The sequence below is a fragment of the Callospermophilus lateralis genome, chromosome 6, assembly GCF_048772815.1.
Source record: "Callospermophilus lateralis isolate mCalLat2 chromosome 6, mCalLat2.hap1, whole genome shotgun sequence".
Lineage (NCBI taxonomy): Eukaryota > Metazoa > Chordata > Mammalia > Rodentia > Sciuridae > Callospermophilus > Callospermophilus lateralis.
Genome location: NC_135310.1, coordinates 42,916,167 through 43,060,345, shown reverse-complemented (window position 1 = coordinate 43,060,345; position 144,179 = coordinate 42,916,167). Strand labels below are relative to the sequence as shown.

Genomic DNA, 144,179 nt, shown 5'->3' with positions numbered 1-144,179 from the left:
GGAATATACCAGTTTTGAGATTGTCTTAGATACTGCCTTCATTACCACAAGCTATTTTACTCTTATTTACTCTATGGAAACACACACACACACATACACACACACACACACACACACACATATATGTGTGTGTGTGTGTGTGTGTTTTGTTTGTACATTTAGCTTTAATAGATTTCTTACAAGTATAATCCTTTCTAAATAAATCAGAAAAAAAATAGTTTTCATTGCTTTAGCTGCTCCTTGTTGACTACAGAGTAATGTCCACACCTTTTCAGCCTGACATTTAAGGTCCCACACTAGAGGTTCTGAACAAAACCTTCCTTCCTTCAATTTTCATACATCTTTACAGGCAATCAAAAATCCTCCCTCATTCTCCTCTCCCTTCGCCCACATTCAGATCTGGATCATCCTTCAGCAGAATATTGTAATAGAACTATAATTTGGATCTCGGATGTCGCCTAATGGCACATGCATTAAAGGCTTGATCTGCAACTTGGCATTATTGGGAGGTGGTACAAACTTTAAGAAGTGGGATCTAGTGTGAGATTTTCTGGCCTTTGGGGACTTGCCCTTGAAGGACCTTGAAGGAGACTGTGGGACATTGTTCTTCCCCTTTCTCTTTCTGACCATTAGATGAATAGCTTCCCCCTACCCCCGCTTCTCACTGGGGATTAAACCCAGGGACACTTTAACACTGAACAGCATTCCCAGTCCTATATTATTATTTTAACTTTGAAAGAAGTTCTTGCTAAGTTGCTTTGGGCCTTGCTAAATTGCTGAGACTAGCCTGGAACTTGCAATCCTCTTGCCTTAGCCTCCCACATTGCTGGGATTACAGGCAAGCACCACCATGCCCAGAGAGGTAAGCAGCTTTTCTTTGCCATGTGTACCCCACTATGAAGTGCAGCCTCACCACAGGTACAAAAGCAATTGAGCCAATCTTTACTCTATATAAAGTTATTACCTCAGGTATTTAAATAACGACTGAGAACTAACATTACTGGCAATCAAAGTATGAGTTAACAGGATGAATGGCAGGAATAAAACAAAAATAAACAGACTTAGAGGTCATTTCTAGGTTTCTTTCCTGGAAAGTCCAAAGGTATAGAAACAAACTATGAAGGGAGAGAAGAAGAAAAACCAAAAAGTGAAAAATGATAATACTGTCATTTTGAACTATTTGAATGCTTCAATTTTGCATATATTGTAATCTACGGTAAGAGCATTTGTATCTTCTTTTTTAAAAATATTCTTTATATGCTTCAATGGTTTTCTTAGTGATAGGTAACTATGAGGCACACAATAAATATTTGGTGAATAAAGGAGCAATGTCAATTTTTCACTGACTTATCATCTTATTAATATCTCTTTTATTTAAAAATGTCTATAAATCTTGACACTTATAATATAACCTAACTCAATTTGCAAAAGTTGAGAAGACTAACAATATCAAATATTGGAGAGGAGAAGGATCAACTGCAATGCATACATGACAGAAAGAGTAAATCAAAATGACCACTTTGGAAAAGAGTATGGTCAACTGCAATGATGAGTTTTTGGTGTGCATTATGTGGTATATGTTTTAGATCTTAAATATATGTTACACCTAGTCTTATGTAGCAATTATTATTTTTAATGATTATAAAGCAAAAATGTTCAAAAAAATTTGTAGGCTGATTCTTAAGTGTGTTACAGCATGGGATTCAGATTTTTGCTTTTTATCCTATTATACAGCCTACAAATAACTTTTTAAGGGGAAAAAACACTGAGTTATACATAGACATAATTTGTAGGTCCTACCCTAGAGAAATGGCAATGTTAATAACAACTAATAGCACCATATGACAGTGGGACATTCAAGATTATAACGACTTTGCTGGATTCATTTCTTGTTTTTACTTCATTAACTTTTTTTCCTCATCAAAGTACTCTGAACAATGAACTTAGTTTGTCCAGCATATGGGAAGAATTAGACAAAAAATCTTTTATTTCACATTGTCATGCCCAAAACAATCTTTTTGTTTAGCCAGAATACTGGCTTAGTCCTCAAATTTGCCAGGGACAAGCAGAGGGGGTGGTTTGTGACAAATATCAATTCAAGTGTTTTTGTTTAGTTTTTCTTTGTAATTTTGCAGCATTTTTCTTTCTCTTTTTTTAGCAATTTCATTACAAAGAACTTTTCTAGAACTTTATGTGGTCTGCTTGTGACACAAAACATTTGCTCTTTGACTCAGTGTGATCAGCCAAAACTATTGACCTAGATATTGAGCCCATTATTTCTCATCTCCTTTTAAGAGGTTTTGTCACTAAGCTATAAGGTCCATCTAATTCACCTTCCTGGAGTGTCCTAGCCCATGAGCCATTATACCTGCCAAGCTTTCTTTGTATATCCATCTGTCTCCCTTAGGAAATCACTCAATGATAACATTTCACTATCATAACACATGAAAAGCAAAGCTGTTTTTAACAATGTAACACTTTTAGTGGCAATGATCGTCAGATCCATGAACTTTAAATATCCATTTTTCTCTTATAAATGTAAGTTTTGTGTCCTCACATTCTTTGGGTGATATCTAAAGATTTTTCTGTTCCTAAAATCAGGAATAGCTGAGAAAAACATTTTCCAACAATACAAATCTACCATAGTTACTTAGGAATTAAAAGAAATTCAGAGAAATTTCTACTTTATTAACATATCAAAAAAATTTATTCACTGTAGAAAAGAAATCAATACAAGAATTGCAAAGAAATCTAGCAAGTAGAAGTTTACCTAGAAATGTAAATATTCTAAATGTCTTATAGAGTCCTGTTTCTTATAATTTCTATGCCTTGGTCCCATCATCATCTCTCACTTTGTCTCATTCAAATGACAGAAGTAAAGTGAACATATTTATTCTACAAGTTCACAAATGAAAAGTCAATAAATGTTTCCTGAATAATATAGTAGGATAAAAAAAATCTGAATCTCATGATGGAACACGCTTAAGAATCAGAATTTTATTTAAGAAATCCTGCCATGAAGACTCCTTTTTCTAGCATCTCTGTAACCAATGATCATGTAGCCTCCAAAAATAGAAAATGCATCACCACCAAGGGAGGCCTATTCCATCATTAGCCAGCTCTACTGGTTAGAAAATTATGTTAGAATTCGATTTACTACTTTGTAGCTTTCCTACATTTGCTCTGTGTCTGTCTATTAGAACAACAAGCCCATCCTTAGATTTACTTAAGGATTTTTAATGCCTGTTTAAAATATCCCATTAGGGGATGGGGATACAGTTCAGTGGTAAAGCATTTGCTCAACATGTGCTAGGCCCTGAATATGATCCTCAGCAGTGCAAAAAATTAAAATATTCCCTTTTACTTTTTTATTTCACTAAAACATTTCCCAGAAGATAATTTTCAGTTTTTTTTCTCCAAAGAGGTTTCCAAGTTTTCCTACAGCATAGCATTTTGTCAGTGTAACACTAAAAATATGGTACTCAGAAGCAGATGTAATATTTTGGATGTTAGCCATTTTATATACCATAGACTTTAAATTTCTATTACTGCAACCAAACACAATTCTAACGCTTGTATAATTCAAGGATTGTTCATTTAGCAAATACTTATCACTGGGCATGGTGGTGCATGCCGGTAATCTCAGAAACTCAGGAGGCTGAGGTAGGAGGATCACAAGTTTGAGGGCAGCCTCAGCAACTTAGTGAAGCCCAAAGCAACTTAACAAGACTCCATCTCAAAATTAAAAGGGCTGTGGTATAGCTCCATAGTTATAAAACCCCTGGGTTCAATGCACAGTATAAAAAAATAATTCACCAAGTACCTACTAAATGCTAAGTTTTAGCTAGGCCTTGGGAATTTAAAATCAAAGAAGGCTTCCTTCCTTCCCTCCTACAGCTGCATTGCCCTATTAACTCATGAGGGTTTATGATTAGTTAAAACTCCATCTCTTCTGCATGTGTATTTCTGCAAGCTGATCACTACCTCTATCCATTGCTATACAGAGAAATTTACCTCCCAAACTGTGAAGTTCACTGACTTTAATCACAATGTTCCTTTTTTAATGGGAAATTTTTATTCTCCTTTTCCAAACTATATAGTCTGCTTGTTATCCCTTTCAACTTGTATGAGGATGAAAAAAAAAGTTCTATTTTTTTTTCTTGAATGGCCTTTGCAAATAGGACATTTGGGACAGACACCTCTCTGCTCTCCTTAAGTCATGGTGGGCACAATGGTTATTACCAGATCAGAAGACATCACTGCTGTCACTCACCCAACATAGTATCAGTTGCTTCACAAATCATATCAAGGGCTTCACCAAGCATACCAAGAGCTTTACTCAGGATACACTGTGAGCATATTTTTCTGATTTACCACGTTAAAGATTCCATTATGAATGAATATAAGGTTTCTTATGTCTTGTTCTCAGTAAACTCATATTGTGATGTCAAGTTCTCCAAAGTTCTTCTAAATACTCACAAATGTTTTATTACTTCACTCTATAATTTTTCTAGGTATTGAGATTATGTTTTCAGGTCTATTGTTTCCAAGTTCCCTCTTTTTATCTTCTGGAAATTAAGCCATTGACTCACAGTTTTCTGTCACTTTTCATCCCCCATCCTTCCCCTTTCTCCCAATTAGCAAGAAAATAATGATTCTTCCTATCGAACTAGGCACTTACTAATGCTAAAAATGAAGACAGGCTCACAGTGAGAACAGAAATGGCTGAAAGGAGATGCTTCTGCATGGTCACACCTGAGGTTTTCAGATTCCTTTCAGTTCCCTTATGATTCTTCAAATGAAAGACTACTTACTAGTACTTAATGGTAGTCCAATGACTGAAGCAGACATGATTGAAGTGCCTCTGGTTGCATAAAAGGAATACATCACAGCATGGTGGTGAATGTCTGTAATCCCAGAAGTTTGGGAGTCTGAGGCAGGGAGATCACAAGTTCAAAGTCAGCCTCTGTAACTGAATGAAGCCCTAAGCAACCTAGCAAGACTCTGTCTCAAAATAAAAATAAAAAGGGCTGGGAATGTGACTCAGTGGGTAAATACACCTGGAAAGAAAGAAAGAAAGAAAGAAAGAAAGAAAGAAAGAAAGAAAGAGAAAGAAAGAAAGAAGGAAGGAAGGAAGGAAGAGATTGATTTTCTACATACTTTTCATGTGTGCATGAATCTCACCTGAGGATCCTGTTTAAACTGCAGATCCTAGATTAGTGGGTATGTGATAAGCCCAAGAATCTGCCTTTCCCATGATCTTGTAAGTTTATGCCCAGATTTTTACCCACAGACTACACAATGGAGTAGTTATGGGATATGGACAGCCTCTCAAAGCTGGAAAACATGAGGACCGAGTATTTATTTATTTATTTATTTTGATACTGGGGATTAAACCCAAAGGTGCTTAACCACTGAACCACATCCACAGCCCTTATTTATATTTTATTTAGAGACAGGGTCTAGCTAAATTTCTAAGCTGGCTTGGAACCTGCAATCTTCCTTCTTCAGCCTCCTGAGCTGCTGGGACTACAAGCAGAACCCAGTTTTCTTCCACAGCCTACACAACAAATGCAGTCCTACTTATATCTTGATTTTAACTCAATGAGACTCATTTCATACTTCTACTGAATTGTAAAATAACATATTTGAGTTGTTTTAATCCAATATATGTGGTAATTTGTTATAGAAGCAATAGAAAACTAATAGATTCTCCATACCACTTTTTACTGAATAAAGAGCTAACTCAAATTGTCTACATAATATCATGAGTTTCTCTTTTTAAAAATTAGATAATATTTGAGTGAAACTTTTGTCCTCTGAATTGCTACTTCATTTTCAAGCTTCAAAACTATAAGGAAACTCATTTTATGTAAGAGTCAGTGGTGCATGTGTATGACAATATAGTATACTTTATTGCACTAACTGAGCATCTGGAATCTGTTTAAAAAGTACTCAAAATTAGTGGTTTTCATTTTTATTTTAGAGTAAGATTTACTACTTAAACTAATTAAGTAGAGTCGATTTTTAAGTGGGAAATTTTGTTGGTATTTTTAGGTGTTCAGAATGTGTCACCATTAGTGCTTTAAAAAAAAAAACTAATTGAAAACCTATGAAATTATTTTTTTGTTAAAATTTTTCTCCTTGTGGTATTTAAAGAAAGTTCTGCCACATTTACCACCAAAATAAGTTTAAATGTCAGCATAATAACTTTTTAATAAACTCTAAATTAGTTATAATCTTGGTTGGAAGGAATCAGTAAAATATTGCAATGGAAAACATCAGGAATTGGGCCCCATACATGCACAATCTTTAAACTCTCAGAGAAGGGGGAAGGGATGTCAATAAAAGTATTCTGAAATTTTATGTTTCTAAATAATGGAAGTTTCATTATGCAACAAAGTGAAAATTACCTAAAAATAAGTGCACATAATTTGATGACAAAATCTCTGCATCTCAAGTATGAAGTTGCTAAAGAATATAAAAATATGTTGATATAAAGATAAAGACTTATAAATGAGCTTAATCTATTCAGATATAGTGGCCTCTTCTTTATACAACATTCAACAACCTCTGTTCTAGAAAGTTGACTCCAGGAAGCAACAGGACTAATTTCCAATGTAAAATGTTCAACAATAAAGAATATCACACTGTCTGTTTTCATCTCCCAGTGGGAGAGGAGATCAGAAAAAAAAAAAAAAAGTGAGATCAGAATGAGAAGAGCCTCAGTAGATGCCTAAATGGAACGAAAATCAGGGAAGGGTTCCAGTATCACAATAAAACAATAGTTAAAGCAGCATGGAACTTTCATCATCAGAGGGTTTGAAGTTGCAAACAACAGAAACCAACACCGACTTTGCGAAAATGGGTATTATTTGAGAACTTACAATGTTGTTCACAATTCTTTGCATTGGAGAGCAGGAGGAAATGAGGGCAACAAAGCAAGGCCAACTTCCAGAACCAGTCCATAAAAGTCACCACTGCTTCTGTCACTAAACGTTGGAGACAGGTCTGGCATAGCTTTTGGCACTGAACATCGAAAGCCATAGTAATACTGCTATAGTAATACTGTAGTAAAGCCATAGTAACACTGCTAGAAACAGTATTACTGCCACTTCTGCTGACACTATTCATCTCCAAAATGGATTTTCTCCAAATCTTACTCCTTTGAATCAGTAACTTCTTATTCAAAGTCAAAAGAGGTTATCATTCCAACCAGACTGGCAGTCATCAAAAACAAAAATAATAATTAATGTTGACAAGGATAGGGGTGGGAATGAACTCTTAAACATAGTTGGTAGGAATACAAATTAGAACAAGTATGGAGGTTCCTCAAAAAACTAAAAATAAAATTACCATGTGATCCAGTTATACCAATCCAGACATTTACACAAAAGAATCAAAGTTAGCATACTTTACAGATACATGCATACCTATGTTTATAGTGGTATAATTCAGAATAACCATGATATGAAATTAGTCTAGATATCTGTGAAGAAATGAATATATAAAGAAAATATGATGTATATATACATAATGGCGTTTAATTCAACTGTAAAGAAGAATTAAATCCTGTCATTTACTAGAAAATGGATGGATATGAAGACCATCGTGCTAACCAAAATGTCAGATTCAAAAGTATTGTATATTTTCCCCCATATGAGAAATTTAAAGGAAGAGGTGAAGGGGGACATCATGAATGTAAAAGGGAAACTAACTGTAGAGAAAGGGGAGGCATAAGGGAGAGTAAAAGGTGGTAGTAGGAAATTAATCTGATCAAACTATGTTATAAGCATTATGAATATGCCACAATGAAATGCAATATTCTGAATAATTAATATGAAACATGAAAAAAGTTAGAAGAGGTTCTGTATTTGCCTAGGTGGTAGAATAAAGGTTATGTGCTCACATCATATATCTCTGGGGATACAAATATCAAGTATGAGAATATCTATTATATAAGACAGATTCTATCTGTCACCAACACTATAGTTATCCCCTTGTTATCCACAGGGTTGGCTTCCAGGACACCTCTATACACACAATCCCACCTTCATGTCCCCTGTGGAGCCCAAAATTTGTAGATGCTTTAGGCCCTTATATAACATGGCATAATATTTGCATATAACCTATGCACATCCTCCTGGACATTTAAATCATCTTTAGATTATTCATAGTACTTAATGCAATGAAAATGCTATCAAAGTAGCTGTTATTCTGTGTTGTATAGGAAATAATAACAAGGAAAAATGTCATTATATATTTGGTATAGATACAATTTTCCTTTTTCCGAATATTTTCTATGTGTAGTTGGTTGAATCCACAGATGTGAAAGGCCTACTGTAAGATATGGAGGGCCTACTGTAATTATGTGTGGAATCCCAGAAATATAAAGGGACTTAAAGTGTTGGTCAACCCTAGCCTCTCAAAAAAGGTTTTATCCATTACAAGCAATCTGAATTAAATGAAAGGAAGCATGGAATTCAGTTAGTGTTGCTTTCCTTCAAATTAGCTACAAATTTTTGGAGTAAGAGATGATGAAAAGACTTCTTCTACTTTTTCACTGACTCATTCTTACACTCACTACCTGAAGTACAAGAACATCAGATTATACCTATGTGTCAACCCCCGTGATGATTCTGAGTACAAGATTAAGTATAATAACAATTATGGATTTACTGAATATTAGTAGATTTTTTTTATTTTTAAGAGCACAAATAAAAATTTTACTATCTATCTTTATGGTAAAAAATAACCAAAAAAGGGCTGGGGTTGTGGCTCAGTGGTAGAGCACTTGCCTAGCATGTGTGAGGCACTGGGTTCAATCCTCAGCACCACATAAAAATAAACAAATAAAATAAAGGCATTGTGTCCATCTACAACTCAAAAAAAAATTTTTCAAATAACAAATTTATAAATTAATTATAACAGTATCTTTAGCATACAATTTTGGTGCATTGTTTTCTCCATTTAATGGTTTATGAAAATATTGGAAAACACAGTTAGTTGCTTATAAAATTCTTTTATTCCATCTTCATAAACAACTTTATGAGGAAAATGGAACAGACTTGTTGCAGTTAGAGACTTGCTGAGGATTACACAAACATAGCAGAACTAAGGCCTCACCCAATTATATCTTAATTTCAAGTTCCAACTCCTAATTCCAAAGTTCAGCACTGATTAAAACATGCTGTAGGAGAAGCCCAGCAAAGTTTATCTTTCCCATTTTGTTTGATTCATTATTCTCTTCTAAGTATTAAAATTAATTATATCAAAACTTTAGGGGGAAAAAGTCTGAAATTGTAACTGGAAGTACTTACATAATTGCAAACCCCTGTGAGCTTTCTGAGACCTTGGAAAATATTTTTGTAGAATTTCTATCTAAATAATTTGACTTCAAATTTGACTTCAAATAAATTATAGAGGGCTGGGGATGTGGTTTAGTTGTCAAGCACTCCTGGGCTCAGTCTTCAACATCAAATTAATTAATTAATTAATTAATTGCAGATCTAATAGGTCACTGTAAAATTAGCAAGGTATTAATGAAGATTATAATAATGGGTAGAAAAGAAGTATTTGTGTGTTTATTATCTAGTCATGTGAAGTCTCACAGTGTCCAGATGTCACTTCTTACTGTTCAGAGCTAGGAACCATCCTCTTATGTTCTTTGTTCTCAACTGTGCTAATTTCATTATCTCCTACTGTGAGACTGTTATTATCCAATGTCATGGCTCATCAGAACCTGTTTGTGTTGAAACAATGCACATCTTCTTACCTATGCAGTTCCCTAACACCATTTGCTGAATGCTGGTTACATCATTACTGATGATTCCAAAATATCCCTCATACTGCCCATGGATATTTTCATCCAGCTGCTGATTTTCTTCTCAAAGAATAATGATGATTAACAAATATTGTCTTATACAGAGGAGGAAGGAAACCTGGACAATATTTCATTTATGGGCCAAATTAAATTTATCATTCAGAATCTTACAAAATATATGCAGAACAGCACATCGTCTAGTAACGTTGACTGCATGGTGCCCTCCTCATACCACCTCACCAAGAAAGACAAGGAAGGGACCCATGGGTGAAATGAGAAAAATGTTCATATTTAAACAGGAATATGAATCCTATATCCCTCATGGCTTAAGACCAACCCAAGAGAGCATATTCTGGCAGCACTAACATTGCATAAAGATCTCAGAATCCCTGAAGACTGCACAATGTATAGTTATAAGCCTGAAAAGGAGTGGGGTTGGCCACCCTGGGTGCCATTGATGGGGATGGGGAAGTACGGGGAAGGAAGCCTGCAAACCCACCCTACTACTAGTTGTTTACTTTTGTACTTTTTTTGCCTTGTGGTTGCCTCATCTATGTCATTATACCTGACTTAAACTCTAAAGAGAATTTTATGTGTGAGGAGTCCTGAAAGTCACGAATTCTCTGTAAATACATCTACTCTGGTCTTGGTGAATTTAAGGACATTATGTGACAATTTTTCCTAGTTCTTTTGACCCTCAGTTTAAATATCTGTTCCTCTGGTTGAATTACATCTAAAATTTAGCAACTGGTTAATATCTTGCAATGGTCAATGTTTTGACAAATGCCTGTATGATGCTGCCTCAAAAGCAAATTACTAGTTAAACAAAGTATTGGATAAAATACAAAAATAAAGAAACACAATCTACTAAGTATTTGCTGAGTAATCTTGCCTGTGGCTGGACAAATATATATGCCAGCTGACATCTGTTTCGATCTATCCTCCTAAATATAAATGGGCAGTTTGACCTTACAGTTCTGTGCTGCTATTAACTGTGATCAAAGAATCCTATGACAAATTTTAAAGGGATCCTCAGGAAAAATAATGTCTGCTAGAGATTAATAAGATCAAATTATGGGGAAGAGGAAAGGAAAGATTTCTTTTAAGTATAAAGTTAGAAATGTCAAAAGGTTTTTATGTTTGTTATCACTACAGTGAATGCAACACATTTAGCAAAATACAGTGAATTATGTTACTTTCAATAATTTCATGTTGTTCCTTTTCAGTTAAACAACACAGTTAATGTTTTATCAGAAATTTATAGTTAATCTTTTATCAGAAATTTATAGTTATTCTTTTTCAATATGTAATTTAATTTTTTTCTTGGTAAGTAACATAGTTTTATCTAGCCAAGTATCATCTCTAATTTAATGATAAAATAACAAGAAAAATAAAACCAGAACCTTTTACCAAAAATTTGGATAGCAAACTTTTAAATTCTATTAAGGGAAGGGTGGATGAGTGGTCAAGTGTAGCTCAAACTGTCAGATACCTTCTGTAGTTAATTAAATGCTTATTTATATGGCATCTACAGATACCTAAGGCACATGAAGAAAGAATCACAAGTACTCCCAACAGAATTTTCTTTAACTTTTGATACAGGCCAAGTTCTTTATCCCTGAGAAATAGTTTGTATAGAGAAGTGTCCTAAATTCTTCCACAGTGCACTTCCTAGCAGCTCCAAGTAATACATCTTGTCCTCATACGTGAGAAAGTGTTTAGTAAAACCAGATGGCCAACTGTTTTCATGTCCCGAGACACTAAAAACGGGGAGAATAGATTTAAGGTCAAAAAAGTTACAGATTCTAAGTACGTGAACAGACTCTTGAAAACTCTGGTTCTCCCATAATTAGATTATTTCATTTATTCTCCACCCAACCTGTACTAAGGCACAGTTTGCTATCTGAAAAATATTATCCTAATACACATTGAGCTCAAATTACCTCTATCCCTAAATTTGTGAAAGTCTATAAAAGATCTATTTTGTTGTTTGAAGCACTAAGAAACCATTGGGGAAATAAATGTAAATTTTCAACCTGCTATTATAATCAACTCAACTTTATTATTGGATATCTTCAATGTCATCCCTGAATACTCAATTCAGAGATGTCCAAAAATAAGTGGGTCTTCTAGGCTAGTCCTTTCCAAAAACAAATCATCTAGAGATCTTGTCACTAAGAAGAGTGCAGCTTCAGGATCTGCATTTCTAATAAGTTCCCAGATGATGTTCATCCTACTAGACTAAGGGCCATTTTTGAATAACAATTTCCCAGGGCTAGATGATATTCAAAATTCTACTGTTGACACTGACTCCAGCTTCTCCCACAATTTTCTTACAACCTTCTTATTCCCTTCTTCATGACCCATCTTTTATAACCCCTACCCCAACTCCTCTTCTATTTTATATTGATGTGTCTGTCCATGAAGTGTGTAGCTTTGTCTATATCTCCAGTCTCTATGTTTCTTATTTTGAATGAAGCCTTCCACTTCTAGTTTCTGCTCTCTGGAATTCCTGCTTCATTTGTTGTCACCTCCAGAGCTCCTCATAAATGAGCCAACATTTGGGTAATAAGAATATAAAGAAAGGGTGAAAGCAGACTCTAAAATACCAAAGGAAGTGCAGTATAAGATAGCAATGGTGTCATTGGGAACCTGAAATCTATTTAAGAGAGATCCTAAATTAAGATTAAAATGCTATTAGGAACGTCAGATCTCATGTATGGGTCAAGAAATCAACCAGTACTTACTAATTCAAAGAGAAGAGCAATTAATCACAGCAATTAATTCTTTGTAGGGAAACTTAGTAAGAAATATAAACTCTAAAAGTTGTATGGGAATAGATCTTGGGTTTATAAAAATAGATAAATTAGTTAAATATCATACAAACTTATAAATACAGTTTGTTAATCACTAGAACTCTTCAAAACATAAAGTTCAGAGTTGATAAACAGATTTGTAGAAAGTTAATAAGAGGGAATCTTCATCTTATTAAAGCATGTTAAGAATCAATGAAGAAGGCAATGCGCAGTGTGAGGAGCATATATGGAGAGCTGGTTAGGATGACAACAGTCATGGAAAAATAAGTTAGATGCCAGATACATTTTAGTTGGAGAATCAGTGGGGCTTAGAACCTGCCTGGCTACAAGAAAAGGAAGAAGTGAAGGATGGATTTTGAATTTTAACCTTGGATGCCTAAAAGATATTATTAGAAAAGCAAGAGGGACTGCAAAGCAGGAGAGAGGGTTCAGCAGACATATTGATGGCGTTATCCTCAAGTGAATGTCCCCACTAGGTACCTCAATTAATCACTTAGCCTAGAAGCTGCATTTTTCCCTTTCATTTTTCATTTATAGAAGTCATGTCAGTATTTTCTGTTATCTCTAATGTATCTATAAATCCAGGGGGGGAGGAATCTCAATGAGAATTTATCCTTTTGTAAATAAATCAAATTTCTAGCTTGTGTTCTCAACTTCAGGGCATCCTTCATGGATGCTCAAAACATTGACATTATCCACAGTACTTTTTATGAATTAAGAAGCCATCAATAGGACAATTATCAATTTAAGTTATGTTTTACACCATGTGACTTTAATATCAATCTGCGCCCAAATTCAATGGTATATAAAAAAACTGTCTCCATTAAAATTGTAAATGAAAGACAAAAATTGGTTTGATGTACACATTTAAGAATGAATTCTGCTACTCTATTTTCCCAGATTCAATTTATATGAGCTATATTCCTGTTTTATTTTAAACCTGAAACAAATGAGATTTGTTATTACCTGAACCATAAGGGTGTAAGGAACTGGGCAGACAGTATTACCCCAAATATTGAAATTTTCTTGGAGATGCTGCCTTAAATTGGTCCTTTTGTTCATTCACTTGCCCTACACTTCAGGCTCTTATCAGTGTCTTAAGCAAAGACAGCTCAGACTTTGAACCCTCTGGTTTCCCTTATGCTGGTATAACATTTTCTCCCATGTTATACCAATATACAAATGCCATATTCAAGGATGCCTTGACTCTTGTTTTTTGTCCTAGTTTCTAACATCATTTCAAACTAAACCTTTTGTACTCAAGGATGTTTCTGGGCTTTTCACCAGCAGGAAATTTGATGATCTTTACACACAACCTAAATCATAATGTTAAAGTAGTGAGGAAAACATGTGGAATACAGTAATTTTATAGATGACAAAACTGAGCACAGATAGATATATTAACTAAGCAGGGCCATAATGCAAATTTGTGGCAATTTTAAGCCTTGGAACCAAATGCTATATCTTCTACTTCAATGGTTTGTTTACCACAAAATTTTATTTACTCCTTACCTATGATCCCAGGGCTAAGACCCAATTTAACAGTAATTTTATGGTAATCATCTGTACATACATCATTCTATATTCCAGCATCTTACTAAGCTTCATTACAAGGTATAGCTAATTCATTTTCACTTCTAAAACTGAGATCTTCCTGGAGTGAAATATAATATCTACTAAAGCTATTCTCTGGGAACAAATTCAAGCAACAGATAAGTAGCAATATCCATTTGAAAGGATATGGAGAATCTAAATGATGCTGAGTAGCTATCAAAATTTATAAAATGGATACAGCTCAGATATATTGTCACCTTAGTAATGCTCCTGGAGAACTACTACCATTCAAGGAGAAGTTTCATAAGAAATTAAAACTTTAACACTTCCCAGGAGCATAGAACTAGTTTGTGTAGTCATGATTCAGTACTATTTCAAAAGGATAATTCTGCATCCCAAATTGCCAAAGGGGTGGTCTAACAAGTTGGAAGCTCATTTTGTCTTTGGATTTCAATTCCTTTTGAAGATAAGTTAAACGAATATCAACAATGACACAAGCATGTCCAACCCTGAGAGGCACAGAGGGTTAAAAATCACAGGAGAATTCCAGAGTCTCAAATCACAGCTTGTTCCAGCAACAACCCACATGAATTTCACCCTTCCCCACCAAAAATCAAAACATTAATTTAAGTGCTTTAAAACTAACATGGCTTTGTGTAAAGCATTTATTGGATGCTTGTCATGGAAATAAATCAAGAGATGGTAAGAAAAATGTCTTACACTGAAGAACTAGGATTTACAGTTCAGGTCAATATATCCTTCCCCTACTGTTTCTATTTTCCACAAGTCTCAGAGGAGAATAAGCTCAAATAATGAAACAGGAAGAATAAAAGTTGGAACATCTGACTTCCCAAGCCCTCAAGAGAAATTTATCAGTAAAAAGGAAAGATAAAAACTGAGTCCAGCTTGGTTTCTCATGTACACAGGAAGGCTGACTTTTTACTTTGAACTTTTTGTGTGTGCATTTTAAAATAAAGTACATAGTGATATAAACAACAAAGTTTCTTATTAAATACCTTCAGAAATTAACAAAATTAATTTAATCAGAAAGCTTATTAGTTTCCTGTTTTGTTGTTTTGAGACTGGATACAGACTTTTGAGTTAGTGAAAAGATAAGAATGTATTTTGCATTTTTGACTAACATTAGAAATTGCTGTTTCTCTGTTGAATGGTTTCTCCATTGTTAAGTAATTTTGGCATGGATTATCTTTTTTCTTATAGTTATAATATTTGCAATATTCATGGCAATAACAAAATGACTGCACATATATCAATCCCCCTTGCTAGGTATATTATAAAAATCTCAAGAGGAAAAGTAACCTAATTGATTAAACAATTACTGTGTTCCTCTACTGATGCTAAGGGTATTAAGTACAATTTTTACAGTAACTTTAGAAAGTATATATTATTGACCTCTGATACCAAGGAGTCTACTATGACACAGCACTCTACAGCCACTAGCAATTGCAGGTGGTCAACCAAAAATGTCAATTAGATGATGATTTTAACAAGCTATGCTATGAAATCACCATGATGTTTTATTAAGATATCACAGAGGCACCTGGGCACAGTGGTGCATGCCTGTAATCTCAGTAGCTCCAGAGGCTGAGGCAGGAGGATCTTAAGTTCAAAGCCAGCCTCAGCAAAAGCAAGGCACAAAGCAATTCAGGGAGACCCTGTCTCTAAATAAAATATAAAACAGGGCTGGGGATGTGGCTCAGTGGTTGAGTGCCCCAGAGTTCAATCCCTGGTACCCTCCCCACTCAAAAAAAGATATCACTGATGCACAAATATCTAATAAAACTATTTAGAAAAATCCCTAAATTACTCAATGCACTATTTTCTGAATATGTATTTAATGGCTTTTATCATTCCCCCCATATTTCCCTATTAGAAGGGATAATTAGTGGTAAAATGATTTCACAGATGAAATTCCACAGAAATGTCATTGGATGCAACTTTGAGTTGATTTCCAATAATAGATATTAGTTCCAACCTTCAGTTTTGAATAAGTATGTAAGGAATAGCTAACCAGAGATTTGAAGGAAGCCTGTGCCAAGGAACAGAATGTGCTTCTGTGTGACACTAACTGGCATCTACAGAGAACTGTTGACCTCATAGAAATCAATGTTGACCTCATAGAAATCAATCTATCATCAACGAAAGTGTCTGGCTCAGATAATCTATGAGCACCTGACACCCCTCCAAAACCCCACATGTTAGCTATATGTATTAGTTCCCAACAGTCATATATTCAGTTACCAAAAACCTCAGTTGACAAACATGAAAATGTTGAGAAAAATCTTCAAAATTCACTTTCAATTCAGAACCTCCTTCTGCTTTGTAAGAAAATGAAAATATTGTTTACTCTTTTATCATACTGAAAAAGCAGACATCCACATAATATTCAATGATCAGAAACCTCTCAAAGTGAGAAACTACTCCTTTAAAACCTGAACTTTGCTTTACCTGAGAAAAGAGTGTTTGGCATTAAGTTCATCTTCCTCAAAGCCACATTACTGCTGAGTAAAATAACAAAACTAGATTATTTAGCATGACAACCTGCTGGGCACACTTTTCTGAGTGGTTATCACAAACCCTACCTCAGGTGACTATTGCAAGGCCCCTGGCCAAAAGCAAAGTGATTTCCAAGTACTGTATAAATCAACCAGAAATCATTTTGCTTGGCTCTCATATTGCTATTATGAAATAGAACGAATACAAACTAAAATAGAAAAATCTGCTGCAGGCTGAACACTCCCTTTGCCTTTTCTTCATGTTCATGATACACTTTGGTTCGTAAAGTACCATGGGATTAAAGATATATATATAAAGTTCTCCAGCTTTATAAGGACATTCTGCAGCTTATATCTGGTTTCTGGTTACTGGCATATACCTGCTTTGGTAGCTCAAAGGACAGGCTAATGGGTAGCATACAACTGTATCAAATGTGGAAGTAACTTTTGCTCAACTGGAGTATAATATATTTCCAAAACATATTGAAAATTACTTATGTACCAAAAATAATTTGTTGGTAACTTCATAAGCATATATTATGTTCTAGAAACTTGGCAATCATTACTTCATTTTCAGTAGGCCTATTTTAACACAGCTCCATTTTACAGTTGAGGAAACAGGAGAGATCAATTAATATATTCATTCACTTATATATTATCAATACGAACATAGTTTAATTCATTTATGAGTTGCTAAAAAAATCAAGCATACAGTAGATGTTTAAAATATAATTGTTGTTGAATTTATCAATTCCAAAATTGAAGGTACTTTTCTTTGTACTATACTAATTCTCTAAATAAGAAGGGAAAAAATGAGAGAAAGTGGGAGGGAAGGAGAGAGAGAGAAAGTATCATCTCTTTAGTAAAAAAAAAAAAAAAAAAAAAAAAAAGAGAGAGAGAGGAAAAAAAGAAACTTCCATACTTTTAATTGTTCAGAACATTTGGGCAATTATTTTTCTATCCTTTCCCTGTCCAGCTAATGTAGTTGTAATTACAACGTAGTTACTGAGTACTGTCAAAATCCTTTTTATATATTTTTGGAACTTAAAAAAAAGTGCTTCAAATTTGTTAATGAAGTACTGGTTGAGGCAAAGTTACATGACTTGCTCAAGATCATCATATAAATAGCAGAGATGGGGTCATCTGATCGTTCATTTTTTATATGACTATGTACTACACAATGTTCTAAGTGTTGGAGATTTATATGTAAGTGCAGTACAATGCCTGCCTCAAGAAGTTTACAGGTCTGTGAGTAATACCCTAAAGTAACTAAGCAATGAATATAAAATAATTAAAACTCCAAAGAATCAAAAACATAAAAGAATATCTTCATGACCTTGAGATGGGCAAGAAAACTTTAATCCAGACACAAAATCTACTAATGATGAAGAAATAATCATAAATTAGGCTATAACACAGTTAAGAATTTCTGTTCATTAAAGAATAATTAAAAGAGTGATGGTTACTTTTATGTGTCAACTTGACTGAGTTAGCAAAGCATTATTTATGGATGTGTCTGTGAAGGTTTTTCCAAAGGAGATTAGCATTTAGAATCAAAACACTGAATAAAAAAGGAGATTCTTACAAATGTGGGCAGTTATCATTCAATCCACTGAGGCTCTGTACAGGATAAAAAGGCAGCCAGGGGAAAGAGAAGAGTAAATTCACTTTCTCTGTTTGAACTGAAGCATTTGTCTTCTCCTACCTCTGACATTGATGCTCCTGTTCTCTGACCTTCAGGCTTGGACCAGAACCTAACACCATTAACTCTCCTGGTTCTTAGTCCTTCACACAGGCTTTGGAATTTTGATTGAATTATGGTATCACTTTCCTGGTTCTCCAGCTTACAGCCTACAGCTAGGATTTTGCAGCCTCCATAATGGAAATAACCAGAGTTACAGGAGATATTCACAAGACATTACAAAATGATAGTATTTGGAACATACAAAGAACATAGAAATTAATGTAAAAATTAAGATATTTCAATAGAAAACACTTCACAAAAGAAGATAGCCAAATGCCCAATACACATATGAAAGATGAGACACTACATTGTGTATGACCAGAGAAATGAAAAATTGTGCTACAACTGTGTACAATGAGTCAAAATGCTTCTACTGTCATATATACCTAATTAGAATAAATAAATAAATAAATTTTTGAAAAAATAAAAATTGCTGAATCACTTCTTTAAAAACCCCCTGTTCCTGATAATGGGGAGAATCCTATCCTTTAGGACAGGAGTACTCTGTGTTTCTCCTTTTCTAGCAAAACAATAAACCTCTTTTTTCCTTTTTCTCAAAAAGAAAGAAAGAAAATTGTCTGGGTGATGGTACATGCCATAATCCTAGCAACTTAGGAGCCTGAGACAAGAGGATCACTAGTACAAGGTCAGCCTCAGCAACTAGGCAAGGCCCTAAGCAACTTAGTGAGACCCTGTCTCAAAATAAAAGGGCTGGGGATGTGACTCAGTGGTAAAGTACCCTTGGGCTTAATTCCTAGTACCAAAAAAAAAAGGAAGAAAAAATGAAAACTACAATAAAATATGACTGCATATACACTAGCCTTGATAAAATTAAATAGATAAAATTTAATATGTACAAAATGTACGACAATGATGTAAAACAAAAAATTCATACATTGCTGGTAAGAGTCAAAATTGGTATAAAACTTTATGAAAACCAAACAGCACTGTATATATATATATATATATATATATATATATATATATATATATATCTTTATATACTCTGTTATCCAACAATCCAATTACTATTTATATTCCCAAGAGAAATACATTTAAGGAGTGCATGGTGGTATACACCTGTAATCCCAGTGGTTCAGGAGGATGAGGAAGGGGGATCGCTCAAAACCAGCCTCAACAACTTAGAGAGGCCCTAAGCAACTCAGGGAGATCCCATCTTTTAATAACATATATAGAAAAAGCTAGGGATGTGGTTCAGTGGTTAAGCATCCCATGTGTTCAAAATCCATGGTACCAAAAAGAGAGAGAGAGAGAGAAATGATGAAAGAGAAAAGAAAAGAAAATGTTCACCAATACACATGTACCTCCTCAGTATTTATCCAAAAAAGTTTAAAGTCAGTATACTATAGCAATACATAAATATCCATATTTATAGCGACACAAAAAAATACTTGCCACATAATTGCAAAATTAAAAAGGAGAAGAACCATAGAAAGAAATGAATCTATGCTAAGACTTCCACATTCAACCAAGATATAGTAACAAGGAATTGATTTAATGTTCTACCTGAAACAACTAAATCATCAGATAAAATATAGGATATAATGATGGATTTTGTAACACTAAGCATGAAGCAATGAAGGAAAGTGATCCTGAGAGATGAAAAACAAATGAGATCAGCTGTACCATTGCCCAACTCTAGCCTGGAGAGAGATTTCTGGCCATGGCCCATGGAAGAAAAATAGAGCCATATTGCAGAAAGACAGATGAATTTCCCAGGAGCCAATGGTGGCTGGAGTTTGCAAAGCAGAGTAGTAGAGACAATGGAACTTCACACAGAGAGTTCTCCAGAGCTCTGCAGAGTTTTCCTCCACACTCCAAACAAGTGTTCATTATCATATGATATCTAAAGTGCTACCTATGGCTAGAGAAAGAACCATCAGAAAGAAACAGAGGGAATATTATTGGAGTTTACAAAGAAACTGAGACTGTTACTGTTCCCCTACCCAGAGTGCGAAACCTCATGGTTCATGGGTTACTGAGGAGACTACTCAGAAGAGTTCTGCCCAAGTAGTGGGGCAAAATAAGTCCTAGGAAAGGCTGTTCTGGTTCTATCTAACAAATTTTACATAGAAGATATAAAGGTATTAATATTTTTCCAAGTAACTTAACGGTTGTCCAGAATAAAATTTCAAGAATACTTATAAGAAAACAAAAATGTTCAAAAACCTACAAGGTTAAATTCCTGATGTCTGACAATCAACAACAACAATAAAAAAATCACAAAGCATGCAAAGGAACAATACAAATCAATAGAAAGAAAATATCAATTTAAACTGTTAGACAGTCATTAGACATGAGCAGTGGATCAGGAGTTTATGAAAATTATACAGAGCAAATCAATTGATCAACAGCTCTGCTTCAATGGCATTGCAAGGTCTAAAAAGTATAGCTATTTGGGACCTTTGCCTGACCTCAGCCATATAAACTATTCAGGGGAAGACAAAGATGTTTGCTCAGGAGAACCTAATTATTAAGACATCTTAAGAAAAGCCCTACACAAACAACACAGACTAGAGATTCTCAGACATATTAATAAGGGTTCTCTAGAGGAACAGAACCAACGGGGGGTATTTGTGTATATATATACATATATACGTATATAAAAAAATATATATGTATGTATGTATAAAACAACATAAGGGAGTTTATTTATTAGATTGGCTTACACAACCAGAAGCTGCATAGTTCCATAATGGCCATCTGCAGGCTGGACAGCAGGAAGAACCAGTAGCTGCTCAGGATAAGAAACTGATCCTCAGAACAAGAGGCATCAATGATGCAGCCCCAGTCCAGAACTGAAGGCCTGGAAACTCCCTGGAGAGTCACTGGTCAAGAGTCTACTTTGGAAGCAAGAAGGATCTGGAGATTGATGATTTCAGGTCATCACAACAGCAATCAAAGAACTCACTCAAGAATTGAATTTTTACTTGCTGCTGCTTCCTTGTTCTTCCAGCTTTCATTCCATATATGCCCCCAACTTATTGGACTATGCAGCCCACACTCACTGTGGTCTCTGTGTCAGTTTGCTGCCCCATATGGCAATCTTTCTAGAAACACCCACATTAACACACCCAGAAGCCTCTAAATCTTAGACATCTCTTAATCCAATGAAGTTGACAAATCAGATTGACCATCATGCCTAAGAAAGCATGATGATTAAGACTGGAGATCACTGACCATAAATTCTGAAAAACCAGTTTCAATTAGGACAGCAATGAGCCAGAATGCAGCACCATCCACTGCCTTCACTCACTAAAGGCCAAACCAATGGAGGCTAGGAAATCTTGGATTCTAAACATCTAAAATTTTAAGATAACCTTTTTCTCTTTATAAATTAGCAGCTTCTGGCATTTCATTATAGTGATAAAACACTAAATAACACAGTAGATTGCTAAGCAAAGAATATTACCAACAATTCAAAGATTCATTTCACAATGATAAAGGGATAAATTCATTAAGATAATATAATTGTAAGTTTTTTATGTATCTCATACATGAGTATATGAAATTACATAGAGCAAAAACTGAAAGAACTATAAAAGAAATAGAAAAATTCACAATTATGTTTAGAGATTTCAGCATTGAAATCTGTCTTGATAGAATGAGCATACAGAAAACCAGTAAAGAGCCAAGAATGTAATCACCTGTGAATCAGTAAAGTGCCTATAATCCCAGCTCCTCAGAAAACTGCTCCAAGAGAATCACAATTTCAAGGACAGCCTGATAACTTAGTAACACCCTCTATCAAAACAAAAACTTTAAAAAGGGATGAGGATGTAGCAAGGTAGTAGAGTGGCAAGGGACTTGCCTAGCATTTGTGAGGCCCTGAGTTCAATCCTTAGCACCATATAAAATAAATAAAATAAAGTCATTCTGTCCATCTACAACTACAAAAAAAAAAAAAAACTTTTAAAAAAAGGAATCAATAAACGAGGTGGAATAAAACTAAAAAGCTTCTTCACAGCAAAAGAAACAAGCAAGAATGTGAAGAGAGAGCCTACAGAATTGGGAGAAAATCTTTGTCGCCTGCACCTCAGATACAGCTTCAATATAAAGAATTCACAAAAACTTAACACCAAAAAAAATCAATAAATGGGCTAAGATACTTCATAGAAGAAGAAATATGATTGGTCAACAAATATATGAAAAAACGTTCAACATCTCTAGTAATAAGAAAGATGCAAATTAAAACTACACTAAGATTTCATCTCACTCCAGTCAAAATAGCAATTATCAAGAATACAAGCAACAATAAATGTTAGCCAGGATGCGGGGGGAAAGAGGTGGCTTTTTAATGAAGAGTTTTTGCAAATATAGAACTTATTGCAAAAGTAATTGGGGAACAACTCCTTAGGGTTATTATAGATACATTAAGTTGCTAAAGAAAATAAAAATCTGCATAGCTTGAAGGGCATATAGTGTGCATCATCACAAGGAATAATTCCAAGAATTATTAGGTGAGTTTCAGAGTGCCTTGGAAGCACACACCAAAGGTGGGGCATATGAAAACAGAGCCAGGAAAAAACACAAGTCTGTGTTAGATGTTGGTCTGATGGGAGAATATCTCCTGGGTGGGATTATCAACGAGTTTAACTTGAACAATATTTATATAAGAAGTAGCTATTTTGATGAGTCTAGATGATATCATTATCAGCATCTACAAAAATCTGGAGGAAAAATCTGGATTATTCAACAACAATAATCTTGAGGGAAAATGCAATTACATGAAACAGTGTCAGAGAATGAAAGCAAACAATTTATGATGGAGTTTAAAATTCAACAGGGCCTCTCTGAAGGTGGAATAGAAGAAAGGGAAATGAAATTAGAGACAAACACCCTACAGGTGCAGAACAAGATGTGGGAGAAAATATTGTTACTCAAGACCTGGAACATTTGAAAACTGAGCATAAGAAATAATTAAAAAAAAAAAAGAAGTATAACGTTTCAACGTGCAGGCCCCTAAGGGGCAGAACTTTCAGAATAATCAAAAGTAATTTCAGTTTTGAAATCTATTAAGAGTCATTCTTAAATAGGTACCAGTAGAAAACTTCCCTCTCAGCAGGTGTCTGGACTCATGCAATTTATATCACATAGAAATGAAAAGATACAAAATGAGAAAATGACTGTTCACAAGATATTGGAACTCTGTATCTGTAGGTACAGTCATCCTCACTAAGGTCTAGGATGCTGGACATACAAGACTCAAAGGGGAAAACAGAAATTTAAAAGGTTTAAATATGCAAAAGGAGAATAAAGCACCTGAAATGAGATCCATGGGCCAAAGTTACCACCATTATAATTTCTGAGCTTGGAAAAATGTACAAAGGACCTGGATCTCTAAATCTGATCATGAGATAATGCCAAAATAAATTCCTTCTAGAAGATATTGCAATCTTTCAAGTTCATTGTTTAAATTAGTCAGCTTTCTGTTACCATAACAAAATACCTAAGATAACAAACTTAGGAAAGGTTTATTTTGGCTCACAGTTTTGGAGTTTTCAGTTCATACTTAGTTGGCCTTTGTTTTGGGGCCTGGGGTGAGGTAGCACATCATGGTGGAAGCATGTGGTAAAAGAAACTGCCTACCTCACAGCAGTCAGAAAGCAGAGAGAAGGGCAGGGGCTGGAATTTCAGTATGAGTACGCATATCTAGTGATCTAAGTTCCTCCCACTAGGCCTATTTCTTAAAGATCCTACCATCTCCCACAGGCTGGAAACCAAATCTTTAATACATGGACCTTCAAGAGACATTTCAGATCCAAAGTATAACACTAGTCATGGATTTGAAAGAACTAAAATTATGTATGGGAATCATTTGAGGTGTGAACCTCCCCCCAAAAAAGCTACATCTAACTTTCTTCTCTAAAATTACTATTAAGACCTTAGGAAAGTTAAATTTAAGGATCTGGGAATGCACTTCTTAAGACAACTACTCTAGGAGATAGGAACCGACCCATTTTTCAAATTGCATGAATGTAGGATTGACGCTCAGATAATATTTTGTTCTACTAACTCTTTCATAAGTGTTTTCATTTAAAGCAAGATTTAAGACTTAACTAAAACAACTGAAAGAATCATACATACTATAGTGAAAAACTCTGATCACAGATGCTAGCAGAAAAAAATCGAAGATAGACTGGGGTTTTGGCTCAGTGGTACAGCACTTGCCTAGCACATGTGAGGCACTGGATTCAATCCTCAGCACCACAAAAAAAACAAATAAATAAAAGTATTGTGTCTCTTTACAATTAAGTAAATAATCTGACTCTACCTGAATACCAGAGAGACAATAAAAAATTGGGGAATAATTGAAAATTTTTATCTTAATTTTACTTAAGTGGTATAATTTGACTTGGGACTTAAAATCTGAGGCATCTTCCCCAAATTCAATAATTAGAAAGCACTTATATTCAAATTTGGGACATCTCTGTGTGATAGTTTTCTACCAAAAAGTCTTAATGTATCATTGAATCTCATTGCAAAACTTGGACAAGGAATTTTGGACTATCATCATCCTTAGATGCAAAATGTTAATTTAGACAGTAAACTGATCTGACTTATTTCAGGGCCTTCTGAATACATCTGCATTGTCAACTGATAGTTCCAAAATGTTTAAAAATTGGTAAGAGGAGACTGGCCTCACAAAGAGAGAAACTGTCTCAAAAAGCTGATTTTTCTCCCAAAAGGAAAAGCCACACTTCCCAGTGAGCATAAGCCAAATGATTAAACCCAAAGGGTTAAAAACAATCAAACCATTCTATATACTAAGACTATGGTAGAGTGTTTTGGCCCCTTCAGTCTGCCATAGTACAATGTCATAAACTGGGAAACCAGTAAGCAACAGAAACGTGTTTCTTACATTTCTGGAGCCCGGGAAGTCCAAGATCGAGGCACCAGGAGGCTCAGAGTAACATGGGGGCTTCTTCCTTAACCTTAACCTTAACCCTTAACCTCACATGGCAGAAAGGCAAGAGGCCCTCTGAGGCCTGTTTTAAAAGGACACTGAGCTCACTCATGAGTTTGCTGCTTTTGAGGCAGTCCGCTCCCAAGACCCTACCTCCTAACACCATCACCTGGGAGCTGAGGATTTCACATGAATTTGGGGGGAATATAAATATTCAGGCCATGAGACAGAAGTAGAGGGAAACTCAGCACATTATTATATTGATAAATTTGGGAGCAAGCACTGGACAAGCTGAGTTGAGATTCCTCCCGTTCCCTTCTTCCTTTCTTGGGAACAATCCACCTAAGGAGCACACATTATTCTCTATTCTTAACACAACTAAAATTTTACAACTCTGCCTTTTGGGAAGTGGCCTGCTATAGTACAGGCATGTGGGTGGGAAAACTGGCCTGTTTATGGGTTCAAAATTTATAGGGTTTGATATCTTTACCACACACCCATACAAGTGTCCCAATAGCTCCAGCAGTTAAAAAAAAAAAAAAAAAAAACACCTAACATTCAGATCCTCCCCAGCTGGACTTCCTTGTCCATTTCAATTTAATCAGAATTAAGACAAGGAATTCTGAGAGATGTTATGTACTGCTCCTCTTTAAACCCCAGCTCTTAAAGGTTCTTAAAGGTCGACCACATGCTGTTGCCCCACAGCAGATAGCTCTGCTAACCTGCCTAATGGAAGATAACTTCTGAAAGTTGCCCTTGTACCAGAGTAATCACAGTGGGAGTGAAGAAAGGTTTACTAAATAAGCATGGATAGAATTTGGTGATAGATTATTACAGTATTACTGGGTAGTAGATGATGTCAAATGTTTCATTTGGGAGCACAGCAGAGGAATCAGAAAAATGCTTCCAATAAGAGAACTAAAAAGAAGAGAAAACAGAGCTCAGCCTGGTATCACTCTTCTTTCAAAAAATTGAATATCTACTTGGTACATGCTGTGTGCTGGCACTGGGTTGTTAGTTAATAGTATACAGACAAAAGGGGATCCAGGGGTGCCTTGCCAATTACCCATTGCTCCTGCTGGGCTGCACCAGCAGCAAGAACAGTGGCAAACAACATACAGTAAAATACAAGCTCTATACAAATTCTTTACTTAACATTCATTCAGTATCATGAAATACCAGGCACAGTGGCACATGCCTGTAATCCCAGTATCTTGGGAGGCTGAGGCAAGAGGATTGCTGGTTCAAAGCCATCCTCCACAACTTAGCAAGGCCCTAAGCAACTCAGCAAGATTCTGTTTCCAAATAAAATATAAAAAAGAACTGTGGATGTTAAGTTCTTTTTTATATTTTATGGTTAAGCTCCCCCTGGGTTCAATTCCCAGTACAAAAAAAAAAAAACATACAAAGGAGAACCAAATGCATAGCCCACAACATAGCAGAATTCCTTTATATATGATTCTCTTCCTCCCTTCATGTCTCTAAAAACTCTTATTCCCTAAGATCCAATTTCTCAACCCAGAGTTTGTTGTAATTTATTTTAAACACTTCCTCTTCCTCCTGGTTCTTCCTTACTCTTCATTTCTGTCTGTATATGATGCTTTGGAGCCTTTCCATAAATCATAGCTTCCCGAGAGATGCCCCCTTAGCATGCATAGATTTCCCCCTGAGAACCAGCCCACTGGCCTGGTTCTTTCCATATCTGCACTTGTTCTCCTGACTTAAAATGCTTAAAATGCTCTCTGGAAATGTCAGAACCCTTTGTAAGGTGGTAGAGGAATGAAGCCAAGTGAGCAGACCCAGAATCCTTTTCAGGGGAAACTAGAGGGGAGAACTGAAAATGTTTAATCAGTTTTTCCCAATCACAAGTCACTAATAAAAACAATAATTAAGCTGGACCGGTGGCGCATGCCTGTAATCCCAGCGGCTGGGGAGGCTGAGGTGGGACAGGATCGCAAGTTCAAAACCAGTCTCAGCAAAAGTGAGAGGCTAAGCAACTCAATGAGACCCTGTCTCTAAATAAAATACAAAATAGGGCTGGGGATGTGGCTCAGTGGTCAAATGCCCCTGAATTAAATCCCCTGTACCAAATCATTATCATCATTATCATCATCATCATCATCATCATCTTGAATGCAAGGACTTATGCTGAACATTCTTCCATGGAATTTTCCATATATTGCCACAATTCTTTGGGATAATTAGTGCTATTTTCACATTGTAGATAGAAAGGAACTGAGATTTATGGGTCAAACATTACCCAAGTCCACAAAACTAAGTGGAAATGAAATTAGAACTAGAACTTGGGTGTACCTGACATAAGAATCCTTAAAATCTTAATGTTGTACATGACAACATATTTACTAAGCACTGTGCTATTAAAAATACTATCCAGTTCAGTTCTATGGCAAGAAGGATGACTATAAATAACAATAATGTACTGTGTATTTCTAAAAAGTTAAAAGAAATCATTTGAGTGTTTTCACTAGAAATGATAAATGAAGGAATCTACGTGTCTACTGCACATATATCAAAACATTTTATTTTAACCAATAAATATTAATGATTCCTATGTGTCCATTAAACAACTACTACCTAGGAAATAATAATATGCCAAGTAAAAAATAAGAAAAGTTGGGAATGTAGCTCAGTGGTAAAGTGCTTGCCTATCATACACAACATAGCTCCAGATCCCAGATTCAATACTCAGTACTACAAAAAAAAAAAAAAAAATAGAAATAAGTAACCAGTGAAACAATTTATGGTATATACTTCACTTTTGCTTAAAAAGGAGATATGTATAAAATATATACACATATATATGTGTGTATATATATATATATATACATATATTAACATACACATATATATATAATTGGTCTTCATGTGCTAATACGGAAAGATATTTATGATATAATACTAAGGGCAAAGAACAAATTTCTTCAGCAAAATCAATGAGTTTGCAGGAAAATTATAACAAGATAGAAGAAAAGACAATCTCAAAAAAAGTTTCATACTGTATAATTCCACTGATAGAACATTCATAAAATAACAAAATTATAGAAATTAAGAACAAATTTGTGACTGCCAGGGGTGAGGGATTGGGGCTAAAAGGGGTAGCATAAAGGCACCTTGTGGTCATGATGGCATTCCCTGTATTGATTGTGGTAGTAATTACAGGATGCTACATATAAGATAAAGTTCCACTGAAGTATATACATAGACATTAAAAAATGGGTGCATATAAGGGTTGGGGATATATCTCAGTCAGTAGAGTGCTTCCCTAGTATGCACAAGGCCATGGGTTCAAACCCCAGCACCACCACCAAAAAAAAAAAAAAAAAAAAAAAAGGTACATATATAGTTGGTAAAATCTGAATAAACTCAAACTTTGTGAATTTCATCAATGTCAATTTTCTGGTTCTAATGCTGTACCATATATGGGAGAGAATGGATCAAGGGTGCATGGGACCTCCCTGTACATATCTTTGCCATTTCCTATAAAGATATGATTATTTCAAAATAAAAACACTTTAGAAAAGCCTAGGGAACTCCTCTGTGTTTACAACAAATGCAGTATTAGAGTGAAGTATCTTACTAGAATAGAAGCTGAATATTGATAATACTTGAAGATGGTAGGGGTATTATATAAAGGTTAGAAGTGTTAATACATGTTAGCATAATCTTAATAATTCTTCTTGTAAACCTCTTAATAATTCTTCTTGTAAATATGTAAGAATAAAAAGAACAGTTGTAGAATAGATGTATGATTATAACTCATTTTCAATATTTAAACATTTATGTAATTAAAATAGCAGGAATATATATACCTAATTATTAATAATGTTTTCTTCTAGGAAATATGACAGGGAGAATTGGGAATAAGGAGTAGAAAATTTTATTTTTTATTAATTTAATAAAAAATTTTATGTTTTCTGTAACATTTAACTTTACTTTGTATGGGTGTATATTTATTTAGTAATTTAATATTGGTCAGGAAAATAAGGAGGAAGAAACCAAAAAGGGAAAATAAATGAAAGGAAAAGGAATTCCTCCTCTGAGCCTTTGCCCATCATAATCTTTCAAGACCTGTTTGACAATTTCCTGTGTGAGAGGTCAACAGAACTCTGAACACTAGAGGTATTAGACTTACTGTTCAACACTATATATTTGGGATTTAGGAAAGTGTTCTGTGATCTTATACCTTCAAGTAGTAGGTTCCTAAGAAATGTTCATAATTATAATACTAAGGCAACATAGCTATGAAAAAGCAGGATAAGTTTTTTAAAATGTTAAAGTTATCATATTGATACTTAAAAATGAACTCTGTCCAAATGCTCATTAATCCACTGCTGTATCATTTCCTACAAGAAGCTGCCCGGCACTCTTGTGGTGGTTTCTCCCCTTTGCAGCAAACATCCTCAACAGTGTTTATAGTAAAGGGAAGATAACCCTAAATGCATATGCTGATCATTCAGACTTCCTGTACTTATGATCAGGTTGTTTAATGTATATGGAAGTAGTAGACCTTTGAAGAACTCAACCGAAGTACTTGTACTCATACACATCTTCCATTTTGCACTGATAGCTGTTTTGTTATGGTGGTCTTGATATTTAGATATTCATCATTCATTTGAAATAACTGAAAGAATGGATCTTATGCATATCAAATTTTTTCTTTTTAAAAATGAAGAATTAGTTTTATAATACCAAGAAAAAGAGTATACTAGCAATTTTCAAAAAAATATCGTATACATTTCAATATCTCAAACATATGATGTAATATCATCTCAATTATTAAATTATAGTAGATAGAACGGATTTGGTTTTATTCAGATACAGAATAAAATATAGAAAGGTCTTAAGAATGTTCTACTGATTTTCTAGCATAACTGTGCCTTGTGCACCACCTACAGGAAATATGTAAGATTTGCACTGAACATAACCGCTTGTGTGGGTTATAGAAACAAATCTAATGTTCATTATGAGATTTGTAAAATAGAGACAATTTCATCTATCTAAGATGATTTTCATGTAGCACTGATGGAATATGACTTCCAATATTATATATATGAAGTCAGATATCAATTAGAATCTAGCACAAATATTTGCAATTACTTAAACTTATCACTCAAATATATTTTAAACTCTACTTTCCTTTAATAAATTGGAGACAGCACAATTAGATTTTACTCTAACATTCAAATCTATTGTTATTAATTAAATATATCATTTGTGCTGTCAATAAATAGTTTACACAAGGAAGAAAAACCTGTCTTTCCTTTTTTTTACTATCTAAACAAGGAAACTGAAACATAGATTAGAAAATCTTCCAAACCTGAACATTTTATTACCAAAAAAATAAAAAATAAAAATCAGAAGATCTGAATTTTTCACCAAATATTTTTAGAAATTATCTATCTAGGCCTCATAGCATCCCTGTAACAAAGTGAGTTGCTTTAATGGTTAAATCACCTCCTATGAGTAAACATTTTTAATACGAAACTCTGTACTTGTGGTGTTATTATTTTCTAACAATATTTATTATGAACACATTTCTAATGAGGAAGTACCATGTTATGCTATATCAAAAACACCTAATCAGGGCTAAATCTATGCCTTCATTTGTTCTCAGTATTTGCCCTCTCCCTAATAAATCTCATTTAAAATTTCAGTTATATTCCAATGACTCCGAATTAATATCTGTAACAAAGATCTCACCTCTGAATATTCAAAAGAAAAATTATAATTTATATGTGTATGTCTGAAAGGCATCTCAACTCAACATGCTCAAAGGTATTATGTTGTGTCTCCCAAACTTCAAGTGCACCTCTTTATTCTGTGGCATTATTGAAGTCATCCTTGGAAAACTCTCTACTTCCTTATTTAATGCATCATCCAGATCACCAATTTCACTGTAAAGTCACCCCCAATCTGTTCACTCCAGTCCATCTCCACTTCTGCAATTCTAGTGCAAATTATTAACACTCCACAAGCGAGCAATTGCCTTAACTACCAAATTCATCTCCCTTCCAGTTCACCACACAGCAGCCATGAACAAGAATGGTAATTTTGTTCTTCATTCTAACGGGAGGAAAAAGATAAAGGACAAAGTTTTCTTCTCTCTTTGCCACAAACCAACAAAACTGGTAGTAAAGGTATACACACAATCACACACACACACACACACACACACACACACACACACGCACACACACAAAATAGGTTAGGCCAGCAATGAGAAAAAGAGGGGGAAAGAGGGCATTTGAGAAGTAATTTCAAAAAATACTGGGAAGAATGAAAAACGATAAACCAATGCCCGATAAATAAGGCAATGGAAAATGCTATCAAGTGCTCACATAGAAAAGGCAGAAGTAGCAAGATGTTCTGCCCCCACAGAATCCAGGGAACTCTGAGAACTTTGAAGGGTTGATCAACTTGGAGAACAGAACTAAGGCATAGGCTAAAAATGGAGAGATTAATTGAAAGATTTCAAACAAAGCATGTCACCTTCCCCAAAACCCATCTCTTTCACCCATATGCTTTCTTAGATGGTTCAGCTGCTGCCTAAGATTTACCCCATCACAACTAGAGAGAGAGATAGAGAAGAGAAAAGAAGGAAGAAGGAAGGAAGGAGTAAAACCTGCCATTCTTCTCTATAAAATCTAACATGGTTCTTTGGAAGAAGCAGGGCAGCTTGTGTGGGAGTTGGAACTTTGACATTCAGGAGTCTAAAATTATAATATTTAGCTCCCATCCACATATCTTAGAACAAAGCTTGCTAGTGCAATAACAGCACCTGACAGAAACTCACCTGGTTTTTCTGTTACTGCTTTCATAGTGCAAACGGACAGCAAGAACCACCAAAAATGTGGAGGGAAAAAGTGCAATATGAGAAAGCTCAAAATAAGCAAAAGTGACTCCAGAAAAAAAAGAGATAATTCATCAACACAGAAAAAAAGAAGAAAAGAAAGAAGGAAGGAAGGACAGATGGACAGATAGGTACCTTTCTGATGGTACCATCAAAGATATTTGGGAAGATATCTTTCTTATCTACAAAACAAACAAAAAGTACAAGTACAAGATGTTATTAGAAATAAGAAGGCCAGGCTTAGTGGCACAGGCCTGTCATTACAGTGACTCAGAGGGTTGAGGCAGGAAGATCACAGGTTGAAGGTCAGCCTCACTCAGCAACTTAGCAAGCCTTGTCTCAAAACAAAAAGGGCTCAGGATGTAGCTCAGATGTGAAGCATCCCTGGGTTTAAGCCCCAGTACCCCCACAAAAAAATCAGTATGTTCTTGCAAATTAAAATATTAATATTAAAAAATCTTCAGAATAATGAAATTAAATATGCAATAGAAAATATAAGAGAAAATGAGACATGGTTTACTTGCAGATGTCCAACATTAGAGAGCACAGAATAAACAGGAAAAGGTGATAATAATAAATAAAAATAGAAGAAATCTCCTACTGCTAAAATGCTTCTTAGATGGAAATCAGCAAATTGAAAACATCCATGCCGACACAGTGGCGCGTCTCTGTAATCCCAGCAGCTCAGGAGGCTGAGACAGGAGGATCACAAGTTCAAAGCCAGCCTCAGCAAAAACGAGGTGCCAAGCAAATCAGTGAGACTCTGTCTCTAAATAAAATACAAAATAGGGCTGATGATGTGGCTCAGTGGTCAAATGCCCATGAGTTCAATCCACGGTACAACAACAACAACAAATTTAAAGCATCCATGATGTATCTGATTCAATAACTAAAAGAAAGACATAGGCTGAGATATATCATTATAAAACTTCAAAACTATAAACATAAAACATATAAATATAATTTATAAATAAGTTGTCCAGTGTGGAGATGAAAACAAATTCCCTAAAAAAAAAAAAAAAAAAAAAAAGAAAAGAAACACGGACTATCATCAGAATTACCAGCAGTACTAGATCAGGGAAAATCATGAAAGGATGTTTTCAAAATTTTGAGGGAAAATAATTTTTCACCCAGAAATCTCTAGTCAGCAAAGTCATTCACCAAATATGAGAGCTGAAAAAAATCAATATCTTCTGACATGTAAGTAATGAGTAAGTTCAGTTATTATAGTGCTTTCTGATGAAATTTCTTTAGAATTGATGTAACATATTCATCAAAAGGAGGGAATACACTAAGAAAGAGGAAAGTTCAAAAAAACAATGAGTCCTCTTCAGAAGAGCAATAGTGAGTCCCAGGATGACAGCAGGGTGGATCAGGAAGTTGGAGAGCTCCAAGCAGGAACTAGGTGGCAAAAAGACCTACAATACCAGGGACTCGTGATTGGAAGTTCTAATAAAATTTAAAATCCAAGAAAGATAGATGGTGCAAGAGAAAAAAATTAGAAACTACAAGAAAAAAACGATATAAAAGAAGGGAAATACAAATATAATGCATTCCCAGCATTATATTTCAACAGTACTTACAGGATCATAATAGTGTTAACACTCTGTTGAATTTTGTACTTTAGAATCAACTTACAGAGAAAGTATGAAAGTCTTGTGGCTATAGAGTAGAATGCAGTGGTGTGAACCTCATTAAAAGTGAAAGGTCAAGAGGACTGGGGATGTGGCTTTGTTGTCTGGAGGTAGAAAGGAAAGAAGGGAAAGTAGAACTGACCAGATAAGCAGGGAGGCTGCTCCTGTAGCACAGAGTGGAAAGAAAAGACACTCTCCACAGCTGGAAAAACGAGATGTCAAGGTAGCATAAAACTTAAAATGGCAGGAACTAAAGTGATTCTATAGAAGACAGATTTTCTTCTTAAAACAAATTGCAAGATCAGGATATAGGAGAGCTTGATAAAAATGAGCTGAATCTTCATCTATCATTGCAAGAAGCCAATAAAGAGCCTTCACAATTCGTAAATCTAGGAATACAAAGATAAGAATATTTTGAGGATACCTTAGTGGTATGCTGGTTGTGTGACAGCTAAGATAAAGCCACTGTGCATCATTTACTTCATCTATAAAATGAGAATAATAGCGGTACACGTTCATCTTGTGTGGCCTCTTCATGTTTATTAGGAACATTAAATCAGTCAATATATGTAAGTCACTTATAATGTGGTCTGGTGCATTATGAGTGCCACATACAAATAATAAATATAAATATAAATATCAACGTCTCTTGATGAGTGATATGGTGAAGATGGAGAAAGCAATTACAGGGCTCTTAATTTTCATTAGTCACCTTTCTTATAATTTTTTTTTCTAACAAAAGATATGTGATGTTTTGATTAACAAAAAAAAAAAAAATACTTTTTAAAAATATTGAAAAGAGTCAATTCCAAAACCTAGAGATGCCAAATTTACACTTATCCCACATTTTTTCTTGTTGGTGCTCCCAGCTTCACCCAGGTCTTCACACATCATGCCTGCTGGGGAAGTATTCTACTACTGAGCTACATCCCCAGCCCCATCCCATGAGTTTTTAAGCTCTGCTATAGAACTAATTTAAAAATCTACATAAAGTAAAATTGAATTAAAGCATTAAACATAAGTGCTATTGGGGCTGAGGATGTGGCTCAAGTGGTGGCGTGCTCGCCTGGCATGCGTGCGGCCCAGGTTCGATCCTCAGCACCACATACAAACGAAGATGTTGTGTCCGCCGATAACTAAAAAATAAAATACTAAAAATTCTCTCTCTCTCTCCTCTCTCACTCTCTCTTTAAAAAAAAAAAAACGTAAGTGCTATTAAATAAAAAATTTTAATTTACCATAAATCTCTTTAATTAAATTGATCAATTTAATTAAACTTGAAAATTTTAATATAAATTTATTTTGGAATAAAATTTTATTTGTTAAAGCTCCAAAGATAACAGAATGTGTTTCTAAATATTCTCCATCCTGTTTCCCCTTATGTTATTTTTTACAGTGCCAAGATATATTTGTTAGTACCAAAAGACCAACATTTGTTCACTACTATTAAATAAACTACAGCTTCATTCACATTTTATGTTTTCTAACTTCAATATATCTTATTGTATTCTAAGATCCAAGTCAGAATATCACACTATCTATAGTAATTTTGTTTCTCGAGTCACCTTCATTTTGTGCCAGTTTCTCTGTTTCCCTTAGTATTTTTTCTTGATGTTGGCAGGCTTGAGGAGGACTGGTCTTGTCATTTCTAAAGCATCTTTGAAGTTTATTTTGCCTGATTCTAATACTCAATGGATTCATGCCTATAAAAACAGAATTTCAGACATTTTATTGATTTCTATAACGCAGTTATTAATGTAAATAAAACATTAAATATTATAATGTGCTGTACTTGTTTCCTAACATCTAAGAAGGGACCATGTGTTTTGAATTTAAGAGAATAATTTTTAAAGTATTTAATGATATAACAACCATAATATAGAAATATTCTGAACTTCCAATATCCTAGTGAATCATTTAAATAAATAGGAGAAATCATATGCCTTTAACATCTGTATACTTTTTTGTAAAATTATACCTTGCTATGTGTTCATATTTTATCTTTTTTTTAGTATTTCATTCCAGTTTTATTGTAGAATGATATTACATTGTAAGTATATATCACAGTTTCCTTTTAAAAAATTTTATGAGCTTGTTATAAATATAAATAATAGGCCATTGTGTATAGTCATACCTGAAGTGAACAGTATTTAGTCAGTTTCATTATTTTTTATTTAAAAAAATAACATTAAGGAAGGGAAGAAAATCTGATCTTAGGAAATGCAACACTCTAAAATACATTCAATAACATAGTTTTTCTAATAATGAGAAATTCTAATGGAACTTAAGAAATTAATCATATTAAATGACACTAGGGGCCTAGAGAAAGTGGAAACTAGGAAATTAATCACATTAAATGCCATTTGGGATCTTTGAAAATCAGGTTCAGGTTGCTAGTAGACATTTCTCTTAGAGGTGGTCTTTTTCTTCTTGTATTTACAGATCACAGAAGTAACAAATAATGAACACTAGAGGGAGCCAGAGGCACAGGCCAGAGGATAAATGTCAGCAACTATGTTTGGGGTATAACCTTAAAGGAATGAATCAGGAAGATCAAAATAAAAAAGTCGTTATTTATTTTTCTATCGCTCATAATATAAGAAATAAAAATAAATATCCATAAATGTATTATGAGTACCATAAAAAATACAATAATTTTTCTTGGGATATGTCATGAAAAATGTTTATAAGGAAATAAGTTTTGTAACAGAACTTGGAGAATGGTAAAAGATCAGTAAATATAAACGCAGAGGTCAAGATGAATAACACTGAGGCAGGAAGAAATAATTGTGTTGAAGCGAGAGATAAATATGAAAGAGTATCTGGAAATCGTGTACCTTGTCAGACTATAAAGATTCCTTCCCTACAATAGATTATTTCCCTACAATATTCATAACAGACTGTCTTTTGGTAAACCTCTTTTACCCTTCTGTAGACTTGAAGAGGAAGATTGAAAACTGCAATTACCAATCTTCGCTCTGCTTCTTTTATCATTTATAAAAAAATTAAACTTGTACTAATTCATAGGGGTATAATGAAATTAAGCAAGTTAATAAAGACAGAGAATTTGTAACTGTTCCTGAAGCATATTAAATACTATAAAGATGCTTCTTCTTGTTGATGCCATTGTTGGTTATTTGGTATCCATTCAAATACTCTGTTCTTTCCATGAAGAGTTTTCCAATCTCTCCAATCCACTCTGATCTTTCATTTCACTGTACTCAAATTCAATTTATCTAGATAATATTTAATATTTCTCCAATTATTTTGTATGTCTTCATGTTCTGCCTTCACTAGCTCATATTTTTCTTGGTAGGGACCATCAAATACTGTATACTCATTTGATGTGTCCATGGGACCAATAAAATTGAGGTCAGTTAATGGACAGTGAAAGAATGTTGTTCGTATCTTAGAAATGAAAAAGTGAATAGCATGAGATGTAATTACCCATTAGCTAATGGAAAGTGAACATTATAAATAAGCTCAGGAGACATCTGAGCAAACATGCTCAAATAAACACAGCATTTTACTATTTCAACATTATTCAGTAGTATCAGGGAACATTTATTTGACATCTACAATTTCCTATATATTTACTCACAATAAATTTGGAAATAAATTTATTTAGAATTTTACAACAATCTTAGAGGGTTTTGTAAATGATTGAGGTTCATAGAGTACATTTTTGTTAATAGTGATAAAGTTAAGTTTTAAATCTATGTTTACCAAACTTCAAGTATATACTGTTTTGCCTATTACATCTTCTACTGATATAAATAAATTAGAGAAAAATAATTTTCATTTTTTAGATTAAGATGGCATACAATTATAGAGTGAACAAATAAAATGAAAACAAGAAAAATAAAAATGAAGTAGGAAGGGTGGATATGATCAAAACATGTATATGAGCTTATGAAAACATCACAGTTTTGAAACCCTCAATTTATACAATTAATGTGAGTTTATAAATAATGTTTACAAATAATGTGAGTATTACAAAAAATCTGCTCTTTTTGTTTATCATTTTCCAACAAATGTTTATTAAGCATTTATACTGTTCCAAGCACACTTCTAGAATTTGGGATTTACATCTGTGAAAAAACAAAGATCACTATCCTTGAAAGAAATTACGAGTATGTGGGATGGGACATTGAGATAGTTGCAGTATTGAATAGGTTGATCAAGATAGGCCTTATGGAAAATATTATATTTGAGGGAAGACTAAGGCAATTTTTATCTCTAGGAAATATAAGCAAATAGTATTCCAGATGGAGGAAGCTGTCATTAAAAAATTTCTAGGGAAATATGCTCCTGACATGTTTAAAGAACAATAAAGAGTCCACTCTATCTGGACAGAAATGATAATAGTAAGAGAGAAGCTGGAGGGGTGAGGGTACAGGTCATGGGGAGACAGATCAGGTAGGCTCTTATAGGCATTAAAAGTTGTTTCTTGGAGGCAAATGAGGACCTTTTGCAGAGTGAGCATAGGAGTGACACCTTCTGATGTACAGTTTCAGTTTAAAGTAAATAACATAAAGTCATGCAATTATTTATTTAATTCAAAAGCAGGAAGCTAGCAAAGAGGAAAAATTGGTTTAACCTCTAAAACATCCAGGTCAATGTTTTTCCTTAGGTTTTCAAGGACTTATTGCATATTCATTAAACTCTTTTTTAATTAATGACAAATATCACACAGATAATTCTAATTTTAATATAAGTAAATAATTCTTGGCTCACCTAGGGCAAGAATAATGCTTTAATATCTAATTGCTAATTTTTTGTTATTAAACACAAATATTAATAATAATTTAAAATGTGTATTAATTTATCCAGTCATTATAAATCAACTGTCATAATAAAATATTTTGGTTAAACTTGTTCTAATATGCATAATAGTTGGGCTTTGGGGACATCTGGAGAATTTGGTGTAGTTTGAAATCATGAACCTCCTGCAGAGCATACATGAGCAGTCTTAACTACAGAAGTTTCTAGTAATAACAGTGTGCAAAGGAGAGAGAGAGAACAGGAAGAACCAGGGCTAAAACTGGCTACAGACCAGATGGGAGTGAACACTGGCAGATCCGGTGTTCGCTGTGTATGGCGAACTTCTCTACTGAGGACAGCACTGACAGATAACCCAAGGCAGGGAAGCCAAATAGGCTGCTACATTGTTCACCTACTATATTAGTGTGCTAGAGTTACTAGGTGGATTAAACAACACAAATCTGTGTTCTCACAATTCTGGAGATTAAAATCCAAGATCAAGTTGTTGGCAAGTCTGGTTTCCTCTAAGGCACCTTTTGTTGGCTTCCAACTACCTGTCTTTTCCTTATGTTCTCACATAGTCACCCCTTGCTGTGTGTGTTGTCTGTATCGTATGGTCTTCCAGTCATATTGGATTCAATCCATCCACATGTCCTACTGATATAAAGAAATTGGAGAAAAATAATTTTCATTTTTTAGATTCAGATGGCATATAATTATAGAGTGAACAAATAAAATGAAAACAAGAAAAATAAAAATGAAGTAGGAAGGGTGGATATGACCTTAAAGGACCTCATCTCCAAGTATGGTCACATTTTGAAGCACCAGGGTGAAGATTTCAACGTATGAATTTTTATGGAGCATGAATCAGCCTATAACACCTTGCATCAAGATCCAAATGATCTATCTGGTTGAAACAAGACTCAGGTCTGGAGTACTCAGTTACCTAATTAAGCTCCAGGTAAAACAGGAGACCCAAAATATGTTTTTGTTTGTTTGTGGGAGTAGCATATTTGTTATTACAGATTTTGGTAATTTAAAAAATGTCAAAAACAGTTATCCTGGAAAAAGCAGCATTTTGTTGTACTTTCTTGTATTTATTATAATAGTCTTAATTTTTAACTGGCCCCTAAAGTCAGTCTGCCTGTGACAAATCATGTGTAAGAGCTAAGAGAGCAGCCAAGCCAAGTGGGTATACACTGGAGGCCCAAATCTGCACCAAATCAGAAAACTGCAGCCCAGTTATAGGCTTGAGAAGAGAAAGAGAAGCAAAGGGAAGGCTACCACTTTGGACTGGGGATGGCAAGCACTTATTCCAGATACATCAGATACAGGAGACTTGAGACACCAGGTTTCATCTATCATAGAATAGGCCCATCATAAGATAAATCCTAAACAACATAGTGGAAAGACATAGGCTTCAAAGTGGAAATGTTTTGCACGCTCCCAGTACCCTCTCATATGTACATACATATTTTCATACATAAACATGCTGATTTGTGAGCCTGTGGGAATGTGACCAAAATTCTTTGGATCTCAATGCACGTAAATATCTCCATAAATATTGGCTGCTTTTCCCCTCTTGCAGTTGAGTAAGTCTACAGGAGATAGTTACCATAAATTATTAATTGAACTAGTAAAAAATAAAACATAAATAAATTAGTACAAAACAGATATAGAATATATCTTCAGCTACCAATTCCCAAAAAATTACAAGTAAGATTTAGTTTCCTGATGTTGCATTAATGGTTATGAAAATACCAAAGAATAAAGGTATTTTCTTTCATTTCTATCCAATGGTGAAATCTCCCCTGAGCACCAAATATTAGATTCTTTTGTCAAGCTTAAATATTTGCTATTGCCATAGAAGCATGATGTTGACATTTCTGGTTGCTAGGAGCGTCATAGCCTTGGATGCATATACAATAGCTTTCTCTTGGCTCAAATAGGGGAATTTTTTTTAACCAGTGTTACTTTCTTTTTGTATGCTGATAATAATGGAAAATATAGATTTGCTATGTAAATCATACATGAAGATCTGAATTCACTAATTCAAAGAAATAAAAGCACCAATATTTAAGGATTTAAGCTTGAGATTTCTTTCTTTCAGCCAGTCTTTCTTTCTTTCTTTCTTTCTTTCTTTCTTTCTTTCTTTCTTTCTTTCTTTCTTTCTTTCTTTCTTTCTTTCTTTTTCTTTCTTTCTTTCTTTCTTTCTTTCTTTCTTTCTTTCTTTCTTTCTTTCTTTCTTTTTCTTTCTTTTCTTCCTTCCTTCCTTCTTTCTTTCCTTCCTTCCTTCTCTCTCTCCCTCCCTCCCTCCCTCCCTTCCTTACTTCCTTCCTACCTTCTTTACCCTCTTTCTTTCTCTCTCCGTTTTTTTTTTTTTTTCAGGATCTTTAAGTGTAAATAAATGCTGGGCATGATGATACATGCCTGTACCCTAGCATCTGGGGAGGCTGAGGTAGTAAGAGGATTACAAGTTCAAAGCCAGCCTCAGCAACTTAGTGAGGCCTTAAGCAACTTAGGGAGACCCTATCTCAAAATAAAAAATACAAAGGGCTAGGGATGTGGTTCAGGGGTTAAGTGCCCCTGGATTTAATCCCCGGTGGAGGGGGGGGGGTGTAAATAATTAAATAAATAAGCTCCTTGAAATGAAACAAATGTCCATCAGTAGCCTGGATATATTCTGCTCTAAACACATTGTGGAGCACCATGAAATTATTAAAAGGAGTAAATTATAATTGTGCCAATTGAAAGAATTTTCATCAAGTGTTGTCAAATGAGAAAAGCAAAATTTATCAAATTATATATATCAATGTTCATGGCAACACCATTTATAACAGCCAAAAGATGGAAACAACTAGCATGTCCATTGACAGATAAAAGGATAACAAAATGCAGTATGTTGAGTGTGTGTGTGTGTGTGTGTGTACGTATAGAAGATTCTAACCTATAAAGAAAGAAAATTATAAAACATGCTACAACATGGTTGAATCTTGGGGATATTATGGCAAGTGAAATAAGCCATTCTCTAAAATGAATACTGCATGAACAGATATATATGAGATACAGATATATGTGAGTAATCTAATTTATAAAGTCAGAAAGTAAATGGTGGTTGCCAGAGACTGGGGGAGTGGAGAAATGGTAGTTGTCATGAGAATAGAGTTTTACATTTATAATATTAAAAGAGTTTTGGAGATTGTTTACACAACAATATGAATGTACTGAACTACTAAATTGAACACTTAAAAATAATTAACATAGCCAGGCCTAGTCGTGCAAGTCTGTACTTCCAGTGATTTGGAAGGTTGAGTCAGGAAGATCATAAATTCAAGGATAGACCCAGCAATTTAGCAAGGTCCTAAGCAACTTAGACTCTCTATCAAAATAAAAAAAAATTAAAAAGCTGGGAATGTGGCTCATTGGTTAAGTACCCCTGGGTTCAATCCCCAGTACCAAAAAAAAAAAAAAAAAAGTTAACATAGTGAATTTTATGCAATATATATTTTACCACAATTAAAAGTAAATATAGATTTTTTTTTTTTTTTAGGCAAGTGCAGTGATGCACATTTGTGATCCTAGCTACTCTGTAAGAGTAGACAGGAAGATCACTTAAGCCCAGATGTTCAAGACCAATCTATGTAACATAGTAAGACTCCACCTCAGAAAAAAAATGTTAAATACCTGTGTATAAAAATAATCCACAAAACCATCTACATGTATGTGAATATATATATGTGTGTATATATACATATATATGTATATGTGTGTGTGCCTGTGTGTGTATGTGTGTGTGTGTGTCAAAGTTACCAATTATGTCAAAGTTGAAAGGATGCCACCAGGTGTCAAATGAGGTAATTTGTACAAATGTTTGGTAGGTTGTTCCAGTAGATCAAGAAAATAAATGGTATAGAACTTATATGGAGGAAATGGGAGTTCTTCACAGAGTGATGTTAGGAGATCTTTATCATAAGAGTTTGGAAATATATCTTGGAATATATCCTTAACCACTGATATCTGAAAGGTGCCATGCAATTAAACCTACAATCCAGCACTGAAATTTAGTTTTCCATCTAACTGAACTCATAGTTCAATGTAAGGATCTGTTTTGTTGCTTCAATCTGGAGAATTTTGCCAGATTTACATTCTTGGATGACTAATCTAAGCCAATTTGACTATTTCAGTGATTGGATTTTTTGTAGTCCCAAAGAATCAGAATTAGTGAAAGTCGACTCATTTTCTTTTCACAGCGGTACCATCAAGTAGAAGAACTAAGAATCAGTTGCTATTCTGCCACAGTTACAAAGATATGTTACAAAAATATGCAAAAAGCTAGTCCCCCATTCTATAAACCAGGTGAAGTACACTGATGTCACAATGTTCCAACATTAGGTCTCAGCAAATGTTCAAGAGAGTTAGTAAAATCTAGATGTATTACTTTCATACTCTAGAGCAGTTCTCTGCCTAGAACCCAGGACTTTAGAAGGCCTTGAATATCCTAATGCATACACTCATTAAGAATCAAATAGGCGGAGGCAGTCTCCTGGAATAAAAATTGGTGTGCCTAGAAGCAGATTTTAAAGGTGGTTGCTCTTCAGAACATCTTTCATCATATGGTCTGATCATCTATATAACACCATGGCAGCGATAGCATTCAAATGGATGATATCAAAGAGAATTCTCTGGAAGCATTTATTTCCAGTTCAAAACAGTGCTTTTTCTGGTGTTTGTCATAAATCCACACATTTTCTTCTCTTCCAGATGCCTATAATTGCAAAGTAGAGCTTGCTTTGACATCTATTGGCAGGACATTAGTATGGTGTCCTATTCTGTGGATATCCCATATGAACATACACAACCTATTCCTCAACCAGATCCTGTGCACAGTAATGAAGAAACACATGATCAAGTACTAAAAACCAGATTAGAAGAAAAAGATAAACACCTTGAGCAAGGACCCATGATAGAAAAATTTAGCAAAATGTTCTTTACTACTAAACATCGTTGGAATCCTCATGGACAGTGTCGTAGACGTCGTAAGAATCCAAACCAAAAGACAGATGATATTGAGACTCCTGGGAGAATAAAAGAAAAATGTTATCTGGTGTCTCATTTGCCATTTGAGAAAATGCAATCTAGTGTATTCACTAATATGTTATTTAGTAATATAATAAAATGTCTTTTCATATATTAAAAAAAGAAAGAAATATGCCCCTCTATCACTTGGGATCTAGCACTCAGTGTTGGCATCCTATAGTTCTTAACATCACTCCATCTCCTATGCCTTTGAAATACAAGATTTTAGGTTACTCTAATTTCTATCCATGCCAGAGACAGAACTGTTTCAGAGTAAAAGAGTGTTTATTTTTTGAAGCATTTAATCCATTTGATTTTCTTTCAAAATATTAAATTTAAAATATGATATTTATGTGAATAGTTTTTAAAAATTAAAATTTATTAAATAATAATTTATTGAATTTTAATTTTGTAACAATTCTGAATATAACTTAAAATATGAACATACCTAATTTTTCAACATTTATTTTTAATAACTTTAGAAAATAGATTGGTTTTAAATACATTTGTGCTTTAAGTGCAATTATATTTTTAATAGTTTGATCAATAACATCCATACAACACAGATTATGTAACAATTTTGATGATGACAGCCTAATCAGTGACTTTGTTGAAATAAAGTCAAGAAAAAATAATTATATGGAATAAACATGATTTAATAATTGTGTCTTTATTCATTAATTATTTTAAACATCACTGTTCCATTAACAGAATACCAGACAATAATAATTAAATTTGATCTTCTTGGATATTTTACTAAACATGTCTTTTTTCTTTTTCTTTTTTGTGCTGGTGATCAAACCCAAGGACCCATGCTACCAGCATTCACTCTACCACATCCCTAACCTATTATGTCTTATGAAAACTATGGCAAAAAAATTGTAGGAGAGCCTCCATTTTTACTTTCGCCCCAGATCACCCAAATGCTTTGATTAAGAGGATAAGAATCCTAAGGTCAGGGACAAGGGCACCTTCAGAAGAAGGATGCTATTGCTCAAGTATCAGGATTCCCAGTTTAGTCCAAAGTGGAGGTGTACACAGTTTTTAGTAAACACAAATATCCTGAACTTCACTCATTTCACACACAAATTCATTTTCACATATATTATCCTAATTAACAAAACTTTGATGCTGATTAAAAAAAAAAAGAAAGAAAGAAAGAATGCTTTCAGAGAGTAGGAATTTGATACATCTTTCAAATGCTAACCAAACGCCTCTGGAGTGTGTATTCTTAATTAGAGTATTTCAACCATTAACTATCCCCAGGGTGCAAATTACAATTAAGGGTCAAACTACATATTACTGTTTAAGTAGGAGTATTCTAGAGTAAATTATAGCAAATCTAACAATCACCACATATAAGGGCTTTATAAAGCAAGAGTTCTGTCATTAATTAGCGAGTCTTTAATGTGTCCCAGGGAGTCCTTGATTCAGACTTTGATCTAAAAGGTCAGAAGTCATTCAGTTCTATCCTGGCCTTTTCAAGGAAAAGGAAGCTGGACTAAATGGATGGTTAGCACTTATCTGTGTATTCATTGGTTTATTCAACTAATACTTATTGAGTTTAATGTATACAAAACACTGTGATAGCTTTTTAGGTGAATGGATGTACTTATGACAGTCTTTATATTAAAAGTATTTTCATAGTCCAGTATAAAAAGGCACATACATTTCAATATGATGTAATAAGTGCTATAATAAAGATCACCAAGGAAGAGTTCACCAAAGAGATGAGATCTGCGTGGAACTGACCTTGAACGTTAAGGAGGAATTTAGGGTATAATGGGGAACCAGAAGGGCTCTCCAGGAGAGGCAACAGTGGTGGAAATATACAGAGGTGTGAAAGAATGTGACTTGTAAAATAACAGCAGTGAAGCAGTCAGGTGTGGCTCAGGCTAAGGTGTGAAGAGTGCTGGACCATGACTCCAATAGGAGGTAGTATCAGAACACTGAAGGTCTTTCATGCCATCTTAAAGGTTTAGACTTAGTTCTGGAAATTATGGGAAGCCACTGAATGACTTCAAAGAGAAGATAAGGTTTTCAGATTTGTGTTTTAGAAAGGTATCTGTAGGATTGTGGAGAAAAATGTCAGTTCGTTGAGTTTCACTCTGTGAAGTAAGTATAGGGGGTATTTTCACTCACATTTGATGTAAGAGGCACTAGATCTGGTAAATACCATTCCAAAATGGAGAAAAATCAACACATTGTCCAGAAAGGAATGTAGGTAGAAACCTCTGTGTAGTTCATCTTTGGCTTCAGTCTTCTTATCCTTGAAAATAATTATTAATCACTAAGTCTGGTTACACTGTTGATACCAGATTTTTGCATAATTGATTGGATCAGAATCTGAATCAGGTACTTTGAAGCTTCAATAATTGGATGGTTGTGGGGATTGAATAAGAGCTGTAAAGCCCTTGTCATATATACAAGCTAATCAAAAATCCTTTATTACTTGTATCCCTTCATACATCTGATTTTGTTTCAGCAAATAAGCCAGTGCTGAACACAAAGTCAGTATTCAATCAATATGTGCTCTTTGGAAATTATGTACATTTTTAAAAATAGAGTATTTTACATATACCTAGGAAGGAAACTAATTCTATAGTGAATTATCTTTATTTGCAAATCTTATTTTTTGCTGACAATTGTAAAAGCTAAAAGTTTAATTTTGCACAATTCTTCATACTTTCAAAGAATTTTTCAGCTATATTATTAGGGAAACTATGGGAAAATATATTTTTATCTCCAAGGAAGAAATGGGAAAAAAACTTTGCAGATACATTAAAGAATTCTTCCAAATGACACAGTACCAGTGTAATTTAACATACATTAAAGTGTCCCTGAAGCTGAACCCAAACTCAGACTTACTTTTTCCTTGCCCAATAATTTTTCCATATGCCAAACTATTTCAGGTAAATAAAAATGTACCTACAGTGTACCTGAAGGAACAATTAATTTGACTAAAATAATATGAAGTATTAGACAATGAGCCGGGCCTCATGGCACAGGCCTGTAAACCCAGCAGCTCCAGAGGCTGAGGCAGGAGAATTAAAGTTCTGCAATTTAGTGAGGCCCTTAGCAATTTAGGAAGACCCTACATCAAAATAATAATAATAATAATAATAATAATAATAATAATAATAATAATAAAAAAGGACTGGAGATGTGACTCAGTGGTTAAGTGCTCCTGGGTTTAATTCTGTTCCTCCTCCTAAACTCACCCTCACTCTCCTTACCCCCTCCCCAGAAAAGAATTAGGCTAATTCATTTTAGGCTGGGCACAGAGTAGGCACTGACGTTTGCATAATTATAAACAACATGTAACAGCATGCCTATTACAGTGCCTGGTTTATAGTAATCCGTATTTACAAAATAGTTATTGTTTAAATTCCTCTTTTCGATAAATATTTTATTTTATTTATTTTTTTTTTATTTTTCAAAAATTAATTTATTTCACCATGATCATAATCCCAAATTTGAACAAAGCAGAGAAAGGAAACAAGCCCGAACCCCACCTACTTCTTCAAACCCAGAGGTAACATGGCTGCCCTTGGGGACGCCCTCAGGTGCCTGTGGCCTCGGAGTGCCCTGTGCCAGAGGCTGCTGCCTTCCTGTGGTGTTAGAGAAGCATTTTCTTTTTTCTTCTATTTCTGTCTTGGTTTCTGGTACCGAGGGTGAACCCCAGCCTGGAGTAGGTGAGCACACACCCCACCACCCAGTTCCCCACCCCGGGCCCAGGTGGGTTTCTAACACTGCCCTGGCTCTGCGAACGGATGTCTTCTATGAACTTGAGTGTAAGTACAGTGAGTGCTGTCACCCTCCAGCATGGCCAGCTCCCCAGGTGTGGATGAAATGGATTCACATTTCCACTTTTGTACCTTGGTTCATTTTTTTGGCAAGTCTGAGCACAGGAGTAGAGCTTCTGCAGCTGGACCAAGTTTCTCTTTTAGCTGAGGCCTGACTTCAATAATTCCTCCTTTTTTTAATATAAAGTTATTGGTGCAAAACAGATGAGCCAGTGAAACAATCTACCATACGTAAATGTTCTCGATAAGAGGTGATTTTAAAAGGAATCCTGCCATACGCAGGGCACACCTGTAATCCCAGATGCTCGGGAGGTTGAGACAGAAGGACCTCAAGTTTGAGGCCAGCCTCAGCACGTAGTGAGGACCTGTCTCAAGGACTGAGAATGTGGCTCAGTGGTTGAGCATCCCTGGATTCAATCCCTGGTGCCATAAATAAATTTAAAAACAGAAAGGGCTGGGGATGTAGCTCAGTGGTCAGGTGCATCTGGATTCAGTACCTATTAATTAAAAGAAAGGGAATCCGTGCTGGAGATGTGGAGGGTTTTCCCAGCAGGCCCAAGGCCCTCGTTCCATCCCCCTCAAGGAAAAAAAAATCACAAATCAATGAAAAGGATCATGCAGGACCATGCCATGAATAATTTTAGCCCAACTGGTTTGTAGTTTCTGGGGAGGTTTGTTTTAGACCCCTCTGTCACACTGAACTACAAATTAATTCCAGATGAACCTTTGAAGCCATATAAAAACTCAGGTTGAGGACTTTTCCAGTTCAGAAGTAGGAGAAATGAATTTCCAGAGAAAGAGGTTTAACACTCCCAGGACCACCCCCCCCCCAGCCCCTGCTGGTTAATATGATTAAAGAAAATGGTAAAAAGGCAAAAGAGTACGGGCAAAAATAATCACACTGGAATAAACACATTAAAATCAAGGTATTTATTACACAAGAATGGTGGACGGCCGGGAGAAATGTGAAGCCAGGTAGACTCTTACTGGCTCCTGAAATGTGGAAAGACCGCAGAGCCCAGAGCACGCGTCACACGGTTAAGTGAAAAGAAGCAGGAGGTGAAGTCACTTGGGCCACCTGCCTGTAACCACCCGCCAGTAACCGAGTACATCAGGACGGCTCCACCCAGGGGCCTGGGGACAGGGCGTCCCCAAGGGCAGCCATGTTACCTCGATAAATATTTTAAAGGAGTCGCTTTCCCCTGATTAAAATTTAAGGATAAGGTTCATTATTTTAACAGTTTGTATTTGGGCCTAACACATCACATTGGAAAGCTGCCCTCAGCCTCACGTGATTTATCCCTTCCACTACCCAGATGCAAATTACACTTTGCTTGCTAAACTAAGGACTCAAAAGCCCCTGATGGCTTTTTGTAGCTCTTTCTGGCACAGCCAGAGAATTCAAAGCCCTTCCCAATAGAAACAACTGAGCGCCTTCTCCTAAGCTGAAGGTCCGCTACAGCCAAACCTCCGGTATAAAAGGCAAATGAGAAGGCAGCGCCCCCTTTAACTCCCACCCATCGCGTCGGCAGCATCCAATCACTTTTCTCTGTGGCGCCGGGGTCTAGGACTGGCTCTGCGGAGGACCGGCGCGAGACCAGCGCGCATGGGCGGAGCACAGAGATTTGTCTGTCACGTGCGGTCCCCGGGCCTCCCAGCCTAGCTGAGCGCCCGGCGGGGCTGGGTGGGGGGCGGGGCCGGAGAGCTGCTGCGCCTGCGTGGTGGGCGTTCTCGGGGAGCAGCTGCTGCCGCCGCCGCCGACGCCTCCGCCAGCACCACCACCACCACCACCGCTGCTGCGTTCGGGTGTAGAATTCGGAATTCCTGCGTCTGGTTAACAATGAAGCAGAGTTCCAACGTGCCGGCTTTCCTCAGCAAGCTGTGGACGCTTGTGGAGGAAACCCACACCAACGAGTTCATCACCTGGAGCCAGGTATGGTCCGGGCACCGCGGCCTCCGAACCGCCTCCTCCCGCTCCCTCCCGCGGGGTTGTCCCTCGCGGCCTGCTGCTCGACGCTCCCTGCTAGGCGCGCGGCGGCTGTGCGGCACCGCGCGGCCTTTGCACGCAGCCTCTAGAGGACCCCTGGTATTGTTCACGAGGGAAGCTGGGGCCCGGCCGCACCGCTCGCCGCGGGCCGCGGTGGGGGAGGGGCGGCCCGTAACGGTCCGGCCGGGTCGCGTTCCGAACCGGCCCCGCGCAGCCTAGGCAGACGAGGTACCTAGGGCGCGGGAGCCACGTTATTGCACACTCATCCTCCATCCGGCTCGGGTAGGGATCGGAACCTGGAGATCCAGGCCGGGCTCTTGGGCGCGGGGTTAGCTGGGGAAATCTGTACCCTAGCGACCTGACCACACGCACACACCCCTCGCTTTGCATCTGGGATCTTTTATGAGGAGAGCTGTCGGGGGAGTAGGTAGATGTTCAAACGCAGACTATTGCTTATCAATGGCTTTTTCAAATATTAAATAGAAAATGGCAAAGTATTCTTTGGAATCGGGCCATTTGTGTAATCGGGTATTTTATAATTATGATAATGAAAGTGCTAATAGACCGTGTTCAGTAACTTGATGAGGAGCTAAGGATGAATTACTAAATTTCCCCAAACAGTTGCCCACAGAATGGTATATGGGTGCCTACATTATTTGATCATGACTCTGCTTCCAAACAAGGATAACCCCACTCAAGCCTCTTATCCTGTCTGGTCTAAGTTTCTCTGTGCATAAGATGGATGGATGGGTTGCCTCCATGACCTGAGACCCTTTCTAGTTCCAAACACAAAGATTCTAGACAGAATGATTATTAACATCGACACTACATTTACTTTAGTAGACACTTGGATTATTGGAATCAATTTATGAGGCATTTTGGGTTTTTCTTAACTGTAGATGATAACTTAGTTGGGAATATTTTCATGTATGGAGTTTTTGAGAACAAGTCAAAACTACCAGCATAATGCCTGACACCTGTTACATGCTAAATAAATGTTGTCTCCTTTTCTGTTTCTTTCCTTTTTATTAATAGTTTTCAATTTTATTTTTAATAGTGTACCATATCAAGCATATGAGATTTTGACTATTCTTAGTGTCATTTATTCATTTTTAAACTTTCTAGTGTTTAATTTTCTTGTGTTGTCAACTGGATTTTTTTAAAACCCTTCTGGGTGAAGCTGTGCGTATTAAGCATTTGATGAATTCTGTACAGTTGTGCAAGGAAAGGTGAAAATAAGAAAGCCAGCCACTAGGATGTACTTAAAATAAACAGATGTCTCATGCTTTTCATCAGTCAGAAGGATTAAAAGTTGACAAGGATGGATCAGCACAGACTGTTACTCATCTATGTATTCATGTTAGAAATTGGATGAGGTCCTCTTTCTGCGTGAGCGGACTTTATCATACCTTTTTGACTTGGAAAAGCCTTGTTTGTACTACTTAGAAATGGTACCTAAATATATTGGTAATTGGTTTTAATAAAAGGTTATTATTATGTTAGTGGCAAGTCCAATAAATTCTCATAAGCCCAGTATATTAATAACAGTCTTATTTTCTCTGCAGTATCAAATGCAGAGTTTCATACTCATCCACAAATACTTAGTTTTATGAATTTTAAGGCAAAGAAATAAGACAGTAATTTTTTATTCCATTATTATTAAGTCTTAGCTTTTTTTTTTTTTTTTTTCTTTCTGCACAGGGGATTGAACCCACCAGCATTTAATTGCTAAGCCATATCCCCAGCCCTTTTTATTTTTTATTTTGAGACTGGGTCTCAAAAGTTGCTGAAGCTGGCTTTGAATTTGCAGCCCTCCTCCCTCAACCTCCTGAGTCACTGGGATTACAGGCATGCGACACTGTGCCCAGCTTAGTGTATATTTTAACTACTCATTTTTCTAATATACCAGTAGGAAAATGAAAATGAACTCAGGTCTGTGTCTGCGCCAGAGTTACAATAGGTGTTTAGTGTTTGATGAATGAGTGAAATCCCTGTGCTAGTGGTAGAAATGATAAAGAACATTTGAAAAGAATTTTAGAGATCATCTAGTTTAACTCCATCTCACCCACCATAATTGAGGATTCTAGGCTTAGACAGGTTGGATTACTTAGCTATAGTTACACAGCTAGTCAAGATTGGAGATCAGCCTCTTAACATAGATTTCTGATCCCCGAGGTCAATCTTCTAACATAGATTTCTGAGCTCCACCAACTGCACTAAAGTTAATATAGAGATTAGCACCATATTTAATTTTTATTTTATTTTTTTGGTACCGAGTATTGAACCCAGAAGCACTCAACTGCTGAACCACATCCCCAGTCCTATTTTGTATTTTATTTAGAGACAAGGTCTCACTGAGTTGCCTAGTGGCTCACTGTTGCTGAGGCTGGCTTTGAACTCAAGATCCTCCTCCCTCAGCCTCCTGAGCCGCTGGGATTATAGGTGTGCTCCACCATGCCTGGTTCCATGTTTAATTTTATAGGAAAATGATGTCCATGGGGCTGGGGATGTGGCTCAAGCGGTAGCGCGCTCACCTGGCATGTGTGCGTCCCGGGTTTGATCCTTAGCACCACATACAAACAAAGATGTTGTGTCCGCTGATAACTAAAAAATAAATATTAAAATTCTCTCTCTCCCCTCTCTCTCTGTTTAAAAAAAAAAAAGATATCCTTCACAAGTTAGTGGATAAATCTGGATAAATGTTATCTAGTACTAACCTAGTAGCTTAGTGCACCTGCCTATCTTCAATCTTGCTGTCACACATATTTTCTAAAAACAGTGCTGACACGGAAAGGTAAAACTTTTAAACAGTGATGTTAGATGAAAAACCAAAATAAGTTACCCGCATCTTTTAAAAGCTGCTATTTATAGTTGTTTCTGTTTTATTTATTTATTTTCCCATACTTGTGCTGCACTTCTGTTGAGGTAATTTAGCATTTATAGTATCTGATTGAAAATCGTATTAAGGCCTTTTAGAAGAAGCAGATGTTTTGGGAACCAAGCAATCTTTTAGGCATTTTTCCCCCAGTGGCGGAAAATAATCTCTAACTTGAGTGTAAGGCAAGGACAGAAAACTCACCAGCTGCAGTTTGGAAAGTTTGGCTTAACGGTTCTAAAGACTTACGTAACTTTAGTTTTTCTTGAAATTTGACAAAATTAAGTGAAATAATCCTTTATTCATTAAACAGAAATAATATTGTGAATGATCAAAATTATACTAAATTTGTTACTGACTCAAAAATTTTAATAGGTCTTTAGATCCAAGGTCTTTAAGAAAAACACACTATACATATTTCAGTTTTTCCTTTATTCTCTCCCCAAACAAAAAGTTGTCTTTTTTAAAAAAAAAAACATTTCCCTTAACTTCAAAACTTCGTATAATAGTTCTTTGTTTTGGTAAACAATTTATTTCCACAGTCAAGGAAACAGATAGTATTTTCAGACAACCTAAAGCATGTTTTTAAATGTAATATATCCTAAAGAGAAGGGCACATGTTTAGTTAGGAAGAAACTGGGGAAACCTGATATTCAGAGACAAGAGGTTGTGGACGTTAAATGAAAGTTCTTGTCATTGATAGTGAAGAACAGCTTTTACTGCTATTGAATGTTGATAATTATTATAAAGTAGTATAAAAGAAGGAAATTACTGTAAGGTCAGTGTTCTTACCTTTGTCTCTGTTTCTCAAATTGCTTGAGAAGGATGCACGATTTCACTAGAGACCTCATACCCATTTGTTCCACTTTTTTGTGCCTTTTGGCAATTCTCTAGCATTCTCAAATCAGCACAGATGAATAAAGAAATAGGAGGTGGAGGGAGCAAACCAGAAAACTAGTGTTTTCTAGTTGTTTTGAAGGAATTTGAATATCCCGGCAACCATTGCATTATTTTGATATTCTAGAGTGAAACACAAACATGGCAAAGTAAGGGTAAAATCCAAGTTAGATGGGCCTGCAAAAAAGTTGGAAGACTCATTTGCAAATTATTTTTATTTGTATATGTAAAAGAGGAGTTAAAGACTTAAGAAATAATTGGTGAACATTGAAAAATTACAGACTTGTTAAAGTTGCACATTTATATTCTGGAAATTGTTTTCAGTGAGCCTAAAGTATTAGATTATTTGTAAGAACATTTTGAGCATTCTACACTAAGAGTGCCAAAAGTTTAATTTAGGCAGTAGCAATGGCTACTGACTACTTTTGGAATGTGTGCCGACATTTATGGGTAAGGATGGAGGAGCAGGTACCAATCTCTTGTCCCACTCAGTAATGGCTTTCTGACCCTTGTAAAATGTTTAGGGAGAAGGGAGAATTCACTTTTGAATTGCTTGAGCCTCATGGGTTTATGGCAATAAGGTTGAATTTTTGTACTCAAAGATGTAATTTATTAATTTTAGAGTAGAAACTGAAGGAGTATCGAAGTAGAGACACAGAATGATAGGAGTGAATGAGGGCTTTGTGTGAGGAAGATAATGCAGATTTAAATGAAACTTTCATCTTTATTTGATATTATCCAAGAGTTGAGATTCGACAGATATGATTGAGTTTATTGAACTAAAGATTCATTTAGTAAGTTAATCATAAATATTTGTTGTGGACCTGTTAATGCCCAGTATGCTAGGTACTAGGAATTTTTTCAGTAGTGAACCAAAGTGCTTTTGTTCGTGGAGTTTACATTCTAGTAGAAGGTACTGATAGATAAAATGAGCCAATATGAATAACTAAGCAGTGAAAAGTACCATAAAGGAGAGCAAACAGGTTAACAGTCTGTCAGTTATGATCCAATCAAAAGACAGCATCCACAGAATATTTTCAATAGGGAAAGTTTAATAGAATTACTATTTCATAGGAATTGGAGTCAAGAAAACTCTAAAGAATATAGGAGTAGTTAGTAGGAACAGTCAGTGTTGGTATAGCTATGATAATGCCATAGTAGGGACACTTTCCTCAAGGCTAGGATCCTGGCCTTGTTGGAGAAAGTGTGGCCATATTTCACTGAATGGAAGGGAAGTCATTTGTGTTGGACTGGTGGAACTTACTGGAAATCTGACATTTAGAACTCTGAGCAAGGATTGATAAACTACAGCCCAAATGCCAGTCATCTGTTTTATGAATTTAATTGGAACATAGCCGTGATCAGTCTATTTATATATTGCCTATAGCTGCTTTTTTTGTTACACAGAGAAAATCTTGACCTTATCAACAAGCAAAAAATATTTATTTGGCCCTTTTAAGAAAAATTCAGCCCCCTGTTTTAGAGTAAATTTGTTCTTTGGATTTCCATATCCAAGTGTGAATGTTGGGAGAGGTATTGCTAGGGACATTTCACTGCCCAAGGGTAAGAGGGAGTGACAGGGAAAGTTGCTGTCCTTTGTTTGCTTCCTATCATCTTGCATTACAAGAGCTAGGTGCTTGGAGAACCTGTTTGCAGATTCTCTCAAATATCCTCTACCACAAAAGAGTTAATTGTGGCAATTAGAATTTAAGGGACCCTGTTCCATGTTTGCAGAAGATACAAAAAATAACATGTTTGGAGCAGTATATTGATAATTGGCACATAAGCTGAGTGAAATTTGTGGATATTCGGAAGGGTGAGAAGGAAAGCTGTATTAAAGAGATGGCATTTGAGCACAGACCTAAATGATTAGAAAGGGCAGGTCACAGAAAGGGGGAATAGCAAATATAAAGTCCTTCAATATGGAATGTTTAAGAAGGCCCATGTTGTTGATATATCTTTTAGAGACTAGGAGAGAGGGATCAGAAAAGTAGAAGCAGATGGCCTAGGGCCATAAGGTTGTAATGGGGATATTGGATGTTAGGCAGCTAGTTAGAAGACTGAGAGTTTTCCAGTGTGGTATTGAAAAAGGTGGCTGAAACTAGGCTAGTTGTATTTATAGTGGTCTGAGAAGAGGTCAAATTTGATTTCCACTTTGAAGGTAGAGCTTCAAGACTTGCTAGTAAATTGTCTGTAGAGAAGGAACAAAGAATTAACAATGATTCAGATTTGGCCTGAACAGAAATGTTGGTTGAGGTTACTGTTTTTAAATTTGAGATTAAAAATGAATCATTGAGGCTGAGTGCCATGGTGCACACCTGTCCAGTAGCCTGGGAGGCTGAAGCAGGACCATCACAAGTTCAAAGCCAGCCTCAGCAAAAGCAAGGCACTAAATAACTCAGTAATACCCTGACGCTAATAAAATATAAAGTAGGGCTGGGGATATGGCTTAGTGGTCAGATGAGTTCTCTGAGTTCAATCACTGGTCATAGTAGTTCCCTCCTCCCCTTTCCCCTCCCCCCAAAAAAGGTGAGAGAAATGCAGTGCAGGAAGAACAGGAAATTTCTGAACAGCTTGATGGATTTCCCTACCCTGAGATATCCAAGTGGAAATGTTGGGTATGAGTTATTGGGTATGAGTTTGGCTTTCAGGGCAGAGTTTGGCGCTTGTGAGAGGCAAAGTCATGGGGCTGAATGAAATCTGGGAAAACTGATGAAGCAACTGGAACTGAAAGATTGGTTATTCAGCATCCAGAGGATGTAAAGTCAAGAACAAGCCAGCAAAGGAGTCTGAGAACAAACAGTGGAAAAAGAGGAATATCAGGGAGTAAGGTCATAGAAGTTAATGAAAGAAGATGGTTTAGGAAGATGAATGATCAACTGTGTCACATGCTGTTACTGATATTTTTATATCAGGTGTCTGTAAGGTATGTCTATATATGAATTAATTGCTTGGAATTAGAACATGAATATTTTAAGATAGTGCATGTTGTTTCTCAAAGAGATCAGATCTATTTACTCTCCAATTATTAGCTGTGCTTGAATTTCTCAGTTAATTTGCTTCCTCAAACTGTATATTATCATTCTTAATTTTTAACAATTAATGGATATTGTGGGGGCTGCCATGTCATGTGACCAGAGTTTTCCTCTCCTGATTGGTTGAGGCCCTGTCAGTCACTTTCAGTGATCTGACCAGTTTCAAGTGACTGTAGATTGTGGCCCCTATCTTGAGAGTAGTAAAAATGCCGCCAAGTGTGTCTTCATGCTTGGGCATGCCTTCCTACATCCTCAGGGATCTAGTTACCTTACCTGTCCTTGTAACCCTGGCCCTCTTGACCTTTTTTGGATGGAAATTTCAAAGAACCAGAGTCCCCCCCAATAAAAGACCTCTCCGGAACGTGCTAGCTCCCTCTTGCCAGCCTCTTGTGACATTCCTAGCTCTCCCATTTGAGGAGCTTGAGGCTGAGGGCAGAGGAGCTTTAATTCCTGGGGCTTGAATTTAAAGGTAAATTGTGTGTCTGTGTTTTATTTGGTACCTTAGGAAATTCACTGGAGCGTCCTCTAGTTTAGCTGCCCGAGCTGGCTGCGGGCAGTAGGATATAAAATGTTTTCTCAGTGAGATTTTTATATTTCCCCAATTACTAGTAAGTTCTAAAATCTTTTCATGTTCAGTTAGCCATATGTTTTCTGTGACATGTTTGTTTTGTACATTTTTCTATTTGTCTTTACTTTTATTATTTGCAGGAATTCCTTATACTTTATATTCATGTTTTGGTTATATGTGTTGCCTTCATTTTCTCCCAGTTTGTGGCTTATGTACCTTTTCTTATGAGTATCGCTCCTTAATTTTAGTATAGTTTATCAATTTTTTGTGGTTCATGCTTTTTCTTTCTTTTTTGGGTGTGAGTACCAGGAATCTAACTCAGGTACTGAACCACACCCCCAGCCCTAATTTGTATTTTTTATTTAGAGAAATTGAGTTGCTTAGTGCCTAACTTTTGCTGAGGCTGGCTTCGAACTCGTGATCCTCCTGTCTTAGCCTCCTGAGCTACTGGGATTACAGGTGTGTACCACCGCGCCTGGCTTTTTGTTTCTTTTTACAAATAAACTTTTAAGTATCTTGTAATAGCACCGCTTCATCTTTACTTTAAAAATCTTTTTTTTTTTTTAAATTAAGAGAGAATTTGACGTATTGGTTAATTTAGGGAGAATTAATAGCTTTAAAACACATTTGTCCTCTTTATTTTAATATTAAAGGTTCTGTGTATGTATATACTTGTGTGTATTTTAGGTCTTCTATGTTTTTAAAACTTTTTTAGATTCTTAACATTGTTCTATTGTTACTGGTATATTTTTGTTCTGTTGCAGTTGCAGGTTGTTTTAAAGGTTTTGCATTTCACATGAAATACAAAAGTTTTAAAGATTTGCATTTCATGTCTTGAATTCAGGTGGGATTGATTTCTGTGTGTGGTTTGAGGAATCTGGTTTCACTATTTCCTACATATTCAGTTGTCTAGCACCTTTATTGAAAAGCTCAGTATTTGATTTCCAAATCATCGATATTCCAACTTGTTTTTTTAATTGTAGCAAAATGTAAATGGCATAAAACTAACTGTTTTTGCCATTTTTAAGATATACTTTGGTGGCATTAAATGCATTCACATTGTTAGGTAACGTTTATTGCCTTCTACCTTCAGAATGTTTTTCTTCTTTCCACACTAAACTCCATGCCCACAAAATAGTAATGTCCAACTCTTTTTGCCGCTCCTAACCATCACCAATCCACTTTGTTTTTATAAAATTGACTTTTCTAGATATTTCATGTAAGTGGAATTGCATAGTATTTATACTCTTGTGACTATCTTATTTCATTTATCGTAATGTCTTTAAGGTTCATCCATGTTGCAGCATGTGTCACGACTAACTTTTTAAGACTGAATATTTCATTGTATATACTACATTTTGTTTATTCAGCTGTTGGACATTTTGGTTGTTTCTACCTTTTGGCTATTATAAATAATGCTATTGTGAGCTTCAAAGTTTATGCTTCTTTTTCTTACTTTTAAGTACATATCTATAACAGGAATTGCTGGATATTATAGTGATTGTTTTAATTTTTTGAGGAACTACTATACTCTTTCCATAGCAGCCACACTTTTATATTCCATTGGCAATTCACACGAGTTCAAATTTCTCCACATCTTTATCAATACTTATTTTTTGTTTTTTGCTCATGACCATCTTAAATGGCTACGAAGTAGTAGGTATCTCATTGTGGTTTTGATTTTATTTCTAATGATTAGTGATATTGAGTGCCTTTTCATGTGCTTATTGACTATATTTGTAAATGTTCTTTGGAGAAAGGTCTACTACAGTCCTTTGTTTTGTTTTGTTTTAATTAGGTTGTTAGATTTTTGTTGTTGAATTGTAGAGTTTTGTATGTATTGTGGATATTTATTAGATCCTCCTCCCTCAGCCTTCCTACCCTCTGGGATTACAGGCTTGGGCCCCCTCACCTGGCCACTGTTAACTTTCAGTGTTAATGTAGTAAACATATAGCTTAGTTTTGCAGTTGATTTGTAATCAGTGCATCTTAGTATAGTGTCTACTACAGATACTGATAAAATGTGTTTCCTTTTAATTTATCTTATTTATTTTATTGTTATACAAGATAGCAGAAATGGTCTATTTTTCTTATTTAATGGAAATGCTAATGATATAATGCAGTATTTGGTGTCAGGTAGATATCAAAAAATTTAATTGCAGTTTGGCACTTAATGCAATTTGTTGTTGTTGTTGCCATTATCAGGAATAGAATTTTGATTTGAAGGTATCATGGAAGGACTGGTCAGGACAGGTTTGGGATTCTTATATATGAGTGCCCCGGAGAACTTTAACTAATTGACCTTTTCTGGTTTTCTTTAGAATGGCCAAAGTTTTCTGGTCTTGGATGAACAAAGATTTGCAAAAGAAATTCTTCCAAAATACTTCAAGCACAATAACATGGCAAGCTTTGTAAGGCAACTAAATATGTGTAAGTATGGACAGCAGTTTATTTGTTCTGCTAACCAATTACTGATTAAACCATTTTTTTCTCATTAAGATGATAAAGGAAAATTCCACACAAGCATTGTGATTTTTTGACTGTTGTCTAATTCCAGTGTGAGTAAATTTTCAATTTTTTTCAGATGGTTTCCGTAAAGTAGTACATATTGACTCTGGAATAGTAAAGCAGGAAAGAGATGGTCCTGTTGAATTTCAGCATCCTTACTTCAAACAAGGCCAGGATGACTTGTTGGAGAACATTAAAAGGAAGGTGAGTTGTTGTTAACATTATTTAGCTAAAATTTTGACATGTATGGTTGACCAATGAGCAATTTTAGCTATTGTAATGCAGAATGTACAGAAAATACACAGGTGTTCTTTGTTAGAATGAATCAGACCAATAAAACTTTAATTAAATATTCTATCCTCCACCTTTCCCTGTGTTCATCTGTAGTGAGAGCTCATTATTCATTTTCTTGATGAAAGGAAAATGCTTACAACATTCTGATTGAGGATGAAGAGTCATTATTATAATAGGAAGGTTCATTCCTGTGTTGACTGAAAAAAAGTCCTCACTGTAGGACTTTTTTTTTTTTTTTTTAATATTTATTTTTTAGTTATTGGCGGACACAACATCTTTGCTTGTACATGGTGCTGAGAATCGAACCCGGGCCGCACGCATGCCAGGCGAGCGCGCTACCACTTGAGCCACATCCCCAGCCCCTGTAGGACTTTTTTTGTTGTTTACTGATATATATCCATTGTACAGAATAAGTCCTTTGTACATGGTAGGCATTAATTATTACATTTTTGAATGAATATCTTTTACTGAAATAAGATATTTTTACTAAATCCATAAAAGCACTGTAAACCATGAAAGAAAATGACCTGCCATGTAGCCGTTACTGTATAAATTTAATTAAAAGTGGAATGTGGTAATAAAAAGGCTTGAGAAAATTATAGGGAATTTGGCAGAAGGAAAAGAAAAAACCCTAAGATGTTACTGCTCACAGAAACTTAAAGAAATTTTTTTTTTTTTTAAATGATTATTTCTTGCTTTCTCTCTTGATGAGCTGTGAAGTGTATTCTTTTCCTAGAATTCCAACCTGGGCTTTTAGAACAAAATCTCCCTTTGAGTAGATAACAAAAAATTCTTATAATAAGGAAGCTTTGAATTATAATTATGGGTGTGCAGTCTATTTTTGATTTTCTAAATTTGCTTTTTGGAAGGTTTCATCTTCAAAACCAGAAGAAAATAAAATTCGCCAGGAAGATTTAACAAAAATTATAAGTAGTGCTCAGAAGGTTCAAATAAAACAGGAAACAATTGAGTCCAGACTTTCAGAATTAAAAAGGTAAACCATTCTTCCAAATTTAATACTAATGTGTTGGGTATTGGAGTTGTCTGGTGCATTGGTTCTTGTTACTTTTGATTTGTAGTCATATACTTAACTTTAATAATATATTTTAATTGTGATGGTCAGGATCACATATGAACCTAAGAACATCAAAACAATTTGATAAATATTACTGAAGAAACAATAAGTCTTTAGTGTAGGAAATAACATTTCTACTTAGGTGTTCACAAACAAAAGAGGGCACACACAAAAAATCTTATGTATTACTCATCCTTTCTTTTTTTTTTCCCCCTCCTCCTTTAAAATTCTTCCTTGAGTTCTATTAGGAAAAAGTAGGACACAAAAAGTAGGGAATAAAAGAACCCAAGAGATTTGCCCTACTTGATATTTGTTCTGCATAGGTGTGGGAGAATGTTATTTAAACCTTTTTCTTCAAAAAGATGCTTTGTTTTGTTTTACAACATTACTTGATAGGTTTTCCTAACTTACCAAAGTAATAAGTTTATATATATGTAGAGAGAGAGAGAGAGGTATTTTACTACTCTTAATAAGCAGCTGAGATTTTTCCCTTTCATAGTTTCCAAGGGCTTGAGAGTAGTTCCTTGATGTATTCTTCACCCATTTCAGATATGGACTGATTTTCATATTCCTAACTATATTTTAATAGTAACCTTGGGCTTTGGTTCTTTTTTTGAATAAATATAAATTTCTCCATTTTGCATATTTTATTTAATCATTGAGGATGTGTCTGTTGGCTATATTTTGACCTAATTCTTTGAATCTCAGTTTAGCTCTTAAGGAAATAGATCCCCAGATCATCCTTTAAGTGTTAGAGGCAATGATCTCCTCCTTTAGTAGGCAGATAATAGCATCTTTAAAGGTGCGTCTGAAAAAATATAGCAGTTATTCAGTAAGTAAGTATTAAAGAAAATCTCCTTTTCATATACTTCTGTATTTAAATCCACATTTCTTTTTGTAATAATTCAGACTGAGAAAAATAGCTTTTGTGGAGATTAACAAAAGTTGAAAATTATTTAATTAGTAGATTATCTTTTAGATCTTCTCACCATTTTCACTCTGCTAATGACAGTGCAATTTCAATTAAGAAACGGCAAAGGAAAAGAATCTTAGTATTGGGCAAGTTATTGGTTTGACATTGTTGAATATTCCATCTTTTAAAAAAAATAAAACAGTGGTTTGCATATGCTTGTTGGAGACAGTTATCAAAGTAGTTTGAGAATCTCACTTTAGTTTGGCTTTAACAGTTATAGAATTATCTGTGTGACACTGGGCAGGTTCCCACAAATTCTCTGTACCTCAGTGTCCTAATCTTTCAAGACAGTTATTCCTTACTTGGCTGATTTTAGAGAAATTTAAATGCTTAATTGAAACGTTTAGCATAGTGCCTGAAGCACATCAAGTGTTCAGTAAATGTCACTTTTGTTTCCTAAGGTGATTCACAAAGTCTAACTTCATTTAAGTGATGAACATTAAAAAAAGTAATGAACCACATTATCAAAAGGAGTAAATTGCTTGCTACTATATGGATATAGAAGTGTGTTTTAAGTTTTTTTTTTTTTTTTTTTTTTTTTATTTTGCCATGAGTAGCAGATAATACATTTAAGAAGGAATGATTCTGGAGTTGTGTTGAGATAGTTGTTATTCCTGTATTATTGAACCAGCTTTCTGGTCTCATAAAAATACATATCATAGTGAAAACAAACATAGTTAAGTTCTCTAGGTTTGTGTTTTTTAATTCTCTAGTATTCTTAATTAAAGATACTGGGGTTTGGTTTTCTGACTAAATCTTTTTTATTTATTTATTTATTTATTTAATTATAATAGTGAGAATGAGTCCCTTTGGAAGGAGGTGTCTGAATTAAGAGCAAAGCATGCACAGCAGCAACAAGTTATTCGAAAGGTAAGAAGCTCTTTTCCTTGTGACTATCATTTGCATTTGTTTAATGAGTAATGTGTGTAACACAAAAAAACCTCTGTTGAGTAGTTAGTAATTGATCTTAGTTTTTTATGTATTAAGTACACAAAAGTAAAATTTTGAAGACAAGCAAATTAAGCCAAGTGTTATATATCCTTTTTAACAACAGCAGAAACATTTCTCATAGATAATGATGGTTGTTCTGTACTCTCATATAATATCTCATTAGCTTTTACCTGGCATAACAATTTTGAGATACTTTATTCTTGGGAGCTTAATTAATACACTAGCCAATTTCTTAGCACTTTTTATTATTATTATTATTATTATAAAACAGTCTTACTGTGTTTTGTGGGAGATTTCCCCTTACTTTTTACTATAATAGGCATAGTTAATTTTTAAATAATTTGACCCAATTAAGAATTTAAAAGGATTTTTCAGTGGATGCCATTATTAGTTTCTGCATAAAATCATAATATAATGATTACCATAATAAAATAAAATCATTAATATAATGCTGTAAAATGACTCTTAGATTTTATATTGAACTTAAAATGCGTTCTTCTGATTTAATGTTTGCATATCAACTTTCATTTGTTAATAAGAGATGAAATATAAAAATAATTAAGGCAGCTATTTTTTACTTATGAGTAAATGGACTCTAAGCTGCAGGTTTTTTAATGGGAAGATGGGGGAGAGCTTCAGCTTGTTCCTACTTAGAAGGCCCTTGAACTAAAAATAGGTCTGTGACTGACAGGATCTGGGTCTAGTGGAGCAAACTTAGAGCAGAAATAAATAGTAATTGCAGCCTTTGGCCTGTAGTCAAAATAGATTCTTTTTTTTTTTTTTTTTAATCAGTGTGCAAATTAAGGTTGAATATAGGAGAATTCAAATCTAAGTGTTTAGTTTAAATATGTGTTTTAAACATTTTTATTGGGGTCTCTAATGCATACCCCTTTTAAGAATATCTGACTTTAAAAAAGACATGTATTTTAATATGTACTTTAATATTTTTCAGAAAACACAATTTTGATTAAATGTTAACTTAAAATACACCTTCATCTGTAGGGTTTTTTTTTTTTTAAACAAGAATTATTAGTATAATAGTTACATTGCATTTCAGTTTTTCATGAACACTAATATTTTTTCATCAAATTTATATTTAAATATATGTGTATTGGTGAGTGGATTTGCCTAATTCATGATGACAAACACTGATTTTTAATGTGCCCCTGGAATTGGCTCCTAAGTTTGCTATTTAATGTTGGCTTTTGATTAACTTAGTATATATGAGTATATACTAAGTATATAAGTATATTGAAGTACCAGTTATAGGAGTTGTCAAGTACAGAAGTTAAATGATAAAAATGTTAAATGTTGCTGGGCAAAGTGGTGGATGCCTGTAATTCAGCTACACAGGAGGTTGAGGCAAAAAAGTTTGCAGCCCACCTGGGCAACTTAGGGGGAGACCTGTCTCAAAATTTAAAATAAAGAGTACTTTTTTTGTTGTTGTTGTTGTTTTTTTAAGTCTGGTGCCTATCTTTTTCAGAGAAAAAGGATTATACAACATGATGCCAGTGTCAAGAGAACTGAGGAACTGAGATGTAGAAAGAATTTTGGGTAGTGATTTTTATTTATTTATTTATTTATTTTTTGATACCAGAGATTGAGCCCAAGAGGTGCTCAACTACTGAGCCATATCACCAGCCCTTCTTATTTTTAATTTTGAGACAGGGTCGTTTTAAGTTGCTGAGACTAGCTTTGAACTCTGGATCCTTCTGCCTCAGCCTCCCGAGATACTAGGTTATAGGCATGCCACCACCATGCCTGGCTAGTGATTTGTTTTTTTCTGAAATTCAGTCACTGATGTTTTTAAAAACCTGTGATAATATTTTATTTTATGAATTCAAAAAATTGAAGTTGAATTGTTCCATAGATATCTTTAACCTTCAATGTTGCATTTTCACTGGCTGTTAGCATTTTTTTTAATAAACAATTTAGTGTCTTTGTCATAGACTCTAATGCTGTCTTAACTCTTCTGTTAAAATTTTTTAATATTTGTTCATTGAAAAGTTGATATTGATTGTAAAGCATACTACTTTGTAGCCTTTTTTTTGGAGGGTGATGTGCAGTTTTAAAGCTATAGCTTAGGTATTTTTAATTTATAATATTCTATTTTAATTATGTACTTATTTCATAAAGTTTGTAAGTGAGTCTTCTGCAGAATTTAAATAGTTTTTCAAATATTTTTGGCTTTTATTCCTAGCCTCTCTTCGATACACTGCTTTTTGAGTTTATGATCCTTAATTTTTTACCACCTTTAGGTAGAAAGTTGATAATGTAATTTCAAGGCATACCCTGAGTCACTCTTTCTCATGCAGCAGTATCACTTGGAAGGCTTACTAAACACAAGTATTACTGGGCTCCTTCCTCAGAATTTCAGATTCATCAGTTCTGTAATGGGGCTGATCATTTATATGTCTAACCTGTTCCCATGCCAATGCTGCTGGACCGTGGATCACACTTTAAGAAACACTGCTAAAAAATTTGAAAGCTTATTCATGTTTTGATGTGTTTTAAGTTTTTCCTATAAATTTAATCACATGTCAAAGATTAAATCAGCATATCTTGATCGTGAGCAGGGAGCTTTCACAAATGGGTCTCAACAATAATCTTCATAGAACCAGCTTTTTCTGACTTCATAATTTTATGATCTGTTCTGAGAGAACTGGCAATTCCTTTTGCCTCTAATTATATTACGTAGTATGAGGAAAATGTTTTCTGTCAAACACCAGTTTTCTCTTTTGCATAATGTGATCTTGAAATCATTTTAAGTAAAAGATAGGAACTCAAAAAAAAAAAAAAAATCTGCCTGAAAGCTGGTGTGTTTTATTTTTTCCCCTTTTCTATTAGTGTATTATACATAACAGTGGATTTATTATAATGTATTCATATGTGCACACAATAAAACAGTATAATTTGATCAATTTCATTTTCTACTGTCTCCCTCCCCCATCCCTTTCTTCTAGTCTACTAGTCTCCCTTTTTTAAAATTTGTTCTAATTAGTTATGCATGACAGTAGAATGCATTTTAACACATTGTACACAAAAGGAGCACAACTTCTCATTCCTCTGACTACACAGTACAGTCACACCATTAGTGTGATTATACATTACACAGGGTAATAATGTCTGTCTCATTCTACCCTCCTTCCCATCCTCACTGCCCCACCTCTCCCCTCATTCCCCTCTGCACAACCTGTCTGTGCCCACTATGGATCAGCATCTGCTTATCGGAGAAAACATTTATTCTTCGGTTTTTTGGGGATTGCTTATTTTACTTAGCATGATGTTCTCTAGTTCCATCCATTTGCCTGGTTCCATAGTTTAGCTATTGTGAATTGAGCTGCTGTAAAATATGATGTGACTGTGTCAATATAGTATGCTGATTTTAAGTCCTTTGGGTATAGACTGACGAGTGGGATAGCTGGGTCAAGTGGTGGTTCCATTCCAGGTTTTCTGAGGAATCTCCATAATCCTTTCCACACTGATTGCACCAGTTTACTTTGCCAACCAGCAATGTATAAGTGCACCTTTTCCTTGCCAATGCTTTATTATTGCTTATATTCTTGATAATTATCATTCTGACTAGTATTAGAGTAGTTTTGATTTGCGTTTCTCTAATTGCCAGAGATGTGGAACATTTTTTCCTATATTTGTTGATTAGGATTGTATTTCTTCTCTGAAGTGTCTGTTCAGTTCCTTGGCCCATTTATTGATTGGGTTGTTTGTTGGTGTTAAGTTTTTTGAGTTTTTAATATATTCTGGATATTAATGCCGTATCTGAGGTGTACGTGGTAAAGATTTTCTTCCATTCTGTAGGCTGTCTCTTCACATTCTTGGTTGTTTCCTTTGTTGTGAAGAAGCTTTTTAGTTTGAATCCATCCCATTTATCGATTCTTGATTTTATTTCTTGCCTTTTAGAAGTCTTGTTAAGGAAGTCAGTTCCTAAGCTAACATGGTGAAGATTTGGGCCTACTTTTTTTCTTTTAGGCACAAGGTCTCTTTTCTAATGCCTAAGTCTTTGACCCACTTTGAGTTTTATGCAGGGTGAGAGATAGGGGTTTAAATTCATTTTGTTACATGTGAATTTCCAGTTTTCTCAGCACCATTTGTTGAAGAGGCTATCTTTTCTCCAATGAATATTTTTTACTCCTTTGTCTAGTATGAGATATCTATGTATGTGGGTTTGTCTCTGTCTTTTTTTTTCTACCATTGGTCTACGCATCTGTTTTGGTGCCAGTACCCTGCCGTTTTTGTTACTATTGCTCTGTAGTATAGTTTTAAGGTCAAGTATTGTGATGCCTCTTGCTTTACTCTTGCTAAGGTTTGCTTTGGCTATTCTGGGTCTCCTATTTTTGCAAATGAATTTCATCATTGTTTTGTAGTTCTATGAAGAATATCACTGGGTTTTTTTGGGTGTTGATTTTATATCCTGCTACTTTGCTGAATTCATTTATTAGTTCAGGAAGTTTTTTGGTGGAATTTTGGATCTTCAAAATATAGAATCATGTCATCAGCAAATAGTGGTAGTTTGAATTCTATTTCTATTTGTATCCTTTTAATTTCTTTTGTCTTTCTAATTGCTCTGGCTAGAGTTCCAAGAACTATGTTGAATAGAAGTGGTGAAAGAGGACATACATCCCTGCCTTGTTTTTAGAGGGAATGCTTTCAGTTTTCCTCCATTTAGAATGATGTTTTCCTTAAGTTTAGCATAGATAGCTTTTACAATGTTGAGGTATGTTCCTACTATCCCTAGTTTTTCTAGTGTTTTGAACGTGAAAGGGTGCTGTATTTTCTCAAATGTTTTTTTCTGCATCTATTGAGATAATCATGATTCTTGTCTTTAAGTCTGTTGATATGATGTATTATGTTTATTGATTTTCGTATGTTGAACCAACCGTGCATCCTTAGGATGAACCCACTCGATTGTGCTGCACTATCTTTTGAATACAGTTTTGTATGCGATTTTCCAGAATTTATTGAGAATTTCTGCATCTCTAGGAATACTGGTCTGAAGTTTTCTTTCCTTGTTGTATCTGTCTGGTTTTGATATCAGGATGATACTAGTCTCATAGAATGAATTTGGAAGAGTTCCTCTACTTTTCTGTTTCATGGCATAATTTGAGAAGTATTGGTATTCTTCTTTAAAGGTCTCATAGAACTCTGATAAGAATCCATCTGGTCCTGGGTTTTTCTTGGTTGATAGGCTTTTGATGGTGTCTTCTATTTCATTGCTTGAAATTGATCTGTTTAAATTGTGTGTGTCCTCCTGGTTCAGTTTGGGTAGATTATATGTCTCTAGAAATTTGTCGATGTCTTTAAGATTTTCTATTTTGTTGGAGTATAAATTTTCAAAATAGTTTCTAATTATGTTCTGTATTTCAATGGTGTCCATCGTGATATTTCCTTTTTCTTCATGAATTTTAGTAATTTGAGTTTTCTCTCCTTTGTTAGTGTGACTAGGGTGTATCAATTCTATTTATTGTTTTAAAAGGACCAACTTTTCATTTTGTCAATTTTTTGAATTATTTCTTTTGTTTTAATTTCATTGTTTCAGTTCTGATTTTAATTTTTTCCTGTCTTCTATTATTTCCTGTTGATTTTTTAATTTTTCTTTTTCTAGGGCTTTGAGATGTTATGTTAGGTCATTTATTCATTTCTATTCTTTTAATGAAAGAGCTCAGTGCAGTGAACTTTCCTCTTAGCACTGCCTTCCTAGTATCCAGAGATTTTGATATGTTGTATCTGTATTCTCATTTACCTCTAAGTATTTTTTTTTATTTCATCACTGATTTCTTCTTCTATTTGTCATTCAATAGCATATTGATGTCTCTAGGCATATGAGTAGCATCATTGATTTTTAATTTCATTTCATTATATTCTGATAGAATCCAGTGTAGTGTAGTGTCTGGTTTTGGGGTTGGTTTTTTTTTTTTTGTATTTGCTGAGAGTTGCTTTGTGGTATAACATATGGTCTGTTTTAGGTCATGTTCTGCTGAGAAGAGGGTTTAGTCACTAGATGATGGATGAAATACTCTCTATATGTCCGTTAAGTCTAAATCATTGATTATGTTATTTAGTTCTATAGTTTCTTGGTTTAGTTTTTATTTGGAAGATCTATCCAGTAGTGAGAGAGGTGTGTTAAAGTCACCAGAATATTGTTTTGTGGACTATTTGACACTAGAAATTGAGAAGGGTCCTTTGTTTTATGTATGTAGTTGCTCCATTGTTTGAGGCCTAAATATTTATAATTGTTGTGTCCTTTGTATGATTCCCTTAAGTAGTATGAAATGTCCTTTCTTTATCCCTTCTGACTAACTTTGGTTTAGTTCAGTCTCTCTGACGTAAGGATGGAAGTCTCTTCTTTTTTCAAGGAGGTGAGTCTCTTACAGACAGCATACTGTTTTTTTGTTGGTGGTTTTTCTTTTTGTTTTTTAATTCAATCTGCCAGTCTGTGTTTTGGTTGATGAGTTTAGGCCATTAATATTCAGGGTTATTATTGATATGTAATAATATTATTGATATTACTGATATGAATAGTATTCCCAGTCATTTTCAATTAATTTTTGTTTTTAACCTGACTTAGTTTTTCCTTTGATTAACCTTTTCTTTAGTGTAGCTCCTCCCTTTGCTGGTTTTCATTGTTTTTCTCCATTTCCTCCTCATGGAATAGTTTGCTGAGAATGTTCTATAGTTCAGCTTTCTAGTTGTGAATTCTTTTAACTGTTGTTTATCATAGAAGGTTTTTATTTCATCTTCATCAAAGCTTAATTTTGCTGGATATAAAATTCTCAGTTGGTCATCATTTTCTCATAGAGCTTGATACATGTTATTCCAGCACCTCGGGGTGTTGAGAAATCAGCTGAAATCCGAATTGGTTTCCTCCATATGTAGTTTGATTTTTTTTTTCTTTTGCAACCTTTAAAATTCTATCCTTATTCTGTATGTTAGTCATTCTCATTATAATGTGCCTTGATGTGGGTCTGCTGTAATTTTGTACATCTGGAGTCCTGTAGTTGATTAACCATTTTATTCTTTAGATTTGGGGAAATTTCTGATACTACATCTTTGAAAAGATTGTGTATTCCCTTTGGTTTGTATCTCCATGCCTTCGTCTGTTCTGATAAATCTCAAATTTGGTGTTTTCTTGTTATCCCATATTTCTTGTAAGTTCTCTTCATGGTTTTTTACCATCTTCTCCAAGAGTATATATTTGTCTTTATTGCCTGAGGCTCTGTCAGGTGGTCTAGTCTTTTGGTAATATTTTCTATTGAAATTTTAATTTGGTTTATTATTTCCTTCATTTCAAGAATTTCTGCTTGATTTCCTTTTCAAAATCTCTGCCTTTTTATTGAAGTGATCTTTCACTTCCTATATTTTCTCTCCAATACCATTCTTTATTTTGAAGATCAGCCTAACTTTGTATCTTCTGTACTCCCTCTCTGACATTACTTTTATTGTGTTGTCTATGTATTCTATTGTTAGAACATCTTGGCGCCTTGTTCCCTTGTTTTTTCATGTTGTTTGTGTCTTCCCATCTAGAGCTTTGGATCTGAAGTAGTACAGTTTGTATCCTGTAATCTTATAGTGTCCTTGAAGGCTTCTAATACCTCAAAGTATCTTCAAGGCAGAGACCAGCATTAACAGCTCTCAGTGCAATCAGTATACACCTTTAAACCAAATAACTGCTATTAAGGCACTTACATTTTTGTCACAATAATCAGAAATGATGAGTTCAGTTATTGTGTACAATATAAATAGTAAATTCTCTAAAAACAGTTTACTATTTCTAGTGATGGACAGTGAGGGACAAAAGTAGTGTAAGATGTGATGATTATGAGGGAGAAGGAGAGAAGATAGAGGTAAAAATTTATAGTAAGAGTGAGGGGGAAATAATAGAGATTGGCTATTAGTATGAGAAGTGAGAAAGAATTTAGGGAGACAGGTGAGAGAACAAATATACACCGATTTTTTTTTTTAAAGTAAAAATATAAGAATGTGTAACAGAACTGTAATACACTATTCAGACACTGAATTCCTCAATAAACTGATGCATGAAAAATATTTGGATTCAAAGATGTGAAAGAAGGGAAAAGGCAAACAAAGAAAAGGTTCATTGGAAAATTAAGAGATAGAGTCCTTTGACTTTGAAAAATTTTCTCAGCTTCCCTTCTCCACTGATAGGTGGGGTTGTCTGAAGTTTGATGGCAGCTCCAGTCCTGTGGGTGAGCTGATAGCAAGGTGCTCTCACACCCTCTTCCAGTCTTCCCACCTGTTGTCGCCAGCTTCTTCTGTCCCCAGGACTCACTGAGCTGGAGAGAGAGCCTGGTTTTCTCCAGTTCCTCCAACCTGTACCTTCCCCCAACTTCCCCAGTGTCCTGCTTTCCAGAGGCTTGCTAGACCCAGACTTGCCCACACAAACCCCGCTGCAACCTAAAGGACCTGGGCTTTGACTTTCCCAGGCTCTGCCTTACTGCAGTCCCAAGGTTTCAATGCCATTTCAACTTGGCAGAGAGACCACCAGGGATGTACTCACACAAAGGAGCGACACTGCAAAGAGGCAGCCAGATGGCAGCCATTAGCACACCCAACATAAAGATCTCAGGTACAACTAGACCTGCAGGTACCCCAACAATATATCTCCAGGCCCTGGAGGGTGTCCCAAAATGGCAGCGGCCATGTGTAACAGCTTACGGGTACTGTGACAGTGGACCTCCAGGCAGCAGGGGCCAGTGGGCAGTCTGTGGGCGCTCTGTAAGCTAAGGGTTGGCAATCTGCCAGCGGATGTTGGGCAGTGGGGGATAGGCAGGCAAGAAATGATGGACTATAAGCAGCAGTCAGTGAGTGATCTGTGCTCTAAAGGTGATATGCTAGTGGGTGATTGCGATGAAAAATGAGGGGTAAGTAGCAGGGAATCAGAATTCAAGCAGTTATTTCCTCTGCTTAAATCCCAAGTCACAGAGGGACAAGGAATGCAGCCTCTCTCTAGTTTGCCATGTTGGCAAGCTGGTGTGTTTCTTTATACATAAGTTGTGAAATACATCTAAATTTCAAATGTTAAGACGTGAGAAAATTATGTGACTTAGAATAGAGGACATTTATCATCTGATTAAGTTTTCTAAAACTTAGTAATGTGGACTACAAAGTTAAAAGAGTGATGGAAACAATTTTATTCATGTTTTCCTTTCAGATTGTCCAATTTATTGTTACATTGGTTCAGAATAACCAACTTGTGAGTTTAAAACGCAAAAGGTAAGTTTTTATGATAAAACATTTTGAACCATAAATAGGCATTTTATTTTTTAACCATGAATGGTCCAAGTATATTCCTAATGAACCAAAGAATAGTCCTCCCTTGATAAGTTCTTAACATCTCAGATTGACTTACAGGTTGAGTATTGCTTACCTGAAATATTTGCGATCGGAAGTACTTCAGATTCGGATTTTTTTTCAGATTTTGGAATGTGAGATTCTTTCTGATGGGATCTGAGTCTGAATGTGAAATGCATTTATGTTCACATTCGACTTATTCAGTTTAATGCAATATTTCAAAATACTTTGTGCATGAAACAAAGTATTTGTATCAAGTAGCTGAAGGGGCTGGAGGGTCTTTTTTCCTATGGACATTGGTAAACTAAGTGTTGAATGCCTGAATTTTACCTTAACCTATCACATGAGGTCAGGTATAGAATTTTCACCTATGGCATTATATTGGTGCACAAAAAGTTTTGGAGTTTGTAGGATTTTGGATTTTTGAAATACTGATATTCAACTTCTCTTGTCATCCTTGTGGTGTTTTTGAGAAATAAGGATAGCCTAAATGGTCACTTTATAGGCATAGGCATATATACTAATAAACTATCATTTACTTAGCAGTTTAAAGGAACATTGGAGAGCTTGAGAGAGAAATTCTAAAAAAGAGGCAATTCATTGAAAAAACAAAATAACAATTTTTTCTGTCTTTTTAAACCTATATTTTAGCCATAGTTTGTGATACCTGTTAATGTCAGTAGAGAAAGATTATCTGTAAGGCTAGTACTGGTTCTTCTGCTATTACTTATTTATTATTGTGGATAGTTTGTAAGAGTTGTACAGTGCGTTAAGCAGTGAAGTCTATCTGGAGATAGTAGTCTATTATATATATATATTTTTTTGAGTGAGAGAGAGAGAATTTTAATATTTATTTTTTAGTATTTGGCGGACACAACATCTTTGTTTGTATGTGGTGCTGAGGATCGAACCCGGGCCGCACACATGACAGGCAAGCGCGCTACCGCTTGAGCCACATCCCCAGCCCAGTAGTCTATTATATTTACTATAGAAACAGTAGTATTAAAGAAGGGAGAACTATAAGTTCCAGATATTCTTATCTCCCAGTTTCTATTCATAAAAATGTACTATATTAAAGAGTTCCTTGTGTTGTTTTACAGAAGTTCTTAAAACATTTTAAATTCTTTATATTGTTGCCTCATGGAACTGCATGAATATTTTTCTGATTTCCAGGCCTCTACTTCTGAACACTAATGGAGCCCAGAAAAAGAATTTATTTCAGCACATAGTCAAAGAACCAGCTGATAATCATCATCATAAAGTAACTCATGTATATTTTGTGTTTATTAAATATCTCAACTAAATTTTTTATGGTAGTATTTTATGAGGTAAAAGAAGCTTGGTGAATAAAAGTGTCAAGTTCTCATTTCCCAGCCTTGTTCCCAGTCTTATTAAGTCTTAAGATTTTTCAATATTTGCTTTAAATTATTTGAAGAAATAAATCATTACAAATACAGTTGTCCCAGTTTTCTTTCCTATCTTGATTCATTCTCTTGAACTCAGGTGAACTCAGGAACAATATTTCATATTATTTTGCATGTATTTAAACTTTATGTAAATGATATCATTCTGAACGTATTACTTTGTTGTATTGCTTAGTTTCAGTGAAATACAAATTGAACATTGTGATAATTATGATAGTGTAATGTGATGATATATTTTTCTGTTAGTTTGCTTTTAACTTTTCTTATAAATGTACATTGATTCGACTGATTTTTCTCTGGAAATTTCAAAATATTTTTGTTTACCTTCATTTTTGCTTCAAGTTATGTGGATAATTTGTTTTAACTTATATCCATTGCCATTACAGATTAGACTAAGATTAGACTAGTCCAGAATCCAGACCTCTAATGCAATCTTATTATTGCTGTCATTTTTTTTTTTTTTCTTTTTCTTTTTGGAGATGCTGAGGATCAAACATAGAGGGCTTTAGGTTATTGCTTCATATTTATTATTGAACTAACAGAATTCATTTATGTTTTCTGGGACAAATCAATTAATATTAGACCTGATTCCTTTTCCTACTACTGTTCAGAAATAAGCATTCCCAATTGTTTTGTTTGTAGGACTAAAGTGGATAAAGTCTTTTTTTTTTTCCTAATTAAGTGGATTTATATATTGTAAAGTACTTAACATCTTTTACCTGTTATCTAGTGTTGAAATTTATGGATTGTTAGATTGTAATAATGATTTTAGTTTGCTTTAGAGAATTGAACTTTTAAAAATGAGTATGGCCTGAGCGTATCTGTGGCTTAATAAAAAATTATTGCTAATACTCCAAATTGACATTTAACTAGAATAGTTGAAGTGCCATTTTTCTTTTAGTGAAAGAAAATGAATGAAAAAATTAATGATAAAATGTGTCAAACAGATCAGCTTGAAATGAAATAATGCCATCAATACAGTGGCCATCTGCTTATGCTTGAAATATATGAAGTTCTGAGACTTTTTTCTTCATAAGTTTAGAATTCAAAATCTTCCCATAGATACAGACATGCTATTTTCAGGGATCTTACAGTAAAAGTAGTAAAGTAGAATGCAAATCATATGCCTTTATGAATAGATACATGCCTCTGTAAGTTCATAACTGAATTGTTATTATTAATAGTATATAAATCACATAAGGACAAAGGACATAGTTGTTTTGCTTATTACTGTTTCCCCAGTATTTAGTAACTAGTATGCTTCTGGTTGTTTTAAAGTGATATCCTAGTAGTGTGATTTCAATATTTAGATATATTATTTTTCTGACTTTTTAGGTTCCACACAGTAGGACTGAAGGTTTAAAGCCAAGAGAACGGATTTCAGATGACATTATTATTTATGATGTTACTGATGATAATGCGGATGAAGAAAATATCCCAGTTATTCCAGAAACTAATGAAGATGTTATATCTGATCCCTCCAAGTAAGGAGTTTCTGAGATAAAATTTATGAAAGTATTTGTCACTTTTATTATTAAGTTGCTAAAATTAAAAACACCCACTTTGTTCTTTGATAAATTAACATTTGTCTCATATTTGGAATATTCAACTGATAATTAAGCCAGTTTATTTAACCAGATAAAAAAGAAGTAACGAAAATCCTTTTTTTTTTTTTGATACTGGAGGGTTGAACCCAACAGGGCTTTACTGCTAAACTATATACCCAGCCCTTAACTCTTGCTAAATTTGCTGCAGCTGGACTCAAATTTCTGATCCTGTTGCTTCAGCCTCCTGAATTGCTGAGATTACAGGCATGTGCAACTGTACCTGGGTGGCTGAATTTTTTTTATTTTAGAGTTCAACACTTTACATTGATTCTTTGTAGGTCTTATATTCTGTACAGTGTCAATATTTGTGATTTAGCTACATACCCAAGGTACGTAAGCCTTTTGATACGTGGTTTGGGAAGAGTATCTGGAAAATAAATGGATAGAGTAATTTTATTGAATTTGTCTGCAAATGTAACTGCTTCTTTCTTTTCATATTTCTGGTCTAGCTGTAGCCAGTACCCTGATATTGTAATTGTTGAAGATGACAATGAAGATGAGTATGCACCTGTCATTCAGAGTGGAGATCTGAGTGAACCAGCCAGAGAATCCCTAAGTTCAGGCAGTGATGGCATCAACCCTCTCATGTCTAGTGCTGTCCAGCTAAATGGTTCATCCAGTCTGACCACAGAAGATCCTGTGACCATGATGGATTCCATTTTGAATGATAACATCAATCTTTTAGGAAAGTGAGTGCTTATCTAGATGATATCTAAAGTTAATTGATTTCTTCATATTCAATTTTTGAGAGATCTTCATTTCAGATGATAAACCCACTAGTCTACTTTTCTATTTGTCAAAACGGAGTTCTCTAATGAAAGGGATTTGTCTTAAGAAGAGTCTTGGAATATTCCTCTGCAGTTTTTCTTATTTCTTTAATGAAATACTTGTTTTGAGTATCTTTAAGGTGTTTGTGATTATGTGTGTTATGTATTCATATCATGACTATGGATTAATATAGTTTCTCCATATTAATAGGGACTTACAGCATAAGGAACATTAGTAATTAGTAGTAATCAGATCAAACATGAAGGTAAATCAGACTGTTGTTTCAGAACTTCTTTTCAGTGTATACTGAAGTTTTATATAAAGGCTATATCTCCGTTAATCAAATTTTCAATATCCTAAAATCTTGAGTAGGATCTCTTAAGATTAAGAACTGTTAAGGACTCAACAATTTCTAGGAGTATTTTGCCTAGCCAATTTCTGTGGTTATTTTAAGTATAAGAACAAGGAAAACTTATATTTACTTTTTAATTTTTTTTTTTCTTTTTTCTCCTTAGGGTTGAACTGTTGGATTATCTTGACAGTATTGATTGCAGTTTAGAGGACTTCCAAGCTATGCTGTCAGGAAGACAGTTTAGCATAGACCCAGATCTCCTGGTTGATGTAGGTACTTTGGATAATATTTGCTATGCTCTAGTAATTTGTGTATTGGGGTATATTATTTAAAAAATCAATGTGTATTGTTTGTATCTGCTCTGTTTGTGCCTTTTCTTTTTTAAAATGAATGGTTTTATGAGACAGGATGAACAATGGGTTTGGGACATTGAAAGAGAATGATCAATACTTGCCTGAGTAGCAGTTCAGTTAATTCTCTGTAATAATATATCAGTTCTATTCAACAGACCTAAATCCATGTCTTGTCTGGACTTGTTGTTCTGTTTAACTATGGAATAAATTGTCACTGAATACAGATCTAGTCAAGAGACAGCTTGGAAATATTTCTTAATACTTTGGGAATTAACATTTTTCACTCAAATTTATTTTGTTTGCTGTATTTTTATGTCTTGAGTCTCCAGGTTTCCCTGCTATAATTCTTATCACCATCTCTCTGAACTTGACTTCAGTGTTGTCTGGATTATGAATTCTACCTACCATTTCTGGCACTAACCATGTTTCTCATTCCCTTCCCTCTTTGTTTCATGATGCTACTCCCTCCATTATCCAAAGCTTTGTTTATGCTCTGGCCTGGTCCTGTTCAAATGAATCTTGTTTCCTATTTCCATTTTTCTTTTGTGAATTATTTTCTCTTCTGAAAAGAGGTTTTTACTTACTTTTTTTTTTTTTTTTTTGGTGTGTGTGTTTTCTGCCAAAAGTACAGCTTTCTTTCAATTTCAAAAGATTCTACAGTCTTACCCTTGTAGGAGCCTCTTATTAAGGCTAAAAAGAATTATTTCTTACTTACTCTGCAGTCTTATTTCCAGTTTATTGATTTACCACCTTACATCTCTACTTCTCATTGGATTTTTGTCACTGTTAAAAGGCTTTAGCACCCTTTTCAAACTGTCATTACTACACAAGATATATTTCACTTTCTTTGAATATTTCCTTCCCATGCTGCTATTTCTCATTTAAGTGAATTAAGTTTCTCCATTGATGACCTACTTCGTGTTAACAGTAAACTGAGCCCTTTTTAATTTTTTTAGCTACTGTTACCACTTGGAATCCAAGGACTTTTCAGAATATTTGTCCATTTGGTCACTAAGAACGAAATAAAAATCCCATCATTCTGGCCACCGATAAATCCTTGCATACTTCATTAAGTCATTTTAATTCTACTTTGAACATTAATCTTATTGTTTGTTGTCAACTCCCTCTAAACAGAGAACAATCCATCTGTCCTAGTTCTCTGATAATCTGAGGCCCAGTATCCTACTCAATCTTTCTTAGACTAGGTCTTTTTTTCTTAAGGCCAATTTTATTCCTCCCCTCCCTCCCTCCCTTTCTCCCTCCCTCTCTCCCTCTCTCTCTCTCTCTCTCTCTCTCTCTCTCTTTTTTTCCCTCAATCTCTATTCTTGATCTTTCCTATTTGTCTTAAATAGGCATAGATCTTTCCCATCTTAAAAAAAAGCATGTTGACATTTTGCTCTGCTCATTTACTTTTCTGTCTGCTTTTGTTACTTCTTCACTATAATGGTGTAGAAATGAGCAGCTACATTTTTTTTTTCTTCTTTGCTTTTTAATCAGTTCACCAGGCTACTGGAAGATCCTGTTATCTTCTACTTATGAACATTCCCTCAAGACTTACAATATTTTGTCCTCTTATTTTTTATATCTCCCTTTTTTTTCTACATGGAGAGGTTTTAGTTTGTAAGATTGCTCTGAAGTATGTATATCCAGTGCTTAACATTTTTGAAAGTAAACTTGGCTTAAATTCTATTTTCATGCCTTTGGAGTCATCAGATCTTGCCTCAGATGATTTGTGTTTATGTCAGACTTTTCTTTCTTCCCTTTTAATCTTTCTTGTATTCTGTAGTAATATCTGACTTTTATTTAGTCCACCCAGAAAGTTGTCACAGAATTACCTTGATTTCTTTTTCTTTCTCTCTTTTTTTTTGATACTAGGGATTGAACCCAGGGGTGCTTAACTACTAAGCTACATTCCCAGCCCTTTTTTACTTTTTATTTTGAGACAGAGTCTTGATGAGTTGTTGAGGCTGGCTTTGAACTTGTGATCCTTGTGCCTCCTGAGCCGCTGGATTGCAGGCGTGTGCCACCATGCCTGGCTTTGATTTCCTTTTCATTCACTAAGTCCTGTTTTCCAAAGTAACATTCACAAGCCATTCCAGCTTTATATTTCAATTGTTAACTTACCTCATCCAAAACCCTTATTATTTTATCCTTGAATAAGGCTATATTGTCATAAATAGAAAGTCCACTTACGATTGCCTTCTTTTCTGAAATGGCAAAGATAGTCAAGATATGAATATACAGTTCTTGGCTTCTCTCCTATGTTTAGTATTGGGTGATCCAGAGTAGAGTCAGCAGGAGAGTAGCCTTTGAATTCAACTAGCCTTGTCAGTTTTTCATATGTAATCATACTAGTAGTGGTGGGGTTTTTTTTTTGTTGTTGTTGTTTTTTGTTTGTTTTTTTTAATGCTTTATCACATATATCTGCTGGGAATATATATAAGAGATCCCTGAGTGAGTAGGGAGCCTGGGGCAAAGAAGGGAAGAGATGAGCTTATATTGCTGGCACTTTCAGATGCCACCCCTCAGCAGAAGCAAAATGTAATTGGCTTCTGCGGTACTGACAGGTTAAATTGGAATAAATAAGTAGTCATGTGTTACTATCTACTCTCAAGGATCTGAGCTCTTTTTCTCTTCAGAACTTGATAGGTGATATGGAAACAGAAGAAAGAAGTAAGAAAGAGCCAGAGATATTTTTAGGGCTACCATGAACTGTATGGAACCTTAAGGAGAGAAGCAAGTCTAGAGAAAATGGAGAAAGGGTATTCCTATGGCTTCTCTGCTTTCTTTTTATCCTGTGAACCATTTGCTGTGCTCATTCTTATAAATGGCTAACTTAATATCTGCAATTTCACCACATGCAACTCCCAAAGTTCTGTTGCTGATAAGATGCAGCCTCATCAATTGAATGGGTTTATTTTTTGAACCTATGTACGTAAATACTGTTCAGGTCAAAACTTAAGCATTATTTGTGCTTTCCTTATCCATTTCTGGAACATACTCTATCTTCGTTGTGGTTGTTAATGCTATTCCTATGTACTCATCCCTTCATTCTCTTTTTCAAGTCCTAGCTGTTCTCCAGGGACTGACACAAATCACAAAACTTTATCAAGGTCTTTTTTTTGTTTCATCCTATGTGTTTCTCTGTGTGTGTTCTCCTCCCTTTTCATTTCTCCTTAGTACTTTTGAGCCTCAACATCCTTTGTTATAATACTGAATTGTATTTGAACATATGTTTGGCTATTCAGTGTTGGTCTTGTCTTTTAGATTGTAAGCTCTTAGGAGCAGGAGTGATGTCTTTATCTTGTGTTCTTCATGATTTCGATCATTTCTTAGATGTTTAGTAAATCTCTGGCATAATTGACTTTGAAGCTGATGGCTTAAAACAAAAATTATATACATACTGGCTAGACTAAAAAGTGCAATAGATAGTGGTCTTAGTACTTAAGGATTTTGTTGGGCGAGGTGGAAAAAAATCAAAAAGTAGGTGTGCCACATTGTCAGAGGGCTCCACTTTATGTGTGGTTTAGGTGCCACTGTCATACAGCAGATTCTATAAATTTCTTACTTAATACCTAGCAGGTATTCAGTGAAGTCTTAGTGTCAGGGCACAAGTCCCAGCCCTGGGGACCACATAAGGCCAAAGGCATTTAGGAAGAAAAAAATGAATGTGAATGGAGAATAGTAAAGGAAAGGGGAGTTAGGGGAAAACACCATTTGTCTTAAGTGATTTACCCCACTGTGTTAATAAATTTTACAATATCAGATTCCATTTAATGCATTGGCTACCTTGCTCTGCTTTGTTTCTTTGTGGTTTTTTTTTTTTTTTTTTTTTTTTTTTCCCCTGCTTTCTTGCTTTTCTCTTCCAAACTTAAGTTTACTGTATAGAAACTTCCTAGTGCAGGTATTACATCTCTTCACTCTACATGGTTGTATAAAAATTTTGAACACACAATTCTTTTTAAATATTTTTTAAACTTATCATCTTTCTTGTTTGGTCTTTCAGCTTTTCACTAGTTCTGTGCAGATGAATCCCACAGATTACATCAATAATACAAAAGTAAGTTTTAATTCATGTTGCTCAGGACCCATAGCTATAAAAATCTGAAAAAAAAAAAGTCCTACTAAGTAGAGAGCAATATCATTTCCAGTTACCAAAAAAAAAAAAGAAAAAGAAAAAGAAAACACAACCACTTTATATTTTGACCAAATATGTGTAATCAAAATAGTAAAATTCTAGATGAAAAATGAGTTTTTGATTGTGGGGTGGATCATTGCTTAATTCTACTGACACGTGTGAGATTAATTTTCATTATGAAATCAGCCTCTTTTGATACTGAGAAATCCTTTGACCTTGGCTTGTTCAGGTGTATCATTGATAGAAGTGAATAATAGATGATTTCTCTGTTTTATGTGCTTCATTTCATATCCTTATTCCTTCTATAAACAACATGAGATTTCTTTTGAAAATTTATTGGTACCTGTATTATTCCATAAATGCTTCCTTCATTTTATTAGCATACATTAAAAACTCAGGGATTTGTACTAAGTTTGAACTATTTGGAGGAAAGGCAAATTGAAACAGTGAACTATGGATTCTGGACTTCTCCTTTTTTTGGGTACCAGGGAATGAACTCAGGGGCACTCTGCCACTGAACCACATCCCCAGCCCTATTTTTATTTTATTTAGACAGGGTCTCACTGAGTTGCTTAGTGCCTCTCTTTTGCTGAGGCTGGCTTTGAACTCACCATACTTCTACCTTAGCCTCCTCAAATGCTGGGATTACAGGCATGTAATCCTGGCTGATTTCTTTTTTCTTCTTTTAACTTATAAGAATTTTTTTTATATATACAGTTTTGTTTTGTTTTGTTTTTTCTGCTACTATGCTACATCCGCAGCCTCTTTTTTTTTTTTTTTTTTTTTTTTTTTTGACATAGGGTCTTGTGAAATTGCTGAAGCTGACTTTAATTTGGGGGTGATCCTGCCTCGGTCTTCTGATGCAGCTGGGATTATAGGTCTGTGCCACCTTGGCTGGCAGGTTTTCATCTTTTTAAAAAAACAGGAATTTTAGTTGGGCTTAGCAATTATTGAAGAGATCTTTAGAACTGATTTTTGATGAATAGAAAGTATAATTTGAAGTTGTTAGAGAAGATGTTCACAAATTCTTTTACTTTGCTCTGTTTATTGTTTTGACTAGGAATGTACTTCCTTTATCTTGCATTTATACCAATTTTTTTTTAACCTTTGCTTTTGGTTGAATACAAAGGTAAATCAAGTTCAAATTTTAAATTGGGTAAGGCAGAATTCCATTTTGATTCTTGTAGTCTAGAGATTTATAGCACATCTTGAATATGAGTGGTTAGGCTGATGGGGTTGAATTTTTCTGTTACCATGTGTGATGAGAATGTAGCCTGACTGGGTTTTTAATATTTTCAAAGTTATGGCCTACCTAATTTAAAGCCTGTAGAATTATGAGTTTGTGAATTAGGAAATTGAGTATACATTTCAGGGTTTGGATGATTTGTATCAGGGATTGGCATACTTCTTCTTAAAGACCACCTAGTAAATTTTTTCACTCTGCAAGCTATATGTTCTTTGTCACAACTACATTATATTGCAGTTATAGTGCAAAAGCAGATTAAAAACAGTATTTAAAAGAATGTAAGACTATGTTTCAGGAAAACTTTATTAAATAGGCAGTGTGCTGGATTTGGCATTTGGCCCATCATTTGCCTAGGCTTATGAGTAAAATATTCTGTTGACCAGCTCAGCTGTTTCAGTAAATATGATCATATTATTGCATATGACTGAGTTATAGACCTTAAGTTGAATGTATCCATATTATATATTAAGTTTGTCATTGTGTTTTACTGTTTATTTCTGGACATTTGAGTTATTCTTGGATCATCCTATCCTCTTTATTCTAAAAGCCAATAACTTGAATGCAGTTTTTAGAAATAGCACTAAATAGCAAATTGCCTTTTGTTTAATAGTATGAAAGAATTAAATTTGAGAGTAACTGTTCATTATGTTTCTGAATTCAGATTGTTTTCAAATAATAAGCATATCAGCTATCATTGCCCTGGTCATGACAAGGGTTATATGACACAGATTATAACATTTTATTAATCAGGAAAGCCTCTACTTTTCACTATGGCAATCTAAGTGGTACACACTAATGAGTAAGACATGAACATGAAACCCATTTATCATCCTGGTTCTGATGTTTTAGAATAACAGTGGCATCCTTGGAAAATACCTATTTTAGAAGGCATAAAATGTAATATTGTATTAATGCTTATGTAAAATCTTGGAAAGGCTTAGTAGTTTTTATCTTGGAACTAGTATCTTTTCTGAGTCCTGAAAACTTGTACTGCTTTATTTTATGATGAATATAAGGGAGAATATAGGAATTATTATATAGATGTTTGTTACGCTATCTATAATTAACCAGCATGCAAAAATATGGGACTTGTGGATACCTGAGACTTGCAGCTATTCAAAAAAAATTTATGAACTTCTGCATCTGAGTTTGAACATCATTGAAAAGATCCCTGAAGAACTTCGACAACATTAAAGATTTGTTTCTCAATTATATGTAAGAAGAGAGGACAGTGTAGTTGAAAAAAGTGATTGAAATGACAGAAAAGAACTCAAGACACAAAAAGGACAAGAAGAAACATCTCAACTTTGAGACTTCCAAGTATAGGGATATTTATAAGGATGTCACCATGTCATCATGAACTGTTCCAAATATGTTTAATTTGTACTTAAAATTGTTTATAAGAGAAATGTGATATAGTTTAGTCAAAGTCATTTAAAATGAATTTAATTGCTTAAATGTTCTTTCAACTAGCATTTGAAGCCACTTCTCTTTGATTCATTCCTATTTTTTATCCTTGAGAGCATCTGTCTGTTCTGATATTGAAATGTCCTCCCCTTTTTATACTTATCATCATAGTTCAGGTTTTTTTTTTTTCTCATTGTCTTGATGACAAGTTTTCTTGCTACATCTATTCCCAATCTTTCCTCTCTTCCTCTCTCTGTTTTTCTTTATATTCTCCTTTTCTGCTTATTTCAGATAGTATGTCAGTATTTACATATTGTATCAATTTTTAATTTTTTGATACTTTTCAGGAATCTGTAAAATATGAAATAAGTGTTCTTACCTTTTTCCCCCCTTTCAGTCTGAAAATAAAGGATTAGAAGCTACCAAGAACAATGTAGTTCAACCAGTTTCAGAAGAAGGAAGAAAATCTAAGTCTAAACCAGGTGGGTATAGAGATATTTATAGTTTGTATAGTTTAGTAGAAACTAATGCAAGCCTTGAAAAGTCTTGTTGTAATAACACACTGGAAGATTCTAGCATATAGAAAAAATTGAATTGGTGAGGTAATAGTTCTTAAGGTCTTCTCTCTCTCTCTTTTTTTTTTTTTTTGCTATTTAACTTTAGGAGACCTGAAATAACTTTGTCAAACAAACTTTTATGACTTGCATATTTAAAATTTTACACAAAGTATCATGTCATTTGTTTGGCTATAATTTTTTTTTTTTAATCTTTATAGATAAGCAGCTTATCCAGTACACTGCCTTTCCACTTCTTGCATTCCTCGATGGGAATCCTGCTTCTGCTGTTGAACAGGGGAGTACAACAGCATCATCAGAAGTTATGTCCTCTGTAGATAAACCCATAGAAGTTGATGAGCTTTTGGATAGTAGCCTGGACCCAGAACCAACCCAAAGTAAGCTTGTTCGCCTGGAGCCATTGACTGAAGCTGAAGCTAGTGAAGCTACACTGTTTTATTTATGTGAACTTGCTCCTGCACCTCTGGATAGTGACATGCCACTTTTAGATAGCTAAATCCCTAAGAAGTGGACTCAACATGTATATATTCATCAAAATGATGAACTATTTATTTTAAAGTATCATTTGGTACTTTTCTTTTGTAAATTGCTTTGTTTTGTTTAATCAGATACTGTGGAATAAAAGCACCTTTTGCTTTTCTCACTAACCATACACTCTTGCAAAGCTTTGAAATGTTACTCAGCTGCCTAGATACACACAAAATTCAGTGCACATTATTGGCAAATCTTTAAGTTGGATTCAGATGGCCATTTTTCTCCAGTTGTAATTTGGATTTCATTTTACAGATATGACCATTAACAGTTATTTTTGTTTTACTTGTTTGATGGTGTCTGTCTGCGTTTGAGCGTTAAGTCACTAGAACTAATGATAGAACTTCTAAAGCTTTCTCTGTTCCAATTATTTTTATTAAATATTTTTCACTTGGCTTATTTTTAAAACTGGGAACATAAAGTGCCTGTATCTTGTAAAACTTCATTTGTCTCTCTTGGTTCGAAGAAGTTCATTTATGTTTGGAGTTCATTCATGTTCAACAGGAAGTGCAAAGTGTACACAAATACTCACTGATATGGTTCCAGCTCCATATACATAGAAAGAATGTGGGGATGAGTTGGGAGTCTCATCCACTTAGTTGGACTAGTTTTAAGTAAAAGTTTTCTGGTTTTGTGTTTTTTTGAACCATACTATTTAGTAAAATAAATAATAATGAATGTTGAGTACTGGTATTTGTTATGTGTCTTCTTTGGAGGTAATACCCACATGAAAGGAAGGTGACTTTAAACTGTATGTATTGTCCATTATTATCTAATGTAACACCAAGATCTTTGCCTTGTCTGATGAAGTAGGTTGTATATTGCAGTAACAATAGAATATAGTGTTTCTAAATTTAATGTTTTAAAAGTTTTACTTGTTTAAAGATAACACCAACTTGCTTTCCATGTTTCGAATAAAGAACCGAGAGATCTTATATGCCTCTCCTCCTTGTAGCTAAAGAAAGAAAAATTATCAGGGGCTAACACTAGAGCCTTGTAATTTTTGCTCTTAAAGAAGACAGGAGAAATAATTAAATGACTTCCTCTGTTCCAAACAGGTGCTTACAAGAATTTGAGATATCTAAGACTGGGGTACTTTATCACTTGAAGAACTCTACCTTTAAGGCAGAGTGCTGGAAGCACTACAGTTAATATCTGTATATAGGGCTATTCAATGAGAAATTCTAAGGAAGACTTTTTTTCCATTGATCATATTGTATCTTTCAAATTTTTCTTTTCTATCAAGATTCAAAGTGAGGCTTACTCTAGTGGGCAAAAGGCCCTGAGTTTCATTCTCAATATCATAAAGCAAAACAAAGGCCTAGCACAGAGGGATAGGAAAACCCTTCCCTATTTAGATCCTGAAATACTTGGCTGACAGTGGGATCTTGATGATTCAGCTCAAGATCCTGGAACAGTTTTCAGCATGAACCAAAGAGGTCACTTTTCCAAAGCTTGTTAAAATAAAGATTTTATGAACAGGAGAGAAACTTTCTCATTGCTTTTCTCATTGTAGGATATGATCAAGTTCCTTGTTGTTGGGGGCATTTTGGAGCTTCCCAATCGAATCACTCTAAAAAAACTGAAAAATGTTATTACATTGGTCCTTTTTAAGGTTTTTCTAAATTTAAATATTGAGTAATTTTAAGATTTTTGTTTTAAAATAACAGCAGTTACATGCTTCTTTTAAATGTAATCAGAATACTGGAGGGATTTGACCTCTCATAATTTCCCTCGCTTCCCCAAAGAATTTTATACCCATTTTTACTGTGTGAAAAGTTATACATGGATGTTCCCGTTAACACTTATCTGCTGTTAAGAAGTTGTTTCTTTTAGCTAATATTTCTAGACATTTTTAAAAAGTCCATTTTCAGTTATACAGATTATCAGAACAGTATATTTGATAGATTATTACCTGATTGCCAAACCATATGTTTTTTTCACCTTTGCAATGAAATAACCATACAATTAAGTTCTAATAAATATAACAAGAAATGATGTATAGTACTATCCTAAGTCTGTTGTGATAATCTTCCCCATACATTACTCCTTATCCCTTATTTCGCCACTGGCTTGATTCAGGACTTCCAAATATATATACAAAAAGAAACTTGGGGCTGGGGTTTTGGCTCAGAGGTTATAGAGTGCTTGCCTAGCACTTGTGAGGCACTGGGTTCAATTCTTGGCACCACATTAAAAAATAAAGGCTAACTAAATTTATATATATACATATATATATATGTATGTTTTCTTGGCTTCCTTAATCAATTGTTTTTAGAGCCACCCATTAGTCCTTGAAACCAATTTTAGACCTCAGATGAGAAAGAGACAAACCTTTCAATTCTTTGGACTCCTAATGAATTCACCATTATTATTATTTTTTTTTAATGCTACATCACTTAAGAGACTCAATTTTGTTGAATAAATAAATAAATAAATATTTATCCCAGTTTGGGACATTAAAACAATCTATAGAGATTTTCCCCAAGTGCTTTGGTAAAATTTATAATGAAGGTGATGTAAATCTTTCTTTTAAGTATGGAAAGAATAATTGTTAAAAGGGATAGTACCTTGTTTTGATGCATTTTTTTCCACATGGATCAACTTTAGGGAAGAGCTCACATGAAGATGGAGGAATTAATGGCATTTCTTTAAAAATAATCAGACTTGTGTTTTACAGGGGTAAGTCTCTATACCATCTGGATTCAAGGAAGATGCTTCATTCCTCCATTTTTCTTTTGCCTTAGGGGGATGTTAAGTAGGACAAGAAAGAGCTGGTGACCAACAGCTAAACTTTTCAGTATATGTTCATAACAGATGGTATATGCAGCACTTTAAAACCTTAAGTGTTAAGAAAAAAAAAAAGGTTGATATGTATGTTTGGAATGCTACAGTCATGCCTAACTAAGAAGGACTCTCTATATAAAGACAACCAAAGGGATAAAAACCACCTGGAAAACAATTCAGTTGTCAAACCAGAAAATGACCAGTTAATTATTCAGTGCCAGGTTCTTTTTTATACAGGAAACAGGAAGATCTGAGTATTCAAGTCCCTTCAATTTGAATTGCTAAAGAATTTAATGCACTCTCACTTTTTCTGAATTCATTTATTTAGGAGAACACAGCCATCCAAAATTGTGGAATACAATATTAACACAGAATAAAGTTGGGGAATTAAACTTAATTGTTAATGCTCCATTTGCATTCATAAATATTTTTAAGAAGCAAAAGTACATTTTAAAAGCTTTGTTAGATAATTACACAAATTTCTAAGAGTTTTTAATCTAAATTAACTGTCACACAACTTGATTTTTCAAGGTGAAAGATTATAATAACATATATTTCAATTGCCTGGCAGTAAATACAAAAGCAGTTTTAAACATCTGTTGAGCTGTGTAGTACATTACTGTAAACAAGAGTTTATAATAATACATCATTCTGGCCTTAGTTTATGGATAGAAAGCATGCTGGACAGTAGCAACACATATTAACATAAATTATCCAACATTAATGTGATACAAAATCAATTATGCATGTAATTTAAATAGAAATTTTTTTCAATGTCAGAATGCTGAGCAATTTTGGTGGACTTAGAATTTCTCAGCTTTGTCATTAATATTAATAATCAATTGGAGCTATTTATGTCTTCAAGTTTCTTCAATTTTCAAATGAGAACTTGACTGGATTTTATCAATGTATCTTCTGAAGCCAAGAATTTTGTAATTTCTGCTCTATCAAAAGTTTCCCATTTTGAATTGCAAAATTTCCTAAATTCCAACAACTTCCTTCTAATCCACTTTTTTTTAAAACATTGTCTAAATCCTTTGGCATTCCAATTTAAACCCATACTTCGCTCTATTTTATAAAATGACCAAAACAAAGTTCATTTTGTTGAAGAAGGACATCATATCTACCCAAGGAAGATAACAATCTCCAATCTCACTGAGTATTTAATACCACCACCAACAATCTGACTTTTTCCTTGAAGGTTCTATGCCTCAACCTCCATCCATAATCTACACCACTGTCCACTGAATATACCCTACTTGTGCTAAGTTCTCTACTTTTATACTAATGGTAAATCTTAGATGAATTTGAGTGACCTGCATTTTTAAGACAACTAACCATGTAAGTGAACTTGTTTATACAATTTTAGAATAGCTATGTTCTTCATAGTCTCCCATAAGGCAACACAAAATATTTCAAAAGGCAGCCATACACATTTACTTTTATGTTTTTTCTAAAACAGCTTAAGGAAGGTCTAGCAAACTTTTAAAAGCAAACTGACAGTTTTGTTTTTACTTTTAATTTCATACTTAGAGCAGAGAGAGGATAAGCCTACCAATGTCCACTTTATTAATTCACCACCATTATTCACGAAACTCTGCCTTTACAACTCTAATTCACATGATCAATGCACATGGCAAAAAATATAATGAATAAAACGGCAAGCAATAAAATCTAATTCATGCCAGAACAATACCAGAGAAGTTATACAGGAAGCACACACATACACAATTTACAAAAGTTGGGAATACTGTTAATTTCAAATAAATGATGACCAAAGTAGGACTTTCATGCCAGAAGTCCCATTCAGTCAAAATCACGATTTGTAAGAACAAGTGGTGCCACTAGTGTCCAAACATACAGCACGATGCCAATCCAACTAGACGATATTTTCACCCAGACGGCAGTCCACTGACTTTTCATCGCATGAGAGGGCTCATACCTAAAATTTAAGGAAAAACAAAAAGGGAAGGTGGGGGAAGAGTGTTGTATCATCAGCCATAAAGGTACTAACTTTACTCAGAAATATTCTTTAGTAGCAGCAATCTGCTGCTTTGCTTTCCACAAATTTAATAGTATTTCTTTTAATGAAATAACATAAGCCTTTTTAAAATATATATATATATATATATATATATATATATATATATATATATATATATATTTAGTTGTAGATAGACACAATATTATTTTTTGTGGTGCTGATAGAACCCAGGACCTCAATCGTGAGAGGCAAGCACTCTATCACTGAGCTACAACCCCAGTCCCAGGAACAAAAGCCTTTTAAGTAGTTCTTTTGCATGATTATGAATCACTTTATATATTTCTTGCAAGTGAAACTGAATGTGACCTCTGTATAAACAGATAATACACATGAAGACTATTCAGAATGTATATGGAATACCACACCCAACCTATCTCCACCCACTTCCCTTGCTTCTTAGATTTACAGACTGGGTAAGAAACAGACCCCAAATTGAGCTGACTTTTAAGTAATGAAATATACAAAAAATCTTTGCTCTATAAGTCTTACAATTACTATTATCTAACAACCACACTGAATTATTAACAACTGTTAGGATTCTTGCAGCTTAATGATATGGCATAGGAATTTTAAAAAATATTTTCAGTACTAAATATCAGTAAAAGCTGCTCTTAAAAAAAAAAAGGCAGCAAAGAATAATCTTTTTTCTTCATCTTTAGGTGGTACTGAAAGTAATCTTACACATTATCTAAGAATATTATGCATTAAAAAAATAATTAAACAGAATTGCCTGATACATATAGTTCAATTTGAATCTTGAAGAGAATCTTTCACTAATCATTTGGACAAAATCATATTTTAGATTTTTAAATTTTCTATTTCAGTCACTTCAAAATTTGGAACTATTTCAGTGTTTCCATTATTGCTAAAGCAAGAAAGTCTGCATTTCTTGTGCTGCTCTCACTGTTCACTTAGCTGTAAATTTTGAAATACATTAGAGGATTAAAAAGTATTTTGAATCCAATCATGTTTTAAAACAACTATAAGAAAATAATCAGAATTCTCTCATCTGAAGTTTTTATAAAATGTAAGTACCTGTACCAGTTGGTAAGGGTCATCATGATATAAAGGGAAGCCAGGAAAAGCATGAAGTGAAAGAAGGAATAACTGTAAGTGACACCATCCCTTTCATTATCTATAGCTCGGTGAACATCATCACCATCCTCCAGTGATCCATCACTTCTGGCTCCACCATCTTCTATTAATGTGGATTCGTCACTTGTTAGAGTCAGTTTATTAACCTGACTATTGTTTGAAGTACGGATGCTGTGTTAAAGAGATGACAAAAAGTAAATGATTTTTTCAAAAGTGATTCCTGAATCAACAGCTTGACTTCCTATTTAAAAAATTAGTTTTTCTTACCTTGAATAAAACACACACAATAAAAAGAGGATTAGTCCTATAATTCCTTGAGCATGCCACCACTGGAAAGACTGCCCGTCCTTTGGGATAGAGCTTGTGATATTAAAGCCAATTATGCTTAGTAGACTTGGGTTACAATCTGTTTCTGTAAAGTAAATGAAAGTCAAAATAAAATGTTAAGAATAACGAAGTTACTTAAGGCACAGGGTTCTCTTTCTACCATGCAAATTCAAAAAGTTTTGCTGGAAAAAGCACAATTATAACAATAAAATTCTTGAGGATAATTTGTATTCATTAACAAGACAAAAGATTTTTTGTTTTTGCTTTATACTGTTCATTTTACAGAGAAGCACTTGGGAAAGTTTGTTCATTCTATTTTCAACCTGTGAAAGATACAATCTCTTTATATATAGGAAATGGATAAATTCAGATGACCTAATGTTAGTAAAATTCTAGTAATTAGGAAAAAAATGTTCTAAATCATAATGCACTGGCTTTTCTACCATGTATTGTGGAATTACAATACTGACTTCATAAAATTTATCCATTTATCAGAAGTACACTATAAAAGCAAGAAGTGATTTCTTGAAGAAATGACAAAAGAGATATATTAACCTAACATTTTTTTAAAAAGATTGTCAAAGTTTATTAAAGTGTCCAAAATATATGTATTTTTTCTTTCCACAAAGTCAGATCTGGTAGTCTTCATTATCTTATTGAAAACTAGAGAAGGCTAATCTCCAACACAAATGACTAATAATTTTCTATAACCACTAAGGAAAAAAATTAGGAATCTTTCTCTAACAAGTAATAAAGCATTTAAAATTCTGTAAACTCAATGAGATACAGAGAACATTTTTCTTTTGCGTGTGTACACAAATATGTATTATGTATGTATACATATAATAATACATATTTATTTTAGGCAAAGAACATTTTCTTCCTTTTCTAAAAGTAATCTATCTCCCCAAATAACAATATGTTGATTATTGTTCTCATGGAATGCCAATAAAAAGATTTGTTATAAAATCCAATTATATTCAATTTCAAGGGAGTCAGAGAAAAAGAAGAATGTGAAAAACATTATACTAAAGTCAAAAATCAATGAGATTTTTCTTCCTATACATAACTCTTATTTCTTATAATTTCCTTATAATTTTGTTGGTGAGGAAAAAAATTAATGAAAAAAAAATGGTAATACCTCAAGGACGAAATGTTTTTTTTTAGAGAGAGAGAATTTTTTTTAATATTTATTTTTTAGTTATCGGCAGACACAACATTTTTCTTTGTATGTGGTGCTGAGGATCGAACCCAGGCCGCACGCATGCCAGGCGAGCGCACTACCGCTTGAGCCACATTCCTAGCCCTGAAATGATGTTATATACATGCTTTATTCTTCTAGGAGCCTAAATTTTAAGTAGCTTAACCTCCCCAAATAACCACCTCTGAATAAAAGGAAATACTGTGGGACTCACTGAAATTAAATAAATAAAAACAAAACATACCTGGCTCATTGGTCATAGCAGACCAAGTCAAATACATTGTATAGATTGTAATTACTGAAGACTGTAACAAACCAGATCTTGGTTGTGACTCCTATAAACAAAATGTTAAACAATATGGATGAATATTCTGACATCATTTGAGATTTATGAAGATTCAGAAAGGTGTAAGTTTCATAAAAAGTGATACTATGAAGAGCATACCTGGATTTTTGGCAGAATAGACATTATAGAAGCACCAATGCAGAGGAGCATATTGACACTGATGAATGCCTTATTTTCTGAACAACTGGCTGGATGAGTATAGTAGACAAAGAACAAAACGATGGCTACCAAAGACAGCAGATAATTCAGAGCTGTAGCCGATAATAAGGCTGTGGAAAATAATACAATTAAATAATAAGATTTTTTTCACAAATATTAGGAACTGATATGAATTCCTATCAATTTATCAATAAATTATATTTTAAGTCACTAACAATGCAGGCTACAAAAGCAAGGAAGAAAATTCATTCTGAATTCTATCACTGAATAATTCTACAGTCTGTACATATTTTCAAGTATGATAACACTAGTATGATTTTTTCATTAGGAATATCTAACAATTTACAAATCATGTTCATGTACATTAGGCATTATTTTCAGAATAAAGATAACTAGAACAAGAATACTATTAAAAGAACCATAATTATTCAGTAGGGCATGAAAAAACAAAAATATTTTTATTTTTATTTTTTATTTATTTTATTATTTTTATTTTTTTTAATATTTTTATTTTTCAGTTCTTGGCTGACACAACATCTTTGTATGTGGTGCTGAGGATCGAACCCGGGCCGCACGCATCCCAGGCAAGCGTGCTACCGCTTGAGCCACATCCCCAGCCCACAAAAATATTTTCATTGTTAATGCTGAACCTACAAAACAATGATGCTTTTCCTTAACAACTAAAATCTTAAAATTCAATAAACAAAACATGCATTTTCTTTGTGCTAATATGTGTTCAATGTGTAAGAATTTGTTAGAGTTCCCTCACTGACAAGGCATCCATTCAATAATTATCTATTGAATGCCTACAACATTCCAGGCCCTGGGGAAATAGCAAAGAACACACAGACAGAAACTCTTGGATTTTTCAATGAAGAATGAGGCTATGTAAGTGAAATTTCCAAAAGACTAAAAGCCAAACAACATAAATTAGGTGTGTGAGAGAAAAATTAGGTTATCAGATTCACTGGATTTGGCTTGTACTGTTTTAAAGTTTTTGTTACCTAAAACCCAGATTACTTTCCCTAAAAATTCAAATTTATGGCTTAAAACAAAACAAAACAAAAACCCAAAACACCGAAAGAATCAAAAAAAGATGAATTCATGTTCCCTGAGTACAATTAATACATGGAGCTGAGCAGTAACCACATTTTAGTTGGGACAGTCATACTCTCCTATTCATCGCAGTCTCTACTATTTGCACAAGGATTGAGACTCTCTTCTCTTCCTTTATTTTTGTTACTTATTTGGCTCTTGTAAGCATTTGAATTTTGACCCACACTTTTAGTGTAAACGTAAGACTCAAGCTCATTATTATAAATAAATAAACTTTTAATTTCACTACTATAGAAATCTCCTTATGAGTTAACTGATACACATAATAGAATCCTTTGGAATCCTATACATACATCCATATATATATATATATATATATATATATATATATATATATATATATATATATATATATCATCCCAAAGTTTTTACACCTTTTCTGTTTGTTGTTCTTTATAAATTCTATCACCATATGTTTATTTCTAGGAGTACTCTTCCCTTTAAAATTTTACTTTTAACCTGATATAAACCAGGAAGTTAGGCTAGAAATTGCACAAGATTTAAGCAATAGGCTTTGAAACATTTATTATTCCTATTTAGATTCTTAGATATGTTCCCAGTTAATCTATCAAAAGATTTTCAACAAGTTAAATTGCTGACACAGTGTGATGTGGTGTCATTCACAAACTTAAAATGAAAAGCCAGAAGAAATTAGACTATAAAAATCCTAAGTGTTGGGCTGGGATTGTGGCTCAGTGGTAGGGCGCTCTCCTAGCACAGGTGGGACCTGGGTTCGATCCTTAGCACCACATAAAAAAAAATAAAGGCATTCTGTTGTGTCCATCTACACCTAAAAAATAAAAACTTAAAAAAAAAAAAAAATCCTAAGTGATTTCCCTCTAGTCTCATGCCTGTTTTTACAAAAGTTCAAGTACATCATAAATGTTTTGTGAGAGGAATGCTTACCTGCATACCAACATCTCGAGTTCCCTTCTTCCATTTTTTCAACCCATGATTCATTCCATGAATGGGCAAAATCAATAAGTAAGACTAGCTGTATGAGGATGAAACAAAAGGCCCCTGCCATGCCTACATAAAACCATACTGAAAGAAAAAAATAGCATACATACAAGTGAATTTAGTTATTATTATTTCCTTTCACAATCTCAGTACACAAAAAGGAAAATAGAATTTAAAGCCTTGATTTTGCAACTGGGAAAAAAAAGTAAACAAAATGAGTTATAGAGCTAAGTAACAATTATTATTTCAGTTTTATTCATAAAATATCATACCAAACAACAACAAAACATTCTTACCAGTTGTAAAAGTTCCTTCTGGAATGAAGAATGCCCCAATAATAATTGCAATTGCTGCCGCAAATTTAAAGAACCAGAATCTAAAATAAAAATAAATATAATATTTATTTATAAACATCCAACAAATAATTTCATATATGAAATATTATAAGGGAATCTTAAAGAACAGCTATACTTCGCACTTTATAAAACTGTTCAATTCTTTCTGAGGATACCCTGAAAATCATAAAAGAGTATTACATAAACTGCATTTTAGATAGTTTTAAGAAAGGTATATTTGCAATTAACTCATGAGAATATTGGTTTATTTAATATAAGTGGGATACTAAAAATACTTTTAAAAAAAAACTGGAGAAGTATACAGGTTAAACACTAATGTTTTAAAAAATTAATATAAAAATGAAATTTTAATAAAGATATGATAAATGCCTCCATTTAAAACAATAATTTTAAATAATCAATGAGTAAAAGAACAAGACGAGAGGGCTAGGGATATAGCACAGTTGGTAGAGTGCTTGCCTCACATGCACAAGGCCCTGGGTTAAATCCCCAGCACCACAAAAAAAAAAAAAAAAAAAAAAAGATGAAATAAAAACTATTACATCATATTTCTCATTAATATTAATATTCCATTTGTTTATTCCTAGGTGTTACCAGAAAAGCAATAGCAGATATTTTTTAAAACATTAATGCGGGGGGGAGGGGGGACGAAGTTTCTTTCTGGGTTGTCCAGTACAATTGATAAATACCCTGTTCCAGAGATAGTTTTACATTTTGTCTACATTGTAGGTCTAGGAAACTGAGAATTCCTTTTAACAGCAGTGAACCACCAAAGGCTAAAAGGAGAAGGAACAGCTCTTTCTTAATAGTCATGCATATATATATATATAATTTTTTAAGATTAAAATGTAAGACATTATAAATAACAGGTTATACCAAGAAATAACCCAAAGCTGTAACTTAACACCCAAATCTGACATATTCTAGTAGAAGCAAAAGTTTTCTTACCTTACTCATGAACAGACAAAATAATTCTGCAAATTATATTTATTTTGCTTTAAATTTCTTTAATTTATTTTTTTTGGTGCCAGGGATTGAACCCAGGGGTACTTAACCACTGAGCCATATCCCCAGCTCTTTTTTGTATTTTATTTAAAAACAGGGTTTCTCTAAGTTGCTTAGGGCCTCATTAAGTTGTTGAGACTGGCTTTGAACTCATGATCCTCCTGCCTTAGTCTCCTAAGCCACTGAGATTACAGACATGTGCCACCATGCCTGGCTGCTTTAAAATTTCTTTAAGCAGAATTAGTGAAGAGGCTATCCAGAATTTTATATTGAAGTTTATTCAAAACTCACCCATTATGTATTGCAGCTCTAGGATCACTGCTGCTCTTCACTTTGATCATTAGCAAAGAGAGGAGAAGATAGAACATAGCCAAGCCAAAGCACAAACGATATACAGCTTTATAGCCAACCAGAATACTACAAGGAACAACACCTTTCTCATTCTCACAAAATCCAGGAATCTAAAAAAACAAAAATGAATTTGTGATCCATATGTTTTCATTAAAAGATGAAAATTCTGTAATCAAATAAGATTTGAAAATTTTAAGTTTTCTTTATAGTTTATGAAGAATATGTAATCAAGATTAAGCCTGGTATTTTTTAAAAATATTTTTAGTTGTAGATGGACACAATACCTTTGTTTATTTACTTTTATGTGGTGCTGAGGACCAAACCCAGTGCCTCACATGTGCTAGGCAAGTTCTCTACCCCTGAGCTACAACCCCAGCACAAGTCTGGTATATTTTAATCAGATAAAGTTAAAAAAGAGATAAACTTCTATGTGATCAAATGATAAAACACAAATGTTAATCCTAAACTGGATGTTTGAGTTGGAGATTTATTCTCAATTTTTACAACTTGTATTCTACTGTGACAGACTAAATTTTTTTTTTAAAGAGAGAGAGAGAATTTTAATATTTATTTTTTAGTTACTGGCTGACACAACATCTTTGTTTGTATGTGGTGCTAAGGATCGAACCCAGGTCGCACACATGCCAGGCTAGCGTGCTACCGCTTGAGCCACATCCCCAGCCCCATGATAGACTAAATTAAGAGAAAAAAATAAAGTCAATAAAAGTTTTAAAGAATCGGGGGCTGGGGATGTGGCTCAAGCGGTAGCGCGCTTGCCTGGCATGGGTGCGGCCCGGGTTCGATCCTCAGCACCACATACAAACAAAGATGTTGTGTCTGCCAAAAACTAAAAATGTAAATAAAATATTAAAAAAAAAAAAAAAAAAGAATCAGAATAACCAAGTTTGTTTCTAAGAACTAAAGTTAAGTTCATTTTGAATTTTGGTCCCTTATTCTGTAAGTGCTATTTCTAACCATGAATAGATTTGATTTAACATGGCTAGCAGTCATTTTATATTTTAACTTGGAATCTTGAGAAAGACTGATAACCATTCACAAAGTCAAACTGTAAGGAGCTTGGGATGTGGCTCAGAAGCATAGAGCTTGTGTGATATGTAACGCCTTGGGGTTTGATCACCCAAAAGAAAATGTCATACTGTAATCAGTACAAAAAAGACTTTTAAAATAACCCAGGGTATTGTCCATAACTACATTATTCATATATTTGACAATGAATTATTTCTTAACACTCCTTTCAGTCCCAACACTTGAAAGATTCATGACACTAGCCATGTAAGAATTCTCAAGTCTTAAGGTCTACTCCTAAGGCCTGTTCATCTCTGGGTTCTTCTGTTCTTATTGCTCCTTCAGAGGCTCTCCTTTCTCTATCAACCCCTTTAATAACTTTTGGCAAAGTTCTAGTAGCACTGCTCACTCTGAATGGTCTTGTTCAGCAGATGCTGTCACAGTTTCAACTTTTATCTGTAACTCCAAGATAACTTCTATCTCTGATTTCTATCTGAGTTATACAACATGTTTTCTGCTTCCTGCCGGATGTGTACTGTTATGTATTTCACATAGATGTCTGCCCAAAATTCCTATGTTGAAATCCTATTCCTTAACGGGATATTATTAGGAAGTGGGGTTTGGGGAGAGGTTAATTAGATCACGAGGAGAATGTCTTCATGATGAGATTAGTGACTTTATAAATAAAGGAGAAGCCCATATGTTCTTTTCCACCATATGAGAATATAAGATGGCCCTCTGCAAATCATTAAGAATACCTTCACCATGCTTCAACCATGCTGGCATCAGAAAAATTTCTGATGTTTAAGCCTATGGTATTCTTGTTATACTAGCCTGAATTAAGATTATATAAATATACACATGTATGTGATGCAGAATCTCCATGTCATGTGCTAGAAACTAAATTTACTATATTTTTCCTAGCTCCTTTCACAATCTGAGTCCCTTAAAAAAAAAAAAAAAAAAAAAAAAAGGAAAACAACATAAAAAATAAAATACCTTTATTTTTCATTCTGGGTTAACAGTAATACCTTCCTGCTGATTTTCTAGGATCAGATCCTGATTGTTATTTATGATTCCATCACTATCAATATTTAAATGCCAGCCAGATTCAGTCAACTCTACACCCATAAAAAACTAGTTTAAGGGGCTGTGGCTGTGGCTCAGCGATAGAGCGCTTGTCTAGCACGTGTGAGGTGCTGGGTTTGATCCTCAGCACCACATAAAAATAAATAAATAAAATAAAATAAAGATATTGTGTCCAACTACAACTAAAAAAATATAAAAAAAAAAACTAGTTTAAGATCTCTATAAAATAATGCTAATCAACATTCTGATCAATTTTATTTTAACTTAGAATCGTAAACGACTAATAACCACTGCAGTCATACTGTAATCTAATTGATTAGAATATAAATGCTAATCAGTATTCTATAAAATAGCGCTAATCAACGTAATGGCCTCCAGATTTAACTGCTTGACTTCTATCCTTCCTAATTACCAGTATTAATCTTTCTAAAGCATAGATACTCTGCTGGAGATGGTTCCTAATTTTCTATCTATGCAAATAAAATTTCTACTTATTTTTAGAATGTCCCATTTTCAGGGCTAGTGGGGGTGGGAGGTAGCAAAATTATGGCCCCTTTTCCATGGTACATGATAAGATTCTGTCATCATTTCTTTCCTTGGATTATCATAGCACTTTTCTCTACCACCATCACAAAACTTAATGAGCGACCTTATATTGTCTCTTTCCTAAAGTTATGAGCTACTAAAATTTTTGTAATTACACATTATTTATTTTTACATTAGTCTCTTTTTAATACCCAAATATCAGGTTTATGCATATTCTACAGTTTCAAGTAATCAATCAGTAAGAAAAAAAACTAACCTTATTTAGTTGTTCTTCCATTCCTGGTATCAACATTACACAAGCTACACATACTCCAACAAGCAAAAAAAGTGCATAGATCAATCTAGTCACTGTGGAGTTGTTTCCACTAGGACAGCATCGGCACAGCAAACATGGGGCACTACCACACAGACATGGTATCTGAGAAAAAGAAAATTATTTCAAAAGTTCAGTTTAAATTATTTAATGAAATTTTATATCCAACCTGTTCAAAGAGGGGGAGGACTGACCAATTACCAAGGTACAAAAAGTATTTGATTCATATGTATTATCTACAAACTAAAAAAACTTAATAACTTTTATGTAAAGAAAGAACAAAGTCAAGCATAAAAAGCCCTTGATCTCTATTCCAAGTAAAATGAATAAAAGTACTTCAAACAACACAAGAAGAGAAATAATCTGCAAGAAACAAAAGTTAGCCGTGAAATAGAATATTGGTGAGTAGCACAGATGCTAAGTCAACTTAGAGCCCCTGTCCCTTAGTCCTCAGCTATCATAATATACATACCTATATACAAGTCACAGGAAGGAAGTACTGTACAAAACAGACTCATAATAACTGATAAAACACAGAAAACAAAGATATTGTATATTAAGCATCTGTAGATCAGAAATGTATGTCACAGCAACTATATAAGCCTACTCTTACTAAAAATTAAAAATAAACATCTCCCTTCAGATAAAGAAAGATAGACAGAACTTTGAAATAGTAAGTAAGAAAATTCCCTATCAGTATTTCATTTGAGTTATGGAGAAAACGCTAAAGGCTTAAAAAATTAAAAAGGGAGACCTAAAAAAGGTAATAGCAGAAGATGGAAAGAGGAATCACACAGCTAAGAAATGAGAAGTGGAAAAACAAACTTAAAGAATAACTTTGGTACCAAGGAACAAAAACATAAAACTGAAGAAAAATAAGACTTGCAATAAGTACCGAAATTCAGACCAACCTCCTGCCTTAACAAGGAAAATAAATAAATAAATGTAACAATAGTATTTCAGACAATATCAATAAATGTAGGACAGTAATTTCTAAGAGGAGACACCTTGAGCTCTATGATTGGCCCATTTCTCTTCCTGGGGAGAATGCCAGTGCAGGAACGGTCTACATGACTTGGGGAGATAATTGGGAATTTGGGGAAGTTAAGGCAGCTAGAATTCCTAGGTCAAAATCCTGGAGAAGAAAAAGCTACACAGACAGCAAGCTCTAGCTGAGCACTGGTTGACATGTGCATTTGCAAAAATTACTCAAGCGGGTCGAGGCAGCTGGTACCTGGGAGTTCTATCACCCAGAGTGAAAAAAAATATTTTAATCCTTGAAGCCCTGGGCAGAGAAATAACACAGGGGAGAAAGAAAAAAAAAAAATCTTCCATTTTATTTAAGGTTGTACTTGTTTCAGTTAGCAAAGCTTAAAAGTAACGAAAAAACCAAATTCTCTCCCAATAACTCACCTATGTCCAAAACAAAGATCAAGAATTTATTTTTTAAATATGTAAGTATATCTTATCTAACACTTAGCAAGGTAAAATTTCTGTAACATCTATTTAAAAAGCTAGCAGGCATGCAAAGAAGTAGGTAAATATAATCCATAAAGAGATTCAATTAGTCAAAACCAGCCTGGAAATAACAGATTACTGAGTTAATAAAGAGGGTATTGCAATATTATTATAACTATACATTACATGCTCAAGGAAATAGAGGAAAACAAGCTGAGGAGGGACATGAAAGATAATTTAAAAGAACCATACCAACTTAAATATCTTAACCCAAAGAATACTGGTAAGACAGAGCAGTAAAGTTTAGTGAATCTGAAGATACAGCAATAGAAAAGATCCAAGATGAAAAACTGATAAAAAGCATCACACCACTGCCAGATAACTTTAAAATGAATATAAGTAAAACTAGTCTCTGCCAGTCAGAAGAAATTGTCAAAATTACCCAAATTTAACAAAAATTATGAACTTCCAGATCCAAATTCAATGAAGCCCTAACAAAAGAAGCATGAAACTATATCAATAACACCACAATCAACTGCTTAAAGACAATGACAATCAGAAAAATAAAGGCAGATTTTATACGGAGGGAGAGAGAAAGAAATCACACTTCCAATGAACACTTCAAGCCAAAAGATAATATAGGTTTAGTCTGGGAAAATCAGGCTGGTTCAATTTGAAATATTAACCAATGAAATTCATCAGATTAAGATGAAATAAAAGCCACTATATGTTCATCTCAATAAATGTAAAAAAAATACTTGACAAAACTTCAATGTCCATTTGTGATCAAATATCAGCAACAAGGAATAGAACAGAACATCCTCAACTAGATAAAGGGTATTTGTAAGTATCTGTTGCTCTCAACTACTTTTAATGCTTTAAGTGTAAATGTATTCCCCCTAACTTCTGAAACAAGAAAAGAAATCTGCGCTTTCCACTTGTATTCATACTTTCACACCGAACATCCTAGCCAGTACAATGAGGGGGACAAAAAAGACACACAAATCATAATGAAAGACATAAAACTATCTTATTCACACTTTATACAATTGACTACACAGAAAATCCTAAAGAAACTATAAAAATGCAACTATGATTAACAAGCAAACCTAATAAGGTCATAAGGTAAAAAGTTAACATACACATATCATATTTTTAAAATATCAATTCTTTACAAACTGATCAGTTTCAAACCAACTCCAATGATAATCCCAACAACAGTTTAATAATAAACTAGTTACTTTAAAATGTATATGGAAAAGGATCTAGAATACCTCAAAACTGTTTTTTAAAAAAAGTATAAAATTTGGAAAATTCACACTATTTTAAGATTTTTTGTTTGTTTGTTTGTATTATTTTGGTACTGGGAATTGAAACCAGTGGACACTTAACCACTGAGCCACATCCCCAGCCCTCTTTCTTAATTTTTATTTAGGTACAGGGTCTCACTGAGTTGCTTAGCACCTCGCTAAATTGCTGAGGTTGGCTTTGAGCCTTCCATGCTGCTGGAATTATAGGCAGGTGCCACCATGCCCAGCTTTAAGATTAACTTTAAAGCTATAGAAATCAGTACAGATACAGAGTGCTATAGATGAAAAGAATAGACATATAAAGAACAAAGAGTACAGAAATAGGCTATTGCAACTATGGTCAAAGAATTTTTGACAAAGATGCCACAGCAAATAAAATTGAAAAGAATAATATTTTAACAAATGTTGAAGTAACTGGATATCCATATATTTTTAAAAAGTGAACTTTATAATCAAACCATATATGAAAATTCACTTAAGATTTTCTGGTTATAATACAAAACCACCCACAAAAGAAAAAAAATGATAATGTGTGCCTCATTAAAATTAAGATAGTATTCAGAAGATGAAAGGCTATATGCCTCATACTTGGAAGTCAGGTATATGATAAATCATTTTCATCCAGAATTTAAAAGGAACTCTCAAAACTCAGTAACAAACGAACCAATTAAAAAACAGTCAAAACATTTAAACAGATAACCTTACCAAAGTAGATATAAGAATTGCAATTAAGTTCCTATGATGCCCTTTTCATGCCTGTTTCTTGGAAGTATTTGAGTGACCCTAAGACTTGTTCTGAGACCAAGAATGGGCTTTTTTTTTTCTTTTATAAACATTTCTATATGAACTCTTAATAATCATCTCTTGGATGTTTGGCCTAAACTGGGATATGACTATGTCTTCAAGGGCTTTTTCACTTGAGTGTGGGACTTACTTCATCTCAAGCTGTAAGTTCCAGATCAACTCCACCTATTATTATAATATCTTCTTATACTACATGCTCTAGAACTATTGTGTCCTTGACCAATTTATACTTCTCTTATTTCTGCTTCTCTTGCTGTCTTTTCTTCCATCATTGTAAGGGCTTTTGGAAGTCTGTTGTCTATCCTGTGGTTCTTTTTTGACAGTCTTTACATTTAGCAAATGTTAGTCTTTGGTTGAAACTGAATAAAAATATGGATTCATTGATTCAAATTCAAAGACTGTCTTCCATAAAATTCCAGGCAGTATGAACCAGGATTTAACTAACTTCACATTCTAAGACTTATAAGTACAATCACAATGTCTTATGGGGATAGTTGACATGAACACAATGTCCCATCTCCTTTAGCAGCCTCCTTCCTGCCTTAAAACTTTTTTTGGTGTTAATGTAGTTCTGATCAATGATCAGGGGCTGGGAGTTCTTTCTGCTCTTAACTGGGAGAGGTGGTAGAATACATTAATCACATCTCTTTTTCTTCCAGATGCTTTAATTTTCAATGAAAGATTAATACAGACCACAACAACAATCTCAAAACTATTGATGAGAGATTTGGGGTTGAAGAAGTGGAACAGCATTTGCCCTGTTGCCTTTGTCAACCAGAGGAGGATGCTAGAGGCCTGGATGAGTGTTCAATGTTAAGTAACACTTCAGGGTACAGGGGGTGGCTGATCAGGATACTGTCCATGGTGCAGGAGCAAGAAATCCCTGTGTGGGGGGAGTACAGTACACAGCAGCCTGGTGACACCAAGATTCCACGGTCCTAGATAGTTGCCTTCATGCCTAAGGCAACTGCAGCCTAGCAAAACTAACAGCACAACCTCAGGCAGCAAGCATGTCTATCTCCTGGGAGACCTAACTTCTAAGGACAGATCAACCATTAAACACATCTAAACTTACTTAGACATTCAAATAGCTGGGGAAAAGTCTGGGGTTATTAATTAGTTTATTATACAGAAAATAAAGCAAGCAATAATATCAATGAATATAAAAAGTTGTAGGTGAAAGGAAAAATTAATGTATATTTATTACACGGATGAACTACAAAGAACATTATACAGTAATAAAAATAATAAAGAGCTAACATTTAAATGCTTACAATAGTTTTACATATATTAACTCATTTAAATAGTCACAACTTATGTTTAACTAAAATTATAAGTATTATGGAAAGATAAGGGGACATAATAATTATGTATGTATGACTTTGGTAAGGGTGCAGGATGAAGGCCAGTTGAAATCAAGGAACAGGTGTTAAGTCTTAATCTTCCAGTTAGATGACAATGTCTAAAATAGAACAAAAACAAACTAAAAGGCCCTTCAAATTAGGCATATATTATATAAATGTTACTTAGAAATACTGAGATAATATTTTAAACACTGCCTCCCAAAAGTGAAAATGTGAGTACACTGTCTTTTCCTAAATCACAAAGAACAATATGCTTGTAGAATTCTGAATTAAAAGGTCATTAATAAAAGCTAGGATATACTTTATATACAACCAAAGATATGAAAAACTGTTCTGTATATGTGTAATAAGAATTGTAATGCATTCTGCTGTCATTTATTTTTTTAAAAAATCAATTTAAAAAAAGCTAGGATATAGAAGAATGGATGAATACTAAGTTTTTATACCTCTTTATTAGTGAATTTAAAATTAAAAATGTCCTTAAAATGTGTCTGACATCAATGTTTCATACAATCTTTTGTCTAAACTTAGGATTTCTCAACCATGAGACTACTGACATTTTGAGCTGAATAATTCTTCATGGCTGGGGGCTGCCTTGTATATTGCAGAATACTTAATAGCATCCCTGGCCTCCACCCAGGAGATGCAAGTGGCATTCCTCACCTCAAGCTGTGACAACAAAAAAATGTTTGCAGACACTGCCAAATGTCCCAGCAGTAGGTGTAGGGACAAAATCAAGCATTACTGAAAGCTACTGCTATAGAATCACCTCCTTAGAGGTACCTGTTTAGGAAACTCTGCTGATTTAAAAAAAAAAAAAAAAAAATCAGCAATTCTTTAAGTTTACCTTTTCTTTGGTTAAATTAAAGATAAACTCAATTTACTGCTCTGCATAACATGTTTAGCATGCTACCTTTCCTAAAAATTAAGAGCTGGGAAAAAGTCTGGGGTTAATTAGTTAAATACACAGAAAATAAAGCAAGCAATAACTTCAATGAATACAAAAAGCTGTAGGTGAAAGGAAAAATTGTTGTATATTTATACATAGATGAACTAATGAACATTCTACGTAATAAAAATAATAAAGAGCTAACATTTAAATGCTTACAATAGTCTATTCATCCATCTATTGTGTATATGCATTGACAGAAGAAATTGGTGATGGGATTTTTTTGGTGATTTTAAAATGTTCTTTATAGTCTGAATTGCTTGGCTCTTCACAGCAACTATGAATCATTTCTACAAAAAAAGTCACTGTATTAAAAAATAAAAACTAGCAGAGGCTGGCAAAAAAATAGGCACTCAGTAATTACAAGTTCTTTGGGCAAAAAAATGATAATTGTTGAATTACAAGGTCCAGTCACTCTTCTATTCACCAATACCAATGACCAATGTCAAGATTAGGATGGGGGAAGTGCCTCATTAAAAGTGACTAGTAATTTTTCTCTTTCATATTTTTCACAGTTCAGAAATATTCCACAATTATAAGAAAATGACTTTCACTAAATTTGATTAAACCTATAGAAATCTATGCAAAAAAAAAAAAATGAGGTTGTTTTGTTTGTAGTTCTATATTACCTGACTAATTTAATGATGTGAATGAGTTTTGAAAATTTGAATAATTTTAATTTTATTAAAACTTCTAAGTAAATGAACATATTAACTGTTAAGAATGTGGAAGAGATGGATTTGTGTATCAGAAGGCAAATCTCATTACTACAGATATGCACTAAAATTGCATAATTCAGAAATAAAAAGTCAGAAGCATGTAAAAAACACAGGAAAGAATGGACTCATATTACACACTATAAATTCTTAAGTCAGCCATGATGACTTAGAAGCATGATATGCAATGCTGGTCACCTAGCTTTCTCTATTTTTTTAGAGACCTCATTATCATAAGGTAAGAAAACTGCTTACTTGATACTACCTTTTCAGAGTATCTAATTAACACTGACTAAAAGGCAGTGTCAGTTTTATCAAGGGCATTCTTCTAGTCAACAAAAGTAGTTGTATATACTTGTTCTCAAGGTATCCTCTAAAGCTATCTTCTTCCTGACTTAAGACATACATAAAAAAAAAAAAAATTCTTAAAACTTACATATATCAATTTTCCTGGAGACAAAAAATGTTGTTCACCACTGAACTCAAGAATGAGAATACACATATCCCTCTTTTTAAGTCTCTACAATCTACAAAGAAAACTGGACAAAATATGATATTAAAAATGATTACATAATATCTTAGCAAAAAAATTAAGGACAACAATCTCATGATAATCACTTATTAAATATAGTACTTCTTATTACACTAAACTCATCCCTTTTGTATAAAAGACTCAATAGACTCAACTAGACTCTCAATATTTTATTGGGATAAAAATAGGTTTCCATACTCAACTGCAAGAATACAACATAGTCAAGAGAATTGGCTAGACTAACAACTTCAATATAATTTTTTGATTAAAATTTAACATTTACAGTTCAAGCCACAATAAAACGTTTTTTGAAAAGATGTTAGGTATGTAAAATAATCACTATATGGTTTAATGTATATTAATGGAATTACTCAGGTAGTCTGAGGAGCAATTGTTAGAAATGGAATTTAAAAATCACAAATAACATTTTAATCTAAATACTTCACCCAAAGTTACATCTTTATTAAGTGTGCTGCCAATATTCCGTCTTAATTTTTTTGGAAGGAGAGAAAGTTAGCTTTTAAAAACTGAGGTTATGTGTGCCACCTGGATTAAGAAATCTTGCAACTATAAATGAAAATGGTTTCACACTTACGACTCTGTATCTAACGAAAATGAAACACACCCCCAAACGCACATCAAAATTGGGATTGCACATGCATGCTTTTTGTCAAAAGACATTTGACACCACCAAACTGAACAGCTTTTCCAGGTGTGTAAAATTATTACTTGAGAAGCACAGTAACTCCCTAATGTCATCAAGGCCAAAGATCCAGTGGCACAGCTAAGACTGTTTATTTCAGAAATGGTATCACTACATCAATGCCAGGCTGTCATAGATAACGGACACTTCTTAAATGAAGTCGGCGGGTCAGAACAAAGAGGCCTCCAGGGATGGCAGTGCCGCAGTTTGAGGTCGCCCGGTTAGAGATGACAAAAAGAAAGAGAGTTCCCGGCAGACGGAAAGGCCGAAGCCTTTGAAGAGAAGGCCTAGGCAGACACAAAAGGCGGCCTACCTAAAGGGTCTGAAAGAAAGGGAGGCAGTTTTTATGAAACCGGTGAGGGAAGGGATTACAGCTCGCTCCATCTCTGCGATCTGGTTCACCTTCAATCTGCACTGCATCTCACGACCCTCATGGTAAGTTCTTCGCAAGGCCCAAGGCCCCGAAATTGAATCGGAGTGACCAGAGGAGAAGGGAAGAAAATGGGGACAGAAGGCACTCCCTGTTGGGTGGGGTAGCTCGTTCCCGCTGGGCCTCACCCAGCCCTGCTCTGGTGGCTCTCTCCTGTCTCTCACGCTAGCATCCGGGACGCTGAGAAGATCCAACTCACCCAGCTCGCCATGGAGCACAGCCCCAGAACACTGCCCATCTTCACAGCGTCGCAAGAACTGCGAGCGCCGACAAAATGGAGACAGCCTCTTTCGTGCTTTTCAGGGCTTATTTACTATCTGAGAGACACTTCCTGCGCAGAGTCCAGCCCGCCCCTCCGTGGCACGTCACTTCCTGCGAGGCGTTCCTGGGGTGTGACGTGATAACTACGCCGATACTGCGCGTGCACACCCCTGGGCGGCGACCTACTTTGGCTTCTTGATAGATTCCTATCCTGCAGATTGCTGTTTGGAGAATTCAGGCTACGCAGGGCTGAACGTAGTTTCTCAAATTAAGAAAACAATGTGAGGAGAACCTTTACTTACCATTTAGTTGCTTTTGAGCATTAATAGAAAACAGAACTGAAGTGGTGTTTGACGTTTTGACTCCATCAATTACCTTTCTGCTTAATGATGGCTTGTTTTCTCTACCTCGGTGTTTATCTGTCCCACCTCCGCTTATTTCCAATTTCCTCCACTTTTGCGACTGTTTTGCTTCTTTCGTACGCAATTTATTCCTGCAGCTAACTACTTGGGACAAGTTTTATTGGGATGTTTATATTCATCTGGTGCTTTCAGTTCTCTGTATCACTTTTGTTTGCTACTGATGCACATTTTAATTTCTTGTCCTAGTAAGATGCTATATGAAGTTTTCACATTTAAAAAAAAATCCTTGATGAAACATACTAATTATTAAAAATCAAATATTTTATTGGCTGTCATTAGCTGTTGAAATATGTGGAACCCTTGCCTGTTAGGTAATAATGCACATTCTCAGGGAATATATTCACATAAAATTTCTTTTTTTAATTTTAAATAAAGAATCGTCCTTGAGAATATTCTAGAGGAGGAGTCTAGCCCACATGAATAACTTAAACTTGAAATCGTTATTGCCATAACTAATAACTAGAATGTGTCACAAAATAGCTACCAAAATTACGTAGGTGGAGGTAGGGTAATACCTACTAATATGGGAGAACTGCAATCATTAACTGATTAGGAGCAAAAAAAAAGGCGGGGGGACGGAATGGTATTGGATAAAAAATATTAATTTTCAAATGCTGGACTTAAAGTCTGAAATATAACCCATTTGCTTTTGACATGCAAGCTTGAAAATCAGGAATGAGACACGACATTTAAAGTAATTTACACTGCAGTCATACTGAAAATATAGGATTGAAGCAGATAACCAAAAAGAAATGGTTGAGAATTACCGGACTCCTTAATATAGGACCAAAGTTATTTTTAACACATGGAATAATTATCAAGTGGGGAGAAGCTATCAACTTAGTTTGTAACTTCTCACTGATTGTAATTGTCATCTTCACACCCCTTGACCGCCAAGTTCTGCATTTTAAACCCTGCTTTCAGTATAAGTTCTGAATATGAGATATTCGACTCCTCAGAATCTTAGTATCCTCATCAGTAAGAAAGTTGTGAAGATTAGCCTCCTAGAACTGAGGAATTAAATGATATAACATGCTTTTATAAATGATAGCACCATGTATAGAGTGTTGTAGAAAACCAACTCAGGCTAATTTTCTTATCAACACTAACATATGTGACCTGTTAACCTAGGGTAGACATAGCCTCATACAAAGGGAAACATCAGTTTTTCAGATGACTTTCCTAGGTTCCCTAACATTTTCTAGTCTATATCCTGGGGAAGACTATAATTTTGTGAATCGTAGCTTGGAAGTTTTCTTCCCACACCTCTGGTGCTTGTATGGGTGAGGCCCAGATAGCATTTAATCTTCAGTTTTTTATAGATCACCTACTCAGTTGCTATTTTGGATCTAAGGGACCTGTCTTTATATGCCTATAGTTATTTATATGACACCACTTGTAAAATACATATTTAGTAATAGAGTGATGTCTCAACTATAAATTCAGTGCTTCTATACACAAGTTGTTTTTTTTTTCCTATCACAAGCCCCAGAAAGACATTTTGGAGAATCTAAAATTATGTGATCTCAGAAAATATGTCAAAGCAATTAAGAAGGGGTGGTGTGTATGTAGTATAGAATTTTAAAAAAGAGTTTCAGATCCACATTTTCATTTCCATGAGGTGATTCATATGGATGTTTAATAGGCACTTAAATGTGCCATATCCAAAAATGAGGTATCACTCCAAAACTAAATATTTTTTAAATTTGAAATATTTTAAAAGCATAACAAGGTAACCAGAATAATGTCATATCCAGAAACTTTTCATTATCTTCAAGACATAAAAAATTACAAATGTTATGCTTTTTAATTACAAATGTTTTTGATTGTGTTGCTCCTTCTCCTACCGGAAGAAATGATAACAAATGAATGTTAGGGACCACTAATAATTTGTGCTATGATTCCCTCAGTTTACTGACTGCATATCACAAATTGCTCTTCAAATTGGTTTTCCCAAACACAGCTTCACTAGTGTGTGAATTGCTCTACATATTTGTGAACATTTGTGTTTATCACACTTTATTTTTTCTTTATTTTTTAAATACATGACAATAATGGAATGCATTACACTCATTATTACCCATATACAGCACATTTTTTGTAACTCTGTGTATAAAGTATGTTCACACCAAATTATGCCATTATAATTGTACTCTTTTTTTGCATTACAATTCTTAATACACATATATACCACAATTTTTCATCTCTGTATATAAGGTATGTTGGCACCAAATCCAAATCTTCATACTTGTATTTTGTATAATGATGACACACTTTAAATAACGTGGGAGAAATTTATGTTTGAGTGAAATGTCTATACTATCAACTTGCATTTCCTTGATAACTGTAAGATTAAGAACTTTTCTTTGTTTATTGACCATCAGGTTTTTTTTTCTATATACAGTTACTTTTCAAGTATTATGAAATTTTTCAGTTGAGTTATTTATATATTCTTTATTGATTTATAGATGGTTTTCATTTATTTTGAATATGAATTCTTTGTTGTAAATCTTGTAATCATCACGACCCAGTTTGGGATTATTTTTTCAGTTTTAAAATTCTTTACTAACTCCCCTCATTGTAGTTTCAAGATTATTATATGGTCATATTTAACATACTTGTCCTTTGAATTACATGACTTTGTTTGTTGTTAAGAAATTCTTTCCAGTCCCAAAATTGTTAAGATATCTTATTTTCCTCCATATATTTTCTTCTAAGTCTTAAAATTTGTTCTTCACACTTATATTTTTAATCCACATAGAATTGATTTTATGTCTGACATAAGGTATAAATGCAATTAGTGTTGTGCTGGTAAACTAGCTGAGTAGGGGAACCCTGATATGTAGCATTTGCTAATTTACATTGTACAAATACTTCCACTGCAGCTGATTTCAAGCTACCAATTATTTAACAATGTGTATTTGATATTCTTGAATACTTAGCAATTGACTGGTTTGAGCTAACTCCAATACACTGGTCCAATTGTATTTTAGTTTTTCACACAATTGCCCTAGAATAATTTAGAGAATAATACACCCTTTCTAAACTACAATACCATTGCTGTCATATTTGATGTTTCCATTTACATTTGTCTGTTTCTAAAATTTCTGTTTTGTTTTATGGATTGATGGTCTGTACCTATGGTTCTCATATGTAGTTTTGATTAGTTTCTTGCAAATAAGTTTTGATATGTGGAGGAGTAAGTTTCTTTGTTCTTTCCTTCAACCTGTTTGTGCTGTCCTTGGTCTTTTTTTTAATAAATATTTTACAGTTGAGTTGTCAAATTTGAATGATAAATTATATTGTCACTCTAATCATTAGGCTTTGTTCATATTTTAAAAGTATGTCATCAGTTTCTCAACAAGGATATTTTTGGCTGTATCATACTTTTAATGTGAGGTTATGTTTTACAAGACAGGTTGATTACCATCTTGATCCCTTTACTAAATATCAGAATTACCTACTATTCCTAGTTATTTTGATAAACCCTAAAGGACAATCTTGCATCCTTGTTTGCATTATCAGTGGTTTACAAAAATTGAAGGAAGCATATTCTTTTCATTTATTTATTTTTGCTTTTTAAAATTTTATTGTATTTTCAATGGAGAAATACATCATCTGTTTACAAAATAGCTCTTGAAAAATACAAGTTATAGTTACTATAAAACAAAGCAGACTCCAGTCATGAGTCATTACATACATCATGCAAAAGCAACAGTCTGATCTCCAGGTTATGAAAACTAGAATTAAAAAGTCACTACACAGTGGCACATGCCTGTAATCCCAGTAGCTCAGTAAGCTGAGGCAGGAGGATCGAGAGTTCAAAGCCAGCCTCAGCAACAGTGAGGCACTAAGCAACTCAGTGAGACCCTGTCTCTAAATAAAATACAAAATAGGGCTGAGGATGTGGCTCAGTGGTTGAATGCCTCTGAGTTCAGTACCTGCTACTAAAAAAAAAAAAAAATCACAACACAGAAAAGGTCCAAGTTTCCAGCCTGACAAAACTTGAATGTAGTTACATGAAACATTTAATAAACAAATTTTCCCCAATGTATAAACAAAATGATAATACTAAATATATGCCTAGCAATATCAATCTAACTCTGAAGCTACTCAAAACACAGACACATTTTACACTTCACCTGTTAGTTGACCTCTTTTTTCCTTAAGTGGTGGGAGGAAGGGCAATGTGATTGTGCAGAGCTGATTTGAGAAGCAGAAATATTGTATACTAGACATTATAAAGTCATGGTGAAAAGAAAACCTTAATTAATACATAGCCTAAGGGTCAAAGACTACACACCAACTTCAGAAAATTAATTTAAAAGGATAGGGGAAGAATTTAAGTAACTTTGGTTTGATATGAAAAATGCACAGGTGATAAGATGGAACATGATGAAGGATTCATAAACGTGTTCATCAGAAAAATCTGTTAGGACTGCTCTGTCCAGATTCAGAAACCATAAGCTTATCAATATCTAGCATTCCTCATTCTTCATGAAGATGGATGTTCTACTGCTCAATCATCAGAAGTTATTTTCCTTAAAGGAAGGAAGTTCCTAATCTTTTTTTTTTTTAATAGGTGGACACAATATCTCCACTTTATCTCTATGTGGTGCTGAGGATTGAACCCAGCACCCGCACATGCCAGGTGAGCGCACTACCGCTTGAGCCTCATCCTTAGCCCCAGTTCCTAATCTTTTGATAGAGTAAATCAATATAAAAAAGGAGTACAGAGCTGACTGACTAGATATTAAGTGCTTGTTAGAAATGATTTTCAAAATGTTTCTGTATGTAAAATTTACAGATAAGGTTTGGTAAACCATTTAAAAATAAGAATCAATTAAAAATCTTGAAGAAAATGCCTTTTCCCCTCATTTAGAACTGAAAGTTAATTTACTATAGACAGGAACAGAAGAGTTCTGTGGAATGTACAAAATTCCTCTTATTTAGAGATCAAACAGCCATCCAAAATAGATATCATGTTTCAGGGGCATTACTTTTAGTCAACCTAAAGTTTTAACCATGGGACCAATATTTAGTATTCTGTGCCATGTAGCCACAGGGTCACTGGTTTCACATCATGGCATAAGAAAATACTGGCATTTTTGGTTTTTGTGAATTAAGCCCTATGTTGTGCATACAAGCAAAAAGAGGGAGAAAAAAAGAGGTGACGTTTGAAAAGCGTTTTAAATTTGTTTTGAAGATGACAGATTGAAGGCAAAAGAATACAGAGCTTTAGTAAGCTCAAAGAGATGTATTTGCTGCTGATCACTGATTTGCATGCATTATAAAACAATTCTGTAAATAAAACCAATATATTACTTCTTAATTATAACCCCATCAAAACAAATATTTCTTAATCATTCTTTCAATGTCAAATATATACCCTAGAGTTGACATTTCATTGTTAAGTGTGATAGCTACCTCATAGGAACTAAACTAGATGTACTCTTTGGTGAGAAAGAGAATTTTTTAATATTTATTTTTTACTTTTCGGTGGACACAACATCTTTATTTGTATGTGGTGCTGAGGATCAAACCCATGCCAGGCAAGCGTGCTACTGCTTGAGCCACATCCCCAGCCCCAAATGTATTCTTGTTCTTTCTCTGAAGTACAACAATACACCATTGCACAATATTATCCAATTTGAAGGTTAATATTACAGGAAATTCTTCAGAAAAAAATGAAAATCTATCAAGCTGAAAAATCTAAAATTGGTTCTAGTTTCTAATAAAAAATACATAAAAGTGCATCATCAGAATAAGGAATTCTTACGTGAGTTTGTATTGCAAATTTTTCAAACAATGCATCAAACATAAATCCAATCCAGATGTCAATTATGAATACAGATATTGGTTGAGGTTGTTTTGGTTTTTTGTTTTTCTTATTTAAAGGCAGTAAATTTTTTTGGAAACAGTTAATGCAACTGTTACTAACACAATGATAATAATACTCCTGGCTTCACATACTAAACTGGACTTCAGACAAAGTGCTGATTACTCCAGTTAAGGGATGTCACACAAAAAAATTATTTTCAGTCATGTCAAGTCTTATATCCTCCATTCTCCTTTTTTAGCATTTTGAAGATAACAGGTTGAGTTGGCAGGTATTGTTTATGGACGTCTGAAGTTGTTTTTATTGATTCAATCTGTTTTATTGAATTTTTGATAAAGGAATATGATTTTATTGTATGTTGTTCAGAGGCAACAGAGAAGCTACTGTATGAATAGTTTGATTAGTTGTACTTGTCTCTGTATCAAGTTGTTCCTTTGTTTTATATCCACTCAAAGCAAGATAGTTAGCATCTTCACTTGTTTCATCCTTTCTGTTTTGGTTTTCTTGGAATTCTCTTCTTTATGAGGTGACAGTGTCCTCTTGATTCCTACCATTTGGTTTGGTATTTTTGTTGTTGCATTTCCTGAAAGTCTAGTTGGTGGGTTTACCAGATGTAAACTCTGGAGACCATAGGCTTCAGTGGTGGAGAAATGGCTGGGTGTGCAGCAGTTTAAGGAATGCTTTCACTGGATGTACCCCAAGCTTTCACTGGAATTTACTTGTGGCTTAGAAACTTCAGTAGCCTGTGTATTGGTCACAGATGCTACTGTCACAGCTACAGCAGGACTGTTTCTACCCTAAGAGCTGCCAGAATTATTCAATGGACTGGTCTTCATAGCATTAGTAGGTGAAGGCACAGATATTCTACAATCACTGTCCATAGATAAGTCAAGGCTGATGCCATTTAGAGCCATTAATCTGATTCCTGTTGAATAATTTTTTTCTCAAGCACATGATTAGGTAGTAGTTGATGGAATTGCTTTCTTCTTACATGCATTGAAGCAATTTTCATATCCATCTCACATATCTTGCTGTTTATTGCTTGCCTATAAACTATATCTGTGAAAGCCTGAATGTAATAGGTAAGTTCAACACTGAGATTTTCAGAGTTTTCTGTTTTTTAAAACACTTACCCAGTCACCCACATCATGCAAAATTCTTCCTTGTCAGGATTTCTTTGGGTGCTGGAAATGACTGAGGATTCACATGAGCCAGTGTGATAAATTCTTTCTTCTCCAAACTGCCAACCGAGATTCGAAGTTTTTATTCCACCAAGCCCACCCATTCTAGGTGTTGTTTTATCATGGGTGCACTTGCTAGAAATAATATAACGCTGTACTTCGGAAAGAAGTTTGGAACTTCAAAAAGTTTGGACCATTCTCCCTTACTCAGTGAAACTTCATTTGTAATAGCAAGATCTTGTTTAAACTCCTCAACCATGACCATCCATGTCTAGAGCAGGACTGTTTCCACCCTAAGAGCTGCTAGAACTGTTCAATGTACTGGTCTTCATAGCACTAGTAGGTGAAGGCACAGATAGTTCATGGAGTACTGCTGTGGGTATGCTGGTGTAATTATAGGCAGAAGATGGTACCTATCACTGGGGTTTACCTTTGGATCCCATACAGGCAAATTAAGATTGTATTCTTCAGGCTGTTAAAAATAGCACTGGGTTTGACCGTTCCTATGTAGAAATACCAAGAAAAAATTTATGTACAAGAGTTGATGCTATTATATTTGGATAAAGCTTGCAAGTTCTTGCTATTAGCATAGCCCAGGAATAACCACTGAGGAAGCCTAATATATTGGAATAGATGTTGTGGCATTTGGCCCACAGTTTGATAGTTCTCAGAGATAACCTGAAGTTTTCATGTTTGGTACTGGGTTTAAATTTCATTGATTACCCTGCAATCATTAAGATGTATGCATCTCACATCTAAATCTTTAAGCAGACTGTGGTCTCATAAGATTCAAATCTGGAATATTCTGCAGTGCTAATCTTGTAAACAAAATATCAGTTTCTACCTCATAGAAACAAAGTTTGATAACTGGTACAAATGCCTCTTCAATAGCCCAAACATTTACATAGTCTTAAATCTTTAACTTCTTGTAATTTCAATTTATCATAGAATGATTACAGATTGTGGAAGGTTCTTGCTTTCACTGATTTCTAGTATCCACTCTTTCACCAAGTTATTTAGTTTCCCCCAAATTAAAATCCAGCACTACAGCAGCTCTTTCTTTTCAGAAACCCCAAAGGGCTTCAGAGTCTCAACTAGTTTCTATATAAGTATGCAGTCAGTCTCCTTAGGGGCAGCTAAGTTGATATGAGAAGTAATGTTATAGTGCTTCCTTGGCGTCTGTGTTTGTTGTGATTCCTGCCTTGTAACTGGAAAGGCATCCTCTCCTGGGTCACCCCCGCCCCCCACTCCCCAACCACCTCCAACTCCCTAACCGCCCCCATTTCCACAACCGCCACCACTGCTGCCAGGGCAGGACCCACTAAGGCTGGAGGGAGGAGGATGCCTCCCTTAACCCTGGATCCAACCTCACTCCCGCACCCACCACTTTAAGGGCTTCTCCTTCCTGAAGGAAGCATATTAGTAGTAAAAAAAGTATCTGTAAATTTTTTAAAAGATGGAAATGCAAATTACAACCTTTTTTAATTCTGCTAAACTTAATATATATTGTTAATTATAGAAGAAATGAATCCTATTAGGTCAAGTATTTACAATGTTCAAGGTACCAAAGAAGGAGATAAAAAATATTTATATGTGAATAATTTTAGGGTCATAAAGAGTAAATTGATTAGGGTTTCTTAAAGTTTAAATTTGTGCAGAATCTCATCTCTCTATATTCAAGAAGTTTCCTGAGATATTTGTTATTTCCTGTACTATTTGATAAATTTTTTCCTTAGATGTTTATCAGTATTAAATGCAAAAAATATTAATCTCTCCTGAATGTAACAGTCAGCTATGAAGTACATAAAACAGGTTAAATTCATTGAATCTTCAGTATTTTTATGGAATGTAATTTTTTTATTTAAGTGATTCACACATATCTTTAATGGGCACAACAATATATAAATTATGGAGACTTTTATAGGTTAGAGAAATTATAGACACCACACTTTTTCCTTCTTGCCAGCTGTGCAAAAAAGTTAGTTAAAATGACGCCTTTTTTAGATTTGAACCTAAACAATTCAAAGCTTATTTTTTCCTTTGTGTATCAATGCCTAAATAGGAGCACAATTTTTTCTTGGTTTTTCTTTTAGCATAAGTCATGATGCCCACAGACAAATAAGTAAAAGTAAATTAGGACCATTAAAAAAAAGATGTCTAATTACTCATGTTTTCTTATGGGCTGACCTGATTCAGAGATCAACTTAAGAAGATCACTAATGGGTAATTTCTTAAAAAATTAGAATATTAAGGGCCCACCCTCTGAAAGTTTTCAAAGACGTTGGGATGATTCTGAATATTACATTCTTCTCTTTAGATGGATATTCATATTAGCACTTTGAAGTATCTAAGAATTTACCCTCTCCTAATGTTTTCTAAAGTTACTTGACCTTTTTCTTTTCCAAAAAATGCATATTAATATATTCCAAAATTGCTATCATGTGCATTGTAGTTTTAAAAAATACTGATTGAAGGAAACATACACTGTACAGCCTCCTGGAATCCTCCTAGAATACCTGTTTTGATATTTTTGGTCTGAGTATGGTGTCAGAGAACTCAAGGACTTGTTTTTTTGGTCAACAATCTGAGCATGAATTCTCTGTTTCCAATTAAGAATAAGATATAAGTGTTTTCTCTAATATAAGGAGGCTGACTCATAGTGGGATAAGGAGGGGGAGCATGGGAGGAATAGATGAATCCTAGATAGGGCAGAGGGGTGGGAGGAAAAAGGAGGGGCAGGGGATTAGCAAGGATGGTGGAATGTGACAGACATCATTATCCAAAGTACATGTACATAAATTGGTGTCAACATACTTTATATACAACCAGAGATGAAAAATTTTGTGTATACATGTAATAAGAATTGTAATGCATTCTGCTGTCATTTATTTTTTAAAAAAACCAATAAAAAGAATAAGATATAAGCTCCAGCATTATACTAAATTTGGAATGTAAAATTAATAGTCTTTTAGAGAAATTCAGGAGTAAAAAGATACATGTTGGAATAAAGATGCATAGAAGCAAGTGGTCTGAGAATTCTGTAATACTGTAGGCAATATTTTTCTCAGGAGATAGTTTGGGTTCCTTCTCACACTATATAAATAAAGAACTGAAGCTCTACAGCATGAATGGCCTGATACAAGTATAACAAAGTTACTCTGATTTGATCAGTATACATTGCATAGTTTTATCAAAATATTGCACTATAACTCATACATAATTATTATTAATTGTATATTAATATTTTGTTAGTGAGCTTAACCTGCTAATAGTAACAATTCCAATAGTATATTAATAAAAATTAGTAATGACCAGTATAATCCCCAAGATGACTTAGGTACAAAATTTACATTTATATAACTAAGTAAGATACTCTGAAATATATGTCTACTAGTCATTTAAGTGTTGGAAAAATATCTACCAGAAATAATAACTTTGATTGCAGAAATTACCTACATAGCAATAAAACAATATATTCAACATCAAGGAAAATAAAGGTCTTAACTTTTCACAACCTCCTGCAATTCCATATTCAAGCCTATAAGGAAATGGTTTAAAATCGTACACATCACATTAAAAGTTTCCAGTTTAAAACAGAATGAAAGTCTTTCTGCAAGTTAATTAGAATCAGACTCAACCTTGGTGATGAAATCCATCATACCTTTTTACAAATCTATGTATAAACTTCAAAGTTAATTTTTCAATGGCCTGTGTTTATGAAAAATTTTGAGGATGGGCAAATTTTGCAGACAATGATAAAGTAATATTTTGCTGGAAATTAGAAATTATACTGCATAGTTCCCTTGTTCTCAATAAATCAACACTGAACACTAATGAGGACTTCAATATCTTGGCCTCCCAAAATAAATTGGCAAATGGATGAATTTGTGGATAACTTGTTTCCCATTATAAAAGGAAAAAGGACACACAAATATTTTATGACTTTCATCCTAAAATATTAAATTCTAAATGTAAACATGTCTAAATATTTAACAAATTTTTCTGTAGGAATAATAGAATTTGTGATGTGATAACCCATAGGGGTCAGTATGAACTTAGATTTGTTTGAACCAACCATAAGCCATCTTCCATTATCATCTCCTGAAGGGAATTTCCTTCCTAATTTGACCTGACTTATATTTTGTAGCAAAATCTAATCATTTGGGAAATCATCCAGGTTTTTAAATCCTCTCAGATCATGGGGCTGAGAACAAAGTTCTGTCTACCTGATTCCTTTGCTGTGGAGACTGCGTTCCCAGCACCATTAATATAAATGTTGTGCACATTTCACTTCCTCACAATTCTCATACAGCAATTTAGATGCCATGAAAGGGCACCCCATGGTTCAATTCTGTGGTATGCTTTGATTCAGGCAGAGGTGAACACTGCACCACAATCTAGCAATTACGAATAGTGGTATTTCATAAGACAGAAAAAAAAACATAATGAGTGTCAGTTAACATAATGATACATGGGAATTATCCTTTAGGAAGTAACTCTCACATAGTAATGAAGTACAGAAGATGAACTTTTCCCAATGGATCTCTATGCAAAATTTTATTAAGTGTCAGCAAAGTTAAATGAATGTTTTAGAGATCTAACTTGAATCTGGAATAAGGCTGTCTTTACTTAATTTCTATCTCCATTTCAGATTAAATGTCTAATCTCAGGCAAATTCTATTTTCTGTGCTTCTAATTCCTCAATTTTAAAATGGAAAAACATAACTATATTCTTTATATTTCTGTAAAGAGTAATTGAAAACAAGTGAAATGCACAGAATAATGTCTGACCCAAGATAAATGGTCAATTGGTATTAGCTGCTACTCTTACATAACTGGGACTTTATTTTCTTTGGTCTCCCTGTTCTTAAATTCCCTCTAATTTTCTTAATCTTTTAAACTCTATGTCCAGATCTTGTCAAATATTTCCAGTTTTCTGAAGTGAAATAGGATGGGAGCTTCAGGCTCCCCAAGAAAAGACAAGCCCTTTTCTTGTTCATATTAATTTATCAAATTATAACTCCCAGGCATTGTATATTAAGAAATTGGTTTTTTTTTCTTTTGAAAATCTTATCAAAGAAAAGATTCTCACCTCAGGAAAAGGTGATAATAGAAATATGTAGAACATAACATAACTTGGACAGAGGGCGTTTCTGGGAAAGCTAATTGAAGGATGGTAATTTTTAGAGGAAGAAAAGGGTTCCCGCCCCCCCCCCCAAAAAAAATCCTTTTTTTTTCCCCCATAGTGAAGAAAACCTGCCCTAGAAACAAACTTCCTCCCCGCTGGCCATCATAGTCTTCTTCAGGCTCACTGTGAGAATTATGTTATGTGTTATTGCTTAAATCATCTCCTGGAACAGGAGACCATGATAGGTTTTCTCATTAATGCTTTTATATGTTCCCCTTGGAGAACATAACCTTTGATCATACCTGAGCCAAACTCTGGTCTATTACTGATCTACCTCTAGTTTAGAAGCTCCTCTGTCCTCAAGAAAAATTTAAAATTTAGCTTATTGCTTATTTCTCAATAATAAAATATAATTCTATATAAATACACAAATCAAAAATACTAAAAAATAGAAAACTTGAATTTGTTATCACAATAATTAAGTACTTGTCATTAGAATTTATTAAAATTCTTATAAAACAGGTACTCATCTTCTTTTTCTAGGAAATCTTTTGAGAATGCAAATTTTTCATTTTCCACAAAAAGGATTGCTAAACATGGAGGTCAAAGTAATAGTCAAGGAAACTGTAGGCCTTAACTAGTTAATAATTTTTTTTAAAAAAAGCTATCTTTTTAAAAAATATTTATTTTTATAGTTGTAGTTGAACACAATAACTATTTATTTATATGTGGTGCTGAGGATCGAACTCAGGACTTCGCATGTGCGAGGCGAGCGCTCTACCGCTGAGCCATAACTTCAGCCTCACTAGTTAATAATTTTTAACTTTAAGAAGTTAACTTTCTCCAATGGCAAAAGTATTGCCAAAGTTAAATGTTTTGAAAGGTATCCTTTGAAATTAGTGTTAAACACAATGCAATATTTCAAGAGGAGTCATACCAAAGATATTCAGTAATTGTAAAGAATTCTCTTGCATAAATTAAAATCAGAAAATATGCAATTAAAAGATAGTGCACCATGATCAAGTGGGGTTCATTCAGGGATGCAAGTTTGGTTCAACATATGGAAATCAATAAACATAATTCATCACATCAATAGACTTAAAGAAAAGAATCATATGTTTATCAACAGATGCCGAAAAGGCATTTGACAAAATACAGTATATCTTTATGTTCAAAACACTAGAAAAACAACAAGGGATAGTGAGAACAGACCTCAACATTGTAAAAGCTATCTATGGTAAACTGAAGGCCAACATCATTCTAAGTGGAGAAAAATTGAAAGCATTCTCTCTAAAAACTAGAACAAGGCAGGGATGTTCTCTTCCACCAATTCTATTCAATAAAGTCTTTGAAACTCTAGTTAGAGCAATCAGACAGAGGAAAGAAATTAAAGGGATACAAATAGGAAAAGAAGAACTAAAGCTATCACTATTTGCTGATGACATGATTCTATAATTAGAAGATCCAAAAAAGAAATTCTACCAGAAAACTTATAGAACTAATAAATAAATTTAGCAAAGTAGCAGGATATAAAATCAATACCCGTAAATCAAATTCACTTCTCAATATAAGCAATGAATCTGCTGTAAGAGAAGTTAGAAAAACCATCCCATTCACAATAGCCTCAAAAAATAAAATACATGGTAATTAATCTAACAAAAGATATGAAAGACCTCTACAATGAAAACTACAGAACACTAAAGAAATAAATTGAAAAAGACCTCAGAAGATAGGAAGAATTAATTTAGTCAAAATGGCCCTACTACCAAAACTGTTACACAGATTTAAAACAATTCCTATAAAAATCCCAATGAAATTCTTTATAGAACTAGAAAAACTAATCATGAAATTCATTTGGAAAAATCAAAGACCTAGAATAGCTAGCACAGTTCTTAGCAAGAAGAGTGATGCAGAAGACATAACAATACCAGCCCTTAACCTATATTACAGAGCTATATTAACAAAAAAGACGTGGTATTTCTTACCAAAATAGACATGTAGACCAATGGTACAAAATAGAAAATACAGAGAGAAATTCATATAAATATGTTTATCTCATACTACACAAAGGTGCCATAAACATACTTTGGAGAAAAGATAGCCTACTCAACAAATAATGGTGCTGGGAAAACTGGGAATCCATATGTAACAGAATGAAATTGAACTTTTCTCACCCTTCAAAAAATCAACTCAAAGTGAATCAAAGACTTAGACTCTAGAACAGAGACCCTGCACCTTATAGAAGGAAGAGTAGGCTCAAATCTTCATCATGTTGACTTAGGACCTGACTTCCTGAACAAGACTCCTAAAGCACAAGAAGTAAAATTAAGAATCAATAAATGGGATGGATCAAACTAAAATTTTCTTCTCAGCAAAGGTAACAATAATGTGATGAGAGAGCCCACAGAATGGGAAAAAATTTTTACCATACGCACCACAGACAGAGCACTAATTAATCTCCAGTATATATAAAGAACTCAAAAAACTCAACACCAAAGAAATAAGTAACCCAATCAACAAATGGTCTAAAGAACTGAACAGACACTTTACAGAAGAAATAAAATCGATCAACAAACATGAAAAAAAATGTTCATCATCTCTAGAAATCAGAGAAATGCAAATCAAAACTACTCTAAAGCCAGTGGCATTTGCTGGTAATCCCAGTGGCTCAGGAGGCTGAGGTAGGAGGATCATGAGTTCAAAGCCAGCCTCAGCAAAAGCAAGCCACTAAATAACTCAGTGATACCTGTCTCTAATAAAATATAAAGTATGGTAGGATATGACTCATTGGTTGAATGCCCCTGAGTTAAATCCCCAGTAGCAAACAAACAAAAAACTACTCTTAAAATTTTATCTCAGAATGGCAATTATCAAGAATATAAGCATTAATAAGTGTTGATGAGGATGTGGGGGGGAAAAGGTACACTCATGCATTGCTGGTGAGACTGCAAATTGGTACAACCACTATGGAAAACAATATGGAAATACCTCATAAAATTTGGAATGCAACCACCATTTTACTCAGCTTTCCCATTCCTCAGTTTACACACAAAGGACTTAAAATCAGCATACTACAGTGACATGGCCACATCAATGTTTATAGCAGCTCAATTCACAGTAGCTAAACTATGGAACCATTGTAGATGCCGTTTAACTGATGAATAGTTAAAGAAAATGTGGTACATATACACAATGGAATATTACTCAGCCTTAAAGAAGAATGAAATTATGGCATTTGCAGGTAAATGGATGGAGCTAGAGAATATTACGCTAAGTGAAATAAGCCAGTCATAAAAAACCAAAGCCAAATGTTTTTTCTTTTAAGCAGATGCTGATCCATAATGGGGTGGGGAGATAGGGAAGAATGAAGGAACTTTGGTTAGTGTAGAGGGGAGTAAGGGGAGGGGTGAGGTTGTGGGGATGGGAAGGACTGTAGAAAGAGACAGACATTATTACCCTATATACATGTATGATTACATTATTGGAATAACTCTGAACCATGTATAGCCAGAGGAATGAGAAATTGTGCTCCATTTGTGTCAAATGGTATATGTCAAATGCATTCTACTGTAAAATTAATTAATTAATTAATTAATTAAAAAAGAAAAAAAGTAACATGACCCCAGTTAACCATTCTACCTATATGGGTATGACATCAATTTCAGTAATACACATTCATCTTTTTCTGTCTTTTTCACATGCTGGCAAATTGTAGACTACATTTCCATCTTTTTGCTTTTTCATTTTGTCACATATATTTTGCAAGAGCATCACCCAGTACTGTAAGCAAATTAATAAAATCTTCACCAGGATGTTGCATCATTGGTCATTTTAAAAAAATAGTGTACTCATTTATAGCATAGATTATGTATGTTACACCAGGCAGACTTTCCATGGGTATAGTTGTTTAAATTGAGTTAAAAGTTTTAGTTATTAGGGAGCCAAAATGTCAAAATTATAATGTGATATTGTATGCATGTATAAATATGTAACAAATCCTACTATTATATGCATATAATTGTAATGTGCTAATAAAAAGTTAAGGGAAAAAAAGAAAATATATACCAATCCTGTTAAAAAAGACATTTACTTCCAAAATCTTTCAATACAATATCATAGGAAACAAATATGCAAATTTCCCATCAGTAGACTTAATAAAATTCATAATCTGATTAAAAGTGTCCCAATTAATAAAAAGCATCAGTGATGTAAATTATGCCTCCTTAGATGAATATTCACTGCATAGTGTCCTTCTTGAACAGTCTTCCTGGCAGCCTCACTCTATAGTGAGTAATTATGGAGATGATGGCTTTTGGATGGATAACTTGCAATACCTAAAACTTAGCATTTCAAGCTGACAGCTCACAAATAAGTTAAAAAAAAACAATGAATTAAATATTTTTTGTGAGTATTTCCTCTCCTTTACAGGCTTAACAATGCCTTATTGTGTTGTTTTTGCTTCAAACATTTATGTTAAACTGAAGTCATTTTCATTTTCTGTCCTTGGCTTAATGAATGAAATTGAATGTATCATGTAGCTCATTAATGTACATCTTCAGTCTCTTTTTTTTTATTTCATTTTTCAATCATTTTTTCTTCCCAGGAATATTTTCAATATATTTTTTTCTTTATTCCTTATTTTGCAGTTCTGGGGATTAAACCCATAATTTTATGTGTGCTGGACAAGCACTCTACCCTTAGCTACAGTGGCAGCTCTAATTTTTTAAAATATGAAACCCCACATTTCTTTTCCTCATTCTATATTTTAAAGCAGTAGATTTTTTCCCTCAATAGCATTCCATTTTCTGTTGATATCAATTGCTATGAAAGTCCTACTTTTATTGTTTTCTAAATAACTTATTTCCTTGAGTTGGTCACTACTAAATATGAATCTGAATAAAAACATAATATTGTACCTTGTAAATATGTACAAATATTATGTCAGTCAAAATAATTTTTAAGTTGGACAAGGATTAATATCCAGAATATATAAAAAAACTCAAAAAAACAACAAACAACCCCACCCCTCCCCCACTCCCCTCTACACAAACCAAAGTTCCTTTTTGGACAAATATTATTAGCTATGTGGATATTTTTAATTTTTATATTATAATTAATACACTTTAATTGTACAAATTAAAGGGCTTCACTCTGACATTTCCTTACATGCTATTGTGCTTGATCACATCCACCTTTTCTTCTCTCATCCTTTCCCTAACTGTCCCCCTTCTACTGTCTCCCTGCCCCTTCTTAGTCCCTATCAGTTCCTCATGGTCTTTAGGTCTTGTTGTTGTTGTTGTTTCTGCATATGAGAGAAAATGTGCTATACTTGTTTTTCTGTCTGGCTTATTTTGTTTAATATGATTTCTTCCAATTACATCCATTTTTCTGAAAATAACATAATTTCATTCTTTATGTCTGAATAATAATTGTTTATATGTACCATATTTTCTTTATTCATTCATCTGTTGATGGACATCTTAAATATTGTGAATAGTGTCAGAGTAAACATGAGTATGTAGGTATCTCTTTTGTATGAAGACTTCATTACCTTTTGGTATATACCCATGAATGGGATAGCTAGATCATATGATAGTTCTATTTTTACCTTGGTTTGTTTGTTTGTTTTGTGGGGGGGGTACTGGGAATTGAACTCAGGGGCACTTGACCACTCAGCCACATCCCCAGCCCTATATTTTGTATTTTTAAAAAGAGATCTCCCTGAGTACTGCAGTCCGGCTGGGCAAAATAACTGGGAGGTGACAAGCAACTTGAAGGTTGAAGTGGAAACTGCTTTATTGCAGGGGGAACTCAGCGGGAACTGAGAGGGAACTCAAGGTAGCGGGAACCCAAGGTAGCGGGAACCGCTTTATTGCGGAACAGCAGAGGTATATATACCTAACTGACTACACACAGCTTGACTCAATTAGCATCATCTAGATACAGCAGTCAGCCAATAAGGAATCCCCACCATCTTAATGGCTCGGTGGCTTTGCCTCACAAACCACTCCTCCTGGCAAACTACCAGGTGTCATCTTGACTTGATTTGCAGTCCCCAACACCTGAGTTGCTTACCACCTCGCTTTTGCTAAGGCTGGCTTTGAACTCTTTATCCTCCTGCCTTAGCCTTCCAAACTGCTGGTGAAAAACCAGCCTCTACCTCAGAATAAAGCCTGTCCAAGGAAGGGACATGACCTTTGTCCTTGGAAAGACCCACAGAGCACTCCTAGGCACATTCCCACCCTGCTAAGTTGTTTGTCTACAAATAACAGGAGAGATCTGCTTCACCAGGTGTCCCTGATTCAGTCAGGCTAGGTGGGGATCCATAGCAACCCCCTAGCAGCCACCAATCAGCATGAGATGGGGAAATACCTGGGATGCCAGATGACCCTCCCAGTAGTTTATGGTGGTTGATAACATGTTGGGAAACCATGTAGTTCAGCATAAACACCCCTTTTGTCTTAAACCAATCAGTTCAAAACGAATCCCCCTCTTGTAGTAACCAATCATCCCTACCCAACTTGTTCCCGCCAGTGAATGTGCTAATCATGTTTTAGAGTTGTTATTTGATTTTCCTGCTGTGTGTGATGATTTTCTAAGAGATGCTATGATATATGTGGGGGTCCCTGCCTTCTCCAAAGAATGTATCAAACTGCTGCAAACCCTGGGCTCAGGGCCTCTCAGCGTCACCAGTTGCTGTGTGTGCGCAGAGGACTGAGCTAGGTCGCAATAAACACCTCTTTGCTGTTAACATCGATCTTGGTCTCTGGTGGTCTTTTGGGGGTCCCCAATTCGAACATAACACTGGGATTACAAACGTGAGCTATCGGCCCAGCTATTTTTAGTTTTTTAAATGAACCTCTATACTGATTTCCTTAGTGGCAGTACTAATTTACATTCCTACCAACAGCATATAAGGGTTATCTTTTTCTCCTCAATCTCACCAACATTTGTGATTATTATTATTTTTATGATAGCTGGGGTGAGATGGCATCTCATGTAGCTTTGATTCCCATTTCCTTTATAGATAACAATATTGAGCATTTTTTCATACATTTATTGACCACTTATACTTCTTTGAGACATATCTGTTCATATCATTTTCCCATTTATTGGTTGGGTTATTTGTTGTTGTTGTTAGGTTTTTTGAGTTTTTTATATATTCTGGATATTAATCCTTTGTCAGATGAATAGCTAGCAAATATTTTCTCCCATTCTTCACTCTGTTGATTGTTTCTTTTGCTGTGTAGATTTTTTAAATTTGTTACAATCCCATTTGTGGGTTCTTACTTTTGTTTGCTGATCTATGGGAGTTCTAACCAGGAGATCATCACCTGTGACCAACCCTCATGTTTACTAGGTTTTCCATTAGTAGTTTCAGTTTCAGGTCTTACATTAAGGTTTTTGATTCATTTTGAGTTGATTCTCATGTAGACTGGAAGTTTCAACCTTCTACTTGGGATTATCTAGTTTTCCCAGCACTATTTGTTGAAGAGGATATCCTTTCTACTAATGTATTTTTTGGCACACTTGTAGAAAATCAGTTACCTGAAGATTAATGGTTTATTTCTGGGTTTTCTTTTCAGTTCCATTGGTCTATATGTCTGGATTTTCCTCCCATATCATGCTATTTTTGTTACTATGGCTCTGTAGTGTGTTTTGAAGTCATGTATTGTGATGGTGAAGCATTGGGGTTTTTTGCTCAGGATTGCATTGGCTAGTCAGGATGTATTGTGCTTCTATATGAATTTTAGAATTTTTGTTGTTGTTCTGTGAAGAAAGTCATTGGTGTTTCGATGGGGATTGCAATGATTTGAGTGGTATGGCCATTTTAATAATATTAACTCTCCCAGTCCATGAACATGTCAGGTCTTATCACCTTCTAGTGTTTTCTTCAATTTCTTTTTTCAAAATTTTGTAATTTTCATTATAGAGTTATTCCTAGGTGTCTTATTTTTTGTGGCTATTGTGAGTGGGGTTGATTTTGTGATTTCTTTTTCATTGAGTTCATTATTGGTTTAGAAAAATTAATAATTTTTATAGGTTGATTTTATATCTTTCTACTTTCCTATATTATCAGTCATAAAAATCTTTTTTTTTGTTTTGGAGCCTTTTAGATTTTGTATTTATAGAATCATATCATCTTCCAAGAGGGATAATTTGACCTCCTTGTGTCCTATTTATAAGTCTTTTGGTTCTTTCTCTTGTCTGATTACTCTGGCTAGGATTCCTAGTACTATATTGAATAATAAGGGTAAGAGTAGCATCCTTATCTCTTTCCTGATTTTAATTTGGGGAAAATGCTTTCAGTTTTTCCCCATTCAGTATAATGGGCTTGTTGTATAGAACCTTCATTATGTTGAAGTATGATCTTTTGCTTAATTTATTTGGAGCTTTTATCACAAAAGTTACTGAATTTTATCAAAGACTTTTCCTACATCTGTTGAAATGTTCTTGTGATTTTTTTTTATCCCTGGTTCTGTGTTCTGTATTACATTTATTATTTTGTGTATATAAACCTATTCTGAACTAAAACCAACTTGATTATGATGTATGATCTTTTTAAAGTGCTGTTAATTTTTTTCAAGGATTTTTTTTGAGGAATTTGGCATTTTATGTTTATCAGGGATATTGGGTTATAGTTGTCTTTTTTTGGGGGGGGGTTGTGTCCTTGTAGGTTTTGGTAGCAGGGTTATACTGGCTTTGTTGAATGAGTTTGGAAGGGCTCTTACCATTTCTATTTTATAGAATAGTTTAAGTAATATTGTTATTAGTTCTTCTTTAAAAGTCTGGTAAAATTCAGCAGTGAATTCATCTGATCCTGGGGTTTTTTTTGTTGTTGTTGTTGGAAGACTTTTATTATTATTACTACAATTTCATTTCTTGGTTTGCATCTATTTAGATTTTTAATATCTACTTGACTAAGTTTTGATAGATCATATGTGTCCAGAAATTTTTCCATTTATTATATATTTTCCAATTTATTAACATATTAGAATATTTTAGAATTAGAGTATTAGAATGTTTTTCAAAATATTTCCCAATGATCCTTTGAATTTCTGTGTATCTGTTATAATACCTCCTTTTTCATCTCTTAATTTTATTTATTTAGGTATTTCTCTTTCTTTTGGTTAGTTTAGATAAAAACTTGTCAATTTTGTTCATCTTTTCAAAATACCAGCTCTTAGTTTTGCTGAACCTTTGTATTGTTCTTTTAGTTTTTTTTTTTTTTTTCTGATTTTTATTATTTCTTTCCTGTTACTGATGTGGGGTTTGTTTTGTTTTTGTTTTTCTAACACCTTGGCATTTTTCACCAAATTATGTATTTGAGAAGTCTTTGCTTATGTTTTTTGGTGAAGGCACTCATTGCTATAAACTTCCCTCATATTGCTTTTGCTGTATCCCACAAATTTTGGTATATTATGTTTCCCATTGAACCCAGGGTCACACACTTGCTACAAGTGCTGTACCAATGAACTATATCCCCAACCTTGTACTGAGGTTTCTTAATTTCAATGGAATAAAGACTTTTCTAAGGTTCTTTTTTAAAAAAAATTTATATATTTATTCAGGTGATCAACTATAGAATGAAGTTCTTTTAGCATTATGAAATCCAATGTTTTGAAATATTTTCCCTTAGCAATTTTAGTTATGTTTTGAAACATTTTTCCTTAGCAATTCTATTTATTATATTTTTATAATCTCAAAGATATTGTCTTATCAGAAGTGTTTCATGCATTCAGGTATTTCGAATGATTTCTGATGTGATCAGTAATAAAGGTTGCAATGAAGTATAGCTATGATTATAACTGTCCTGTAATCTAAAAACAACTGGGAATATTTTTTCTGTACAGTCAGCTATGAAATTATTGGAGATAATTGTCCATCTAGAAGAAACTGGTCATCTTTCCATTGATCAATTAGTTATTGTTTTGGATAGGATTTCACAAGATAGGTCTCATCATGCCTTCCATTTATTCAAATGTTTCCAATTATCCAATAAAGGCTTTTTTTTCCCCCAAGGGCAGAGCACTGGGTTTCAAATTGGAGCAAATTCTGACACAGATTTGTATTTTCCAGGATTTTTCAAAGCACAAATCAGAGCTCTATGATCTCCCATAGCATGACCAAAAAGCAGACATCCTTTGGGGGTTCACTGAAAAATTGGCATTTATGAGTTGAGGGAGCTCCTCTGTTATGTAAAAGTACATTTATTTATATGTGATGTTGAGAATAGAACCCAGTACTTCACACATGCTAGGAAAGTGCTCTACCAATGAGCTACAACCCCAGCCCCTTTATTTGTTATTTTGAGATGGTCTCACTAAGTCACTTAGTGCCTCACTAAGTTGCTGAGGCTGGCTTTGAAACTCATGATCCTCCTACCTTAGTCTCCCAAATTCCAGATATGTTATCATGCCCAGCTAGTTTCCTTAATTTCTTGCTTGTTCAAAAAAAATGTTAAAATTTTTACATTTGAACAATATTTTGACTGGAAATATCATTATTGGTTTACCTTCTCTTTTCTTGTGGGCTTTTAATGTGTTTCCCAGTCTTTTAAAAATTTTAGTATGCTTTTGTGAAGGAGTCTGATGTCAGTCTGATTTTTTTCCCCTTATAATTAACCTACATTTAAAAAATATATTTATTCATTTATTCTAATTTGTTATATATGACAGCATAATGCATTTCAACTCATAGTACACATTTAGAGCACGATTTTTCATGTCTCTGGTTGTAGAATTAACCTGCTTTTTTAAATCTGCCATCTCCAAAGTATTATTTAATTAATTTTCAATCCAATAACCTTACTAGTATCTATCTTGGTATTGGAGATTCTGAGTCACCTGTCCCTGGAACATGGTAAACACTTACATGAAAAGATTCAAGTTTTATTTCTTTCAGGAAAGTCATCTTACATTATATTTTTATTTGTTATCATTTTTTTACAAACATTCTATTATTTATATGTTGACTCTGTTCTGCCTATCTTCCATTTATGTTATCTTCTAATTCTTTTAAGCATTTTGTTTTTCTGAGTTTTCCTCCACTTAGCACCTGACCCCTGATATTTCATATTTCCTCTCTTCCTTTTATTTCCTCATTCATCACTAAGATTTTATACCTATGTTTGTTTTTTACTATTGTTTCATGTAGGCTAATTTGTTTAATTAAGATTGTGGTTAACTATTTTTATCAGTTATTATTTTTCTGGCCCTTAATTTTCATCTTCCATTTGTTTTCATATCTATTTTCTCATTTATTTCTTTTAAAATCTTCATGTAGATTCTATGCTCCTTAACACATTTTGGGTGGATGGGGGTACCAAGGATTGAACTCAGGGGCACTCAACCACTGAGTTATTATCCCCAGCCCTATTTTGTATTTTATTTAGATACAGGGTCTCACTGAGTTGCTTAGTACCAAGCTTTTGCTGAGGCTAGCTTTGAACTCTTGATCCTCCTATATCAACCTCCCGAGCAGCTGGGATTATAGGTGTACACCACCACGTCTGACTTCCTTAATACTTTCAGTGGTGATTTTCCACCCACCTCCAGTAGTTGATAATCGAAGACATTTCATGTCGAGAAATGAATGCCAGGACCATGTTCCACCTTTGAAACTTTCCTTTTGACCTAGGATTTTGGGGAGTGTGGGAACTGGATGTCATTTATATTTTATTTCTCTTTATCAGATAGAAATTTTCCCACCACATCCCTTACCTTCCTGTCAAAGTTTCTCTTTTCTTTCTTCTTTCTTCTACATTGCTTTCTTCCTTCATCTATAATTTATTTCCAGAATCTTTCCCTTAGTCCTACCTCTACTTTTCATGTCTAAATCAGTCCAGAGAAGCATTGTAACCATTGCGTAGTATTCATTTATACCACCGTGAATAACAAATTTAGGTTTTTACCTGAAAGTGTGTCCTTTCCCCATGAAAAGTGGATTTTTCTGTTTATTTATGGGATCTATAGCCAAGGCACCCTGTTATTTCTTCCTCCTGAATATATCCTTATTTCATCTCCAGTAATTTTTGTCAGCTTTTTCTCCAGTTTTGCCAAGGTTTTAGCTGTCTCCTAATTTTGTTGAAAAAAAAAATATTGTGCAGTATTTTGGAAAGATATCTACTCAAGAATTTCAACCTGATATGTTCACAGCACTCCTTTCCCTCCCACTCTGCCATAAATGTTTTCATCTGACACCTATTCATCCAATAAAACTGAGCAAAGTTTCACCTTTAAAAAATTTCTGGACAATCTGCCTTCTTTTTACTTGGGTCATCTCTAATATTAAGTCTCATCACTTACTTACTCTATATGTGACCTATGCAGTTTTACATGATTGAACATACATCACTTTATTATTACTTTGTTATGGTCCCTTCTCACAAACTAGACTTGGCTACTTGAGGACAGTGACAACATGCCTTATGCATTTCTGTCTCCTCAGGATAGAAGGCTTAGGCTGGTCTGTCAATAAAATCAGTTGAATGAATAAATGAATAAATACATTTCTTTTTTTTTTTAGAAAACAACAATCAAAATATTGGCATACTAATTAAAAATCTGTAACATCTTATTTCTTAACAAGAAAATGTTCATTTAGTGTTGAAAGTTTTTAGAAAGTTTGATAAATAATTCTACAGGTATAAGTATAAAAATAACAGTTCAGCTCAGAAAGTATAGATTTGTGTGAATAAGATTTGCAACAATTAATATATTTTTATTCCTCAGAGATTTCCATAGCAAGTGTGTTTGCTGTTGAAACTGAAATGTGATTTTTGTTTCTTTTGGGAACCCAGGCTCCATCTGTAATCTGTCAACAAGTATCGCTATTTTTGTCTTTTGCATTCTCACCAGTTACAATCATTGCAATTGCATCTTAACTGGCAGTTCTCATTCTGCAGTGTTAGAAGTTCATGCTATTATTCTTTTCTCAATAAACAACTGGAAAATTTAGCTTTTAGTAAAATAAAGAAGCAAGTGTTACTTTTGTATTATCTAGAATCAGATATCTTACTATCAAGTTTAAGGCTTCAGTGCTTCACTTTTAACCTCTAGGGAAATACATCCCACAGAACAATATAGCTTTCTTAGTTGTACATGAGAAAAAGTGCACTGATCTTGGGTGTTTAACTTGTCTATGAACCTTTTGGAAATAAAGGCACATGAAAAAGGGCATGTAAGTTTCTTGTTTTGTTTTGAACAGAAAGCAGTACTTAAATAGACTGTATACTTACATAGTAAATATAGTGGAGCTCATCTTTGTTTAACCAAATGAAACACATAACACTACTATTTAATTATATAGTTACTGAAAGTAATAGTAAAAGATTATGTAGAATTTGTTGCATGATAGAAAATTGTAAGAAGTTCAAATATGTGTGCAGGTGATTTCTTCTTTTGTGTATGGACAAACAGAATGTAATCATATAGGTTTTTTTCATGTTTGACTAAGCACACATGGTTTCTAAAAAGGAGCTTGCCAATGTTATATGCTAAAAAATATTTTTCTATATTGATGCTGAGAATAAGTTGTAATTTTTAAAAAAGAAGTCAATGAAGTTTTTGGCTCTAACATAAAATTGATATGTATATTCTGTTCCAACAATTGTTACTTTTGAACAGTACTAGGTTTACCATTCCCCAAGTATTTTTGGTTAAATAAACCATTTAACCTTAAGTTTTTAAAATATCATTTGTGTATGGCGATGGCAAGACAGTGGCAGAAATCTCACCAAATTCTCAGAAATAAAACAAATAGAAAATGTCAGAAATGAGATGCAGCATTCAGAAATAAACAAAAGTAACTGCTTTTGTTGGGCAGTCAAGCAATTTTCCAAGTTCATAATCATGTAAAGTTATAAAATTTATTTCAAAGAACAAAGTAAAATCCAACATAAATTAGGAACATTTTGACAGAACATTTTAATAATAAAATTGCTATTAGCTTGGTATTTTTTCACATTAACTTGCTTCATCATGGAAATATCTAGTGAGGATTAAGAGTTCAGTCTCTTGAGCAAATTTTTAAAAGTTTTGCCTTCATTCTTCTTCTTCATTTGGGAAACAAGGAGAGTAATTGTATCTACTTCATAGGCTCTTGTGATGATTAAATGAGATAATATGTATGTAATGGCACACAGTTAAGTATTCAGAAAGATGTCATATATTTTTCCTATTGCTGATATAATACATTACATAAACTAGTGATTTAAACCAACACAAATTTATTACCTGAAGTCCCAAATAGGTCTCATGGGTGAAAATCAAAGTGTTGACTGGCATTCATTCCTTCTGGAAGCTTTTCATTCATTCATTTCTCTCTCTCTCTCTCTCTCTCTCCCTCTCTCTCTCTCTCTCTCTCTCTCTCTCTCTCTCTCTCTCTCTCTTCCCCCGCCCACCATCTGCCTTGAAACCTTTGCTTCTAGCTAGCTCCTTTATCATCCTAACCTCCAACCTCTACTTCAGTTGTCATATCTCTTTCTGACCCTCCTTGCCTGCATCTTTATCTTGTGATTACATCCAGCCCACCAGGATAATCAAGCCACTTTCCCATCTCCAGATACTTCACTTAATCACATCTGCAAAGTCCTTTTTGTGTCATAATATAACATATTCATAAATTTTGGAAATTAGATTGTAAACTTCTTGGAGGAACCATTATTTAGCCTACCAAAAGTGCTATGATTTTTGGTTATAACTGCAAAGTTTGTCATTGCTTGGCTAATGGATAATTATTATTACTATCACTATTATTATTATTATTATTATTATTAGAAAAAAGAGATTGAACCCAGAACACTTAACCACTGAGCCAAATCCTTAGCCATAGTTTGTATTTTATTTAGAGATCGGTCTCACTCAGTCGCTGAGGGCCTCACTAAATTTCTGAAGCTGGCTTTGAACTGGTGATCCTCCTGAACCTTGGGAATTACAGGTGTGTGCTTACCTTGCCCGGCTTAATGAATTTTTGGTTCTCCTTAATCTTTTTGTAATTTTTGGTTATGCAGAATAACCTGATTTTTTAAAAGAAAATATTTTGGTATTATTAAAAACTAAATAAGTCATTTGAAAATTATGTATCTGAAAATTTTAATGAAGCTCTGATTTGTTTTCCTAATGATCTTTTTCAGAGAAGCATGTGTGCTCTGATGTGTCTGGGCATTAATACATATTCAATAAACATATAAATGAATGAATGAATGAACTTGATGGTGGGGAGAAATAAATGGAGGAGGACTTGAATAACATTGAATGATTATTTGGGGTAACTTTTTTCCTTTTTTGTCCCTAAAAATGAAAACATATTTTTAGGAGTCTGAAAACTTATGATATCTTTAAACGTTGTTTTCTTAGAAATAATTTGATAAAAAATATGAAAATCATATTTATTTTTTCTTATATTTTTTTTTTCTATGAAAAAAAAAGCTTATGCAAGTATGTTGATAGTCCTCTGTTGCTAAACATAAAAGCATTAACAACTCTAGAGAAAAGCCATGACATCTATTGAGAAAATGTTTAGGGTTTTCTTTCTTTCTCCTACTGCATTCCTATATTTCACACAGAAAAGTTTCATTTTAAATTTTTTTCTCAACAATAGCAAGAGTAATAACTATTATATATTATGATGCAGTATCTTAACAAAACATCACTTGTCAAAAGGAATCAGATCTGAAAATATTTGCCTTGTTTTATAAACAAGTGCATAGAACAAGTGATTGTTCTGGAAATAGAAGTTAAAAATCTATGGCTTATCTTCAGCATTTAATTTTAAAAGCAGAAATATGGATTGCTACAAATTGTAACTATTTTGAAAACATTTCCTTTTAGCCTTTAGAAGTAACTTATACTGGGCACAGTGACACATCCCAGCAGCTCAAGAGGCTGAGGATTGCAAGTTCTAGGCCAGCCTTGGCAATTTAACGAGGCCCTAAGCAACTTAATGAGACTTTGTCTTAAAAATAAAAAAAATAAATAAATAAATGGGCTGGCGATGTGGCTTAGTGGTAAAGTGCATGTGTGTTCAATCCCTAAAACCCCTCCCTACAAAGGAGATAACTCACAAGCTAATTTTCAGGTTCACAGCATTAAAATCATTCTCTGTTCCAGAAAGTATCAGTCTTGACTTTCAGTGTTAGGTCTAAACAGATGGAAAAGGAAGGAAGTTTTTGAAAGTACGGTTGCTTTTAGCAACAAACCCCATGATTTCCTTTTAATAACTGAGGAGAGAAACAAAAAGAAAGAAACAAACCAAACAAAAAAGTATAAAGTTTGATTGTAAATATTATGTAAATGAATAAAAATAGCATCTCACCTATTGTGTTATTATAAATAATACCATCATTGAAGGCACATCTTGTCATTTGTTGTTTTCACATTCCCAAGAATTTTTTTTTAACTTCAGATTTAGTTCAAAGTAAAAATTTAGGTTTGTCTAGTGTCGTGTATTTACTACCTCTTCTAAAAATGCCTGCAACCAGCATTAGTTATAAACAGATTGATATTTGATTCTTTAAGAGTTTTTAATTGATGTTTATTATTGAAGTGCTTCTTAGTCTTCTGTAGGCCCTAGTCATGTAACAATACAATTAACTTATAAAATTTTTCACAGCTTGATCTTCCGGTTGCATTTGAAGCCAGAAGGTATGCTTCATAAAAAGCTGGCATTACAATGCTTGAGAGATTTGTGTAAGGTATTATTTATGCCAGCCAAAAAATATGGAAGCTTTTGTACAAACAAAACCAATGCTTTGTTTGCAAAAGTAGAACAGCTGAATAGTAGAATACTAGAACAGCTCTTCTAAAAATAAGGTTTTGAATCTGTATATATTTATCTCTGAATCAATAGTTCTGTTCCAAATAAAAGTCTTATTCTTCATAAATTTTCAAATTTTATCTTGAATCTATGCATTCAAAGAGTGGAACTTGGATAAGAATATTTTAGAATATTGCTTTCTTATTGGTTACTGGTTAAGTATTGGTTGTATCAGAGGGCAGGGGAGAAATGTTATGGCATGTAAAATAGCCTGCTGTTTAAAAGAGATTGTTTACAGTGTGTGTATCTTCTCTCTGTAACAGTAAAGATGTAGTCCTACCAAAAATATGATAATAATGTACCCTAGAATAAATGTTATTTCACAATCTTACATAAATAATATTTGACATAAGCCATAGATTTTTATTCAAATTTGTTTTCTTCTTAAAACTCTAGTCCGTGATTGAATTAAAGAACCAATTTTTTTGTTTATTAATGATTCTGATCTTATTTTAGTAGATACTTATATTTAAAACTTATTTTTAAAATGTAATGTTTAATTTTGAATATCACATTAGGAGAGCTAACACTTCTTCCATTTTAAGAGCAAAAGTCTACAAGATTTTTTTTTTTTTTCATGATGAGGATAAAATCTAGGGCCTCATTACGATGCTAGGCTGAGCTATGCTTCGCACAAGGACATTTTAATTGATACTCATCTAGTTTTCCAAGTTAGTCTCTGTCTTGTATTTAATGTGGAGGCATAAACATGTATTTATTCCAAGGTAAGAAAAGTAATCATCCAGTTGTTTTTCTTACACTGTATTATACAATACCAACACTAAATGCTTTATATTGTGATACTTATTTGTATATATTAACTGTTTACATTAAAATGTAAATTAAATTTTGATTTCATAAAAAAATAATTTTTTAGTGTACATATATCCCATATATATTTGGGCTACACTTATATTGAAAGTGCATATTGAAAATATTTCAGAAATAAAAATTTAACTAACTAGGTATCCTGTTTTCTTTTCTTTCTTTCTTTTTTCTTTTTTTCTTTTTTTTTTCTTTTTTTTTTTTTTTTTTGGTTTGTTTGTTAAATCTGGCAACTGATTCTGATTCTTTGGCCTATTCTTAACTTCCCAACTAAATACTTTAAATATTTTTCTGGAACAGCATTCACAAATAGTTCCATATTTTTTTTGTTAAAACTTATTTTATAATGAATAATTCAGTTCACTTTCTCATATTGAAACAATTTCCAGAACTATTAAATTGAAGACTTAATTTCAAATATTTTAAACATAAGTGAATATTGTTCATTTTTGTCTTTCTCCATTAGTGATAATGCTAGGAAAAACTAATTTACTGAACTGCTGTGTAGTACAGGAGCATGAATTAAGTGTGGATGCATTGGAATACCAGAATTTATCAAATATCTTTGTCTCAAAAACATTCTACATATCAAATGATTATGTAAGCTTTCTATCCATGAATGAAAGTATGTCTTCTTCATCACAAATTAGCAATGAGCATGCTTGAGCAGTGTGGTTTGGTTCACTGTAACTTCTGGACTATTGCCCTCCATCTGGCTTTGTTTGCAAACCATATTATCTTTTATAAAGCTAAACATCTTTCCATGTTTAAATTAACATCATTCATATTTAATTATGTATTACACTTTATAGGAAAAAATTGAAGATCCGTCATTGGCATGCTTATATAGAGAATGTTGGAAATGAGTACTCCAAATCATGGAATAACAAATTTTAAAACATGATGTAGTACAGTATTAACATCATTTAACTTGTACTTTTCAAATTTAAAATATAAACTTGTGATACATGTATATTTGTATTTTTATACTATAGATCAGTAAAAAGAGACACATTTTCATATTATTTTTAGCTGATTTTTCTTAAACCTAAACTAAAATCACATAGTTTTATGTCTCTGTAGACATTTGAATTTGTAAAAAAAGTAATTAATATATTTTGCATTTTAATTTCTTAATTAAGAAAATTAATGTGAAAATACCAATAGAGAAATGCTACTGAAAAATTCCTTTGTCTAAAACTCATTAAGTTAGCCTGTCATGGCATCCCTTGGCCAGCCAATTATCTATTTTCTAATATAGTTGATGTTATTGAAAGTTACAGTAACCATACTATTGAATATCTGAAAAAAATTCAAATTAAATCTTTAAAACTGAATAACTGTCTTTCTCCATTAGTGATAATGCTAGGAAAAACTAATTTTTAAAAAAATTTTGTGGGTCAGAGAAAAAAGGAAAGATGAGCATGATTTCAATGAGTATATATCATTGTCCAAGTCTTTAAAAAGTATATTAGTTTATTACACACTATAATGGTAATTGGTTACTGACTAACTTAACATGTATCCCAATTTCTTTCTATTATGGCTTCCTTTACTACAGGGGTTGGTAACTAAAAATTGTTTCCCAGGTGATTATAAAACTACTGCTCTAAAGGGTGTTTAAGTTTTACTTTTCTGTTGCATTCTACACATTTTTTTCTTTTCCTTTTTGTTCTTTTTGCACCAAGGATTGAACTCAGGACGCTTAATGGCTGAGCTACATCTCTAATCCCCCACACCCCGCCCCATTTTTATTTGTTTATTTTGAGATAGGGTCTTGCTAAGTTGCTTAGGGCATCACCAAGTTGCTGAAGCTGGCTTTGAATTTGGGAATCCTTCTGCTTCAGCTTCCTGAACTGCTGGGATTATAGGCGTGTGCTACCATACCTAACTTCTGATGCACTCTTCATCCTTGAATTCAGGAGAAAGGTAGAACATAGAAAGCATCCATTTTATTTTTAAATAAGAATAAGAATGAATTTTGTTCATGTGTGCTTAGACATCAGAAATTTCTCCTTATTTTCTTTTCTCTCTTTCCTAGCTTTTTATATAATGCTAAAATCAATTGACTTGACTGCAATCTCTCTTTGCCCTTTGCTTTATTTAAAGATTTCCTTCTGAGCAGACAGTTATTTATCAAGCAGTCCCTAAACCAAACATGAGAGATACTCAAAACTGCACTGAATATTCTAGCAATTCAAAAATTTTAAGGTCTTTCATATTCAGGCAGATTTAACACATTTTCTTAAAGGACATGCTTATCAAAAACTGGTTCAGTCTTTGGCTATCTGCAGTGCTGCAGATCTACTCTTGACTAGTAAAAAGCTTATCTGTAGCATGAATTAAAAATGAAAAGAAAATAGAATTTATAAAAATAAATGCACTTAGGGGCTGGGTATGTGGCTCAAGCGGTAATGTGCTTGCCTGGCATGCGCGGGGTGCTGGGTTCGATCTTCAGCATCACATAAAAATAAAATAAAGATGTTGTGTCCACTGAAAACTATATATATATATATATATATATATATATATATATATATATATATATATATATATATATAAAAGTCTCTCTCTCTCTTTAAAATAAATAAATAAATGCACTTAGTCCCATTTAGGATTGTATCAGTAACCATAGTCAAAATTTTAAATAAAAATGCTATCCTACACTTAGTATATTTCAACAATGCATGCATGATTTTAATTCTCAATTCTGATTTTATGTATGTTTGAATAAATAAATACAAATTTATGTAATATTTTAGTGTCAGTTATGGTAAGGAATAACTATACATTATTTAAATGATATTTGCAGAATTTTAAACATTGAGGTTAGCATTTACCAAACCCAAAGAGAATAATCTTGAAAAATTAGTAATAGTGATCCTAGAAAATGTCATGTTGTTCTGTTTATATTCCTAGAATATTTAATTCACTTTTATTTCATCTCTTTTGTTTGATGATTATGCTTTTTTTTTTTTTTTTGGTATGGGAGATTGAACTCAGGAGCACTCAAGCTACATTCCCAGCCCTGTTTTGTATTTTATTTAGAGACAGGGTCTAACTGAGTTACTTAGTGCCTTGCAGTTGCTGAGGATGGTTTTGAATTCTCAATCTTCCTACCTCAGCCTCCTGAGCCTCTGGGATTACAGCTGTGCGCCACTGTGCCCAGCATATGCCTTATACTTTTAAGAATATCTTCAAATTGTGGTTAGTGGGTTGAGTTATCCATTTTAATCTTTTGCTGTGAAATCACTTTGTTTAATTTAAAGGTTGATCTCTGTGCAAAGGTTGGTAGATATACTTTATATTTTTATATATAGTAAAATATACCTCAGTATTTATTATATATACACATACATAGCATTGATTATAAAGTGATGTTGCATATACCACAAAATCATACATATAAAAATTAGCTTTAGCATTTAAAAAGAAACATCATATGGAGTAAGTATCAAATGGAGTAAATATCAAAACTTAAGTCAATCTTCTCACCTCAGTCAAGCTGACAAATATGTTAATGCATAGGAAAGCCCCTCTTCCCCCCAAATTAGAAAGTAATTTTTTGACTGAGAGTTTTTTTTTCCTTTTCTCGCCTCCCTCCACTTTTTTTTTTTTTTTTTTTTTTTTTTTTTGGTACTAGGGATGGAATCCAAGTGCACTTTACCACTGAGCTACATCCCCAGCCCTTATTTTTATGTGTTATTTTGAGACAGGATTTCACTAAGTTGCTTAAGACCTTGATAAATTACTGAGACTGGCCTTGAACTTGCAATCCTTCTGCTTCAGCCTCTTGAGTCACCAGGATTACAGGCAAATGCCACCATGCTCTGCTCAAAGTTTCTTTTTATAGTTAAAAAAAACAAAAACAAAAACAACTTGACAGACACCATCTTAGTCAAGAGAATAAAGTTTTATTATCACCAGTAATGAGATAGTTGATATTATGTGCCTCCTGATATAACACACTGAAGACACACTATCACTTTTGTGGTTATTCCTGCCAAAAATATTTAATCTGAATTGAATCATGAAGAAATATCAGACAAACTCAAATTAAGGGAGATTATAGAGCATAAATGGCTTATACTCTTCAAAAATGTCTAGCTCATGAAAGAAAAGACTTGTGTTAAATTTTACAACAAACTAATGTGTCAAAGTAGCATTTATTCTCTAGGTAAAAGATGTATCAGCAATAAAAACCATAAATTATCTGAAATAACTAGGCATCAAGAAAAAAATCAGTAGTATGTGATTTGAATATAGAAATTAGGGTCTAAGAGAAGCCATACAGAAAACAAAAAACAAATTAAATAGCAAAGGAAAGTGGTCAACACATTCCAAGTCAAAGCTAGAAAGGAGTAGTCTGGTAAGGGTGGCTAGTTTTAATAATAGAAATATCAAGCCAGCGTCAAAGTAAAGATGAAGTTCAGGTTTATAACCTGACGGACAGTGACAAAAATCATTAGCAGTTAAAAGAGTGCCTGAGGATTCAGTGTTGCATGTATTGATGTCTTCTTCATCATATATTAGCAATGAGTATGCTTGAGCAGTGTGGTTTGGTTTACTGTAACTTTGGACTATTGCCCTCCATCTTGCTTTATCTTTTTGTATGATAGTTTTGTTGGTCACCAAACATTGAGTCTCTCTTCTCCTTTTGTCTCCCAAATTCCCAGAAAATTCCTTTTCCCACAAGCAACTTCTGGTGTCAGTCTGTTTCCTTACAGAGATAACACTTTCATAAACACACGTAAAAATGTAGCCAATAAAATGGAACAAATTTTAAAAAGCAATATTTTTTTTTCCTACCACTGTCTCTACAAAGGGACATGTTGTGTGAGCCTGCTGTAAAGCAGTCATGTTCAGAGCTGCCCCATGTTGAATTCCCCAGGAAGAAGGCTCTAAGATGAAATTTAGCATGAGGATGTTTATAAAGGAGTGCCCTTGAGATCAATACCTGTAGCAGGATAGGGAAGAAAACAGGAGAGTGCAGAGGGAGAGGTTATGCTATGGGGCAGACATACCTATAGCTTTAATCAATGTCACATGAAGCTGAAAGGATCCTTTAAAGTTGCCAGGGTGGGGTTAAGATGGCTAGGTTCCCACACCCCAGCATTGATTCATTACTTATGTAGACCACCAGAAAAGGCATGGTGACTTCGGACAAGCCAAGGCTTCTTGAAGGTGGACAGCTGAAGGCTGTCTGCAGACAACACTCCCTTCAGCTGCAGCACTAAATCCTTCCTTGAAAATGAATCACAGAAGCCCATCAGTGTCCTGGGAGATACCCTCTGAAAATGTACTCTTCTGAGCTACAGTTCTTACCTGATTTCAGAGTTGTTTGTGAAATAAAAATGTCATGAATCATTGAATTATTTGGAAAGTTTATAAAGTTTATGCCTTTGGTCCTAACATCCTGGCTGTGGAGCACCTATAAAAACTTAAATTAAGCAACAAATATGCCACTTATTGTAACTTTGAAATAATTGTGTTTTTGTGAGAGTATTCTTTTGAAAAAAGTAAGAGATGAATGATTAGAATGTTTGAAAAATATATTTTCATATATATGCATAATATTATTTCTAAATTAAATCAACTCTAGATTATGATTTCCAATCTATTTTAATGCACTTGTGTAAATTTTGTTGAACTATTCACTGAATTGAAAACCTGGGACTTAGGTTAATTCATTTTATTTAGAAATTCAAAATTAATCCAGAAGGCACTAAACTGTAGTTAATTTCCGAAGCTTCTTGGTAAAAGAAAATATGCTATTTTTACATTTGACAAATTTCCTTTAATTATGTGTGAGGCTTAAATTATTATGATCTAGTGCTTGAGAGATCGCTTTCTAGAACCAATAAGGGGCAGCAGAGAGCTACCAGAGCCATGTAGGATATTAATTAGGTTTACTTTAGGATTTCTAAAATTTTCTAATTTTATTTTAAGAAATCCTTTGGAGTTGTGTAAACTATGTTCTAAATTGTCTCTCCAAAATTATTATTTTTTCTTTTATGGGGAATGAATCCGGGACCTCACATATGATAGGCAAGGAATCTACCTCTGAGATACATTTGCAGGCTTTTTTGTTTTATTTGAGACAGGCTCTAAAGTTGACCTCAAACTTGCCATTATCCTGCCTCACTTCCAAGTAGCTGGGATTATACATGTTTGCTACCATGCCCAGCCCCAAATTCATATATTTAAATCTAATGCCTAATACAATGGTGTTAGGAGGTGGGAATTTTGGGGGACATAATTAGGTAACATAAGTAGAACCTGCATGACTGGGATC

The 144,179-nt window shown here is 34.1% G+C and overlaps 2 protein-coding genes and 2 pseudogenes across 5 annotated transcripts; 1 reads left to right on the top strand and 3 right to left on the bottom strand.

Annotated features, from left to right (window-relative positions):
• Positions 1-49,279: 49,279 nt before the first annotated feature.
• Hsf2 (heat shock transcription factor 2) lies at positions 49,280-85,110 on the top strand. Of its 4 annotated transcripts, none has more exons than XM_076859778.2 (13): positions 49,280-49,465; positions 59,216-59,324; positions 59,479-59,606; positions 60,566-60,690; positions 62,539-62,614; positions 71,883-71,944; positions 73,196-73,283; positions 74,782-74,930; positions 75,503-75,742; positions 76,337-76,442; positions 80,533-80,586; positions 83,715-83,799; positions 84,093-85,110. In XM_076859778.2, exons 1-13 carry the CDS (start codon positions 49,373-49,375, stop codon positions 84,386-84,388), a joined length of 1,611 nt encoding a protein of 536 aa, XP_076715893.1. In that variant the 5' UTR covers positions 49,280-49,372; the 3' UTR covers positions 84,389-85,110. The 4 variants fall into 4 exon arrangements, with proteins under 4 accessions (XP_076715893.1, XP_076715892.1, XP_076715895.1 ...); XM_076859777.2 differs by having other exon boundaries at positions 73,196-73,292; XM_076859780.2 differs by lacking the exon at positions 80,533-80,586.
• Positions 85,111-88,922: 3,812 nt separating this feature from the next.
• Positions 88,923-107,772, bottom strand: Serinc1 (serine incorporator 1). The gene is made up of 10 exons (XM_076858300.2): positions 107,610-107,772; positions 99,088-99,249; positions 96,111-96,280; positions 94,755-94,834; positions 94,405-94,542; positions 92,323-92,492; positions 92,122-92,212; positions 90,617-90,761; positions 90,290-90,520; positions 88,923-89,152 (listed from the first exon to the last, which is right to left on the bottom strand). The coding sequence occupies exons 1-10, from the start codon at positions 107,646-107,648 to the stop codon at positions 89,017-89,019; spliced, it is 1,362 nt and encodes a 453-aa protein (XP_076714415.1). The 5' UTR covers positions 107,649-107,772; the 3' UTR covers positions 88,923-89,016.
• On the bottom strand, positions 107,724-119,378 carry LOC143401836 (poly(A) polymerase alpha-like; annotated as a pseudogene).
• A 10,594-nt stretch (positions 119,379-129,972) lies between these two features.
• LOC143402348 (S-formylglutathione hydrolase pseudogene) lies at positions 129,973-130,452 on the bottom strand (annotated as a pseudogene).
• Between the last annotated feature and the right edge of the window lie 13,727 nt (positions 130,453-144,179).

What these genes read in the sequence shown, in the direction of transcription:
- Hsf2 (XM_076859777.2), top strand. Translation starts at nt 49,373, where the DNA reads ATGAAGCAGAGTTCCAACGTGCCGGCTTTCCTCAGCAAGCTGTGGACG. An exon ending in AACATCAATCTTTTAGGAAA is followed by an intron (nt 75,743 to 76,336) that starts GTGAGTGCTTAT and finishes TTTTCTCCTTAG; the next exon opens with GGTTGAACTGTTGGATTATC. An exon ending in AAAATCTAAGTCTAAACCAG is followed by an intron (nt 83,800 to 84,092) that starts GTGGGTATAGAG and finishes TAATCTTTATAG; the next exon opens with ATAAGCAGCTTATCCAGTAC.
- Serinc1 (XM_076858300.2), bottom strand. Translation starts at nt 107,648, where the DNA reads ATGGGCAGTGTTCTGGGGCTGTGCTCCATGGCGAGCTGG. An exon ending in CTATTCTGCCAAAAATCCAG is followed by an intron (nt 92,213 to 92,322) that starts GTATGCTCTTCA and finishes TTTTGTTTATAG; the next exon opens with GAGTCACAACCAAGATCTGG. An exon ending in TTGTGTGTGTTTTATTCAAG is followed by an intron (nt 90,521 to 90,616) that starts GTAAGAAAAACT and finishes TCTTTAACACAG; the next exon opens with CATCCGTACTTCAAACAATA.